This window comes from Lampetra planeri, chromosome 57 (assembly GCF_965212315.1).
Source record: "Lampetra planeri chromosome 57, kcLamPlan1.2.h2, whole genome shotgun sequence".
NCBI lineage: Eukaryota > Metazoa > Chordata > Hyperoartia > Petromyzontiformes > Petromyzontidae > Lampetra > Lampetra planeri.
Genome location: NC_136163.1, coordinates 1,595,485 through 1,703,883, shown reverse-complemented (window position 1 = coordinate 1,703,883; position 108,399 = coordinate 1,595,485). Strand labels below are relative to the sequence as shown.

General features: G+C 51.5%; 4 protein-coding genes and 1 pseudogene across 7 annotated transcripts in view; 1 reads left to right on the top strand and 4 right to left on the bottom strand.

Moving 5' to 3' along the window:
- LOC144735859 (alpha-2,8-sialyltransferase 8E-like) overlaps positions 1-2,911 on the bottom strand; it is a 51,265-nt gene extending 48,354 nt beyond the window's left edge. For all 4 annotated transcript variants that reach the window (XM_078618402.1, XM_078618404.1, XM_078618405.1 and 1 more), the window contains exon 1: positions 2,752-2,911. In XM_078618402.1, coding sequence (XP_078474528.1) covers positions 2,752-2,896 — 145 coding nt within the window. In that variant the 5' untranslated portion in view covers positions 2,897-2,911. The remainder of the gene's footprint in view (positions 1-2,751) is intronic.
- A 13,954-nt stretch (positions 2,912-16,865) lies between these two features.
- On the bottom strand, positions 16,866-17,202 carry LOC144735819 (U6 snRNA-associated Sm-like protein LSm6 pseudogene; annotated as a pseudogene).
- Positions 17,203-19,044: 1,842 nt separating this feature from the next.
- LOC144735751 (alpha-2,8-sialyltransferase 8E-like) lies at positions 19,045-72,634 on the top strand. Its single transcript, XM_078618252.1, has 11 exons — positions 19,045-19,259; positions 51,358-51,417; positions 51,871-51,972; positions 59,497-59,583; positions 61,708-61,794; positions 63,965-64,106; positions 65,484-65,596; positions 68,592-68,684; positions 70,466-70,583; positions 71,916-72,050; positions 72,347-72,634. The coding sequence occupies exons 1-11, from the start codon at positions 19,141-19,143 to the stop codon at positions 72,575-72,577; spliced, it is 1,287 nt and encodes a 428-aa protein (XP_078474378.1). The 5' UTR covers positions 19,045-19,140; the 3' UTR covers positions 72,578-72,634.
- Positions 44,049-44,455, bottom strand: LOC144735769 (protein transport protein Sec61 subunit gamma-like). The gene has a single exon (XM_078618277.1). The coding sequence runs from the start codon at positions 44,425-44,427 to the stop codon at positions 44,101-44,103; it is 327 nt and encodes a 108-aa protein (XP_078474403.1). The 5' UTR covers positions 44,428-44,455; the 3' UTR covers positions 44,049-44,100.
- A 6,467-nt stretch (positions 72,635-79,101) lies between the features above and the next one.
- Positions 79,102-108,399, bottom strand: part of LOC144735837 (alpha-2,8-sialyltransferase 8F-like) — a 31,967-nt gene continuing 2,669 nt past the window's right edge. Inside the window, exons 3-9 of the mRNA XM_078618376.1 lie at positions 102,602-102,688; positions 98,223-98,364; positions 91,504-91,616; positions 88,155-88,247; positions 84,456-84,573; positions 79,947-80,081; positions 79,102-79,673 (exon numbers count right to left, since the gene is read on the bottom strand). Coding sequence (XP_078474502.1) covers positions 79,443-79,673; positions 79,947-80,081; positions 84,456-84,573; positions 88,155-88,247; positions 91,504-91,616; positions 98,223-98,364; positions 102,602-102,688 — 919 coding nt within the window. The 3' untranslated portion in view covers positions 79,102-79,442. The remainder of the gene's footprint in view (positions 79,674-79,946; positions 80,082-84,455; positions 84,574-88,154; positions 88,248-91,503; positions 91,617-98,222; positions 98,365-102,601; positions 102,689-108,399) is intronic.

The following is a 108,399-nucleotide window of genomic DNA, read 5'->3' as shown; positions in this document are numbered from 1 at the left end:
CTCCTCTTCACCCCCCCCCATTCTTCTTCACCCCCTCCCCCCCACTCCTCTTCACCCCCCCCCATTCTTCTTCACCCCCCCCCCCACTCCTCTTCACCCCCCCCCCCATTTCTCTTTCACCCCCTCCCCCACCATTCTTCTTCACCCCCCCCCCCCCACTCCTCTTCACCCCCCCATTCTTCTTCACCCCCTCCCCCCACTCCTCTTCACCCTCCACTCCTCTCCATCCACTCCCTCCCTCCTTTTCACCCCCCACTCCTCTTCACCCCCCCCCCAACTCATCTTCACCCCCCCCCCCAATCTTCTCCATCTCCCCCGCACTCCTCTTCACCCCCCACTCCTCTTCACCCCCCACTCCTCTTCACCCCCCACTCCTCTTCACCCCCCCACTCCTCTTCACCCCTCCCCCGCACTCCTCTTCACCCCCCACTCCTCTTCACCCCCCTCCCTCACTCATCTTCACCCCCCCCCAACTCCTCTTCACTCCCCCCACACTCCTCTGGCTCCATTCATTAATTTACTCACTCCAGTTGCTCGCTCCATTAATTCACTCCAGCCACTTGCTGGAGTCAGTCACTACAGCCACTCGTTCACTCACTCCAATCATTCACTCCATCCGCTCGCTCCATTCATTCACTCCAGTCACTTGCTGCAATAATTCACTCCAGCCACTCGTTCGCTCTCTCCATTCATTCACTCAATTCACTCGTTCGCTCCATTCATTCACTCCATTCACTCGCTCGCTCCATTCATTCACTCCAGTCGCTCACTAAATTCATTCACTCTAATCGCTCGCTCCATTCGTCTACTCCGTATCACTCTCCTATCGCTACAACAACTAACTATGTGATGCCACAGCTACAACAACGAAGCAGCTCTGCCGGCGCTGCTCCCCCCTCGCAACCCCTCACACGAGCACATACACACACCCCCACGCAGGACCTCGTGGGGGAGTCACCTGGCCTCTGGGTTTTCACCCGAGAGCCCCCTCGTCGGGGTGCTCCACGGTTTCCCGGGGCCGAGAAATTGGCAGATTCCCCCCAGGTCGAATGGCACTGCGGCGCCGTGAATCAACTTGAAGTGACATGGTCACGGCACGGCCACTCAGCAACCGCAGTGAGAAAGCAGGGAAAGCACGGCAGGTAGGGGGCGGGGACACGAGCGGCGGGCTGAGGGTCCTCCGGACGGACGGAGGTCCGCGAGGAAGCGCTCTGATTGGTCGAGAAGACCCAGCTTAGCGGTGATCTCTTTGGTGTAGAAAGTGATAATAGGGGAGGGGAGAGGACGACTGAGCAGCCGTGTTCTTCTCAAGTCAGCGAGCCACGCGTTCAACCTTCCAGCCACTCGAGCGTCCGAGAGACGCTACCGAGCGCAGCTGGGACCCACAGGCAGGGAGGGATCTCCAACACCCTCGTCCTTCCAACTCCCAACACGGACGAAGGGCTTAGTGGGGAATAGCGTGAGGACTCCACAATGGCTTAATTCGACATAGGCCAGGTGGGTTGGGTTTAGACCGTCGTGAGATAGGTTAGTTTTACCCTCCTGGGTCACGTAGCAATTACTTGCAGTCGCACCGGGAATAAACCTCTAGCATAAAATATGCTGCTAATCCTGCATAATGCACGGTCATAATGACTTTAAACCCCCCGCCAAACCTCCTACGCATTTCACAAGTAGTACTAATCGCATATCTGCATTTTCCATAAATATGCTAAATTCATCTTGATATGCAAATTATTTTGTCAAGGCGCTCTTCCCCCCTCCATCCCAGCTTAAATAGTCGCTCCAAGCCTGGGGTGTGTCATTCAGACTCTGTCTTCTCGACAGACCTGTTCTTCACCTAAGGACGGCTGCTTGCGTTGTGGCCGAAACGTCGTGAGAATTGTATTTTATTATGTTTTATTTTGATTATTTTATTATTTCCATTGTACGTGATGACTTTACCGAAAGAACTAAGAAGAAGAAGATAAAATACCGACGTTGTGTGGTTTCTGTGGGTGTGGAGAGAGCGTGGGGGTGGTGTGAGTACGCGCATAGGTGTGATGATGGGTGCGCATTCACTGATAAACGATCGCGGACGTTCGTGGCAGGTGTGAACAGCCGGTGAAATGCGTGAAACAGCCTCGATTGGATTGTCGTTGTGTTTGTGCCGCGCTAACCGCGCGCGAATTCTGTCGGCGTTCATTCATCATTGTACCCGCGTGTTTGCACTCGCCCATCATTATCTCGCCGTGGGGCTGGGAATCAGCGCGCGAATATCCTCATCAGCGCGATCACCTGTACCCACGTGTTTGCGCTCGACCATGCTGCGCGTTTGCTCGGGGGTTAGCGAGCGTGCATTGTCATAAGTAGTGTGCCGTTGCCCTAGGAATTAACGCGCAAACCCTACCATCATTAATTTGGTGCTGGTGGTGGTGGTGCTGGTGGTGGTGGTGGTAGTGGTGCTGGTGGTGGTGCTGGTGGTGGTGGCGCTGGTGGTGGTGGCGCTGCTGGTGGTGGCGCTGCTGGTGGTGGCGCTGCTGGTGGTGGCGCTGGTGGTGGTGCTGGTGGTGGTGCTGGTGGTGGTGCTGGTGGTGGTGCTGCTGGTGGTGGTGGTGCTACTGCTGCTGGTGGTGGTGGCGCTGGTGGTGGTGGCGCTGGTGGTGGTGCTGCTGGTGGTGCTGCTGGTGGTGGTGCTGCTGCTGGTGGTGGTGTTGGTGGTGCTACTGCTGCTGGTAGTGGTGCTGATGGTGGTGCTACAACTACACTTACCACGAGCGTGGTTACTCCCTCCGGTAACTCCATTCACTGACTCGCTCCAGCCGTGTTGAGGACTCGGGTCTGCTGCCAGACGCTCCGAATGCACCGTCTCGTCCACCGGACGTGTCCTACCGCACAGTGGCGAGTCAATGGCCATGACCTCCCCCGCCGTGCATAGCATTAGCAGGCTGATCCTGTCAGCGAGCGCCTATTAAGGCCGTAACGGCACACGAGGGTTGTGAGTGTGTGGGTTGGTGGCTGGGTGTGTCGGTGGGTGGGTGGTGTGTGGGTGGGTGGGTGTGTAAGAGTGGCTGTGTGGGTATGTGAGTGTGTGGGTGGATGTGTGGGTGTTGTAGTGTAGCATTTAGCGTGCTGCGCTCCGAACCCGGCGACCCGAGTTCGATTCCCGCTCACGGTCAACACCAGTGACGATAACACTGGTCTACAATTTTTTAGACGTCCTCTGCTTCAGAGATGAAATGTGCTGTTTAGTATGGATTTTAATATGCTGAATACAAATATAACAATTAAAACGAGGGGAGGCCCAGGACCGGTTCAGTTAATTATCTGAACCGCCCCCCCTAGGTCGACTTAGCCTAAAATGAATACCTGGTGTGGTGTGTAAACATCGCCACTGGGGAGACAAAGACGGTGGGGCGTGGTACTTGCCACCTGCCCCCTCGTGCACCGTTCCGGCCTTCATAGTTGCTTGCTAACAGCACTTGCCCCAACAGTCTGCTCAGGCTTTACGAGGGATCTTTGTCTTTGTGACCCGGGCCGAGTTGTCGCGCACCGCACCCTGGCTGAAGATCATTCCCCGTGGATGACCGTAGCCGTGACCCTGGGTCTTTCGGCGTATGTTACAACACAACCGTCATAAACACCGCACTACCCCTCCCAGAGGTCGCAAACGGGTTTTGATTCCCCAACCGTACCCAGCCGCACCAGGGTCGCAAGCGGGTACCCGTACACGGCCGGATACGGGTACCCGTACGCTACCCGTACCCTACCCGAAATGAGTGACAAACGATTACTCACCAGTGACTCACGGCCTACCCATACCCGTACCCGGCCGGATACGGGTAGCCGGGTATCGGGTAGGATACGGGTATCGGGTACCCGATTGCGACCTCTGACCCCTCCCCTTCCCTCCCCACCCCCCACAATGGACGTTCGATGTGTCACAGGACGTAACGCAAGAGTGAGAAAAGTTCAGAAGAAGACGAGGTGTAATAACACGGCCACTTAGCTACAACACTCTATTTAAATTCCGTTTAACACGTAGTACCAGTAGGAGTAGTTGGAATCGTAGTTGGATTATGAATTGTAGTAGTAGGAATCGTAGTAGGATTAGGAATTGTAGCAGTATAAATTGCAGTAGTAGGAATTATAGTAGTAAAAATTGTATTAGTAGGAATCGTAGTAGTATGAATCATAGTAGTAGGAATTATATTAGTATGAATCGTAGTAGTAGTAGTAATTGTAGTAGTAGGAATTGTAGTAGTAGTAGGAATTATATTAGTATGAATCGTAGTAGTAGTAGAAATCGTAGTAGTAGTAATCGTAGTAGTAGGAATTGTAGTAGTAGGAATTGTAGTATTAGGAATTGTTGTAGTAGGAATCGTAGTTGTAGGAATTGCAGTAGTAGGAATTTAACCTAATGGCGGGACCCTGGGATTCAAAATAAACGGAAGTCAAAATCGTAATAAATTTATCTATTTTTGGCGACTCCCGTCCTACCGCGCACATAAATGCCGCGACCCACCGCGTGGATCATTCTGCTCCATTCATTGGCTACCACATTCAGATAAGCCCCTCCCCCCTCCCCCCCTTAACTTGTATTTAAGAGCTTTTTTTTCGAAATTTTGCCTCACTTGATACAGTAAATCTAGCTGTGACGGTCCCACCTGATGACGGAGACTTGTGTTGCCTCCGAAACGTCGTGTTTATCATTTGTAGTTCTATTGTTATTTATATTATTTTTATTATTTATTCTTACCTACGTGACTTTACCGAAAAAAACCTACGAGTATGAATCATTGCAGTCACGAAAGCTTCCAATCTAGAATTCTGTTGTCATTTCGCCCAAGCGTAGCGAGGACGAATGTGCAGAAGAAACAAGACTTTGATTTTCGAGACCCATAGCCTCACATAGAGACCCAGAGACTCAAAATGAGACCCATCGACTCAAAGAGAGAGCTATAGCAGTAGTACATCGAGACTCATAGATTTGAACCCACAGACCTACAGACTCATAGACCCTAGGGGGCAGTGTAACCCTGGCGAGCGACCCCAGAATTAAGCCCAGGCTCGAGTTGGTGGTAGTGGTGAGTTTGCTGTCCCCTAGCGGTCCAGAGCCTCGCATAGAGATCCGTAGACTCACATAAAGACCAATAGATTAACATAGAGACCCATGGACTCATACAGAGACCCATAGACCCACATAGAGACCCATAGACTCACATAGACACGAATAGATTCCCATAGACACCCATAAACTAAGATAAACTAGATAGACAAGTAGACCCATACACTCACACAGAGACCCATCGACTCACACAGAGACCCATCGACTCACACAGAGGCTCATAGACTCACATAGACACCCGTAGACTAAGAGAAAAATTGATTAACATTGAGACACACAGACGCACTCAGAGCCCAATAGACTCACATAGAGACCCATTGACTCACATAGAACACCATAGATTTAGGTAGAGACCCAGAGAATCACACAGTGACCCGTAGACTCAAATATAAACGTATAGGCTCGCATAGCGCCCCATAGACTCACACAGAGCCCCAAAGACTCATATAGAAACCCACAGACTCACACAGAGACCTGTAGACTCAACGAGAGACCCATAGACTCATAACAAAGACCCATCAACTCAAAGAGAGAGCTATAGCAGTAGTACATCGAGCCTCATAGATTTCAACCGCCAGACCTACAGACCCATAGACCCTAGGGGGCAGTGTAACCCTGGCGAGCGACGCCATTATTAATCTCAGGCTCGAGTTGATGGTAGTGATGAGTTTGCTGTCCCCCAGCGGTCCAGAGCATCACATAGAGACACATAGACTCACATAGACCTATACACTAATGTAGAGATTCAGAGAATTACACAGAGACCCATGGACTCACACAGAGACCCATCGACTCATGCTGAGGCTCATAGACTGACATAGACACCCGTAAACTAAGATAAAAATAGATTAACATTGAGACAGATTCACACAGAGCTCCTTAGACTCACATAGATACACATAGACTCACACAGAGCTCCTTAGACTCATATTGAGACGCATAGACTCACGTAGAGCCCTATAGACTCACAAAGAGACATATGGACTCACACAGAGACCCATAGACTAAGAGATCAATAGATTCACATTGAGACCCACAGACTCACATAGAGACCCATCGACTAACACAGAGACCCGCAGGCTTAGAGCCGTGTATCAGAAGTAAATCGAGGCTCGTAGACTTCAACCACCAGACCTGCATATCCATAGACCCTAGGGGGCAGTGTAACCCTGACGAGTGATTCCAGTGTTAAACCTACAGGCTCAAGTCGGTAGTTGTGAGTCTGCTGTCCCCTAGCGGGCCACAGTCTCATATAGAGACCCATAGACTCACATAGAGACCATAGACTCAACAAGAGACCCATCTATATATATATATAAAATCGCAAATCTGTCTGTTTGTCTGTCTGTGTGTGTGTCTGTGTGTGTGTCTGTGTGTGTGTCTGTGTGTGTGTCTGTGTGTGTGTCTGTGTGTGTGTCTGTCTGTCTGTGTGTCGCCGGACCATACGCAGTTTCATTGGACGAAATGTGAGGGATTTGCGGTCCGTTTGGTTTTCCTAGCGCTGCGATTGGCCCGTTCATCGAGGGCGTGGCGGAGTAGCGCAGTTGGTAGCACCCTCGCTTCCCATGCCAAAGGTCGCGGGATCGATCCCATTCTTCTTCACCCCCCCCCCACTCCTCTTCACCCCCCCCATTCTTCTTCACCCCCTCCCCCCCACTCCTCTTCACCCCCCCCATTCTTCTTCACCCCACCCCCACTCCTCTTCACCCCCCCATTCTTCTTCACCCCCTCCCCCCACTCCTCTTCACCCTCCACTCCTCTCCATCCACTCCCTCCCTCCTTTTCACCCCCCACTCCTCTTCACCCCCCCCCCCCAACTCATCTTCACCCCCCCCCCCAATCTTCTCCATCTCCCCCCCACTCCTCTTCACCCCCCACTCCTCTTCACCCCCCACTCCTCTTCACCCCCCGCCCACTCCTCTTCACCCCTCCCCCGCACTCCTCTTCACCCCCCACTCCTCTTCACCCCCTCCCTCACTCATCTTCACCCACCCCCAACTCCTCTTCACTCCCCCCACACTCCTCTGGCTCCATTAATTTACTCACTCCAGTTGCTCGCTCCATTAATTCACTCCAGCCACTTGCTGGAGTCAGTCACTACAGCCACTCGTTCACTCACTCCAATCATTCACTCCATCCGCTCGCTCCATTCATTCACTCCAGTCACTTGCTGCAATAATTCACTCCAGCCACTCGTTCGCTCTCTCCATTCATTCACTCAATTCACTCGTTCGCTCCATTCATTCACTCCATTCACTCGCTCGCTCCATTCATTCACTCCAGTCGCTCACTAAATTCATTCACTCTAATCGCTCGCTCCATTCGTCTACTCCGTATCACTCTCCTATCGCTACAACAACTAACTATGTGATGCCACAGCTACAACAACGAAGCAGCTCTGCCGGCGCTGCTCCCCCCTCGCAACCCCTCACACGAGCACATACACACACCCCCACGCAGGATCTCGTGGGGGAGTCACCTGGCCTCTTGGTTTTCACCCGAGAGCCCCCTCGTCGGGGTGCTCCACGGTTTCCCGGGGCCGAGAAATTGGCAGATTCCCCCCAGGTCGAATGGCACTGCGGCGCCGTGAATCAACTTGAAGTGACATGGTCACGGCACGGCCACTCAGCAACCGCAGTGAGAAAGCAGGGAAAGCACGGCAGGTAGGGGGCGGGGACACGAGCGGCGGGCTGAGGGTCCTCCGGACGGACGGAGGTCCGCGGGGAAGCGCTCTGATTGGTCGAGAAGACCCAGCTTAGCGGTGATCTCTTTGGTGTAGAAAGTGATAATAGGGGAGGGGAGAGGACGACTGAGCAGCCGTGTTCTTCTCAAGTCAGCGAGCCACGCGTTCAACCTTCCAGCCACTCGAGCGTCCGAGAGACGCTACCGAGCGCAGCTGGGACCCACAGGCAGGGAGGGATCTCCAACACCCTCGTCCCTCCAACTCCCAACACGGACGAAGGGCTTAGTGGGGAATAGCGTGAGGACTCCACAAGGGCTTAATTCGACATAGGCCAGGTGGGTTGGGTTTAGACCGTCGTGAGATAGGTTAGTTTTACCCTCCTGGGTCACGTAGCAATTACTTGCAGTCGCACCGGGAATAAACCTCTAGCATAAAATATGCTGCTAATCCTGCATAATGCACGGTCATAATGACTTTAAACCCCCCGCCAAACCTCCTACGCATTTCACAAGTAGTACTAATCGCATATCTGCATTTTCCATAAATATGCTAAATTCATCTTGATATGCAAATTATTTTGTCAAGGCGTTCTTCCCCCCTCCATCCCAGCTTAAATAGTCGCTCCAAGCCTGGGGTGTGTCATTCAGACTCTGTCTTCTCGACAGACCTGTTCTTCACCTAAGGACGGCTGCTTGCGTTGTGGCCGAAACGTCGTGAAAATTGTATTTTATTATGTTTTATTTTGATTATTTTATTATTTCCATTATACGTGATGACTTTACCGAAAGAACCAAGAAGAAGAAGATAAAATACCGACGTTGTGTGGTTTCTGTGGGTGTGGAGAGAGCGTGGGGGTGGTGTGAGTACGCGCATAGGTGTGATGATGGGTGCGCATTCACTGATAAACGATCGCGGACGTTCGTGGCAGGTGTGAACAGCCGGTGAAATGCGTGAAACAGCCTCGAATGGATTGTGGTTGTGTTTGTGCCGCGCTAACCGCGCGCATTTGTGCCCGGATTTTGCGCGCGAATCCTGTCGGCGTTCATTCATCATTGTACCCGCGTGTTTGCGCTCGCCCATCATTATCTCGCCGTGGGGCTGGGAATCAGCGCGCTAATATCCTCATCAGCGCGATCACCTGTACCCACGTGTTTGCGCTCGACCATGCTGCGCGTTTGCTCGGGGATTAGCGAGCGTGCATTGTCATAAGTAGTGTGCCGTTGCCCTAGGAATTAACGCGCAAACCCTACCATCATTAATTTGGTGCTGGTGGTGGTGGTGCTGGTGGTAGTGGTGCTGGTGGTGGTGGCGCTGGTGGTGGTGGCGCTGCTGGTGGTGCTGCTGGTGGTGCTGGTGGTGGTGCTGCTGGTGGTGGTGGTGCTACTGCTGCTGGTGGTGGTGGCGCTGGTGGTGGTGGTGCTGCTGGTGGTGCTGCTGGTGGTGGTGCTGCTGCTGGTGGTGGTGTTGGTGGTGCTACTGCTGCTGGTAGTGGTGCTGATGGTGGTGCTACAACTACACCTACCACGAGCGTGGTTACTCCCTCCTGTAACTCCACTCACTGACTCGCTCCAGCCCTGTTAAGGACTCGGGTCTGCTGCCAGACGCTCCGAATGCACCGTCTCGTCCACCGGACGTGTCCTACCGCACAGTGGCGAGTCAATGGCCATGACCTCCCCCGCCGTGCATAGCATTAGCAGGCTGATCCTGTCAGCGAGCGCCTATTAAGGCCGTAACGGCACACGAGGGTTGTGAGTGTGTGGGTTGGTGGCTGGGTGTGTCGGTGGGTGGGTGGTGTGTGGGTGGGTGGTGTGTGGGTGGGTGGTGTGTGGGTGGATGGGTGGGTGTTGTAGTGTAGCATTTAGCGTGCTGCGCTCCGAACCCGGCGACCCGAGTTCGATTCCCGCTCACGGTCAACACCAGTGACGATAACACTGGTCTACAATTTTTTAGACGTCCTCTGCTTCAGAGATGAAATGTGCTGTTTAGTATGGATTTTAATATGCTGAATACAAATATAACAATTAAAACGAGGGGAGGCCCAGGACCGGTTCAGTTAATTATCTGAACCGCCCCCCCCCCTAGGTCGACTTAGCCTAAAATGAATACCTGGTGTGGTGTGTAAACATCGCCACTGGGGAGACAAAGACGGTGGGGCGTGGTGCTTGCCACCTGCCCCCTCGTGCACCGTTCCGGCCTTCATAGGTGCTTGCTAACAGCACTTGCCCCAACAGTCTGCTCAGGCTTTACGAGGGATCTTTGTCTTTGTGACCCGGGCCGAGTTGTCGCGCACCGCACCCTGGCTGAAGATCATTCCCCGTGGATGACCGTAGCCGTGACCCTGGGTCTTTCGGCGTATATTACAACACAACCGTCATAAACACCGCACTACCCCTCCCAGAGGTCGCAAACGGGTTTTGATTCCCCAACCGTACCCGGCCGCACCAGGGTCGCAAGCGGGTACCCGTACACGGCCGGATACGGGTACCCGTACGCTACCCGTACCCTACCCGAAATGAGTGACAAACGATTACTCACCAGTGACTCACGGCCTACCCATACCCGTACCCGGCCGGATACGGGTAGCCGGGTATCGGGTAGGATACGGGTATCGGGTACCCGATTGCGACCTCTGACCCCTCCCCTTCCCTCCCCACCCCCCACAATGGACGTTCGATGTGTCACAGGACGTAACGCAAGAGTGAGAAAAGTTCAGAAGAAGACGAGGTGTAATAACACGGCCACTTAGCTACAGCACTCTATTTAAATTCCGTTTAACACGTAGTACCAGTAGGAGTAGTTGGAATCGTAGTTGGATTATGAATTGTAGTAGTAGGAATCGTAGTAGGATTAGGAATTGTAGCAGTATAAATTTCAGTAGTAGGAATTATAGTAGTAAGAATTGTATTAGTAGGAATCGTAGTAGTATGAATCATAGTAGTAGGAATTATATTAGTATGAATCGTAGTAGTAGTAGTAATTGTAGTAGTAGGAATTGTAGTAGTAGGAATTGTAGTAGTAGTAGGAATAATATTAGTATGAATCGTAGTAGTAGTAGAAATCGTAGTAGTAGTAATCGTAGTAGTAGGAATTGTAGTAGTAGGAATTGTAGTATTAGGAATTGTTGTAGTAGGAATCGTAGTTGTAGGAATTGCAGTAGTAGGAATTTAACCTAATGGCGGGACCCTGGGATTCAAAATAAACGGAAGTCAAAATCGTAATAAATGTATCTATTTTTGGCGACTGCCGTCCTACCGCGCACATAAATGCCGCGACCCACCGCGTGGATCATTCTGCTCCATTCATTGGCTACCACATTCAGATAAGCCCCTCCCCCCTCCCCCCCTTAACTTGTATTTAAGAGCTTTTCTCTTGGAATTTTGCCTCACTTGATACAGTAAATCTAGCTGTGACGGTCCCACCTGATGACGGAGACTTGTGTTGCCTCCGAAACGTCGTGTTTATCATTTGTAGTTCTATTGTTATTTATATTATTTTTATTATTTATTCTTACCTACGTGACTTTACCGAAAAAAACCTACGAGTATGAATCATTGCAGTCACGAAAGCTTCCAATCTAGAATTCTGTTGTCATTTCGCCCAAGCGTAGCGAGGACGAATGCGCAGAAGAAACAAGACTTTGATTTTCGAGACCCATAGCCTCACATAGAGACCCAGAGACTCAAAATGAGACCCATCGACTCAAAGAGAGAGCTATAGCAGTAGTACATCGAGACTCATAGATTTGAACCACCAGACCTACAGACTCATATACCCTAGGGGGCAGTGTAACCCTGGCGAGCGACCCCAGAATTAAGCCCAGGCTCGAGTTGGTGGTAGTGGTGAGTTTGCTGTCCCCTAGCGGTCCAGAGCCTCGCATAGAGATCCGTAGACTCACATAAAGACCAATAGATTAACATAGAGACCCATGGACTCATACAGAGACCCATAGACCCACATAGAGACCCATAGACTCACATAGACACGAATAGATTCCCATAGACACCCATAAACTAAGATAAACTAGATAGACAAGTAGACCCATACACTCACACAGAGACCCATCGACTCACACAGAGACCCATCGACTCACACAGAGGCTCATAGACTCACATAGACACCCGTAGACTAAGAGAAAAATTGATTAACATTGAGACACACAGACTCACTCAGAGCCCAATAGACTCACATAGAGACCCATTGACTCACATAGAACACCATAGATTTAGGTAGAGACCCAGAGAATCACACAGTGACCCGTAGACTCAAATATGAACGTATAGGCTCGCATAGCGCCCCATAGACTCACACAGAGCCCCAAAGACTCATATAGAAACCCACAGACTCACACAGAGACCTGTAGACTCAACGAGAGACCCATAGACTCATAACAAAGACCCATCAACTCAAAGAGAGAGCTATAGCAGTAGTACATCGAGCCTCAGATTTCAACCGCCAGACCTACAGACCCATAGACCCTAGGGGGCAGTGTAACCCTGGCGAGCGACGCCATTATTAATCTCAGGCTCGAGTTGATGGTAGTGATGAGTTTGCTGTCCCCCAGCGGTCCAGAGCATCACATAGAGACACATAGACTCACATAGACCTATACACTAATGTAGAGATTCAGAGAATTACACAGAGACCCATGGACTCACACAGAGACCCATCGACTCATGCTGAGGCTCATAGACTGACATAGACACCCGTAAACTAAGATAAAAATAGATTAACATTGAGACAGATTCACACAGAGCTCCTTAGACTCACATAGATACACATAGACTCACACAGAGCTCCTTAGACTCATATTGAGACGCATAGACTCACGTAGAGCCCTATAGACTCACAAAGAGACATATGGACTCACACAGAGACCCATAGACTAAGAGATCAATAGATTCACATTGAGACCCACAGACTCACATAGAGACCCATCGACTAACACAGAGACCCGCAGGCTTAGAGCCGTGTATCAGAAGTAAATCGAGGCTCGTAGACTTCAACCACCAGACCTGCATATCCATAGACCCTAGGGGGCAGTGTAACCCTGACGAGTGATTCCAGTGTTAAACCTACAGGCTCAAGTCGGTAGTTGTGAGTCTCCTGTCCCCTAGCGGGCCACAGTCTCATATAGAGACCCATAGACTCACATAGAGACCATAGACTCAACAAGAGACCCATCTATATATATAAAATCGCAAATCTGTCTGTTTGTCTGTCTGTGTGTGTGTCTGTGTGTCTGTGTGTGTGTCTGTGTGTCGCCGGACCATACGCAGTTTCATTGGACGAAATGTGAGGGATTTGCGAGACACGATTGGTCCGTTTGGTTTTCCTAGCGCTGCGATTGGCCCGTTCATCGAGGGCGTGGCGGAGTAGCGCAGTTGGTAGCACCCTCGCTTCCCATGCCAAAGGTCGCGGGATCGATCCCCGCGTCCTTCACAGGCGAATATTTTTTTAAATCCTTTATATTAAGTTCGCTGCCACGCATATAAAAATTTATAGTGAAAACTTTGTTTTTACGGGTTATACTTATTATTTATTACTGCAGAGCGGCCGAGGAGATCGTGGCTGGGGGGGGGGGGCAGGGGTAGCAGCCCAACCCCAGCCTGCCAAGGTGACACCTTGGCCGGCTGGGTAATCTAGGCGAGGCCGGAGGCTCTGCACGGGACTAGGCCTCACCACGCCACTCTGACAGGTGAGTACTTTGTGCTATACAGTCCATAAATACTGCTATAGAGTCAGCATGTACTGCTGTAATCATAGCAGGTACCACCACAGTATGCACTGCTGCAGTGAAAGCAGGTACCACCACAGTCAGTACGCACTGCAGTTACATTATTAAGAGTAGTTTTGAAATATTTTTTAAACCCGGGCAACGCTGGGTACTTCCTGCTAGTATATTAATAAAGAGACCCGGAGACTAAGAAAAAAAGAGATTGATATGGAGACCCATAGACTCACACAGAGACCCAGAGAATCGCACAGAGACCAGTAGACTCAAATATAATGTATAGACTCATAGAGCCCCATAGACTCACACAAACCCGACAGACTTACTCAGAGACCCATAGACGCAACGAGAGACCCATAGACTAATTTTGAGACCCGACCACTAAGATAGATTGATATGGATACCCATAGATTCACACAGACCCATCGACTCAAAGCGAGACTCATAGGCTCACATAGAGACTGAGAATCAAATAGGGCCCCATAGACTCACACAGAGGCCCATAGACTCATATAGAGACCCACAGACTCATATAGAGACTCATAGATTCACACACAGGCCCATCAACTCAAGGCGAGACCTATAGACTCAGGTATAGACCCGCAGACTCACACAGAGCCCCATAAACGCATATAGAGACCCACAGACTCATAGGGACCCGTAGACTAAGAGAAATATAAATTGATATGGAGACCCATAGACTTACATAGAGAGCCATAGAAAAATAGAGACCCACTCACATAGAAACTCGTAGAATCACATAGAGCTCCATACACTCACACAGAGACCCATAGACTCACACAGAGACCCATAAATTAAGGGGCCAATAGATTCACATGGAGACTCACAGACTCACACAGAGACCCATCGACTCACAGAGAGAGCCACAGGCTTATAGCCCTGTATCAGTAGAACATCGAGACTCATAGATTTGACCTACAGACCCACAGACCCTAGGGGGCAGAGTAACCCGAGCGAGAGACCCAAGTGTTAAGCCCAGCCTCGAGTTGGTAGTCGTCAGTTTGCTGTCCCCTAGCGGTGCAGAGCCTCTGCCGTCCGCGGTATCGACTCGGTTGTGGAGATGTTAACTACCTCGTCTGGTATGAATGAGGTCGTGGGCTCGATCCCAATCGTGACGCCTGCTGTATATTTGGAGTTTGCGTGTCTCTCTCTCTCTTATCATCATCATGGTGGCTGTGAGATGTTAACTACCTCGCTTGGTATACAAGAGGTCGTGGGTTCGATCCCGATCCTGACGCCTGCTGCTGTATATTTGGAGTTTGCGTGTCTCTCTCTCTCTCTCATCATCATCATCATCACGGTGGCTATGAGATGTTAACTACCTCGCGTGGTATACAGGAGGTCGTGGAATTGAATGTCTCTCTTGCTCTCCCCGTGGTCGTGTGAATTTTTCTCCGGGGTCCTCCGGTTTATCCCTCTACATTTATAATTATCGAACGTGTTGTGCGTTTGGCTGCTATACATTTTCACAGGATAATTCACTTGGTTGAGCTATTCTTTGTGGCCAGGTCGCTTCTGAAAAATACCTATAGTGGGGCTCAGCGGGGCCTTGCGTGGTAAATAAAAAAATAGGTTTTACTTCACATATCTATCTCGTCGCAACAAAGGTGAGAACACATTTAGAGAAAAGTAATGTTTTACGCATCCCATCAGCACAACGGCGTACCTTCAGCAGGACCGACTGACTCAGTGCCAGCCAACTCCAGATTCGACTCAACTCGTTGCGCATCGCGAGATCGGAATGCAGACTACGGGGCAGACGAGCAAAGAATTCGCTTCCTTCCTCCGCTGCGTCTGTTTCGCTACGTGAAACATTTTTTGAGACTTCATTAAATGTACTCTTAGTTTTTTTCGGTAAAGTCACGTAGGTAAAAAAAATGAAATTAAAATTAAATAAAAATATTATTTTATTTTTATTAATTTTAAAAAATATTATTTTATTGTTTATTAATTTTAATTAAAAAAAATGAAATTAAAATTCATAAAAATCAAATGAAAATATTATTTTATTTTTATTAATTTTAATTTCATGTTTTTTTTACCTACGTGACTTTACCGAAAAAACTAAGAGTATGAATCCTTGCAGTCACGAAAGCTTCAAATCTAGAATTCATTAAATGTGTATTGATGATTGATTGTGCTTTACACAATCCCATCAGCCGCACGCCCTTCCAGGAGTGTATCATTGCGACAGCAGCGTTGGGTCAACACGAGCCAAACTCGGGATCCGGTTTTCGACATCCAAGGTCTCATCATCATCATCATCAGTCAGGGCCTGCAGTGCTTGAATCATCGCTGGTGGACTGCCTTTAACACACACGGGGTACCAATATCCCGAAAGCATCACGGAAAATATACCCATGGGCGTGCAAAAGGTCAAAGGTTCAAGCGGTCTCTCTGGTCACGGGCACGAGATGAAGACATTGCCAAAGTGGGGGGCGGGGTGGGGGGGGGGGCAGAGGGGGGCAGAGGGGGGCAGGGGGGGGGAGTCTCTGGGATGTAAACCACGGCAACATCATAGGTCATTAAACTATTAAACGATATTGTTTTATTTCGATTTAAAGCTTTCGTGACTGCAGGGATTCATCTTCTTGGTTCTTTCGGTAAAGTCACGTAGAAGGGAAATAATAAAATAATAAAAATAAAACATAATAAAATAAAATTCTCACGACGTGTCGGCCACAACGCAAGCAGCCGTCCTCAGGTGAAGAACAGGTCTGTCGGAAAGACAGCGTCTTCTACGTGACTTTACCGAAAGAACCAAGAAGATGATATTGTTTTTATTTTACCAGGTAAGAGCCCACTGAGCTGCTATGTAGCCCTTTTTCAGAAGCGACCCTGGCCATCACAAATGATAGCTCTAACGAAGTGGACTCATCATCACCATCATCGCGTAGAAATTTAAAGCAGCCAGCCGAATACTCTAAACACGTGGCGTTGATTCTAAATGTTGGAGGGTAAAACCGGTTGGCCCGTTTGGTTGGATGTCCACGTGTCGATGCTGGGAGCCACCCCATGCCTCTCTCGCTTTTTTTTTTACTCTCAATTCTTGTATTTACTGGATCAATCAACAAAGGCATAGTTATCCAACAGCTGTACGCGTATGAGACACTCTCCGGTTGCAAAAGTCATATGTCAGAAGTAGAAAATCCCCCAAAAGTTACACATCAAAAAGCAAAGACAAAAACAAGAAATGCAATGGTAGATAGACTTAAATTAGTATTCTTTTTTCTATTTAGATTGACAAAAAATGGTTTCACTTTAGATGCAGTAAATAACTGCCCTGCACTTTTACAAAGAATCTAAAACAAAATTTTTGATATTTTTCAAAAAGTGAAATACAGGTGATGCACATCAGAGCACAGATATGATCCTTTTCTTTTTTCACTGCTAAATCTTGTTGTAACTTGCACCGCATATTCTCCTCTTCTGGGTGCTAATGTAAAGGACATTGTTTCCTCTGATGAAGGCATCACCATATTTGTTCTTTAGTTGTCCATTAACATACTCTTCCGTTTGCTCCAGTGCGATGTTCATGTAGCCATCGAGGCAGGCCAGAACCCCTCTGTAATCCACCCCTGAGTTGAGTTTCACCACTACCACAGGGCGACCGATGATCTGCTTCAGAAAATCACTTGGGGTTTGTTTCCGCTAACTCATTGTGGTCAGAAGTATTGGTAGGTTTGCGTCGTGACGAGCACAAGGCGATGTCGGGATGCATCTCTCTCTACCCCCCTCCCCACTCTCTCTCTCTCTTTTTACTATCAGAGGAAACAAGGAGACGCTCGCTCTCTCCCTCCCGTCTCGAGCGTGCGTACAAATTCCATTGCGACGAAACCAGTCACAAAAACCGGATTTTCTCCCCCCACCACCACCACCGCTTAAAAGAGAAAAAAACAGAGGAACGCGTTGCTTTTGAAACAATGGTGGTGGAATGTGAGGCACACCTGTGTCGGTGATGGTGGTGACGAGAGGAGAGAGAGGGGGGTAGAGAGAGAGAGAGAAGGGGTAAGGAGAGCAGAACGTTACATCTTTCGTGAAATCTTTCATTTAAAAAGGGGGGGGGGGGGGGTTTACATAAAGCAAAGCATAAAAAAAAATAACGAAATGATGAACGAAGCAAAGTGCCGACTACACCGAGCATCTTCTTGTTTCCTCTGATCGTAAAAAAAGCGAAGGGGGGAGAAGGGGATGGGAGGGGAGATTGCGTAAACTTCAGCACACGACGGACTGCCGAGCCTGAAGAATGTTCAAATTGAGGTGTGTGTGTGTGTGTTTATCCGTGTTCTTTGTGTGAACATCGTCATTGGGGAGACAAAGGCGGCCGGGCGTGATGGCTGGCCACCCACCCAACTCGCGTGACCGTGTCGGCCCTCACAGAGGGCTGCTACTCGCTAACACAGCTTGCCCCGACAGTCTCTTAAAGGCTACACGGGGGATCTTTGTTTTTGTGCCGTAAAATGGGGAGCCGGTGGCGCAGTGGTTAGCGCCGCACGGCGAACCACGCCGACCCGAGTTCGACAGTCACTGACAATGTGGCAGCCAATATTCGAACCCCGTCCTGGGCCACCGCACCCGTCTGGGTCGACTCGGCCTCAAATGAGTGCCCCGGTTTCGGTGAGATAAAACATCGCCGTTTAGGGAGACAAAGGCGGTCGGGCGTGGTTGCTGCCCCCCCTCCCCCATCGTGTGCCACAGTACCGGCAGCCTTCATCGGTGCTGCTGCTTGCTAATAGTAAGCGCTTGGCTTAACACGTAACAGACTTTCGCGACCATTATTATCCATAAGAGGTTTTTGGGTGATATCGCGTAAATATAATTGTTTTATTTATATATTTTTTAATATTATAATTAAGCGATATAACTCAAACCTCAAATATATTTGTTATATTTATTATATATACATTATAATTACGCAATCTAAACCCAACAACCTCAAATATATATTTGTTATATTATAAATCATATTTACGCGATCTAACCTAAAAAAAAACCTCTGCTATGAGCGAGCACTTGCCCCGATGTATGTCGCAAGCTATCCGGGTGGTGGGTGGAGGAGGGAGGGACCCTTTACCTTTTGTGTGGTGTCTTCTCGACCCGCCTCCTCTCCTCCACCTTGCACCGTGTGCCAGCCCCTCTCTCTCTCTCCATCGTAGCAGCCGCTCGCTATCAGCACTTACCCCGACATTCTGCTGTGTGGGTGGGGACGGGGAGGTTGGAGCTCGTTGGGTGTTGTACCTTTGTCTCTATCTCTGTGGGCGCGCGTGCGAAATACTTCCAAGTTCGCAGACCACAGTCGCGCGCTGCTGTAGCCCTTGTTGGTCGATCGCTTGGTTGATCGATTGATTGGTTGATTGGTCGATTGATTGGACAATCGCTTAGTTGATCGTTTGGTTGATTGGTCGATTGATTGGTCGATTGATTGGTCGATCGATTGGTTGATTAGTTAATTGATTGGTCGATCGCTTGGTTGATTTATTGGTTGATTGGTTGGTCGATTGATTGGTCGATCGCTTGGTTGATCGTTTGGTTGATTGGTTGATTGATTGGTCGATTGATTGGTGGACCAACAACTGGAGTTTGCTTTCATCGAAAACGATGGCCAAGGTCGCGGGGCACCTGACGAGACAAATCACCGTGCCGTTCCTGCTGGCCGTCATCTGCATCAGCGTCTTCATGTTCAACTACTACAGTCAACTCACGCAAGTCCACTGCACGTAAGAAGAATGCATTATACAGACGCACGCACACACAAATATAAAGGTCACCCGTATAGCCTCGGGTACGATATTTTTTGAAGAGCAAGTAACGTTTAGTAACGATTATCTGAGCCCGTCCTGGGTCTCCCCTAGGTCGACTCAGCCTAAAATGAGTACCTGGTGCGACGTGTAAACATCGCCACTAGTAGGGAGACAAAGGCGGCCGGGCGTGGTGCTGGCCACCCACCCCCTCGTGTACCGTGCCGGCCTTCATCGGTACTACTCGCTTACAGGATCTTTGTCTTTTTGGTGGTGGTGGTGAGTGGGGAGCGGTGGCGCAGCGGTTAGCGCTACGCTGCTCTACGAACCCGGCGACCCGAATTCGATTCCCGCTCACGACCACCAACACCAGCGACGACTATCTGAACCGGTCCTGGGACTCCCCTAGGTCGACTCAGCCTTAATGGAGTACCTGGTGTGGTGTGCAAACGTTCGCACTAGGGAGACAAAGGCGGCCGGGCGTGATTCTGGCACACCCAGGTAGGGCTCACTGACAGCACTTGCCCCCAATAGTCTCTTAAAGGCTATACGGGGAATCTTTGTCTTTGTTGGTGGTAGTTGTTGTGGTTGACAGTGGTTCTTGAGTGGTGATTGTACCTGTGCACATCATTGCCAATGCAGTAGCACTCTTGATTTCACCAGGTGGACATTTATAGGAGCCAAATACTCTAAAACGAGATTGAAAACTAATTTCTTTAAACCTGCTTTTTGTGTTGATTTTGTTGTCCGATTAGCACGGTTTGCTACGTACGCCGCGAAAAAAGTGCATCACACGTACACACAAAGGCACGTTGATTCTAAATGTTGACGGGAAAAACGGAGGACCCGGAGAAAAATCGACGCGGCCACGGGGAAAGAAAGAGAGAGAGACACAAACTCCAAATATACAGCGTGTGTTAAGGGTCGGGATCGAACCCACGACCTCCTGTATACCAGGCGACATAGCTAACATCTAATAGCCACCGTGATGATGACGAGAGAGAGAGACAGGCAAATTCCAAATATACAGCAGGAGTCAGGGGTCGGGATTGAACCAACGACCTCCTGTATACCAGGCGAGGGAGTTAACATATCCTAGCCACCGTGATGATAACACTGTGTAACACGTTTTTTTTGTTCCTGGGTAGTAAGTGTTATTTCCTAATTGCTTATGCCTCAAAAGTACAAAAAATGGCTCTTATTCCCCACAAACTTTGCTTTTGTGACCAGGACAGTGATATTTTGAAATTTACCTATTTTCAATGAGAAAACGGGCGAAATTGTGCCTTTTCGCTCACATCAAGTCAGAAAAAAACAAAATATGAATCAATATGAACATGTATTTATACTAAAGTAATACAGAATTTACTACAAAAGATTTAGAAGTGAGTAATTTTTCAAGATTTACGATTATACTGTAAATCACTTTCACGAATCGGCATGAGCAATTACGAAATGACACTCGCTACGCAGGAACAAAACTTGTGTTACATAGTGTAATTAGAGAGAGAGAGACACAAACTCCAAATATACAGCAGCAGTCGTCAGGGTCGGGATCGAACCCATGACCTCCTGTATACCAGGCGAGGTAGTTAACATCTCCTAGCCACCGTGATGATGATGAGAGAGAGAGACACGCAAACTCCAAATATACAGCAGCAGGCGTCAGGGTCGGGATCGAACCCATGACCTCCTGTATACCAGGCGAGGTAGTTAACATCTCCTAGCCACCGTGATGATGATGATGAGAGAGACACACACAAACTCCAAATATACAGCAGCAGGCGTCAGGGTCGGGATCGAACCCATGGCCCCTTGATACCAGGTGAGGGAGTTAACATCTCATCGCCAAGACACAATGTGGGACACCACGGCATCCCACATTTGCTGTGTCTTGTCCTCTATCGCATTGTTCAGGGGGGTTACGAGGGTGGTGGGGGGGGGGTCTACGGATGACATGTCCCCACTTTACAAATGTTAATCATCATCATCATAATCCTGTTGTGTTTCTTCAATCTTCGTTGAATTTCATCGAAATCGTCCAACAGTTTCCGTCGTAACTCGGCAAAGGTGACCTGGGGAGTCTTTGTCCCCCGCGGACGATGATAAAAATTCCCGGGGCTAATGATCATCATCGCACCAGCCAATGAATCATCGTCTCGTTTAATCATTAGCACCCGTCTGCTGTAATATTCGTTACGCAATCAGTTGCACAATGCGCAAGTTGTGTTCAGGAGTGCGGCGGAGCTAGTGGTTAATGTGTGCTGACTCTGCTGCTGCTGCGACACTGAATATCGAAACCGGCTCTTGCCGAAAACATTTGGGCAGTTCACCAGCGTCGGTTCAAGCAATAAGCCCCTGACTCTCCTTCTTCTGTTGCTGTTGTTGCTGCTGATGAGACACTGCACGTAGAAACCTGTCCAGAGTTTTACGCTTGCATTGAACCAACGTTTCTAGGAAGCCCGACTCTGCTGATGAACTACAATTCAATGTCAACAAACTGGGGTCCAGGGTTTTCGCTCACGCTGCCGGAAATCATGCACGCGCCAATGAGGCCGCGGCAGCTGATGGAATGTGTTTTAAAAAATGCCACTGGTTCCTCCCGTTCCGCAGATATAGATGTCACTGGTTCTTCACGTTCTGTAGATGTAGATGCCACTGATGCTTCACGTTCCACAGATGTAGATACCACTGGTTCTTCACGTTCTGCAGATGTAGATGCCACTGGTTCTTCGTGTTCTGTAGATGTAGATGCCACCACCGCCATCTATTGCGCGGGGCGGTCGAACTTACGACTCACGTTCCGAACGGGCCACTGGACATACGGAGGCAGGTTTGTTCGTATCTCTGAAAGTTCGTAAGTGGAATGTTCGTAAGTAGAGGACTAGTCCCTGTATAGACACAGAGGCGTGGAAAGTCGCCGTGCTTCGGTTAACTTGACATCGGCCCCGTGGCCTGTCGCGTTTGGAGACGGCGCGCCTCTGATAGCGTATCTCGCGCGAGGTCAACAGCTGTCCCAGAGAAGCTGCGAGGCCGCTCATTTTTACGATCGGAGTGGACTCCTCCGACCAGTCGCTCTCGGGTCACCGACCCCTCGGTCGTAAACAAACGGATCAAAGGTGAAAAGCCACCGAGAGGCGCCTCCGATCTAGGTCAGGTTTTGGCAGCGCACCCTGCGAAATAAGTCCAATGCGCATGCTACGTGCACGCTACGTGCACGCTACGTGCACGCTACGTGCACGCTACGTGCACGCTACGTGCACGCTACGTGCACGCTACGTGCACGCTACGTGCACGCTACGTGCACGCTACGTGCACGCTACGTGCACGCTACGTGCACGCTACGTGCACGCTACGTGCACGCTACGTGCACGCTACGTGCACGCTACGTGCACGCTACGTGCACGCTACGGACATGGTGGAAGCGACTCTGTGGCCTGCAGCAGCAACACCACACGAACTTTCTCTCTGCTGAAGATCTCTCGTCGTGGTAGCAGCAGCAGCAGCAGCACCTCGACATTCTGTTAGCCTATGGGCAATGTTAGTCTATCGGCAATGTTAGTCTATCGGCAATGTTAGTCTATGGGCAATGTTAGCCTATGGCAATGTTAGCCTACGTACAATGTTAGTCTGAGCAATGTTAGTCTATAGCAATGTTTGTCCATGTGAAATATTAGTCTATGGCACTGTTAGTCTATGAGCAATGTTAGCCTAGGAACCGTCCATAAATGACGTCACGCACCTAGGGTGGGGAGGGGGGTCAAACATTTGTGACGATGTGTGACGAGGGGGGAGGGGGGGTTGAGAAATATGACCTCACATCAAAATGCGCAACTTTCAATAAATGTTAATTAAATAGAATTGTTATAACAACACTAATTTTGATACATTTTGATTATTAACTATTTGATTATTTAAATGTACTAAGGTCACCTTTATTTATTCCATGAAGGAGCATTTTTCTTCTCCATGGGAGAATGGAGAAGCATACATTTTGAACATTTTTTGAATGATTGTTATTAAACATTTTGATTCTAATGATCCTACCAGGGCTTTCATTTTGTGAAATGAATATGTGATTGTTATAATTGTACTCTCCATTTTGCTTCGTTCTACTACAAAGTTTCAAGTATTTTTTATAGTTATAATTACTTTTAATATTTTGTAATTATAAGAGAATTTCAATATCATATTCTGAACATCTGCAGTATTAATTAGACGTTTAATATTTTTATGCTAAATTTCAGCTTTCCAACGCCTCCTTTTTAATACATGTTTTCTCCTACAATATCAGAGTGCAGTGCCACATTAAATACGCAGTACAATGACGATAGTTGAAAGTGATTTGAAGCATGTTTTATTTTGAAAATGGAAATATGGTTGGGGGGGCAGAGCTTTATTACGTCATATTTGAGGAGGGTCTGACTTTTTGTGACGCCGTGTGACGAGGGGGAGAGGGGGGGGGTCAAAAATCGGCCAAAATCGCGTGACGTCATTTATGGACGCCCCCCTATGGCAATGTTAGCCTGTGGACAATATTAGTCTGAGCAATCTTAGCCTATAGCAATGTTGGTCTATGTGAAATGTTAGTCTATGGCAATGTCAGTCGATGAGCAATGTTAGCCGATGGCAATTTTAGTCTATGTGAAATGTTAGCCTATGGCTAACAAAACAGGTGTTAAAACACCAAACTGAAACCTTTTACAAGGAATCATGTTACTGCATTAACCACAATGCTTGTGGTCAGAATGCAAACAAAAAACATCCTCTGATAACACTGGTCAACACACTTTTCTGGCATAAGGTATTCCGACGGTTTTAAGGTAATTTTGGGGTGCTGATTACAAATCTGGCATAATTTTTTGTCTATCACATCAGGTTTTTGAGATATAAAATATTGCATTTTTAATAAAAACTGCAGAAGAAAAATATTAAATAAATGTGGATATCTACATAAAATGATATTATAAACACACTATCCTAAAAATACAGCACCATATTTTAACACTAAAGCAGTCACTGACTCGCAACAACTTGCAATCATAAGTGACAGAGTTAATTTCGGGTAAAATCAATGAAAATGGGGTATGCCTATAGCATAAAATGAGATGTGATAGAGCAAATCTGAGATCAGATTTGGAATCAGCACCCTGAAATTAGTCTAAAACAGCGGCAAAAGTCCAGGCCAGAATTTTTTTTTTGACCAGTGTAATATATGCATTGTCTTTGAAACTGATTGGTCCACACCAGAGACAGCTTTCTTTTGAGCCTCGTCTCAAAACGGTGTTAGACTAGAGGATGTTTTTTGTTTGCATTTTGACCACAAGTATTTTGGTTAATGCAGACATGATTCCTTGTAAAAGGTTTCAGTTTAGTGTTTTAACATCTTAACACAGCTGTTTTGTTGCCAGAAAAAATGGGAAAATCTATTCGCATATTTTGGTACTGGCAAAGGAGGTCCCATGATATGGCAATGTTAGCCTATAGACAATGTTAGTCTACGTGAAATGTTAGGCTATGCCATTGACTAACATTTCACGTAGACTAACATTGTCCATAGATTCTAGATTTGAAGCTTTCGTGACTGCAAGGAATCATCTTCTTAGGTTTTTTTTTTTTCGGTAAAGTCACGTAGAAAGTAAAATAAAATAAAAACAAAAATCACGACGTTTCGGAGGCAACACAAGTCTCCGTCATCAGGTGGGACCGTCACAGCCAGATTAGCTGTATCAAGTCACTTGATACAGCTAATCTGGCTGTGACGGTGTATCAAGTCACTTGATACAGCTAATCTGGCTGTGACGGTCCCACCTGATGACGGAGACTTGTGTTGCCTCCGAAACGTCGTGATTTTTGTTTTTATTTTATTTTACTTTCTACGTGACTTTACCGAAAAAAAAAAAAACCTAAGAAGATTGTCCATAGACTCTATGGGCAATGTTAGTCTATGGGTAACGTCAGCCTATGGGCAGTGTTAGTATATGGGCAATGTAAGTACATGTGTGGTAGAGTAAGACCACCGTGGGAGTCTGCGCTCCTCCAACGGAGGAGGTGGAGGAACAGCGGCACCACAGGGGACGTCTCTCTCTGCTGCAGCCCTCTCGTCCTCGTGAAAGCAGCAGCAGAAGCACCTCCACACTCCACTCGCTAGAGTCGATTCTAATGCATTGCCATGCCACGGCTGCCATCAGTGGCAGGTGATCACTGAACCGCTCCTGCCCCCCCCCCCATCCTCCACCTCCCATCACCAAACCCTCCCTCGGTGACCAGCACCCGTACTGACCCCGCTTGGTGAAGTATGGTCAACCCGGGTGGGTGCGATTCCAAGAGCGTGTGGACCCCCCCCCCCTCTTCTCCTCCCTCCCCTCCTCTTCCCCCCCCCCCCTTCCTCTCCCCCCCCCCGTCCTCTCCCCCCCCCCTTCCTCTCCCCCCCCCTTCCTCTCCTCCTCCCTGCCCTCCTGCCCCCTCTCCGCCCCCTCTCCCCTCCTCCTCCTCCCCCTCTCCCCCCTCCTCCTCCCCTCCCTCCCCTCCTCCTCCCTCCTCCCTCCTCCTCCCTCCCCTCCTCCCTCCCTCCCTCCCCTCCTCCCTCCTCCTCCTCCTCCTCCTCCTCCCTCCCCTCCTCCTCCCTCCCCTCCTCCTCCTCCCTCCCCTCCTCCTCCTCCCTCCCTCCTCCTCCTCCCTCCCCTCCTCCTTCCTCTCTCCTCCCTCCCCTCCATCCCCTCCCTCCTCCTCCTCCTCCTCCTCCCTCCCCTCCATCCCCTCCACTCTTCTCCTCCCTCCCCTTCTCCCTCCCCTCCTACTCCCTCCCCTCCTACTCCTCCCTCTCCCTCCTCCTCCCTACTCCGCCCCCTCCTCCATACCGACGTCGTTACAATACGGCAGGGTGCAAATCTCGAGAGAGTCGCCAAAGCAGCGATGGCGATGATAAGGGACCTGTGCCCGAGTCACGCGGTCTCGTATGCGACCACAGTACCAGCAAGAAAAACAACAACAACAATAATCACAGGTGCATCTGGCTTTTCATCAAGGATCTCAAAACGCGTACAGGACACAGCATCAGTCACAGCAGACACTCGGCATGACTGTGTGCGTGCGGTGTGTGTCTGTGTGTGTCTGTGTGTGTGTGTCTAACAACACGGCAGGGTTGTTAGACACAAGAGTGTAGCGGTTTGCGCGCTGCGCTATGAACCCGGCGACACGAGTTCGATTCCAGCTCACGGCCGAAACCAGTGACGATTATCTGAACCGGTCCTGGGCCTCCCCTAGGTCGACTCAGCCTTAAATGAGCACCTGGTGCGGTGTGTAAAAACATTGCCACTAGGGAGACAAATGCAGTCGGGCGTGGTGGCTGGCCACCCACCCCCTCTTGTACTGTTCCGGCCTTCATAGGTGCTCGCTAACAGCACTTGCCCCAACAGTCTGTTAAGGCTATACGGCGGGGGATCATTGTCTTTGTTTTTACTTCTTTCGCACCGTACGTAGTCAACCGTGATAATCGGAGGTGCGCGCGGGGTGGTTGGGGGACAACAAACACAACGACGACGAGCAGTTGTAAAGAAATGAGTTCGTCAACCGAGACGATGATTTAGAAGTGCAGCTTAGCTCTCCCAGTGAGTGGCTTCCTATTGATTAATTGTCGGTCAGGAAAAGCGTTCCAGACGGCCACAAAAGCGCGGTGTTCGCCGCCCTTCGTTCGATGACTGAGCCAGAGACGACGCCGCCGCTGCCCGCCTCTGCTGGTGTGAGGATGCCGACCGAAGTTCGACGGTTTGGGACGCTCCTTGATGAGATCAGCAGCAGCAGCAGCGGGGTTTCGTGGTTCATTTGCGGAAAATGAGTACCGGGGATAAAGCCGTACATGAGTTTGCATTTATTGAATATTTGAGTCTCTGTGCGAGTCTCTCGTGTTGATGAGACTATTATTAGTCTCTACGGGGTTATGTGTTTCCCTGCGAGTCTATAAATAGAGCTGTCTGCGAGGCTACGAACTGTCTGTGTGAATCTGCGTGTGTGTTGTCTCCATCTGAGTCTGTCAGTCTAAGAGCTGATAATTGTTTTTATTCATAATCAACGTTTTTGGGTTTAGATCGCGTTATTTATAAATGTGTCGTAACCCTCCACCACCCGACACGGCCAATCAGTAAAAAAGTGTCACGTTGACAAAAGACAAATAGTTCACTGCTTTAGCCCACCGGTGTATTGAAGCGCGAGACCACAACATTTACAATTTGAGTACGGACGTTTCGCTGGTAATTGCATCCAGCATCATCGGGCAATTCGCCAGAATGGTGAGGCTCTGCTGTGTCTCCCGTTTTTATATAGAGCAGCAGCAGGGTGAAGTCATCATTAACTCATTAACTCATCAGGTGCAAAGATTTGAGGGGGGCGTTATGGTAATTATATACTAGATTAGTAATCAGGCTATTGTTACGATGCGATTTGTAGATTAGTAATCATTTGGAATGTGTTTTATTGTGATTATGCTACATTAGTAATCAGTTAGTGTGTGTTTCCCTTATAAGGAATTGTAATGTATCTTATTTAATAATACTCTTCCAGGCCGCACTAAGCCTGTAGCTGTCTGAGCGGTTAAAGTTATTTCTGTTTCTATCAATTTCAATCGATTCTCTAATTAGTCTTTGCCAGAAGTAACTAGTTTACTACTGATAATACGCTTCCAGGCCGCACTAAGCCTGTAGCTGTCTGAGTAACTAGTAACTAGTTTCCTACTGGCAAAGACTAATTAGAGAATCGATTGAAATTGAGAGAAACAGAAATAACTTTAACCGCTCAGACAGCTACAGGCTTAGTGCGGCCTGGAAGCGTATTATTAAATAAGATACATTACGATTCCTTATAAGGGAAACAAACACTAACTGATTACTAATGTAGCATAATCACAATAAAACACATTCCAAATGATTACTAATCTACAACTCGCATCGTAACAATAGCCTGATTACTAATCTAGTATATAATTACAATAACTCCCCCCTCAAATCTTTGCACCTGATGAGTTAATGAGTTAATAATGACGTCACCCTGCTGCTGCTCTATATAAGAACGGGAGAGACAGCAGAGCCTCACCATTCTGGCGAATTGCCCGATGACGCTGAACGCAAATACCAGCGGAACGCGTTCCTGAACCGTTCTCCCTGATACACTGCTGCGGCTCGTCGGTGTCCCGTGGGTTTTCCAGCCACCCCGGGGTGTGCGAGGGCCCCAGACCGGGTGGTCTGGGGTGGCCTTGCTGCCGGAGGGTGGGGGAGCCGCGGGCGCTGTGGGAGGAGTGACCCAGCTGCAGCGAGCACATGGAGATGGAGACGGAGTCGCGGCGCACGGCGCAGCCTGAGGAAGACACCCGGGGCGCTGCGAGAGACCGTAGGAGCGGGGCGGGCCCGTCTGGTGCGAGGGTGATGTCGGGTGAGGCGCAACAAGGGAAGAGAGTGGGGGGGGGTGGAGGGGTTGGGGAGCGCGGGGAGGGAGGAGCGGGGGAGGAGAACGAGGGGGAGCGCCGGGAGGAGGGGGTGGGAGTACCCCCGATCGGAAGGGGGAGGAAGGGGCAGGAGAGGCGCCCGCAGCCCAGGGGCCGGGAGGGGGGGCAGTGGAGAGAGAAGACGGCGGGGGTTGGCCCGGTGGGTGCGGGGAGGCCCGGCGGGGGAGCGGGGAGGTGGCGCGGTGGAGCTGGGGCGGGCCTGACCCCGTTGCAGGCCAAGAGGCACAACTGCGTGCGGGTCGAGTTTAAGGAAGATGTGGAAGAGGGGGTCACCCTGGACAGGACAACCTTCGTGAGGTCGGTTGTGCTGGGAATGCTGCAGGTGGAGGTGGAGGACTTGTACTGCCTGATTGCCCTGCCGGGGGGGAGGGCATTCGACGTGAGCTTCACCACCAACATCCTGCTGCAAAAATTCCTTGCCCGTTTCGAGGAGAAGGCGGGGGAGAAGCCGCTGGCGTCTATGAGGACGCGGTTGCTATCGGACCTGGAGACGAAGGTCGTGACCGTGTTCCTTTATAATGAAGCGTTGCATGATCAGGACGTGGAGGTGTGGCTGCGGCAGCACTGTGTGGTCCTGTCGGGCTGCAAGAGGGTGCTGGATGCGGCGGGGATATGGACGGGGGCCAGGCAGTGGAGGGTGCTTCTGAAGACGGAGGGGGGGGGCACTGAAGCATGTCCCGAGTGCTCTGAACATCGGCGGAAACAGGGGCTATGTGGTGTACGCGGGACAGCCCAAGCTGTGCAGGAGGTGGTGGGGGGAGGGGGGCACCTGGCAGCAGCATGCGTGGCACGCGTTTGCTACAGGTGCAGGGCGCTGGACCACACGGTGGAGGAGTGCGGGGAGCCAGCCCTTTGCAACCTGTGCGGCAGCAGAGGGCATTTGTACAGGACCTGCCAGAATCCTACGCTAACAGGGCGCGGGCATGGCGGAGTGGCCAGGTGGAGGAGGCGACGGAGGCTGCCGGACGGGAAGCGAACCGGGAGCGGGAAGGGGGAAGGGAAAGGGGAGGTGGAGGAACCGCGGCCCCCCGAGGAGGGTGAGGGAGGGGGGATCGGCGGAGGAGGGAGCACCACCACCACTGGAGGGGGCGGAGGAGGGAAGGGGAGACGGCATGGAGGACTCGGGAACGCCGCTGGGGAACTGGTCGGAGGGTGACAGGAGAGGAGGGCGAGGTGGGGCAGCGGTTGGAGGAAGGGGCGGATGAAGCATGGGAGGAAGTGGGGGGGGAGGAAAAGGAAGCGGGACAGAGTCCTGATAGGAGCTAGTCCCCAGGAAGACACGAGCCCTTCAGGATCCACGCCGGACTCGGGAGAGTCGGGGTGGAGGTGGGGGGAAGGGGGGGGAACGTTTGATCCGGGGAAAGCCCCGTAAATCAAAGAGGAGGAAAACGGTTAAGGGGAAGGCGGGCAAAGGCAGGAGGAGGGAGCGCGCGCCGGAGTCCGACACGGGATAAATCACGCCCCGGCATGGACATATCCGCAGCATCGGTCAATGTGAGAGGGATGAAGGGGAAGGGAAGGAGGGGGGCAATCATGCAGTGGCTGCAGCTCACCAGAAGCGATGTAATCTTCCTCCAGGAATGTCACCTCCCCTACACCCTAGGGTCGGAGGCTCTGCTGGACGGATGGAAGGGACAGTACTTTTGGTCTGGCAGCAACGAGAGCAGGTGCACAGGTGTGGTCACCCTTATAGGAAGACGGGGAATGAGTGTAGAAGGGACCCAGGAAATAATACCGGGTCGGCTTCTCTGTCTAGACGCTACTTACCAGGGCGTGCAGCTTCGGTTGATAAACGTGTACGCCCCGGTACGGTGCATGGAAAGGAAGGAGGTGTGGGAGAGCCTGGCGGGCCTACTGGCCACCAGGAGGCAGGTCATCGTGGGGGGCGATTTTAACTGCCCGTTAGGCCTGGCGGACCTGGTGTCGGTGAAGGGGAGGAGGAAGTTAGATTCCTCTTCCAGGGAACTGAGGGAGCTGATGGGGACCTTTGGGATGGTGGATACGTTCAGGAGGATGCACGGCACGCGGCCAGAGTTCACGTGGGCGGACAAGAGTGGGGGAGCACAATCACGCATTGACTTTATCTTCGTTTCCGACAAGGTAAACGTGGGCAGCGCGGGGGTGGAACCTTTTCCCCTCTCGGATCACAGAATGGTGGTGGCGGAGCTTGTGATCCCGGGGGGGGTGAAGAGGGGGAAGGGCGTGTGGAAGATGAATGTGGGCTTGCTGGCGGAGCAGGAGTTGGTGGAGGATTTCAAGCGAGCGTATGCCAGCTGGAGGACGCTGCAGGTGTGCTTCCCCACGAGGGTGGAGTGGTGGGGGCATGTAAAGTGTAGGATCAGAACGTTCTTCCAGTGTTACAGTAGAAGAAAGGGGGTGGGTAGGGATTTGAGACAATGGAACGCTAGGTTAGAAAGGCTGTATGGGCTGCTAGGGCTAGGGTTCCCGGTGGGAGAAAGGATAGCGGAGATGAAGGGGAGGGTAGCCTCAGTCCTGGAAAAGAGGGCTAGGCAATTAGTGTATAGGGCGAGGGTCAGGGCAACAGAGGATAGGGAGCAGTGTACACGTTTTTTCCTTAAGGCGGGTAGGGAGGGAGACAATGAAATGAGGGAGCTGGTTAGTCCTACTAGGGGTAGACAGGTGACGACGGAAGGGATGATTAGTGTAGCGGAGGACTTTTATGGGGAGTTGTATAAAGGGAAAGGGATAGATGGGGGGCGGCGGGAGGAGCTGCTGGGAGCATTGGCGAAGAGGGTTGAGAACCCGGAGGCGCTAGGGGAGAGGATTCAATGGGAGGAAGTGGAAGGGGCGGTGAAGGGGCTGAACAAGAACAGGACCCCAGGCCCGGACGGGATCCCGGCGGACTTTTACATAAAATTCTGGGAACTCCTGAAGGAGGATGTTGTGCAAATTTGTAGGGAAACGTTGGAGGAGGGGCAGGTACCGGACGACATGCAGGAGGGCCTGGTGACACTGATTTATAAAGGGAAGGGGGAGCGTAGGGACCTGGGAAGTTGGAGGCCAATAACCCTCCTGAACGCGGACTATAAGATCGTGGCAAGGGTGGTGGCAGGGCGACTGGGGAAGGTGGTGGGTGAGGTGGTGGGGCCGGACCAGACGTGTGCGGTCCCGGGGAGGAGGATCGCGGACACTTTGGTGGTCTTGAGGGAGGCGATTGAAGGCGAGAGAGAGAGGGGGTGTCCGTTGGGGATCCTAAGTCTGGACCTGGACAAGGCCTTCGACCGCCTCTCTCATGAATTCATGCTGGCGGTGATGGAGAGGATGGGGGTGTGCGGGCCCCTGGTGGAGTGGGTGAAGCGACTCTATGGGGGGGCTCAGGGCCAGGCTCCTGATAAATGGGGAATGCTCCGGGATCATCCCAGTGGGATCGGGGGTGCGGCAGGGATGCCCGATGTCCCCAGTGCTGTTTGTCATGTGCATGGAGCCGCTGGCGCAGATGATAAGGAATGACCAGAGGATTGGGGGGCTGGTAATACCGGGGAGCAAGGAGCAGGGAAAGGTGACCCTGTACATGGACGACGTGGCCGTGCTATGCAGGGACGTGGCATCGGTATGGAGGGCAATGGAGGGGATGGGGAGGTTCTGCGCGGCCTCCGGATTGAAGGTCAGTGTGGGGAAAAGTCAGCTCATGGTTTTTGGAGACCCGAGGCTTTTCGAGGGTCGGCCGCCGGAGCTGAGTCTACAAACAGAGGGGATAAAGATACTGGGGGTGTTTTTCTGTGGGGATAGGATGGGGGAAGGTAACTGGGAGAAGGGGGTGAGGAAGGCAAAGGGCTGCCTAGGTAAGTGGGCTGGGAGGCGGCTCACGATGGCCGGTAGAATTATGGTGGTTAAAACAGAAATATTACCACCCCTAAACTACTTGGCGCAGGTGTTCCCGCCAGGTGGGAGGGAGGCTAAGGCCTTGACCACGGCGATATTCAGGTTTATCTGGGGGGGAGGGATGGAGAGGGTAAGGAGGGCCGTGGTGTGTCTGCAGGTCCAGAATGGGGGGAGGGGTGCCCCAAATGTGGGGTATACCCTGCAATCAACCTTTGTCTGCAATGCGCTGCGGCTGTTCTTCTCTGCGGAGCCGCGGGGCAAGGCAGCGTGGTATATGAGGTACCGACTGACGTGGCGGTTGCGGGGGCTCGGGATGACTGAGGCAGGAAGGAGCACCCCTTTGGACTGGCCGGGGGGCTGGGTTAGCGACGTGGTGGGGAGCTACGTCGGGCAGCACGGCCTGAGCCGGTGGGGGGGTCGGTGGGCCCCCAGGGAGGTGCGGGCTGCGGCGGAGAAGGAGGAGGCCTGTGACAAGGTGGCCGGTGCGAGGAGGGAGACGCACGGGAAGATTTGGAGGAATGTGGCGTCGGCAGTGCTCACGAAGGAGCAGCGGGACCTGTCATGGCTGGCTGTCCGAGACAGGTTGGAGACGCGGGGTTTCTTGTACAGCCGCCAAATGGCGCATACCCCCAAGTGCCCGAGGGGCTGCAACGTGGATGAAACTGCGGCGCATGTGATGGTGGCGTGCCCTTTCGCCCAGGAAGTCTGGAGGAGGAGTAAGCCGTTGCTGGCCCGTTTCGCTCTATCAAGGGTGACGGCACGGGACGTCATGTGGGGAGAGCTGCGGGGGGTGGGGAGGGAGGACAGGGACCGGGTGTGGGCTGTAATAGGAGCGACGAAAGAGGCGCTGTGGAAAGCGCGAAAGAAGGGGCTGGAGGGGTCCCTGACGTCCCCGTTGGAGACATGCTATGCTGCGAGGAGACTGTTGGAAAGGGTGGTAGAGATGGACCAAGGGAAAATGGGGCGCGAGGCCGCAAGGGGAACGATGGAAGTGGCCGCTGCCCAGGGTGGGCTAGGGCGGGGGGGGGGGTGGGAGGTCCTCGCCGGCATCCGGGGGGTGAAGGTGTGCGTGGCTGGAAGGGGAGGCTTCCCCTCCGGTGCTGTGGCACGGGTGATCCTGGCCCAGAGGAGGGGTCGGTGACTGAGCGGGACCTTTAGGGCGCGAGTGAGGGGGCGCCCCCTCGGGATTCGGTTTGTTTTTCGGTTTGTTGTCACCGCCGAGATACTGAATAAAATTTAAAAACCGCAATTACCAGCGAAACGTCGTACTCAAATTGTAAATGTTGTGGTCTCGCGCTTCAACACACCGGTGGGCTAAAGCAGTGAACTAATTTGTATTTTGTCAACGTGACACTTTTTTACTGATTGGCCGTGTCGGGTGGAGGAGGGTTACGACACATTTATAAATAACGCGATCTAAACCCAAAAACGTTGATTATGAATAATATTGGTCGCGAAAGCCTACGTGTTAAATTGTTATTATACCCTTTTATCTGGCAACAAAACTGACATCTTTTTTTACAAGGAGTCATGTTTGCATAGACCACAATACCTGCAGTCATAATGCAAACAAAAAACATAACTCTGATAATGTATGCACTGTCCTTGAAGTTGATTGGTCCACACCCGAGACAGCTTTCCTTAAAGCCTAGTCTCACATGGTGTTGGACCAGATGACGCCAAAGGGCGCACGGAGTCTAAGACTGTCTGCGAGGCTACGGGGCATTTGCGCGAGTCTGTGGGTGTCTATGAATCTGTGGTGCAATGAGTGAATTAATTTGCGAATGAGTAACGTGGTGAGCGAGTCAATGGGTGAGTGAGCGTGTGAATGAAGTCGAGAACAAGTGAGCTATAGTGAGCGTGATGGATGAGTGAGTCAGTCAATGGATGAGTGAGTCAATGGATGAGTCAGTCAATGGATGAGTCAGTCAATGGATGAGTGAGTCAATGGATGAGTGAGTCAATGGATGAGTGAGCCAATGGATGAGTGAGTCAATGGATGAGTGAGCCAATGGATGAGTGAGTCAATGGATGAGTGAGTCAATGGATGAGTGAGCCAATGGATGCGTGAGCCAATGGATGAGTGAGCCAATGGATGAGTGAGCCAATGGATGAGTGAGCCAATGTATGAGTAAGCCAATGGATGAGTAAGCCAATGGATGAGTGAGCCAATGGATGAATGAGTCAATGGATGAGTGAGCGTGCGAATGAATGAGTGAACGAGCTATCGTGAGCGAGCGAATTATTGAATGATGAGGGCGCGAAGGAGCCGGTTACGGGAACGAAGTGGTGCGCATTCAATCGACCGGCTGATTACACAGGCGTTCGAAGCGGCAGGAGGGGGAATGAAGCAGCGAATGAATGGAGAGACCGGAGCGAGTGAGCGAGGCAATGAGGTGGGGGGTGGTTGCGCTGCCTCTCGGAATCTCGAAATTGCAGATAAACCGGTTATGGATGTTGACACAACGCTCCTGGTTTCACTGCTGCATCGTGTAAAACCAACATTTGTTCGTAGTAGCAATAATACTGAATGTATCTATAAAACTCCCACGGCACCCGAGTTATAAACTAAACTCCGTTGTTCACGGGCCAATTGTGGAGAGAGAGAGGTGGAGGTCCTGTTCCTTCTCCGTTGAAGGAGCCCAGACCACAGCGGGTTTATAACACCGTCCGAAGGCTTACATAGCCATAGACTTACATTGCCCATAGACTAACATTTCCCATAGACTAACATTGCCCATAACTTACATTACCCATAGACTAACATTGCCCATAGACTAACATTACCCATAGACTTACATTGTCTATAGACTCACATTGCCCACAGACTAACATTGCCCATATACTAATATTGCCAATATACTAACATTGCCCATATACTAATATTGCCCATATACTAATATTGCCAAAATACTAATATTGCCCATATACTAATATTGCCAATATACTAATATTGGCCATATACTAATATTGGCAATATACTAATATTGCCAATATAATAATATTGCCCATATACTAATATTGCCAATATACTAATATTGCCCATAGACTAATATTGCCCATATACTAATATTGCCAATATACTAATATTGCCCATATAATAAAATTGCCAATATACTAATATTGCACACGGACTTACATTGCCAATACACTTGCATTGTCCATAGACTCACATTGCCCATATACTTGCATTGCCCATAGGAGTAAGACTGATGGCCTTAATCTAAGTTGTCTTGTGGTTGTTGTTGTTGTTGTTTGACTGGTATCCCAATGGGATTTTTGCACACAGCGTTGGTGTACGGTGTTTTTTCTGCAATATTTTGCTGTCTTTTCTTGGATTTTCTGTTTGCACTTAGTCACATATTCACTTTAAGATGTTTTCTTGTTCATGTTTTTGTTTTTTGTTTGTTGCGGTTGCACCCGATTCAAGAGCCGAATGGCTCACAGGGCTATACCAAATAAATGAACTTGAACTTACATTTCCCATAGACTTACATTGCCAATAGACTTACATTAACCATATGCAAGTCTATTGGCTGTCGCCTGATGAAGCTAATTGTAATTACTGGCAAAACGTCGTACTCAGATTGTGAATCTTGTGGCTTGGCTCTCTAACACACCGGTGATGCTGTACTAGTATACTACACTATATACTATACTACTATACATTACACTACTATACACTACACTATACACTACTATATACTACACTATAAACTATACACTAGTGCTGTACTAGTGACGAATCGCCACATTCTGTTTACGTGACAACCCTTGCTAGTTGGCTGTGTCGGGTGGTGGCGGGTTTTAATGACACATTTATATATTTATGCGATCTAACCAAAAAAAAAACTCTATTATTGATTATATTGGTTGCGAAATCCTACGTGTTAAACAATCGTAGTTATGTGCTAACAGTAGTAGCCCTATTCTTGCTGTGGATTTCACACCTGATGATGATTGCTTGTGTTGCAGTCGAAACGTGAGAATTTTTATTGTTTTATATTTGTATTTTATTATTTCCCTTCTACGTGACTTTACCGAAAGAACCAAGAATATGAATCCCCGCAGTCACGAAAGCTTTAAATCAGTAGTAGCCCTGTGCTAAAAGTTCGCTGTCGCCTGATGATGCTGGTTGTAATTACTGGGGTTTTACCCTCTAACACACAACTGGGTTAGTGCTGTACCGGTAACAAATGGGCACGTTTAGTTTACGTGAAACAACCTAGATAATTGTATGTGTCGGGTGGTGGCGGGTTTAACGACACGCGTACATTTACGCAATAAAAATCCCCCCCAAAAAAAATACTCGATTATTCGATAATATTGGTCGCGAAAGCGACCCCCAGGAACAGGTTGGCAGATTTGCTGAGCATGTCTGTGAGGTCCTAGGGGAGGAAAAATCCCTCAGCCTGGAAAACGTGGCACAAAGTGGGGATGACCCTGCCGAGGCTGCGGTGCCTCAAATATTGGAAGAAGAAGTTACCCGCTGTGAGTGGTTGGCTGAGATGCAATCTGTTGTGAAAGTACTGAAGGCGATCCAGAGTCTGATACCAGGAAAGGCACCGGACAGAGATGATCTCCCAAGCGAAATGCTGAGGAAGGGTGGCGTTTGTGCACAGACTGCCCTACATGACATCATAACAACAGTCTGAACCACTGGACGGGTTCCGCAGGATTAGAAGGATGCCCTGGTGGTCCCCCTCTTTAAGAAGGGGGACCACACAGACTGTAACAACTACAGAGGCATCTCACTCCTCAGTGTGCCGGGAAAGGTCCTGGCAAGGATAATTCAACATCGCCTTGCTAGGCACGCTGAGGAGAGGCTTGCGGAGCCCCAATGCGGTTTCAGGAAAGGGCGGTCTTGCACAGATGCCATATTTTATGTCCCTCTGTTACAGCAAAGGTGTAGGGAATTCCAACAAGACCTACATCTCTGCTTTATCGGCCTGGTCAAGGCCTATGATACCATCAGTAGGTCTGGGCTCTGGGTTGTTTTCGTGCTTTCGGAGTCCCTGACCCTCTGCTCACGATCATTAAGGACCTTCATGATGGTGAGCGGGCCCGGGTAAAACTACGTGGCCGGGAGCCCTGTACACCTTGGGGTGCGACAGGGATGTCCTCTGGCTCCCACATTATTTAACATATATTTTAACCACGTAGTTTGTGAAGCCTTCAATAGCTGTACTGGGGGAATTTCCATTTGGTACAGATATAATGAGAGGCTGATCGATGCCCGGGTGCGGTCAAGAGATGGCTCTCTATTGGTCAACCACGTTATGTATGCTGATGATTTGGTAATTGCTGCTCATTCAGAGGAGGAGTTAGAGACGCTTCTGCTGAAACTGGAGTGTGCCACTAAGAGGTGGGGCCTTACCATCAGCTCCACCAAAACTAAGCACCTGCCTGGGTATTTTGTACCATCGGACACTCCACCCCCACAACTCCCAATCGGTGATGGGGCAGTTGTGGAGAGAGTGGAGAGTTTCCCATACCTGGGCAGTGTGCTCTTGACCGGCTCCGGTTTGGCAGCAGAGGTCTCACTCCGAATCAGTCGAGCGGCAATATCTTTTCATCGGTTGCGTAACGCTGTGTGGAAGCTGCCTGGTCTGTCGCTCCGCACGAAGCTTTAGGTCTTCTCGGCCACAGTCATTCCCTCCCTTCTCTACGCTTGTGAAACGTGGACCTCCTTAATGGAGCATCTTCGCTGGTTAGAAACATTTAGGCTTGCCTGCCTACGATCCATCCTGGGTTTAACCAGACTGAATTGTGTGAGGAGCTCACACATCCTTGAAAGATCTGGGCAAAGTCCCATCGGTGAGCTCCTCCCGCAGGCAAGGCTGCATTGCCTGGGTCATGTAGCCCACATGCCCAGCCACCGCATGCCTAAACAGCTTTTGTTTGACCGGATCGAGGGGGCTAAACGGGTGCGGCACGGGCTTGAGAAGAGATGAAGTGATGTGGTACAGGAGGATGTGGAGCTGAGTGGACGTGCCGATGACTGGTACCAGCGGTATCAAGATCGGCCTCTGTGGAGGAGGCTCGTGAATGATGCTACTGGGCAGTTGGAGGCAGTCACCCTCCAATAACAACGGAGGGGGGAGAAGCGACGCTCACAACGACGAGCTGAGCGCCGGGTGTCTAAAGCACAGCAAATTGGCACAGTCGGGGGCACAGGTGGTGCATCAGCCAGTCATCTCAGTCAGTCGACCTGTGGCATCTGGGTCTGCTCCGTGACCTCCTGCCAGCGGGCGTTCGATACTTCACGTGGCCTCAACGTGCACATAGCCTAGCACAAACGTTGTGGTGACATCACCACCACTTAGTGGCTAATGGCGGTTGTTGGTTGTTGATGTGTGGGGTGTGTGTGGGATATGTTGGGGTGCCTGTGTGGGATGTGTGTGTTTATATATATATGGTGTGTATGGTGTGTGTATGGTGTGTGTGTGTGTATGGTGTGTGTGTATGGTGTGTGTGTGTGTATTGGGTGTGTTGGTGTGTGTGTGGGATGTATGGTGTGTGTGTATATATATGGTGTGTGTGTATATGGGGTGTGTTGGTGTGTGTGTGGGGAGTGGCCGCCCTCGATCTGCAAACACAGTAGGGAGCATTAAGCCATTGCGTGCTGAAGGTGGACCGATGGGGTACCGTGACGTCTCTTGGTCATTGTTCCCCTAACAAAAAAAGCAAACTCTTCTTAACCCTCTGTCAAGACAGGTGTGTCTTTTTCTGGGGAGCGGTGGCGCAACGATTAGCGCGCTACGATACCTCTCCGCTCACGGCCACCATCATCTCAACCCCCCCCCTACTGACCACCACCTTTAGGTCGATTCAGCTTTAAATGAGTACACGGTGGGGGTGAGGGAGGTGTAAACAGCAGGCGCACTGGGGAGACAAAGGCGGCTGGGAGTGGTGGCTTGGAAACACTGCCCGCCCACCCAGTGTGGTGCTGTGTCAGCCCCCGTAGGTGCTGCTCGCTAACAACACTTTCCCGCAACAGGGCTGTTCAGGAAATGCAAGGCCGTAGCCATGGAGTCAACATTGGGGGGGATCAAATCTTCCAGGGTGTCTGGGGGTCCCAACCCAGAAAAATATCTAAATTTTATAACTAATTTCCTGCCTAAAATATTAAAAAATTAAATAACACATGGGATGGACTTTTTTTTTACAATGATGTCTAATAGTGTATTGTATTGCTTTTCTCTGTTTTTACTTTTTTACCATTTCTTGTTTCATCGTATGTAATGGCAGAGATTAGGAATTAATAAAGTACAACCATAGTCACAATCATATAAACAGAAATCTATGCGTTGATTCACATGAAGACAAGTCCAGATATTGTGGCCAAGGTTAAGCAAATTGTTATTTTTTATTTACATAGCATAGCAATTATTATTTTAATAGCAATATATTTGGGGTGGGACATTTTGAGCATATTTGAATATTGGGGGGGGGGGAAGATGTGTCCCCCCCCCCCAATATATATTATAATTACGGCCTTGAGGAAATGTATGGAGAGCCCAAATACTCTAACCGCGTGATGTTGATGCTAAGAAGTTCAACATTCGTGCACAAGTCTCGTCGGATCTCGGAACTCGGATCTCGGGAGATCTAGCAAAAACTAAAACCAGTTTTTTTAATCTAAATTTTAAGTTTTCGTGACCGCAGGGATCCATACTCTTTGGTTCTTTCGGTAAAGTCACGTAGGTATAGAATAAAATGAATTAAAACACGACGTTTCGTCGTCCCACCTGATGACGGACGCTTGTGTTGCGCCCAAAACGTCGTCATTTAATTTATTTTATACCTACGTCACTTTACCGAAAAAAACAAAGAGTATAGTTTTCATTTTATTTTACCAGGTAAGGACCCCACTGAGCTGCAGTGTAGCTCTTTGTTTTTCAGAAGCGACCTGGCCACCACAAATGATGTCTTCAACGAAGTGAGCTTATCACGTTGGAATTTCTAGCAGCCAAATACTCAGGCTCGAGATCGAAGCGACGACCTCCTGCGTACCAAGCGAGGTAGTTAACATCTCCTAGCCACCGTGATGATGATTATAGAGAGAGACACGCAAACTCCAAATATACAGCAGCAGGCGTCAGGGTCGGGATCGAACCCACGACCTCCTGCGTACCAGGCGAGGTAGTTAACATCTCCTAGCCACCGTGATGATGATTATAGAGAGAGACACGCAAACTCCAAATATACAGCAGCAGGCGTCAGGGTCGGGATCGAACCCACGACCTCCTGCGTACCAGGCGAGGTAGTTAACATCTCCGAGCCACCGTGATGATGATAAGAGAGCGATAGATACACAAACTCCAAATATACAGCAGCAGGCGTCAAGGACGGAATCAAACTCACGGCCTCCTGCATACCAGGCGAGGTAGTTAACATCTCCTAGCCACCGTGATGATGATTATAGAGAGAGACACGCAAACTCCAAATATACAGCAGCAGGCGTCAGGGTCGGGATCGAACCCACGACCTCTTGTATACCAGGCGAGGTAGTTAACATCTCCTAGCCACCGTGATTATGATGAGAGAGACACGCAAACTCCAAATATACAGCAGCAGGCGTCAAGGTCGGAATCGAACTCACGGCCTCCTGCATACTAGGCGAGGTAGTTAACATCTCTCGGGGGGGGGGGGGGGGATCAACATCGGCTGGAGCTCGGTCATGTGTAGGGGCCGCGTGTTTCCGGCTGGCAGGCTTGACCCAAACGATTGGGTCGCTGGTTGAAGCCAAAAGTATCGGGTTTCACTCAGAGATCGCAACTGGGTACCCGATACCCGTACCCTACCCGATACTCGGCTACCCGTACCCAGCCGGGTACGAGAACGGGTACCCATTTGCGACCCTGGTGCGGCCGGGTACGGGTAGGCCGGGAGTCACTGGTGAGTAACCGTTTGTCACTCATTTCCCAACGTCTTGTCTCTTCTGACAATTCAAGTTCCTAGAATCAACCCACCCGCGCCTGCACCATGGCTTCATCCCAGAGGTCGCAATCAGGTACCCGATACCCGTACCCGGCCGGGTACGGGTACGGGTAAGGAATCAAAACCCGTTTGCGACCTCTGGTTTCACTTCACTTCACCTGTGCCTCTTCGCCGAAACGACGACGACGATGATGGTAGTGATGTAAACCATGATAACGATACCGCCACGGTCTATTCAAAGAATGTGTGCGACCAAATTTTTGTTGCAGAAAAGTGGCTCATGCAAGACCTCCCTCGCCCGGTTGTGTGTGGTGTGTGTGTCAGGGGTGTGTGTTGTGTGTACGTGTTGTGTTTATGTGTGTATGTGTGTGTGTGTGAGGATTGGTAGTGTAGTGGTTAGCACTCTGCTCTATGAACCCGGCAATCCCGCTCACGGCCAACACCGGTGACGATTATTTGAAACGGTAATGGGCCTCCCCCTAGGTCGACTCAGCATCAAATCAATGCCTGGTGCGGAGTGTAAAAAACATCGCCACCAGGGAGAAAAAGGCGGCCGTGCGTGGTGCTGGCCACCCACCCCCTCGTGTGCCGTGCCGGCCTTCATAGATGCTCGCAAACAGCACTTGCCCCAACAGTCTGTTACAGGCTACGCGGGGGATCTTTCTCTTTGCGTGTTCGGGGAGCGGCCTGCGCTTGGCTGCCAACATTCAGGCCCTGTCCTTGAGCCCTGGAGTCTTGACACCACCACTGCCACCCTCAGTGGCAATCAAAGTGAATCACCCGCAAACACGCACTCTTTCCCCATCCTCGCAGCAGCAGCGGATTTTGGCGAGCGGTCGTCAACACGTCGCGCTCTCTCAGATATACACTATGCAATACACTACACTATACACTACACTATATATTACACAATACACTACATTACACTACACTCTACACTGCACTATATATTACACAATACACTACACTATACACTACGCTATATATTACACAATACACTGCATTATACACTACACACTACACTATACGCTACACTATAAGCTACACTATACACTGCACTACACACTACACTATACACTACACTATACACTGCACTATATATTACACTATGCACTACACTATACACTAGACTATACACTACTATACACTACACTATACGCTTACACTATATGCTACACTATACACAACACTACACTATACACTGATATATGCTACACTACTCGACACTACACTCTACGCTTACATTATACGCTTACACTATAAACTAAATTATATGCTACACTATACACTACACTATATGCTTACACTATACGTTACACTATACACTACACTATATGCTTACACTATACGCTACACTATACACTATACGCTTAGACTATACACTACACTATACGCTTAGACTATACACTACACTATACACCAAGGCCGTAATTATAATATATATTGGGGGGGACATCCACCCCAAAATTTAAATATGCTCAAAATGTCCCCCCCAATGTATTGCTCTAAACAATATTTTAAAAAAATAATAATTGCTATGCTATGTAAATAAAAACTACAATTTGCTCAACCTTGGCCACAATATCTGTTTATATTATTGTGATTATGGTTGTACTTTATTAATCCCTAATCTCTGCCATTACATACAATGAAACAAGAAAAGGTAAAAAGGTCAAAACAGAGCAATGTAATACAATACACTATTAGTCATTGTAAAAAAAAAAGTCCATCCCATGTGTTGGTGATTTTTTTCATATTTTAGATATGTAGATATTTTTCTGGGGGGGGGGGGCCTAGACCCCCTGGAAGATTTGGTCCCCCCCCAATTTTGACTCCATAGCTACGGCCTTGATATACACTACACTATACACTACACTATACGTTACACTATACGCTACAATATACGCTATACTATACGCTACACTATACGCTACACTACACTTTTGGCTGGCCATTAAACAAAGACGGTGGTGGTCACCACATCATCGCGTGGCGCTTTCAGCTGCACTTCTGCGGCCGTCCGGAACTCTCTTCCTTACCGATATTAGAGAGCCGTTGGAGGCCTACAACTTTTACATCATCATCATCGAGATTGACAAAATACTTTCTTTACAACTGCCTGTTGTTGTTGTTGTGTTTAGTTTGTTATCCTTCCCCCTGCCTTCCTCCCTTACAAACAACTCATCTTCTTGGTTCTTTCGGATAAGTCACGTAGAATGGAAATAATAAAATAATAAAAATAAAACATAATAATAAAATATAATATAATAAGAAAATAAATTTTTAATGTTTTATTTTTTGTATTTTATTATTTCCATTCTACGTGACTTTACCGAAAGAACCAAGAAGATGAATCCCTGCAGTCACGAAAGCTTAAAATCGAAATACAAACAACTCATAGGCGCTTCATTCGTCAAAGGGTGGCTGTTACCCTTTGGAAGGAGGCGCATAAACATTTGATCTCTCTCCCTCTCTCTCCCTGTCTCTTTTTTTTCCACTCACATGGGCTTTATTCATAAGTCAAGACAAAACTGAATATCAAAAACTGCTGGTAAAACATTGGACACATTTTGCAACATTGTGGCATTTCACTGTTGACGATATCAAGTTAACTCCAGAAGTGACAGCATCTCTTTCAAAGTAGAACTCCAGTTGATCTGAACTGCCAACAATGATGTTGTTGATGGGAATATGGATGAGTTTCACGAAGAAGCCGATGAAGCCCATTATGGCAAAGCCAATTGCAGTTGCTATTGCGATCTTCTGAAACTCCTTGCGGTCGGGCTTTGTGCAGAGTTTCACGAGCCGGATGGAATCCTTGGCGAACTGCCTGCCTGGCTCCACGAATGTCATCACCTGGTCCATGATGGATTAGTCTTCACCTGGCCCGAGCCTCCAAGTCCCTACGTCTCCTTCTCCCTCTCTCTCCCTGTCTCTCCCTCTCTCTCCCTGTCTCTGATGCCCCCTCTCGGGGCTGCTGTACACCCTGTCCATTGAGCCACTGCTACACTACCTGAGACGAAATCTGTCTGGCCTCAAAGTCCCAGGACCTGAGAACGCGGTCATCAAGCTCTCAGCTTACGCAGACGACATATGCATCGTCCTCAATGACGAGCATGACGCCTCCGTGCTCTGCCAGGCGGTTGCAGTGTACGAGAGGGCCTCCTCCGCCAGGGTCAACTGGCCCAAGTGCGAGGCACCCGCTGTGTTTGGGGTCGCGAGGCGGCGTTCGCTCTGTGGTCCTCCCAGGAGGAGTCGTTTGGCGGGACGACGGAGTCAAGTACCTGGGGGTTTACTGTACCTGGGGAAACCACACGTCGCTCTGAACAACTGGACTGCTTGGCTACTCACCGGCTCAGGCCGGGCGTTCTCTGGTGGACGTCACCGCCAGGGTCATGAATTTCAGGCTCATGGTAGTCAGGCGGCTGCTGTACGGCCGGGAAAGCTACCCTGGAAGTCGCCGGCACTCGTCCTGCGGAGGAATGCAGGGGGGTTGCCTGGGGTACGGAAAGGAGCTCTTCCTGATGGACCTGAGCCTGGTCGACTACACGAGGCTGCCAGATTATCACCGGAGCCTATTGGACGCATGGCAGAGCTTCGAGTGCAGCAGAACATGCGCGCCCTACGACCTCGCGCAGTTCCTGAACGAGCCCTTGTTCTGCAACGGCCTCTTCCAGTGAATCAGAGGAGAGAGGACCCTGGCTCTACGCCTCACATCAGCAGGGCTGCGGACAGTCTTCCAACTCGTGCAGGCCCCACCAGCCCAAGTGGAAGACCGCAGCTGAGATCGCCAACACTGTAGGGCTCCTCTCCACGCTAGCTGGGGAGAAGCTGCTGCGGGACGTTGCTCCGCGCATTGAAGGAGCTGCGCCTGAAGCTGGAGGCACCGGGGGATGGTGGCGCCCCCCTCCTCCTGTTTCACGGAGTTGTGCTTCTCCTGCGCGCAGCCCCCCGGCCACAGCGACTCCGGCAAGCTACTGAAGCTCCGAGGCTGCAGGAACGTGCACCTCAAGAGTGCCCCAAACACAGTGCTCGACACGTGCTGTGTCAAGGCGCTGCGTTCCTGGGACCTGGCCGACCCTCAGTGGAAGCAAATGTACAAGTCTCCCGTAGCCAAACGCTGCGGTGACCTCCAGTGGAGGTTGGCACACTGCACGTTGTGGCTCGGCCGAATCTCTTGCCAGGGGTAACAGACTTGTGCATTTCCTGCGGTGCCAGGGAGGATCTGCCCCACCAGTACTTACACTGCCAGCAGCTCAAACCAATGTTCCGCTTTTGGGGGACATCTTCAGGAAACTGGGGGCACCCTTCTACAACAGCAGCTTCGTATATGGGGTGGTGCCTTACCTGGCTAACGAGCGCCATGACCTCGCCAACTTCGCCTGTGCTCAGGCGAAGTTGGCGGTGTACAGAACGAAAAAATATATGCTGCAAGGTGACACTGACGGCTGCTCTGTGCTTCCAGTGTTCAGAGGCCTGCTTCAGGCGCGGCTCCGGCTGGAGCACGCATATCACACACATGTCGGTGATGTGCAGCGTGTCTTCTTCGAACGCTGGGGAGCCGGAAAAGCCCTCTTTACCAGCGTGGACGGCACCCTCGTGTTCACCTTCTGAAGCGCTCGCTCGTCACCGTGGCGTCCGCGATGACCACCACAACCACGTGACTTTTCTTTCTTGTTGTGCGCAGTGCTTTTAGTGCCACAGCGCGTGGATTTGTAGCGTTTATTTTCATTTGTTTGCTGGTGACTTTGTGTATTTTATATCGAAATCGCCTCCAGTGCTGTTGCTGCTGGCGGCAATAAAAGTTGTTTAAAGGTCAAAAAGTCTCCTTCTCTCTCCCTGTCTCTCCCTCTCTTTTTTACGATCAGAGGAAACAAGATGCTGGGTGTAGTCGGCACTTTGCTTCTTTGATCATTTCGTTTTGTTATGCTTTGCTTTATGTAACCCCCCCCCCTCTTTTGAAATTAAAGATTTCAAAAAAAAATTCTCACTCTACTATCCTTACCTCTTCCCTCTCTCTCTACCCCCCTCTCTGCCCCCCCTCTCTCTCTACCCCCTCTCTTCCTACTCCATGTCGTTCTCTCTCTCTCGCTCTCTCACGCTCTCTCACTCTCTTTATTTTTTAAACTATGACAAGTGCTGCATCTGCACATAGCCCTTCGCGCAGTCCAACTGCCTCCGACGAGTAGCTCATATCAGCATGCAGAGCTCCCCGTCATCTGCCACCGAGCACACGGCCTCCTCCAGTGCCCACTGCTCCTTGAAGGCCGGCACGGCGTGGGTCAGCCGCGCATGGCGGAACTCCAGCCCACACACCCTGGCTCCGACCAGAGCGCGGAAGATGCCCAGGGTGCTGGCCGGACGTTTCCCCTCCACGGCCACCTTCCTCGCCCTGTATATGGCGAGCTTGGCATAGCCGACGAGCACGTTGACCAGCCCCGGAAGATGTTGGGGTCCGTCGCCCCTTGGGTATCCAAAGATGAGGACCGTCGGGACGAAGTGGAGGCTGAACCTTAGGAGGATGTTTCTCAGGACCTTGAACAACGAGTCCAGGCTCTTGCACTCCACGTATTGGTGCGCCACCGTCTCCACTTTACCGCAGAACCGGCACTCCGGGGACGTGTCTCTCCCTCTCTCTCCCTGGCTCTCCCTCTATCTCCCGCTGCATGCTGATACTGCTGGCGGCAATAAAAGTTGTTTAAAAGTCAAGTCTCTCCCCCCCACCCCCCCCGTCTTCCCACTCTCCCAATCATTATCTGTCGGGTCGGCGTTGACCAGGCTGACCTTCGTTTGAGGCCGGCGAATCATTGTTTCTTTCCGTGACGCGATCCCATTACCTTGAGAGAAAAAAAGAGAGAGGGGGGGGGAGGGTAGAGAGATAGGGAAGGGGTAAGGAGGAGGAGGAGCAGAGCTTGCTTCTTCGTCTTGACGTTTGTGTCTACGAAGAAAGTAGCACAGATTGATTGTTGCACAATGGTTAAACACGGAAAATATTTCATTTCAAAAGGGGGGGGGGGGGGGAGCACATAAAGCAAAGCAGTGGAAAAAAAACGAAAAACGAAATGATGAACAAAGCAAAGTGCGGAATAAACCGAGAATCTTCTTGTTTCCGCTGATCGTAAAAAAAAGGCAAGAACGTTAATTGCGCACCATAACCCCCCTCTCCCCTGCCCCCCCTCCCCTTCTCTCCCCCTCCTCCACCCCTCCTCCCCCCCTCCTCCTCCCATCCTCCCCCATCCTCGCATCCTCCCCTCCCCTCATCCCCTCCCCTCTTCCCCCTCCTACTCCCGTCCCCTCCTCCCCAATCCTCCCCCTCCTCGGCCCACGACCTCACGCCTAGATTTCGCAACAAGCTCCGGGTTTTTTTGGGGGTATTTTGGGGGTTGCAAAGTCTCACGCGTAATTTGCATCGCGAGCGGCGTCCGGCCCCCACCTCGTCTCCCCGCTGTCTCGTGACTCACGCATTTATTGTCATTCACTACGCCTGAGGCAAGCTGGCAGCGTGGTCTCATCGCGTCCGCTGCGTCGACGGTTCGAACCCCCGACAGCTATGCTACTTCAAACGATAATCCACTCGTCACTCTGTCAAACATCCGTTCCATCGCTCTCCCTTCTACACCCGTGGGTGGACTAATCCACATCTGTTCCATCTCACTCCCTTCTACACCCGTGGGTGGACTAATCCCCATCTGTTCCATCGCCCTCCCTTCTACACCCGTGGGTGGACTAATCTCCATCTGTTCCATCGCACTGCCTTCTACACCCGTGGGTGGACTAATCTCCATCTGTTCCATCTCACTCCCTTCTACACCCGTGGGTGGACTAATCTCCATCTGTTCCATCTCACTCCCTTCAACACCCGTGGGTGGACTAATCCCCATCTGTTCCATCGCTAGCCTTCAATGGCTGTACCGGAGTAATTACCATATGGTACACATACAATGGGAGCCTGATCGATGCCCGGGTGCGGTCAAGGGATGGCTCCCTATTGCTCAACCATGTTATGTATGCCGATGCTCTGGTGATTGCTGCTCACTCAGAGGAGGAGTTGGAGGCGCTGCTGCTGAACCTGGAGCTTGCCACTAAGAGGTGGGGCCTTACCATCAGCCCCACCAAAACTAAGCACCTGCCTGGGTATTTTGTACCATCGGACAATCCACCCCCACAACTCACAATTGGTGATGCGGCAGTTGTGGAGGGATTAGAGAGATTCCCATACCTGGCCAATGTGCTCATGACCGGCTCTGGTTTAACAGCAGAGGTCTCACTCCAAATCAGTCGAGCGCCATTATCTTTTCATCGGCTGCGTTACGCTGTGTGGAAGCTACCTGGTCTCTCGCTCCACACGAAGCTTCGGGTCTTCTCGGCCACGGTAATTCCTTCCCTTCTCTACACTTGTGAAGCGTGCACCCCCCCGAATGGAGCATCTTCGCCAGTTAGAAACATTTAGGCTGGCCTACTAACGATCCATCCTGGGTTTAACCATATGTGTGTGCGCCTATGTCGATGTGTTTCACCCGGGCAACGCCGGGTACTTACCACTATTAGTGTATCTAGCATCTGAGAGAGCGCGACGTGATGACATAACCTCTATGTTCGATCGCTCGCCAAAAGCCGCTGCTGCTGCTGCGAGGATAGGGGAAGAGTGCGTGTTTGCGGGTGATTCACTTTGATTGCCACTGTGGGTGGCCGTGGTGGTATCAAGACTCCAGGGCTCAAGGACAGGGCCTGAATGTTGGCAGCCAAGCGCAGGCCGCTCCCCGAACACGCAAAGAGAAAGATCCCCCGCGTAGCCTGCAACAGACTGTTGGGGCAAGTGCCGTTTGCTAGCATCTGTGAAGGCCGACATGGCACACGAGGGGGTGGGTGGCTAACACCACGCCCGGCCGCTTTTGTCTCCCCAGTGGCGATGTTTTTTACACTCCGCACCAGGCACTGATTTGAGGCTGAGTAGACCTAGTGGGGAGGCCATAAGGCTAAAGCCAAAATTGTGGGAGGTTTTTTTCTTCCCATCATCTTAACAGCGTCTCATAAAAAAAATGGTCCCATATAAGACATTAACTTCTCCACTCGAAGCTAATCATTCCTTGATATGTGTAATTGTCCTTGTACTGTTCGCGTGGTTCCCTGGTCTACCACCTCCCGATGAGCACGGCTTGGCTACGTACGGTTGCGAAATAAGTTCGACGCACATACCAACGGTGCACACACATCACTGGCAACGAGGCGATGCAATTCGGCTTCAAGGATAATTATGCATCACGTCGTTATAGTTATCAGAGCACGTGCGTGTTTGCATTTTTCACCACATGGGACCGTCCATAAATGACATCACGCACCTGGGGGGGGGGGGTCAGACATTTGTGACGATGTGTGACGATGGGGGGGGGGAGGGGGGGTTTGAAAAATGTGACGTCACATCAAAATGCGCAACTTTAAATAAATATAGACAACACGTTCTACTTAATTAAATATACTTTTTAAAACATGGTTTCTCCTACAACATCAAAGTGCAGCGCCACATTAAATACGCACTACAAAGACTAGTTTAAAGCGATTTGTAGCATGTTTTATATATTTTATGGGGGGAGGGACAGAACTTTGTGACGTCATATTTGAGAGGGGGGGGGTCTGACTTTTTGTGACGACGGGGGGGGGGGGTTAAAAATCGTCCAAAATCTCGTGACCTCATTTATGGACGGCCCCCAAGCGTGATGTGTGGCGTAATGCAGACTTTATGATGCCCTGATTTTAATAGGCGTTTGCTCGCTGTTGCTAAACATCTTCATTCCTCCTGTGATCTTTCCAGAAAGGATAACGCCTATTTGTTTTGTGTTAATCAATAAGAAAAGAACCGTTCATGTTGGTGATTGTGGCAACCGATGGTGATGTTGGTTGCCGCGGTTGTTGTGATGGTTGTGTGGGGGGAGCGGTGGTGCAGCGGTTAGCGCTACACTGTGCTACGAACCCGGCGACCCGAGTTCGATTCCCGCTCACGGCCAACACCGGTGTTACGGTATGTGTGGTGTGTGGTGTGTGGTGTGTGTGTGGTGTGCGTGGTGTGTTGCGGTGTGTGTGGTGGTGTATGTGGTGTGTGTGGTGGTGTATGTAGTGTGTGTGGTGTGTGTGGTGGTGTGCGGTGTGTGTTGTGGTGTGTGTGGGGTGTGTGGTGCTGTGCGTGGTGGTGTGTGTGGTTTGTTGCGGTGTGTTGCGGTGTGTGTGGTGGTGTGCATGATGTGTGGTGATGTGTGTGGTGGTGTGTGTGGTGGTGTGTGTGGTGGTGTGTTGCGGTGTGTGGTGGTGTGTGGTGGTGTGTGTGGTGTGTTGCGGTGTGTGTGTGTGGTGTGTGTGGTGTGTGTGGTTTGTTGCGGTGTGTTGCGGTGTGTGTGGTGGTGGTGTGTGTGGTGGTGTGTGTGGTGGTGTGTGTGGTGGTGTGTGTGGTGGTGTGTGTGGTGTGTTGTGGTGTGTGTGTGGTGTGTGTGTGGTGTGTGGTTTGTTGCGGTGTGTTGCGGTGTGTGTGGTGGTGTTTGTGGTGTGTTGCGGTGTGTGTGTGGTGTGTTGCGGTGTGTGTGGTGTGTGTGGTGTGTGTGGTGTGTAGCGATGTGTGTTGCAGTGTGTTTGCGATGTGTGTGGTGTGTGGTGGTGTACGGTGTGTGGTGATGTTTTGCGGTGTGTTTGCGATGTGTGTGGTGTGTGGTGGTGTACGGTGTGTGGTGATGTTTTGCGGGGTGTTGCGGTGTGTGTGGTGATGTGTGCGGTGTGTGTGATGTGTGCGGTCTGTGTTGCGGTGTACAGGTGCGTGGACTGGAGCAGAGATAAGAAGGAGGTGGCGCAGGAAGAGCTGCACGCAGAGAGGTATGAGGCACCGTCACTCCGCATCTGTGGCCTCGCGTCACGTTCAGGAGGCTGAGATGCCACTGACGTTGGACGTGACCGCGAATCCAACTCGGGTCGACGGGTTCGTGGCGCAGCATAGCGCTAACCGCTGTGCCACCGCTCCCCGTAATCACCACCACCACCACAACCACCACCATCGCGACCGTCACCACCATCCCACCATCACCACCGTCACCACCTCTGTCATCACCACCGCCACGATAACCACCACCGCCGCCACCACCACCGTCACCACCACCACCGTCACCACCGCCATCAACACCGCCACCACCACCATCAACACCGCCACCACCACCACCGCCACCACCACCGTCACCACCGCCATCAACACCGCCACCACCACCACCATCAACACCGCCACCACCGTCACCGCCACCACTTTAACCACCACCACCCCCACCCCGTGTGCAGTGTCCCTGCTGTCCCTGCTGTGCGCAGGACGGTGCGCAGGGCGGCACGGAGGAGCAAAGCAAAGGGCACAGCAATAGTGGCGAGGAGAGTCCACACGCAAAGGTACACACACAGGTACACACACAGGTACACACAGTGTACACACAGGTACACGCACAGTGTACACACAGTGTACACACACAGGTACACACACAGGGTACACACAGGTACACACACAGTGTACACACACAGTGTACACACACTGGTATACACACAGTGTACACACAGGGTACACACACAGATACAACAACAACCGCCATTCGCCACTAAGTGGCGGTGATGTCACCACAACGCTTGTGCGAGGCGAAGTGCACCTTGAGGCCACGTGAAGTGTCGAACGCCCGCTGGCAGGAGGTCACGGGGCAGACCCAGGTGCCACGGGTCGACTGACCGAGATGACCGAGATGACTGGCTGATGCACCACCTGTGCCCCCTACTGCACCAACTTGCTGTGCTTTAGCCACCTGGCACTCCGCTCGTTGTTGTGAGCGTCGCTCCTTTACCCTCCGTTGTTGTTGGAGGGCGACTGCCTCCAACTGCCCACAGTAGCGTCCTTCACGAGCCTCCTCCACAGAGGCCGATCTTGACACCGCTGGTACCAGTCATCGGCAAGTCCACTCAGCTCCACGTCCTCCTGTACCACATCACTCCATCTCTTCTCTAGCCCGTGCCGCGCCCGTTTAGCCCCCTCGATCCGGCCGAACAAAAGCTGTTTAGGCATGCGGTGGCTGGGCATGCGGGCTACATGACCCAGCCAACGCAGCCTTGCTGCCGGAGGAGCTCACCGATGGGACTTTGCCCAGATCTTTCAAGGATTATGAGCTCCTCACACAATCCAGCCTGGTTAAACCCAGGATGGATCGTAGGCAGGCCAGCCTAAATGTTTCCAACCGGCGAAGATGCTCCATTAGGGGGGTCCACGTTTCGCAAGACTAGAGAAGGGAGTTAATGACTGTGGCCGAGAAGACCTGAAGCTTCGTGCGGAGCGACAGACCAGGTAGCTTCCACACAGCGTTACGCAACTGATGAAAAGATATTGCCGCTCGACTGATTCGGAGTGAGACCTTTGCTGTTAAACTGGAGCCGGTCATAAGCACACTGCCCAGGTACTCTCTACACTACTGCCCCATCACCGATTGGGAGTTGTGGGGGTGGAGTGTCCGATGGTACAAAATACCCAGGCAGGTGCTTAGTTTTGGTGGGGCTGATGGTAAGGCCCCACCTCTTAGTGGCACGCTCCAGTCTCAGCAGCAGCGTCTCCAACTCCTACTCTGAATGAGCAGCTATTACCAAATCATCAGCATACATAACGTGGTTGACCAATAGGGAGCCATCCCTTGATCACACCCGAGCGTCGATCAGCCTCCTATTATATCTGTACCAAACGGAAATTCCCCCGGTACAGCTATTGAAGGCTTCACGAACTACGCGGTCAAACTAGATGTTAAATAATGTGGGAGCCAGAGGACATCTCTGCCGCACCCCAAGGTGTACAGGGAAAGGCTCTGACTCCCGGCCACGTAGTTTTAACCAGACCCGCTCACATCATGAAGGTCCTTAATGATCGTGAGCAGAGGGTCAGGGACTCCGAAAGCACGAAGAACAACCCAGAGCCCAGGCCTACTAATGGTATCATAGGCCTTGACAGGTCAATAAAGCAGAGATGTAGGTCTTGTTGGAATTCCCTACACCTCTGCTGTAGCAGACGGACAGAAAATATGGCATCTGTGCAGGACTGCCCTTTCCTGAAACCGCATTGGGGCTCCGCAAGCCCCTCCTCAGCGTGCCTAGCAAGGCGATGTTGAATAATCCTTGCCAGGACCTGTCCCGGCACACTGAAGAGTGAGATGCCCCTGTAGTTGTTACAGTCTGTGCGGTCCCCCTTCTTAAAGAGGGGGACCAGCAGGGCACCCTTCCAATCCTACGGAACCCGTCCAGTGGTCCAGACTGTTGTTATGATGTCATATAGGGCAGTCTGTGCACAAACGCCACCCTTCCTCAGCATTTCGCTTGGGAGATCATCTCTGCCCGGTGCCTTTCCTGGTCTCAGACTCCGGATCGCCTTCAGTACTTCCTCAACAGATGGCACCTCAGCCAGCAACTCACAGGGGGTGACCTCTTCCAATATTTGAGGCACCGCAGACTCAGCAGGGTTATCCCCACTTTGTGCCATGATGTTTTCCTGGTTGAGAGATTTCCCCTCCCCCAGGACGTCACGGAAATGTTCAGAAAATCTGCAAACCTGTTCCTGGGGGTCGGAGATTGGATCACCGTTTTTTCCCATAATGATAGTAATAGGTGTGGTGCTGCAGGTTACTTTTTTGATGGAATTAAATAGCGATTTGTGATCGCGGAACACTGAGGAAGATTCCATCTCCTCAGCAACCCGCGACCACCACCCATCCTTGCAGCGCCTTACGGCTCTCCGAACCGCCGAGCGAAGGCTGCGGTAAACCTCCTCATTCTCTGACGTGGGATGCTGTAGCCGATGAGAGTGGGCCTGTCGCTTTTTCTCAACTAACCTGAACACCTCCTCTGTCAGCCAGGGTTTCTGGGGAGGTCCGGACCGCGTACCCAAAGCAGCCATTGCAGCTGCATGAGTCGCAGTCCAAAACCTCGCCCATTTACCCTCGACATCAGGAGGAGTGGGGGACGATGCCAACCCCAGCTGCAAGCGATGATGAAATTCTCGCTTACAACTTTCATCAGCTAGCTGAGACCAGGCCACTTTTGGTTTGAATGGGGTCCTGGGTGTACACCCACCACCGGAGTGGAAGAATGGCAGGCGCATCTTACAGATGACTAGTCGATGGTCAGAGGGCAGATCAGCTCCACGGTAGGTCCTGGTGTCAAGGACATGGGCTCGCATCCGCTGGTCCGTCACTATGTAGTCCAGCAGATGTTCTTGCTTGGACCCGGCATGCATCTGTAATGTAGTAACTCGGCGGGAGACGACTTCACGGGTAACACACTCTTTATTTTATCAAACTCGTTCACAGGTGACTAACACCTACTTTGTAACTCGGGTGACAAACACCCACTTAGTATCTCGGGTGACAAACACCCACTTAGTATCTCGGGTGACAAACACCCACTTAGCTACTTGGCGACTAACGCCCACTGAGCTACTCGGATGACCAACATCCACTTAGTATCTCGGGTGACAAACACCCACTTAGCTACTCGGCGACTAACGCCACTGAGCTACTCGGATGACCAACATCCACTTAGCTACTCGGCGACTAACGCCACTGAGCTACTCGGGACACTCCCTGCCCGGGGTATCCGTCTCGACTGTGGGTCCCCAGCCCGACCCACGGGGGCGTCGGACCCCGGGTCCCACAGCCTCGCCTCCGAGCCACACAGGGCCCCGGTCCCCACAAGGACGGCGGGACTAGGGGTCTCGGGGCACTAGGTCTTCAGCTCCGTCTTCGGGTCTTCAACTGGGTAACTCTCCCCGAGTGCTCTCGCGCGTCCCCCTTTATACCCCACCTGCGGACGTCGCTGCGAGCACCCACTTATTCGACCAATCGCTGGGCGCTGGCTACGATCCTGTTTTCCCACATCTCATCGTGCCTCACCACCCACGCCGCGCCGCCCCGTCATCTGTCACTCCCGGCGCGCGCGTCCACACCACGCCCACAACGCGTGCCCAACCCCGCACCCCGCGCCGCCCCGTGATCCATCACTGTCACAGTCGGCGCACGTCAACACCACCACTACATCACCCCCTACCACATAGCTCGCAGCCGACCCGGCTGCTATAAAAATATACAAACCGCCCTGTGTGCCCCGTAACACAACACAACAACAAGAACAACAACTAACGTAACAACACAACACGACACGAACACTACCATCCGCAACCATCAACCAATGCCACCGCGACAATAGAACAATATATACAAACCGGCGAGTGACAATAGCAATGTGTATGCAGAAAGGAAAATAAATGGAAAAAAAAAAATGTTTCTTTCGACTCGTGCAGTGTCCCCTTTTTTCCGAGCGTCCCTACAACGGGACATTACCCCGGCAGAGGGGAACACCGGGCGAGCTCGGTGTAGAGAAAAAACGTCTTCATGAAAATTGTTGAGCCCTAGCCCGAGTCCGCCTTGCCGGTCCGTCGTACGGCACCAGACGCGGTTGAACGTCCGGTGGTGCCGGCGGTTCAGGAAGACATCGGCCAGGCATCGAGGACCCGTGCGTGCCCCGGGGTTCAGGCTCCCGACGGTCAGCAGCCGTCAAGCCCGAGGCACCGGGTTTTGTTGGGATGACTTGTGGCCCTGGTCGTCGTCCCGACGTGGTCCTGTGGCGCGCTGACGCGGGGCCCGGCACCCGGCTGCGACGTGACCCCGAAGGCCGCAGTTGTAGCAGACGACGGACGTCGTAGGTTTCGGTTGCTCCAGCTTGCGGGGTGAACGTGTGGGCGAACAACCTCCCGTTCTCCACTCCCCCGGACGCGATGCAGCGAAGGCCTGCTCCTGATCCGCAGCTGGCTGAGGTTCGGCGATCGTGGCGGCCAGTGCCGCGTTCCCCGCCCATTTGCAGACGACCCCCGGCTTGCGTTTGAGGACCTCGTACGCGTGAATGCTCGTGGCGATCGCCAGGGAGCAGATATCCATCTCGTCCGCCACATTGATGGGGACCCCCAACTCGTGGGCCAACGCCAGCAGCTGCTCCGTCACCATGGCGTCCTTCCCCTCCTTATCCATGCGGGGAAAAGCTGCGTCCGCCAAGGCGAGTAGTGCCGTGCGATAGGCGAGCGTCGTTTCTCCAGCCACCTTCCGCCGATCGTAGAACTGGTGGCGACACGTGGAGGGCGGCCCGAACACCTTCGCCATCAGGTGTAGTGCGGCCTGGAGCGTAGAGCGGGACGACCTTGCAGCAGATGTGAAGGCTGCAAGCGCGTCGTCGTCAAGCATCGCTGGCAACGCACGCAGGGCAGTGGTGTCGGACCACCCCGACATCTCCTGATGAGCGAGGAACCTTCGTTGGAAGGCTCCCCAGTCGCCCCCATCCGCCTTGAACGCCGACAGCGCGGGCAATCTTTGCTGGAGGACCCGATCGTCGTCGACGTCGGAGAGATTTTCCCGCGCTCCGCTGTAGTTGTGTAAAATGTCGGCTCGGTTGTCAGGCGCAAAATGGAGAGCTCCGGCGCGCGCTGATGACGTGGGCTGCGCTGAGCGGAGGTGTCCGGCCACGTGGCGTCCGTCTTTCCCGCCAATCGGTGGCGGCCCCCCAAAAACGGCGGCAACTTCCAGACTTTTGGCGCGAAGCGCCTTTTGGCGGGATTCCTCCAACGTCGCTTCCTCCACCAACCCCGCAGCCGTTTTTCCGCTCGCCGGAACGGAGATGTCGGCCAAGACAGCGGCGGCGGCGAGTAGCAACTCCGCCAACCGGGAGTGCGCGTCCTGGAGGCTGGTGTCGGAGGCAAGCGGAGCGTCGGCCATCACCGCGAAGTGCTGCATCGGCGGCAACTCCTCGTCCTCTCCTCCCGAGGTTGGTGTCCCCGGTACGCCGTCGTCGTCCCGACCTCGCTCGTGGGTACGGGTAGTCTTCCTCGTGTCCATACTTCTTGAAGACAGGTTTACTTCTGACGCCAGTTGTAATGTAGTAACTCGGCGGGAGACGACTTCACGGGTAACACACTCTTTATTTTATCAAACTCGTTCACAGGTGACTAACACCTACTTTGTATCTCGGGTGACAAACACCCACTTAGTATCTCGGGTGACAAACACCCACTTAGTATCTCGGGTGACAAACACCCACTTAGCTACTTGGCGACTAACGCCCACTGAGCTACTCGGATGACCAACATCCACTTAGTATCTCGGGTGACAAACACCCACTTAGCTACTCGGCGACTAACGCCACTGAGCTACTCGGATGACCAACATCCACTTAGCTACTCGGCGACTAACGCCACTGAGCTACTCGGGACACTCCCTGCCCGGGGTATCCGTCTCGACTGTGGGTCCCCAGCCCGACCCACGGGGGCGTCGGACCCCGGGTCCCACAGCCTCGCCTCCGAGCCACACAGGGCCCCGGTCCCCACAAGGACGGCGGGACTAGGGGTCTCGGGGCACTAGGTCTTCAGCTCCGTCTTCGGGTCTTCAACTGGGTAACTCTCCCCGAGTGCTCTCGCGCGTCCCCCTTTATACCCCACCTGCGGACGTCGCTGCGAGCACCCACTTATTCGACCAATCGCTGGGCGCTGGCTACGATCCTGTTTTCCCACATCTCATCGTGCCTCACCACCCACGCCGCGCCGCCCCGTCATCTGTCACTCCCGGCGCGCGCGTCCACACCACGCCCACAACGCGTGCCCAACCCCGCACCCCGCGCCGCCCCGTGATCCATCACTGTCACAGTCGGCGCACGTCAACACCACCACTACACATCCATGATGTTGTGTGGATGCGCCGATGCCGGAAGAGCGTGTTGGTAATTACAAGCCCATTGGCTGCACAAAAACCTAGCAGCCTCCTACCGTTGTTATTGAGCTGATCTTGCCCATGCCTTCCAATTACTCCAGACCAGGTGCCAGCATCATGACCAACTCGAGCATTGAAGTCACCCAACAAGATGACTCTGTCCCTGTGACAGGAGGTCATAGAAGGCATCTGACTCATCGGCTTTGCCTGCATCCCTCCACGGATGTTCGTCTTCGGTGGGGGCATAAGTAACCACGACCACCACTCCTCGCCTCCGGTTGATTGGAAGGCGAGCCCAAAGTATCCTGGGGCTTACAGCTTCCCACACCTCACCGCCACGCTCCCACGCCCCGTTCATTCTTTAGTTCAGAAGGTACACACACAGGGTACACACACAGGTACACACAGGTACACACAGGGTGCACACACAGTGTACACACAGGTACACACAAGGAACTCATGGAACACAGGTCGTCACGGGGTACTTACGGGACACAGGTACTCACCGGGTTACTCACAGGGTACTTATGAGCATAGACTCACACAGAGACTCATAGACTCACACAGAGGCTCATAGACTCACATAGACCCAGAGACTCACACAGAGACTTATAGACTCACACAGAGACTCAGACTCGCACAGAGACCCATCGACTCAAATAGAGACCCATAGACTCACACAGAGACTCATAGACTCACACAGAGGCTCACAGACTCACATAGAGACCCATAGACTCACACAGAGACTCATAGACTCACACAGAGACTCATAGACTCACACAGAGACCCATCGACTCAAATAGAGACCCATAGACTCACACAGAGACTCATAGACTCACACAGAGGCTCACAGACTCACATAGAGACCCATAGACTCACACAGAGACTCATAGACTCACACAGAGACTCATAGACTCACACAGAGACCCATAGACTCACACAGAGACCCATAGACTCACGCAGAGACTCATAGACTCACACAGAGACCCATAGACTCACACAGAGACTCATAGACTCACACAGAGACTCATAGACTCACGCAGAGACTCATAGACTCACACAGAGACCCATAAACTCACACAGAGACTCATAGACTCACACAGACGGGCTCGATGGGCCTGCGCCTCTGCTGCTGCCCTCCTCTGTGCAGCAACGCCACGACGCTGGCGAAGGTCGTGATGAACGCGGCCTGCACGGAGCTCTTCAGCAGCATCGTCAAGCGAGGGATTCCGAGGAGGTGAGTGGTTCCCCCCCCCCCCCGCCCTTCAGAATCATAATGTTTATTAACACTGGAGGAATCCGATGAGCTATGAAGCTCTTTATGTCTAGTGATGAACTTTTTTTTTTTAACGAAGCGACCTGCCATCGCAAACGATAGCTCAACGTCGTGGGCTCGTCATCATCATCAAGTGTGGACATTCATAGCAGCAGCCAAATGCTCTAAGCCGGTGTTTCTTAACCTGGGGTGCATCACGCATCCCCTGGGGGGGTGCGAGAATTATCGATACACGTTAAGTTACAACTTACTTGGTTTCTTTTCAGTTTAAAGCTTTCGTGACTGCAGGGATTCATCTTCTTGGTTCTTTCAGACGCTGTCTTTCCGACAGACCTGTTCTTCACCTGAGGACGGCTGCTTGCGTTGTGGCCGGAACATCGTGAGAATTGTATTTTATTATGTTTTATTTTTATTATTTTATTATTTCCCTTCTACGTGACTTTACCGAAAGAACCAAGAAGATTACTTTGTTTCATCAACACCCTCTGTGGTTATTAACATTGTACTTTTTTTTTACGACTGAGAAACAAAGTGGTGCAAGGCTGCAGTATGAAGGTTACGAACCACTGGACTCAAACGCGTGATGTTGATTCTATAACGTGGAGGGGGGAAAACCGGAGGACCTGGACGAAAATCTATGCGACCACGGGGAGAGAGAGAGAAAACATAGAGGGAACATAGACATGGAGTAGGGAGAGAGGGGGGATAGAGAGAGGGGAGGTAGAGAGAGAGGGACGGGGTTAAAGAGAGCAGAGCGTGATATCTATTGTGAAATCTTTCATTTAAAAAGGGGGTGGGGTTTACATAAAGCAAAGCATTAAAAAAAAACAAATGATGAACGAAGCAAAGTGCCGACTACACCGAGCATTAGAAAAAAAAGAGAGACACGCAAACTCCAAATATACAGCAGCAGGCGTCAGGGTCGGAAGCTAAGATCCTGAACTACACTCAACTTGTTACGTTACCAGATAAGGCCCCACAGAACCGCTCTTTAGCTCTTTATTCAGAAGCGATCCTGCCTATCGCAAGTGATAGCTCAACGAAGTGGGTTTATCATTGTCATCATCAAGTGTAAATGTATATGGCAGGAGCCGCATTACTCACAACAAACAAACAATATAAACAAACGACAGGAGTGTAAAGTAAAGGTAAACAAATCACTTTAAAAATATATATACCAATAAAAACACCTTTTTTTAGATCTCACCAGCTAAAGCCCCCTGCGGTTAACACTATGAGACCTCCTTTACCAGTGGCAAAATATAGTAATAGGTTTTTACCCTTTCAACTGATACAAAAACTGACACCTTTATACAAGGCATCATGTTTGCAATAACCACAACACAAGCAGTCAAAATGCAAACAAAAAGAAACAACTCTGATAATGATAATGATATGCACTGTCCTTGAAGTTGATTGGTCCACACCCGAGACGGCTTTTCTTAGAGCCTAGTCTCCATTGGTGTTGGACCAGATGACGCCAAAAGGCGTACAACTCAAAGACAGCACACTATCAGAGTATTGAGAGCTCGGGGTAAGCATATACACTATGAGACCTCCTTTGCCAGTGGCAAAATATCTATATTTTCCCCCTGCGGTGTTAACTTCTTCTCTCGGAAGCCACCTGGCCATCGCAAACGATGGCTCGTCGTCGCGTGCCAATGCACCGCAGCGATACATCGCCTGGAGCAAGTCCAAACGCGCGCCCCGTTGCGATCACGTGGCTCCACACAGCCACCGCCGCCGCCGCCGATGATGATGATGATCCCCCCACCTCCTTCACCTGCAGGAGAACCCGAGTTCCACTCCAGCTCACGGCCGACACCGGTGACGATTTTCTGAACCGGTCCTGGGCCTCTCCTAGGTTGACTCAGCCTCAAATGAGTACTGGTGCGGTGTGTAGTAAACATCATCGCCAGTGGGGAGACAAAGGCGGCCTGGCGTGGTGCTGCTCACCCTTCCCCCCCCTCGTGTGCCGCTCGGTCCTTCATAGGTTCAACCTGCTCACGGCACTTGGCCCAACAGCCCGTTAAGGCTACACATGTGTGTGTGTGTGTGGGGAACCTTTGTCTTTGTGCGTCGCAGGTTCAACGAGCAGAGCGTCGTGAGCGATGCCAAGGGGGTCCGCGACTGCCCCTGGGCCCCCAATGTCTCCGCCACGCTCCACTTCCAGTGAGTGCACGGTGGGGGGTGCGGGTGGGGTGTGTGGGGGGTGTGGGTGGGAGACGCTACTGCTGCTGCTGTTAGCGAGCGCCTATTAAGGCCGGCACGGTATACGGGTGGGTGGGCGATTGGGTGTTTGGGTGGCCAGCACCGCCACGCCCGTGTCTGTCCCCAGTGCAGTGCCGCTGTTTACGCAGCGCGCCAACGGTGACTCCGGCTGCAGCCGCGGCGATTTTGGGAGAGGCCCAGGACTGCGTTAGGAATCCGCCACTGACAATGGCGTCTCCCCGCGACTCCCCTCCCAGCGTCGCCCCGTGTCCCCATGTCCTCGTGTCTCCCAGCGTCGCCCCGTGTGTCCCGGTGTGTCCCTGTCCCCCTGTGACCCTGTGGGGGCCGTTGGCCCCCGGGGTCCCTCCTGCCTGCGTCCCCTATTCCGTTTACGTTACCCCCACCTCCCTATTACCCGCTACGGTTTCGCCGGCATTCGAACGCGACGCCCCTACTGTTACAGCCTCGCGCCGCGCTCCCACGCTGCGAGCATACGTGCGCACAGCATCATCAATCAAACGCCACACTCCCCCTCTTTACACCGCTACGTACAGCTCTCGCACACTGCGAGCGTGTGCCCGTCTATAGCCCTGTGCGGCACTCGCCTCCACGTCGAATAACCACGTTACCAATGCGCATCCGTATCCGACACGTAACGAACGCATGCGCACTCACGCACACAGCTCTCCGCGGCACTCACTCACCACCGAACACTCGCGTTATGATCGCGCACCTGTATCACACACGGAGTGAACACACGCGACACCCACTCTCGCACCGCTCCGCGCAGCGCTCCCCCGAGGCGAGCCGCAGCACTACAGAACCACTGTGTACACACGCTCACCCACGCGCTCAGCTCTGCGCAGCGCTCACTCATGTGGCGAACCACTGTGTACACACGCGCACCCGCGCGCTCAGCTCCGCGCAGCGCTCACTCACGTGGCGAACCACTGTGTACACCCACGCACCCACACGCTCACACTGCTCGACAAGATCGCGCGAGGCCACGCTTCGCTATTAATGATTTATTATCTGCTACCTGGTAATTGATGTTTGATCAGTATAAGTCGACGAGGCCGGCCTATTCTACCACCCCTGAATCTATTCTCTATTTATCGGCTTTGATTTCAATTCACCTTCGTACTCACTGTTAGGTGCTCACGGCGGTCCGTTGATCTCCTCCTCGCAGTGTACCGCGGTGCGTCTCACGGACGTCCGGGTCGCTGGGCTGGAGCTCGTGGTGTCGCCTGGTGCTGGAGTCAAGAGAGCGATTTCCCCTTTGCGCTCCCTATTTATCCTCCTTAACAATTGTGCCTTTGCGCTCAAGCGCAACTATCCCAACCTTCCGCGACTATGCGCAAGAGCCCCTGCGGTCCTGCTACTCATGCTGTCCCGTCCTTCCCCTGCTGGCCTCGTCGACGCATGGGGGGGGGGTGTGTGTGGGGGATGCGTTTCAACCGTGGTGGCCGAATGCCCTTCGCCGCGGCCACACCATATTAAGGCGGGTCGCAGCGCCGCGGTGCAACGTAGCGTCGGGGAGGTCATCCAATTCCCTGATCGCCGGAAACCGTGAGAGTTAATCCCGATAAGGGTTTCTCGGATAAAAACCGGTCGATCAGGTGTCCTCCCCTTCCCGCTCTATGGGGGGGGGGGGGGATGCGTGCGGGTGTGTTCATGTGAGGTGAGGTGAGGGGGACGTGGGGTCGGCTCCGTCGCTTGGTGGTGGCGAGGCCGCAGATGGGGCGCCTGCTGAACGGCTTCATGGTGGCGGCATCACAACCCCCCGCATCCCCCGTCTCCCCGCGACTCCCCTCCCAGCGTCGCCCCGTGTCCCCGTGTTTCCCCGTCTCCCAGCGTTGCCCCGTGTGTCCCGGTGTGTCCCTGTCCCCCTGTGACCCCCCCCCCCCCGTCTCCCCGTGACTCCCCTCCCAGCGTCGCCCCATGTCCATGTCCCCGTGTCTCCCCGTCTCCCAGCGTCGCCCCGTGTGTCCTGGTCCTGGTGTCCCCCTGTGACCCCCCCCCCCCGTCTCCCCACGTCTCCCCGTGACCCAATGTCTCCCCCTTTCTTCCCGTGACCCCCCGTCTTTTCGTGACTCCCCCCCCCTCCCCACTGTGTCTCCCCGCGTCGCAGGGAGAGTCACCGGAACGTGACGGGCGGCGCGGGGCGGGTGATAGTGACGCAGACGAACTCTCCCGTCAAGTCCAACATCACGTACGACGCCAGCAAGAAGACGATCACAGTGGACAAGAACCTGCACGGCATGTTCATCAAGGTGCTGGCTCGCTCGCTTGCTCGCCCCTTAGCCTGCTCGCTCGCCCACCCTCTCACTCGCCCTCTCGCTCGCTCGCCAACTCTCACTCGCTCGCCCACTCTCCCACTCTCCCACTCGCTCGCTCGCTTTCTCGCTCGCTTGCTCGCCCCTTCGCCTGCTCGCTCGCCCACCCTCCCACTCGCCCTCTCGCTCGCTCGCTCACCAACTCTCACTCGCTCGCCCACTCGCCCACTCGCCCACCCTCCCACTTGCCCTCTTGCTCGCTCATTGGCTCGCCCACTCTCCCACTCGCCCACTCACTCGCTTGCCCTCTTGCTCACTCGCTCGCCCACTCTCACTCGCCCACCCTCCCACTCGCCCTCTCGCTCGCTCACTCGCCCACTCTCACTCGCTCGCCCACTCTCCCACTCGCCCACTCACTCGCTCGCCCTCTTGCTCACTCGCTCGCCCACTCTCACTCGCTCACCCCGCTCTCCCATTCACCCTCTCGCTCGCTCGCCCACTCTCGCTCGCCTACCCTCCCATTCGCCCTCTCGCTCGCTCACCCACTCTCACCCGCTCTCCCACTCGCCCTATCGTTCATTCACTCACTCGCTCCATCGCTTGCTCACTCGCCCGCCCGCTTTCCCACTCGCCCTCTCTCCCACTCGTTCGTTCGCTCTCCCACTCACCCTATAGCTCGTTCACTTGCTCGCTCCGTCGCTTGCTCACTCGCTCGCCCAGTCTCTCACTCGCCCGCTTTCCCACTCTCCCACTCGCCCTGTCGCTCACTCACTCGCTCACCCACTTGCTCACCCACCGTGTGTTATGATGCGGTGGGCGGTGATGATGATGACACCCGCAGTCTTAACCAGGGCGGACTGCCCGTCTCGAACCGCGAACCTTTGCAATAAGCGGCGAATGCGCTACCACTCATGTCATGATGATGATCCCTGATGATGGCTGATGATAGCTAATGATGAAGATGGTTGATGATGATCACTGATGTTGGCTGAGGCTGATGATGATGATAGCTGATGATGATGGCTGATGTTGGCTGATAATGATGACGAATAACGATGAGTGATTATGGCTGATGATGACTATAGCTGCTGATGATAGCTGATGATGATGATAGCTGATGATGAAGATGGTTGATGATGATCACTGATGTTGGCTGATAATGATGACTGATAACGATGAGTGATTATGGCTGATGATGACGATAGCTGCTGATGATAGCTGATGATGATGATAGCTGATGATGAAGATGGTTGATGATGATCACTGATGTTGGCTGATAATGATGATTGATAAAGATGAGTGATTATGGCTGATGATGACGATAGCTGCTGATGATGATGATGGCTGATGCTGATGATGGTGATGTGGCCGCAGGAGTTCCCCGAGCGGAGTGGGCGCTACCCTCGCTGCGCCGTCGTGGGGAACGGAGGGATCCTCACCAACAGCTCCTGCGGCTCCCAGATCAACGCAGCCGACTTCGTGATCCGGTGAGAGGGAGGAGGGGGAGGAGATGAGGAGGGAGAGGGGGTAGGGAGGGAGAGAGACGAAGGGAGAGGGAGAGAGTGACAAGGAGAGAGTGAGGGAGAGAGACAGGGAGAGTGAGTGAGAGTGACGGGGAGAGAGACGAAGGGAGAGGGAAAGAGTGAGAAGGAGAGAGTGAGGGAACGAGACAGGGAGAGTGAGTGAGAGTGACGGGGAGAGAGACGAAGGGAGAATGAGAGAGTGAGGGAGAGAGACAGGGAGAGTGAGTGAGAGTGACGGGGAGAGAGACGAAGGGAGAGGGAGAGAGTGAGAAGGTGAGAGTGAGGGAGAGAGACAGGGAGAGTGGGTGAGAGAAATGGAGAGAGAACTATAGAGAAAGGGAGGGAGAGACTTGAAAGAGTGGGAGAGTAGACGAGGCCGACTTTGTGATACGGTGATAGGGCGTGGAGGCAGAGGAAGGGAGAGCGAGAGAAGGAGAGAGAGTGTGAGAGACTGAGAAAGTGAGAGTGAGTGGCGAGCCATCGAATGCCCAACAGCTTCTGTTTGGCTGGCTAGAGGGGGCTAAACGGGTGCAGTACGGGCTAGAGAAGAAATGGAGCTGATGGGTGAGTGAGTGAGTGGGTGAGTGAGTAGTTGAGTGAGGGAGTGGGTCAGTGAGTGGGTAAGTGAGTGAGGAGTGACACGGGCTGGAGAAGAGATGGAACTGATGGGTGAGTGGGTGAGTGAGTGAGTGATTGAGTGGGTGGGTGGGTGAGTGAGTGGGTGAGTGGTTGAGTTAGTGAGTGAGTGAGTGAGTCAGTGAGTGAGTCAGTGAGTGAGTGAGTGACATGCTCTGGAGAAGAGATGGAGCTGATGCGGTACAGGAGGATGTAGAGCTGAGTGGACTTGCCAATGACCGGTACCAGCGGTGTCAAGATCGGCCTCTATGGAGGCTCGCGAAGGACACTGCTGGGCAGTTGAAGGCAGTCGCCCTCCAACAACAACGGAGGGCAGAGGATCGAAGCTCACAACAACGAGCAGAGCGCCGGGCAGCTAAAACGCAGCAATTTGGCACAGTGTGATGCACAGCTGGTGCATCTGCTGGTCATCTCAGTCAGTCAACCTATGGCACCTGGGTCTGTCCCGTAACCTCCTGCCAGTAGCAAACCATCCACACTTCACGTGACGGCCTCAAAAGTGCACCTCGCCTTGCACCATCGTCGTGGTGACGTTACCACCAATTACTTAGGGAATGGTGGCTGTTGTTATTGTTGTTGAATGAATGAATGTATGCGTGCGAGTGTGTGTGTGTGACTGTGCGTGTGTGTGTGTGGAGCGGTGGTGTAGCGGTTAGCGCGCTGCGCACGAAACTGGTGACCCGAGTTCAATTCCCGCTCACGGCCACCACCAACGACGATTATCTGAACCGGTCCTAGGCCTCCCCTAGGTTGACTCAGCCTCAAATGAGTACCTGGTGCGGTGTGTAAACATCGCTCCTGGGGAGACAAAGACGGTCGGGCCTGGTGCTGGCCACCCACCCCCTCGTGTGCCATGCCGGCCTTCGCAGGTGCTCGCTGATAGAAATTGCCGCAACAGTCTGTTACAGGCAATACGGGGAATCTCTGTCTGTGTGTGTGTGGGTTTAAACCTCGTCACTGGCGAGACAAAGGCGGCCGCTCGTGGTGCTGGCCACCCCACCCTCTCGTGTGCCACAGTACCGGACTTCATAGGTGCTCGCTTACAGCAGTTGCCCCAACAGTCTGTTACAGACTACACGGGGAATATTTGTCTTTGTGTGTGTGCACGTGTTCAATTGTAAGACGACATACGCAATCGTCGTAACAACAACAAACTCGGCGATGCTTTCCCGGGTACAACAAACGCGACAGAGTGGTGGCGCAGTGGTTAGCGCAGCGGGTTACAATCAGCACCGCGGACAGCTTCAAGGACCCTGACGGAGCTCTCCGCGGTGCTGAACTCTCCACTGACGACTCGGGGCCTGGAACCTCTCTGTAAGATTCGCCCGTCTAGTCTACCGCTGGTGGATTTAATTATAAAACGCAATGTCTTCATACCATCACGCTAGCTTAGCGAAATGTTCGGAACATGACGATCAGAATAGTTATTTTAAACTGTAGGGATCCTCTTCTTGGTTCTTTCGGTAAAGTCACGTAGAAGGGAAATAATAAATTAATAAAAATAAAACAAAATAAAATACAATTCTCACGACGTTTCGGCCACAACGCAAGCAGCCGTCTTGTTTGCGTTGTGACCGAAACCGGCTGCTTGCGTTGTGGCCGAAACGTCGTGACAATTATTTTATTATGTTTTATTTGTATTATTTTATTATTTCCCTTCTACGTGACTTTACCGAAAGAACCAAGAAGATGAATCCGTGCAGTCACGAAAGCTTTAAATCGAAAATTGTAGGAATGCTATAATGCTCTTTTTTATATAGATATCCGGTATTACCAGCAAGCCTCACTGAGCTGCTACGTAGCTGGCCATCACAAATGATAGCTTCAACGAAGTGGAATTGTCATCGTCATCATCATCACTGTGTGGAAATTTAGAGCAGCAGCCAAATAACTCTTCTATACGCGTGGCGTTGACTCTAAATGTTGGAGGGGGGAAAACGCGGAGGAACCCGGAGAAAAGTCCACGCGACCACGGGGAGAGAGACACGCAAACTCCAAATATTCAGCGGCAGGCGTCAGGGTTGAAATCAAACCCACGACCTCTTGTAGACCAGGCGAGGTAGTTAACATCTCCTAGCAACCGTGATGATGATGAGAGAGACACGCAAACTACAAATATGCAGCAGCAGGCGTCAGGGTGACACGCAAACTCCAAATATACAGCAGCAGGCATCAGGGTCGGGATCGAACCCACGACCTCCTGTACACCAGGCGAGGTAGTTAACATCTCCTAGCCAGGGAAAGCGAACGTGTGACGAGACGAGCGGCGACATCGTCTGACCCGCACCACTGCCCCCCCCCGCACCCCCTCTGCTCGGCGCAGCTGCAACTTGGCGCCGGTGCATGGCGCGTTTGCCGTGGACGTCGGCTCGAAGACCAACCTCGTGACGGCCAACCCGACCATCATTGTGAACAAGTGAGAGCTCCCCCCCCCCCCCCCACCGGAGTGAACCTAGCCTGGCACGAGCTCCCCCAGCACGGCGGTCAGCTGAGCCACTCGACTCTCGATCCACCCACCTCCCTTTCCCCATCCACCCCACCCTGGGTCCTGCAGTCATTACAGCTTCCTGCCAGCAGCAGCCAAATCTTCTTGGTTGTTTCGGTAAAGTCACGTAGAAGGGAAATAATAAAATAATAAAAATTATAAATAATAAAATAATTCTCACGACGTTTCGGCTACAACGCAAGCAGCCGTCATCAGGTGAAGAACAGGTCTGTCACCTGAGGACGGCTGCTTGTGTTGTGGCCGAAACGTCGTGAGAATTGTATTTAATGTTTAATTTTTATTATTTTATTATTTCCCTTCTACGTGACTTTACCGAAAGAACCAAGAAGATGAATCCCTGCAGTCACGAAAGCTTTAAATCGAAATTTAGCAGCCAAATCGTTCCACCATTTCACCACAGTTGACGGGCCTGCCTGAGTGCACCTAGCCTGGCACGAGCTTCCCCGGCGCAGCTGCGGCGGGGCTCGCGACCGAATAGCAGCGGAGGGATATTTGAACCGGTCCTGGGCCTCGCCTAGGTCGACTCGGCCTTAAGACGTTTAGCCGGTGCGGTGTGTGAAAAAAAAAACATCGCCAACTAGGTGGAGACAGAGGCAGATGAGTGTGTGGGGTTTTTTTTGTTTGGTTTTTGTTTCTCAGGCCAACATCACTCGGCGATCGGAGCGCTGCGCTGGCCTGTGCTCACTAAGAGTACTTGCCTCCCCCCAACACAAAAAAGTCTGATAATTGTTTTTTTACCCTTCTATCTGGCAACAAAACTGACACCTTTTTTACAAGGAGTCATGTTTACATAGACCACAATACCTGGAGTCATAATGCAAACAAAAAACATAACTCTAATAATATGCACTGTCGTGCGCCTTTTGGCGTCATCTGGTCCAACCCATGTGAGACTAGGCTCTAAGGAAAGCTGTCTCGGGTGTGGACCAATCAACTTCAAGGACAGTGCATATTATCAGAGTTATGTTTTTTGTTTGCATTATGACTGCAGGTATTGTGGTCTATGTAAACATGACTCCTTGTAAAAAGGTGTCAGTTTTGTTGCCAGATAGAAGGGTAAAAAAACAATTATCATATTTTTTACTGGCAAATGAGGTTCCAATCGTACAAAAAAGTCTGTTGAGGCGACACGGGGGGATCTTTGTCTCTGGCTGTACTGAACCCCCGCATGGGGAGCGGTGGTGCAGAGGTCAAGCGCTCTCCACCACGAACCCGGCGACCCGAGTTCTATTCTTGCGCACGGCCACCGCCGACGACGAGTGGCGAATATCTGAACTGGTCCCGGGACTCCCAATAGGTCGACTCAGACTTAAAACGATTAATTCTAGATTTGAAGCTTTCGTGACTGCAGGGATTCCTATTGTTAGGTTTTTTTCGGTAAAGTCACGTAGGTAAACAATAAAATTCAAAGTTAATAAAAGTAATAATGGAAATAAATTAATAAATCACGACGTTTCGGAGGCAACACAAGTCTCCGTCATCAGGTGGGACCGTCACAGCTAAAATTACTGCATCAATTACCCAGTGCGATGTGTAACAAAAAATCAAGCATCAGCTACTGCCGTGGTTTCAGGCCACATCACTTCGCCATAGGAAGGCTCTACTGGCCTGCCATGAGGTGCTCGCAAACGGCACTTGCCCCCAACAGCCAGTGGAGGCTACACGGGTGACCTTTGTCTGTGTCTGTGCAGATTCCAGTCGCTGAATTTCCGGCGGCAGCCGTTTGTGAAGGAGATGGCGGAGTATAAAGACACCATCATCCTGGTGTCTGGGTTCTCGTTCGCAGCCCTAACGCCGATTGCGATGAGGGTACGAATACAATCACTCACACAGACACTCAACAACAACAACAACAACCGCCATTCGCCACTAAGTGGCGGTGACGTCACCACGACGCTTGTGCCAGACACTCACACACACAGATACTCATACACCCACTTACTCACACACTCACACACACCCACTTACTCACACACTCGCACACACACTCGCTCACACAGGCACTCACTCACACAGACACACACACACTCACACACTCACTCACCCAGACAGTCACACAGACACTCACTCACACAGACACAGACACTCACACACCCACTCACTCACATACTCACTCACACACACACTCACACAGACACTCACACACACACTCACTCACATAGACAGACACTCACACACCCACTCACTCATACACACACTCACTCATACACACACTCACTCATACACACACTCACTCACACAGAGACTCACACAGACACACACACAGACACTCACACAGACAGACACACACTCACACAGACAATCACTCACACACAGACACACACAAAGATAAATACTCTTTGGTTTTTTCGGTAAAGTCACGTAGTTAGAAATAAATTATAAACAAATCACGACGCTTTGATTGCAACACAAGCAATCGTCATCGGGTGGAAAACCCCACCTGCTGATGATTGCTTGTGTATGGATTCCTGCAGTCACGAAAGCTTCAAATCAAGATTAAAGACAAATACCTCCCGTATAGCCATTAATACATTGTTGGGGCAAGTTCTGTTAGCGAGCACCTATACGCAGACACTCACACAGACACTCACACCCATTCACTCACAAAGACCCACCGTATAGCCTTAACAGACTGTAGGAGCAAGTGTTGTTAGCAAGCACCTATTAAGGACGGCACGGCACACGAGGGAGTGGGTAGCCCACACCACACCCGGCCGCCTTTGTCTCCCTAGTGGCGATGATTACACATTGCACCAGGTACTCATTTGAGGCTGAGTCGACCAATCACTCAACGACACTCACACACACTCACTTATACAGACTCACCAACACTTACACACACACTCACTCACTTACACAGACACACAGACATAGACTCACATACTCACAGACACTCACTCACACACGGACACTCACACACTCACTCACACGCAGCAGTCACTCATTCACTCATGCACTCACCTCCTGCCTCACTCACCCACTCACCTAGACACACATATACACTGAATGCCTGCCCATCCACCCGATCATCCATCCGTCTCTCTCTTTGTCCATATATCCGTCTGTCCACGTGTCCGTCTGTGTCCACGTGTCCACGTCTCTGTGTCACGTGTCCCTGTGTGTGTGTGTGTCCGCCTGCAGCTCGCCTTCACGCTGGAGGACTTTGGAGCGCAGCAGAGGGTCGCCTTCTTCAACCCCGACTACATGAGGGCCATCGCACGCTTCTGGAAGGGCCAGGGGGTGAACGAGCCGCGACCCTCCTCGGGGCTCATGATGGTCAGCCTCCCTCCCCCACCCTCATCCCCCCCCCCACACACCCTGCGTCTCCCAGCATCTCCACTGCGTCTCCCAGCAACTTCACATCGCACTCTCTCTCTCCACCTTGTCTCCCCGTGTCTCCATCCATCTCCCCACATCTACACCCCACCCCCAACACCACCACCTTTGTCTCCCTTTCATCTCTCCGTGTCTCTCCTTCTCCACGCGTGCGATTCCCCCCCCCCCCCCCCCCAACGTCTTCACCTCTTCCCCCCCCCCCAAACTCCCCCAACTCCCCCGCCCCCCCCCCCCAGACGAGCGTGGCCATGGACCTGTGTGACGAGGTGCATGTCTACGGCTTCTGGCCGTTCGACCGGGCAGTCCCGCCCGGGGCGGGCGGTGCGGGGGTGGAGCTGACGCACCACTACTACGACGACCAGAAGCCCAACCGGCGCCACTCGATGCCCCACGAGTTCCTGGAGCTGCTGGCGCTGCACAGCCGCGGGGTGCTGCGGCTGCACGTGGGGGAGTGCGCGGCGCCTTGAGGGGGGACGACGCCTCCAGAGACACGTGGGGGGAGAGGGGGAGGAAGAGGAGGAGGAAGAGGAGGAGGATTGAGGGGGGGAGGAGGAGGCTCTTGAACCGGGCGAGGATTTTGTATTTGACGTGGGGGCGCGAAGAGACGATGGTAGCGGTGGTGATGATGATGGTGATGATGGTGATGATGGTGGTGATGGTGGTGATGGTGGTGATGATGGGGATGATGGGGATGATGGTGGTGATGATGGTGGTGGTGATGAGGATGGCGATTATGAGGATGGTGATGAGGGTGATGATGATGGGGATGATGATGGGGATGATGTTGAGGATGTTGGGAGGAGAGGAATATTTTGCAGTGCAGCAGCGTGAGGAGTGGGGTGCCCTGTAGCAATGGTGGGTGAGTGGGTGAGTGGGTGGATGAGTGAGTGAGTGGGTGGGTGAGTGGGTGGGTGGGTGAGTGAGTGGGTGAGTGGGTGGGTGAGTGAGTGGGTGGGTGAGTGGGTGAGTGAGTGGGTGAGTGGGTGGGTGGGTGGTTGTGTGGGTGGTTGGCTGAGTGAGAGAGCCTCCATGTGAGTCTATGGGTCTCTACGTGAGTCTATGGGTATCTGTGGGTCTATAGGTCTCTGTGCGAATCCAGTAATACTCTCGATTTACGTCTCCCTCTTGTACGTCGATTCACAGATACGTCGTCACTTCATTATGACCACCGCTACTACTACCACAACCACCCACCAGTACCACCCACTACTACCACCACCGACTACTACCACCCACCACTACCACCACCCACCACTACCACCCACTACTACCACCACCCACTACAACCACCACCCACTACTACCACCCACTACTACCACCACCACCCACCGCTACTACCACCACCCACTACTACCACCACCCACTAGAGGCCGATCGAAATTCGGTTTCGTTTTTGGCGCCGAAAGTTGGCAAATGGCTTCTTTCGGCATAGTTTCTGTTTCGGCCGAAGCCAAAAAGTTAACTTTCGGTTTACTTTCGGTTTCGGCCGAAAGTTAATTTTTAGCCTTCGGTTTACTTTCGGTTTCGGCCGAAAGTAAAAAATTGTAACTTTCGGTTTCGGCCTAAAGTAATTTTTTTACTTTCGTTTGACTTTCGGTTTCGCCGAAAGTAAATTTTTTACTTTCGTTTGACTTTCGGTTTCGCCGAAAGTAATTTTTTTACTTTCGTTTGACTTTCGGTTTCGCCGAAAGTAAATTTTTTACTTTCGGTTTACTTTCGTTTTCGGCCGAAACCAGAAATTCAGTTTCGGTCGGCCTCTACCACGCACTACTACCACCACCCGCTACTATGACCCACTACCACTAGTACCACCACCCATTACTATGCGAGTCTATAGGGCTCAGTGTGTCTGTGTAAGTCTACGGGTTTCTGTGTGTCTGTGTGAGTCTACGAGTTTCTATGTGTCTGTGTAAGTCTACAAGGCTCAGTGTGTCTGTGTAAATCTACGGGTGTCTGTGTGAGTCTACGGGTCTCTGTCTGTGTGAGTCTATGGGTCTATGTGTGTCTGTGTGAGTCTACGGGTCTCTGTGTGTCTGTGTAAGTCTACAGGGCTCAGTGTGTCTGTGTAAATCTACGGGTGTCTGTGTGAGTCTACGGGTCTGTCTGTGTGAGTCTACAGGGCTCAGTGTGTCTGTGTAGGTCTCTGTCTGTGTGAGTCTACGGGTCTCTGTGTGTCTGTATGAGTCTACGGGTCTCTGTGTGTCTGTGTGAGTCTACAGGGCTCAGTGTGTCTGTGTGATTATACGGGTCTCTGTGTGTTTGTGTAAATCTACGGGTGTCTGTGTGAGTCTACGGGTCCCTGTGTGGCTGTGTGAGTCTACGGGTCTCTACGTGAGTCTCGGTATCTTCATGTAAGCCTGTGCGGTTTTTGCGCAATATTCTATGGACCTCTCTCTTTTAAGATTCCGCGAGTCTCTATTGGAATCCGTGGACCTCTATGAGAGTCTGCGGATGTCTCTCTGATGGTATGCAGGTTCATATGGGAGTCTATAGGTCTCTGTGTACGTTTTTGTAGGTCTCTGCGGGAGTCGATGGGTCTCTGCGTGAGATTCCATGGGGCTATCTTGTAAGATTCCACGAGTCTCTATTGGAATTCGTGGGCCTCTATGAGAGTCTGCGGATGTCTCTCTGAGAGTGTGGGTTTCTTTGCGAGTATATGCCTCTGTGGGTGCGTGTGTGCATCTGCAGATCTCCGTGTGCAGATTTAGGGATAAGTCTGTGCCTCGACGCATCTCTGTGTCTCAATTTAGGGATCTCTCTGTGTGCCTCTACGGATCTCCGTGTGCGGATCCAGGGATCTTTCTCTCTCTCTGTGCCTCTACAGATCTCCGTGTGTGGATCCCGGGATCTCTCTCTCTTTTGTAAGAATGTCCGACCAAAGTCCACGTGCAGTGGAGGTCTCTGTTGCTCGTCCTTGACAGTGGCGGAGCGTTTGCAGACACACGCTGCCGTCAACCGCGACGCCCGCTAGCCCGCTCGCTCGAATAGCCGTGCAGGCGGAGGGCTGTGGGCAGTACAGCAAGTGGGCTATGTGCTGACGAGCTCTCGTCTGTGCTGGTCGCTCTGAGAGCTTGTGGATGTTGTTGTTGATTGTCGTTGTAAATTCGGACAAATTTGAAAACAATGTGGTCTTTTTTCCCACACCCCCAGATGACATTTGAGACGCGGGTGCAGATCTTGTGGCCGCCTCTCGGGCGTTGCATCGCTCAGACTTATTTATTCGTCGCGCGCCCGTTCCTCTTGAAGTCAAAACGTCGCTGGTTTCAGACGTCGCTGAATTAAGATGGCGCTGATTTAAGATGGCGCTGATTTCAGACGTCACCGATTTCAGACATCGCTGATTTCAAGCGTTGCTCAATTAAGACGACGCCGATTTTATACGTCGCTGATTTCAAGCGTTGCTGAATTAAGACGACGCCGATTTCGGGCGCCGTTGATTTCAGGCCTCGCTGAAGTCAAACACCGCCACTACTGCCATCGTTCCGCGCGACAGCTCCTTTTGTGACCATCGGCGAACCAGTTTGATTCATCCGCGTAAAAAATCGACGGGCAGAAAGCGCGAAAAATAAAACAAATATTTTATTTAAAACTTTTACCCGGTTTCATCAATCACTTTTTTTGTTAATCATGATCTGGATTGACAAACTCATTCGCTTTACAACTGCTTGTTGTTGTTGTTGTGTTTAGTTTGTACGTCCTTCCCCCCCGCACCTCCGATTAGTGCGGTTGGCTACGTACGGCGAGAAAGAAGTTCAACCATATATATATGCATACACCCTACTCGACACTATACATCATGGCACCTCCTTTGCCAGTACCAAAATATGAGAATAGGTTTTCCCCTTTTTTCTGGCAACAAAACAGTTGTGTTAAAATGTTAAAACACCAAACTGAAACCTTCTACAAGGAATCATGTCTGCATTAACCACAATGCAGAACGCAAACAAAAAACTTACTCTGAACACATTCCTGCGGAGGGAGTTGGTAGGAACATTGGGTTGCTCGGTCAATGGCCAGGGTCAACGGCGGCGTGGTGTATTCCGCAAATATGGCCGATTGTGAGGGCGGGCACAAGCCGGCGTGAATAGGTTAAACGTTGAGTTTTATAAGGGCACCACGGGGTGACCAGCCCCTCCCCACCCAGCCCCATCCCTCCCACCCCCCACCCAGCCCCACCAAGCCCCTCCCCACCCTCCCCTCCCCACCCAGCCCCACCCCTCCCATTTTTGGATGTACGACGGACGGACGGACACAATAATCCCCTGTGGGCTGGTGTAACCAGGAGGATCCTACCAGTATAATATATGCATTGTCTTTGAAACTGATTAGTCCACACCAGAGACAGCTTTCTTTTTAGCCTCGTCTCAAAACGGTGTTAGACCAGAAGACGCCAAAAGGCACCTCACCAACTCACTCACCAACTCACTCACCCACTCACTCACCCACTATCTCACCAACTCACTAATCCACTCACTCGCCCACTCACCCACTATCTCACCAAATCACTTATCCACTCACTTACACACCCAAAAGATAAAGATCCCCCGTATAGCCTTAACAGACTGTAGGGGCAAGTGCTGTTAGCGAGCACCTATGAAGGCTGGCACGACATACGAGAGGGTGGGTGGCTAGCAACCACGCCCGGCCGCCTTTGTCTCCCAGTGGCGATGTTTACTATACACCGCACCAGGTACTCATTTAAGGCCGAGTCGACCTAGGGGTGGTCCAGGACCGGTTCAGATAATCGTCGATGGTTGTTTGCCGTGAGCGGAAATCGAACTTGGCCCAGCCAGGTTCGTAGCGCAGCGTGCTAACGACTACACTACCGCTCCTTACACAGTCAAGACAAAGGAAAAAGCTCCCCCGTATAGCCTTAACAGACTGTAGGGACAAGTGTTGTTGGCGAGCACCTATGAAGGCCGGAACGGTACACGAGGGGGGTGGGTGGCCAGCACCTCGCCCGACCGCCTTTGTCTCCCCTACACACATACACACACACGCTCACATGCATAGGGAAGGGAGGGCAAAGCTGTGTGGAGCGACCGGCCAGGTAGCTTCCACACAGCGGCATTTTGCAGAGGCAATGACGCCCCTCGACTAATCCGCAGTTGGTCATAAGCACACTGCCCAGGCACGGAGACTTCTCCACTCTCTTTCCACAACCGCCCGTCACTCGTAGGGAGCTAAGGGAGGGCAGCGTTTGACGACAAAGTAACCAGGCAGGTGCTTTGTTTTTTCATCATGGCACCTTTTTTGCCAGTATCAAAGTATGAAAAAATAAGAATAGCTTTTACCCTTGTTTGGATGTTCGAACACCAAACAGATATACCTGTTGCAAGGAATCAAGTCTGCATTAAGCACACACGTCCGTGTGGTGAACATGCAAAGAAACATGCTCTGTTTTTGTGGGGCTGATGGCAAGGCCCCCATCTCTTAGAGGCACGCTGCAGGTTCAGTTGTAGAGTCTCCAATTCCATCTCACTCATCCACCCACTCACTCAGTCACCCGCTCACTCAGTCAATCATTCGCCTTTTCACTTACTCAACAATTCACTCACTCACTCAGCCATCCATCCATCCACCCACTCATTGTCTCACCCACGTACTCACCGTCTCGCTCACTCACCCGTCCATCCACCCACTGACCCACAGAAGCAGCAACAACAACAGCAGCAGCAGCAACACCTAGCGATGGCGACGCTGCGACTTCGAGCTTCTACTGCTGCCCGGCTGTTTGCGCCCGGATCTCGTCGCTGCCCGCTAACTGCCCCCAACTGACAGCCCACATGGCTGCCCGCTAACTGCCCCCAACTGACAGCCCACGTGGTTTCCTGCTAACTGCCCCAACTGACAGCCCACGTGGTTTCCCGCTAACTGCCCCCAACTGACAGCCCACGTGGTTTGCTGCTAACTGTCCCCAACTGACAACCCACGTGGTTTGCTGCTAACTGCCCCCAACTGACAACCCACGTGGTTTCCCGTTAACTCCCCCAACTGACAGCCCACGTGGTGTCCCGCTAACTGCCCCCAACTGACAACCCACGTGGTCTCCCACTAACTGCCCCCAACTGACAGCCCACGTGGTTTCCCGCTAACTGTCCCCAACTGACAACCCACGTGGTTTGCTGCTAACTGTCCCCAACTGACAACCCACGTGGTTTGCTGCTAACTGCCCCCAACTGACAACCCACGTGGTTTCCCGTTAACTCCCCCAACTGACAGCCCACGTGGTGTCCCGCTAACTGCCCCCCAACTGACAGCCCACGTGATTTCCCGCTAACTGCCCCCAACTGACAGCCCACGTGGTTTCCCGCTAACTGCCCCCAACTGACAGCCCACGTGACTGCCCGCTAACTGCCCCCAACTGACACCCCACGTGGTTTCCCGCTAACTGCCCCGAATTTTGTCGCGATGCCACCTCTCGCCGTGGCTGTACCGCGGATCTGGGTCGTTTCTCCTCCTCCTTCCGCCCCTGTAACGTGCGCACCATCACGCAAGACGGCGCCTTCAATCGCCATGCCACTGCTGCTGCTGACGACGTCGACGCCGGGTATCGAACCAAACCACGGACCAGGTGCTCCTCAACTTGAGGGAGAGATGTTAACTACCTCGCCTGGTGTACAGGAGGTCGTAGGTTAGATCCTCACCCTACACTATACACGACACTATCCACTTCTATACACTACAATATACACTACTGTATACACTACACTGTATACTACACTTTTGCCTGGCATTCGAACAAAGACGGTCATGGCATCGCGGCACTTTCAGATGCGCTTCTGCGGCCGTCTGGAACGCTCTTCCTTCCAATGTTCGGAAGACACTGGGAGCTATGCACTTTTAAATCATCACCCACCCAGGCTGCAGGCCACCTCACTCTCTCCGCTTCTTCCCTCCATCGCGGAATAATCCCCTCCTCCCATCATCATTATCCCCATCACCTTCATCATCAACACTATCATCACCATCATTATCACCATCCTCTCCATCATCAACACCATCATCACCTTCATCATCAACACCATCATCACCATCATCACCAACACCATCATCACCATCATCATCATCCTCATCACCATCATCCCTGGCATCATCACCATCACCCCTATCATCATCACTGGCACCCACATCATCCCCATCATCGCCACCATCGCCACCATCATCACCATCATCATCACCGCTACCATTCTCTTCGCGCCCCCACGTCAACAACAAGATCGAGAGCCTCCTCTTCACCCCCTCGATCCTCCTCTTCCTCCTCCTCTTCCTCTTCCTCCTCCTCTTCCTCCCCCTCTCCCCCCCACGTGTCTCTGAGGGCGACGTCCCCCCTCAAGGCGCCGCGCACTCCCCCACGTGCATCCGCAGCACCCCGCGGCTGTGCAGCGCCAGCAGCTCCAGGAACTCGTGGGGCATCGAGTGGCGCCGGTTGGGCTTCTGGTCGTCGTAGTAGTGGTGCGTCAGCTCCACCCCCGCACCGCCCACCCCGGCCGGGACCGCCCGGTCGAACGGCCAGAAGCCGTAGACATGCACCTCGTCACACAGGTCCATGGCCACGCTCGTCTGGGGGGGCGGGGGAGTGGGGGGGGAGGTGAAGACGTTGGGAGACGCTGGGGGGAGGGGGGGATCGCACACGTGGAGAGACGGAGAGATGAAGGGGAGACAAAGGTGGTGGTGGTGGTGGGGGTGGGGTGTAGATGTGGAGAGATGGATGGACACACGGGGAGACAAATGTGGAGAGAGAGAGTGCGATGTGAAGTTGCTGGGAGACGCAGTGGAGATGCTGGGAGACGCAGGGTGTGTGTGTGGGGGGAGGGGTGGGGGAGGGAGGCTGACCATCATGAGCCCTGATGAGGGTCGCGGCTCGTTCACCCCCTGGCCCTTCCAGAAGCGCGCGATGGCCCTCATGTAGTCGGGGTTGAAGAAGGCGACCCTCTGCTGCGCTCTGAAGTCCTCCAGTGTGAAGGCGAGCTTCAGGCGGACACACACACACACAGGGACACGTGACACAGAGACGTGGACAGATGCACAGACGGATGTATGGGCAAAGAGGGGCAGGTGGATAATCATATGGATGGGCAGCCAAACAGTGCCTATGTGTGTGAGTGTCTGTGTGTGAATGAGTGTGTGTTCGTCTCAGTCAGTCGACCTGTGGCATCTGGGTCTGCTCTGTGACCTCCTGCCAGCGGGCGTTCGACACTTCACGTGGCCTCAAAATGCACATAGCCTGGCACAAGCGTCGTGGTGATGTCACCGCCACTTGGTGGCGAATGGCGGTTGTTGTTCGTGAATGTGCGAGTGTGTGTGTGTGAGAGTTATCCGGCTTTACCACCTGAATGTGAAATAGTTTGTGTTACTCTGCATCTACATCAGCCATACGAAAGCAGAAGAAGCAGAAGTGAGTGTCTGTATGAGTGAAAGACTGTGTAAGTGAGAATGTGTGTCAGGAAACTACCAAACAACAGAGAGTGGCTCTTCTTCTGAACCAAAGAATGAAAGGGGCGTGAGAGTGTGGCGGTGAGGTGTGGGAAGCTGTAAGCCCCAGGCTACTGTTCGCTCGACTCCACATCAACCAGAGGCGAGGAGTGGTGGTGGTAGTGGTGGTGGTTACTTATGCCCACACCGAAGATGAACATCAGTGGAGGGATGCAGATGTAGTGGTGGTGTTGACGTGCGCCGACTGTGACAGTGATGGATCACGGGGCGGCGCGGGGTGCGGGGTTGGGCACGCGTTGTGGGCGTGGTGTGGACGCGCGCGCCGGGAGTGACAGATGACGGGGCGGCGCGGCGTGGGTGGTGAGGCACGCTGAGATGTGGGAAAACAGGATCGTAGCCAGCGCCTAGTGATTGGTCGAATAAGATGGGTGCTCGCAGCGACGTCCGCAGGTGGGGTATAAAGGGGGACGCGCGAGAGCACTCGGGGAGAGTTACCCAGTTGAAGACCAGAAGACGGAGCTGAAGACCTAGTGCCCCGAGACCCCTAGTCCCGCCGTCCTTGTGGGGACCGGGGCCCTGTGTGGCTCGGAGGCGAGACTGTGGGACCCCGGGGTCCGACGCCCACGTGGGTCGGGCTGGGGACCCACAGTCAAGACGGACACCCCGGGCAGGGAGTGTCCCGAATAGCTCAGTGGGCGTTAGTCGCCAGGGTAGCTAAGAGGGCGTTAGTCGCCAGGGTAGCTAAGAGGGTGTTTGTCACCCGAATAGCTCAGTGGGCGTTAGTCGCCAGAATAGCTCCGTGGGCGTTAGTCGCCAGGGTAGCTAAGAGGGCGTTAGTCGCCAGGGTAGCTAAGAGGGTGGTTGTCACCCGAATAGCTCAGTGGGCGTTAGTCGCCAGAATAGCTCAGTGGGCGTTAGTCGCCAGAATAGCTAAGTGGGTGTTTGTCACCCGAGATACTAAGTGGGTGTTAGTCACCCGAGATACTAAGTGGGTGTTTGTCACCCGAGATACTAAGTGGGTGTTTGTCACCCGAGATACAAAGTAGGTGTTAGTCACCTGTGAACGAGTTTGGTAAAATAAAGAGTGTGTTACCCGTGAAGTCGTCTCCCGCCGAGTTACTACATTACACAGGCAAGGTCGATGAGTCAGATGCCTTTCATGGCCTCCTTTCACAGTGGCTCTTCGGGATAGAGTCATCCTGTTGGCTGACTGTAATGCCCGAGTTGGCCATGATGCTGGCACCTGGTCTGGATTGATCGGAAGGCATGGGCCAGATCAGCTAAATAACAATGGTAGGAGGCTGATTTTTTGTGCAGCCCATGGCTTTGTAATTACCAACAGCGCATCCACACGAAGTCACGGATGCATGCCGGGTCCAAGCAAAAAACATCTGCTGGACTACATAGTGACGGAACAGTGGATGCGGGCCCAGGTCCTTGACACCATGACCTACCGTGGAGCTGATCTACCCTCTGACCATCGGCTTGTCATCTGTAAGATGCGCCTCCCATTCTAGGACCCCATGCAAACCCAAAGTGGCCTGGTCTCAACTAGCTCATGAAGGTTGCAAGCGAGAATTTCATCATTGCTTGCAGGTGGGGTAGGCATCGACCCCCCCCCCCCCCTTTCCTCCTGATGCAAAGGAGAAATGGGCGAACTTTTTCCTGATGACGACCGCTTGTGTTGCGATCGAAACGTCGTAGTTTTTGTTATTTTCTTTGAACCTATCTACGTGACTTTACCGAAAGACCCAAAGAATATAGAGATGGGCGAGGTTTAGGACTCTGGCTCATGCAGCTACAATGGCTACTGGGGTGCACGGTCCAATCCTCCCTATAGACCCTGGCCGATGGATGAAACGTTCTGGCTTTCTCACCGTCTGCAGCATCCCACGTCGTATAATGAGGAGGCTTACCGCAGCCTTCGCTCGGAGGTCTAGAGAGCCGTGAGGCGCTGCAAGCTTGGGTGGTGGTCGCGGGTTGCTGAGGAGATGGAGTCTGCCTAAGTAGTCTGCGCTCACAAATCAATATTTAACTCCATTAAAAAGTAACTTGCAGCACCATACCTATTACAATCCTTAGGGGAAAGAAATATGATCCAATCTCCAACCCCCAGCATTTCTGTGAGGTCTTGGGGGAGGGGAAATCCCTCAGCCTGGAAAATATCTGGGGTAAAGTGGGGATGACCTTGCTGAGGCTGCGATGCCTCAAATATTGGAGGAAGTAGTCACCCCCTGTGAGTGGCTGGCTGAAGTGCCATCTATTGAGGAAGTACGGAAGGTGATGGAGAGTCTGAGACCAGGAAAAGTGCTGGGCAGGGATGATCTCCCAAGCGAAATGCTGAGGGAGGGTGGCGTTTGTGTGCAGATAATAACAGTATGGACCACTGGACGGGTTCCGCAGGATTGGAAGGATGCCCTGGTGGTCCCCCTCTTTAAGAAGGGGGACAGCACAGACTGAAACAACTACAGGGGCATCTCACTCAGTGTGCCGGGAAAGGTCCTGGCAAGGATTATTCAACATCGCCTTGCTAGGCACGCTGAGGAGAGGCTTGAGGAGCCCCAATGCGGTTTCAGGAAGGGTAGTCCTGCACAAATGCTATATGTTCTGTCCATCTGTTACAGCAGAGGTGTAGGGAATTCCAACAAGACCTACATCTCTGCTTTATTGACCTGGTCAAGGCCTATGATACCATCAGTAGGCCTGGGCTCTGGGTTGTTCTTCGTGCTTTCGGAGTCCCTGACCCTCTGCTCACGATCATTAAGGACCTTCATTATGGTGAGCGGGTCCGGGTAAAACTACGTGGCCGGGAGTCATGCCCTGTACACCTTGGGGTGCGACAGAGATGTTCTCTTGCTTTCACATTATTTAACATCTTTTTTGACCATGTAGTTCATGAAGCCTTCAATAGCTGTACCAGAGGAATTTCCATCTGGTACAGATACAATGGAAGGCTGATCGATGCCCGGGTGCGGTCAAGGGATGGCTCCCAATTGCTCAACCATGATATGGATGCTGATGATCTGGTAATTGCTGCACACTCAGAGAATCTGGAGCTTGCCACTAAGAGGTGAGAATTGCCATCAGCCCCACCAAAACTAAGCACCTGCCTGGGTATTTTGTACTATCGGACACTCCACCCCCAAAAATCCCAATTGGTGATAGCGCAGTTGTGGAGCGAGTGGAGAGTTTCCCATACCTGGGCAGTGTGCTCATGACTGGCTCCGGTTTAACAGCAGAGGTCTCACTTCGAATCAGTCGAGCGGCATTATCTTTTCATCGGTTGCGTAACACTGTGTGGAAGCTACCTGGTATGATGCTCCGCACGAAGCTTCAGGTATTCTCGGCCACAGTCATTCCCTCTCTTCTCTACGCTTGCGACACGTGGACCCCCCTAATGCAACATCTTCGCTGGTTAGACACATTTAGGCTGGCCTGCCTACGATCCATCCTGGGTTTAACCAGGCTGGATTGTGTGAGGAACTCACAAATCCTTGAAAGATCTGGATAATGTCCCATTGGTGAGCTCCTCCAACAGGCAAGGCTGCTAAAGCACAGCAAGTTGGTACAGTAGGGGGCACAGGTGGTGCATCAGCCAGTCGTCTCAGTCAGTCGTCTCAGTCAGTCGACCTGTGGCATCTGGGTCTGCCCCGTGACCTTCCTGCCATTTCACGTGGCCTCAAGGTGCACATAGCCTGGCACAAGCGTCGTGGTGACGTCACCACCACTTAGTGGCGAATGGCGGTTGTTGTTGTGTGTGAGTGATCGTCTGTGTGTGTGAGTGTCTGTGTGAGTTTCTGTGTGTGAGTTATCGTATGTGTGAGTGATTAAGTGTGTGAGCATCTGTGCGAGTGAGTAAGTGTATGAGTGTCTGTGTGAGTGTCTGTATTTGTGTGAGTGTCTTCGTACCCTCATGGCAATCGGTGTTAGAGGTGCGAATGAGAAGCCGGACACGAGGATGATGGTGTCTTTATATGCCTCCATCTCCTTGACAAAGGGCGTTCGTCTGGCATTGAGCGACTGGAATCTGCACAGACACAATCACGCAAAGATCACCCGTGTAGGCCTCCAGACTTGTCAGGGCAAGTCCTGTTGAGGCCCCATTGAGGCCGGCGCTGCGTGCTGACACTCGGGACTTCGTCGAGATTGGGTCCGGCCCTGTGTGAGAGGAATCCCGAGCGCCCGGAGCAAAAGAAACAAAGAAAATCCACGCGTGCAAGGGGGAAACACTCTATCCCAAACCCACACGTGGAGATGAGTCCACACGTTTCCGTTATTGCGCCCTCTCCGGGCAGAGCTATGCACACGAAGGAAGAGATAAAGATCCCCACTCCCAGCCCCCCATAGTATTAAATGGGCTGCTGGGGCATGTGCTGTTAACGAGTTGCACCTATGTAAGGCCGGCACGACACACTCGAGGCTGGGTGGTCAGCACACACCACACCAGGCTGAGTCGACCAAGGGAAGACGCGGGATTGGTTAAAAGAATCGTCACTGGAATCTAACTCGGGTGGCCGGGCTCGTAGCGCAGCACGCTAATCGCTGCTCTATCGCTCCCAACACCTAACCTGACACACACACACCTAACATACACACACACACATCCCTGACATATGCAGAGACAAAGATCCTCTGCATAACCTGTAACAGACTGTTGGGGCAAGTGCTGTTAGCGAGCATCTACGACGGCCGGTGAGGGGCACGAGGGGGTGGGGTGGCCAGCACCACGCCGGGCCGCCTTTCTCTCCCCCAGTGACGATGTTTACACACCGCACGAGGTACTCATTGGAGGCTGATTGGACCTAGTGGAAGTTCCTCTGGTACAGGCATCAAAGCCTTCACAAACGAAGTGGGCGAAATAGATGGCAAATAATGGAGGAGCCAGAGGACATCCCTGTCGCACCCCAAGGTGAGCAGGGGATGGCTCCGACTCCTGGCCACGTAGTTTTACCCGAGCCCGCTCACATCATGAAGGTCCTTAATGATCGTGAGCAGAGGGTCAGGGACTCCGAAAGCACGAAGAACAACCCAGAGCCCAGGCCTACTGATGGTATCATAGGCCTTAACAAGGTCAATAAAGCAGAGATGTAGGTCTTTTTGGAATCCCCTACACCTCTACTGTAGCAGACAGACATAAAATATGGCATCTATGCAGGACCGCCCTTTCCTGAAACCGCATTGGGGCTCTGCAAGCCTCTCCTCAGCGTGCCTAGCAAGATGATGTTGAATAATCCTTGCCAGGACCTTTCCCGGCACACTGAGGAGTGAGATGCCCCTGTAGTAGTTACAATCTGTACGGTCCCCCTTCTTAAAGAGGAGGACCACCAGGGCATCCTTCCAATCCTGCAGAACCCGTCCAGTGGTTCAGACTGTTATTATGATGTCATGTAGGGCAGTTTGTGCACAAACGCCCCCCTCCCTCAGTATTTTGCTTGGGAGATCATCTCTGCCAAGTGCCTTTCCTGGACTCTGGATCGCCTTCAGTACCTCAACAGATGGCACCTCAGCCAGCCACTAACAGGGGGTAACTTCCTCTTCCAATATTTGAGGCACCGGAGCCTCAGCAGGGTCATCCCCACTTTATCCCATGCTATTTTCCAGGTTGAGGGATTTTCCCTCCCCCAGGACCTCACAGGAATGCTCAGCAAATCTGCAAATCTGTTCCTGGGGGTCGGAGATTGGATCACCATTCTTTCCCCTAATGATGATAATAGGTGTGGCGCTGCAGGTTACTTTTTTGATGGAATTAAATAGCGATTTGTGATCGCGGGACATTGAGGAAAATTCCATCTCTTCAGCAACCCGTGATCACCACCCATCTTTGCAGCGCCTCACGGCTCTCCAAATCTCCGAGCGAAGGCTGCGGTAAGCCTCCTCATTCTCTGATGTGGGATGCTGTAGACGATGAGAGTGGGCCTGTCGCTTTTTCTCAGCCAGCCTGAACACATCCTTCATCAGCCAGGGTCTCTGGGGAGGTCTGGACCATGTCTCAAAAGCAGCCATTGCAGCTGCATGAGCCACAGTCCTAAACCTGGCCCATTTCTCCTTGAAATCAGGAGGAGTGGGGGACGATGCCAACCCCAGCTGCAAGCGATGATGAAATTCTCGCTTGCAACTTTCATCAGATAACTGAGACCAGGCTACCATGGGTTTTAAATGGGTCCTGGGTGTACACCCACCACCAGAGTGGAATAATGGCAGGCGCATCTACATATGACAAGTCGATGGTCAGTGGGCAGATCAGCACCACGGTAGGTCCTGGTGTCAAGGACATGAGCCCGTATCCACTGTTCCATCACTATATAGTCCAGCAGATGTTCTTGCTTGGATCCGATATGCATTATAATGATGTTGTGTGGATACACCGATGCTGGAACAGTGTGTTGGTAATTACAAGCTCATGGGCTGCACAGAAATCTAGCAGCCTCCTACCGTTGCTATTGAGCTGATCTGACTGATGCCATCCATCAGTTATCATGACCAACTCGGGTATTAAAGTCACCCAACAAGATCACTCTATCTCTAGGGGCCACTTTAGCTAGCACCTGTGACAGGAGGTCATAGAAGGCATCTGACTCATCGGCCTTGCCTGCATCCCTCTACTGATGTTCGTCTTCAGTGGGGACGTAAATAACCACGACCACCACTCCTCGCCTCTGGTTGATGGGAAGGCGAGCCTAAAGTAGCCTGGGGCTTACAGCTTCCCACACCTCATCGCCACGCTCCCATGCCCCCTTCATTATTTTGTTCAGACGAGGAGCCACTCCCTGTTGTTTGGCATTCTCCTGCCCCGAGTAGAGGACTGTCCACCCCTCATGGTGGCAGGAGCCAGAGCCAGTCCACCGGACTTCCTGAACACCACAGAGATCCAGGCGGTACCGGTCCAGCTCCGGACAAAGGAGTGGCAGCCTCTCCTCCACAGTGAGCATTCGAATATTCCACATGGCCACGCACAGTGGCTTTTTGCTGTTTCTGAAGGAACCCCGAGGGTAAGGATTCAATCTCCTGTCTCCACCAAATAGGGTTTGGCCAGGAGACGTCATGGACGCCTGTCCCCCGGGGCCTCCGGCACAGGCTTAATTAGATTTTATTTCGTGGTTTAGTGGTACTTGGATTGAAGGTGGAGGGGTTACCAGCCCCTCGCACCCGTCCAGACGCCATTTTAGCCGCTGTGGTGGCTACAAACGCCATGAGGGGAATGGCCAATCTAAATTTTCCCTCCCCCTTGTGGTTGTTGTTGGTTGTTTGACTTGCATCCCACTGGGATTGTTGCACACAGCGTTGGTGTACGGTGTTTTTTTCTGCAATATTTTGCTGTCTTTTCTTGGATTTTCTGTTTGCACTCAGTTACATATTCACTTTAAGATGTTTTTTGTTCATGTTTTTTGTTTGTTGCGGTTGCACCCGATTCAAGAGCCGAATGGCTCACAGGGTTATACCTAATAAATTAACTTGAACTTGAATGGCACTGCTGCTCACCACAGCGTTACCGTCCGGCACCAACGAAGAGATAGGGAGTTGTTTTGCCGCTACACCACTGCTCCCCACACACTCACACACTTCCCTGACATGCACACACACACACACCCCTGACACACACACACTCACTTCTTTATGATGATGGAGGGATTCGCTGTCACCAGACTTGTTTTCGTCCCAACGTCGTTGGAAAACTTCCCGTCCACAGGAGCCAGGTTACAGCTACACAGAGGAGACAACGCCGCCACTCACTCACAGACTCACCCACTCAGGGTTCTAAACAACGCACCACCACCACTCACTCACTCACAGACTCACCCACTCAGGGTTCTAAACAATGCACCACCACCACCACCACTCACTCACAGACTCACCCACTCAGCGTTCTAAACAACGCACCACTCACTCACAGACTCACTCACTCAGGGTTCTAAACAACGCACCACTCACTCACTCACAGACTCACCCACTCAGGGTTCTAAACAATGCACCACCACCACTCACTCCCAAACTCACCCACTCAGGGTTCTAAACAATGCACCACCACTCACTCCCAGACTCACCCACTCAGGGTTCTAAACAATGCACCACCACCACCACTCACTCACAGACTCACCCACTCAGGGTTCTAAACAATGCACCACCACCACCACCACTCACAGACTCACCCACTCAGGGTTCTAAACAACGAACCACCACTACTCAATCACAGACTCACCCACTCAGGGATCTAAACAATGCACCACCACCACCACTCACAGACTCACCCACTCAGGGCTCTAAACAACGAACCACCACTCACTCACTCACAGACTCACCCACTCAGGGTTCTAAACAATGCACCACCACCACCAACGCTCACTCACAGACTCACCCACTCAGGGTTCTAAACAATGCACCACCATCACTCACTCACAGACTCACCCACTCAGGAGTCTAAACAACGCACCACCACTCACTCACTCACAGACTCACCCACTCAGGGATCTAAACAATACACCACCACCACTCACTCACAGACTCACCCACTCAGGGTTATAAACTACGTGCCATCGGCGTCATCGTCAAGAGGCAAGGAATTCATTTGGAAATTTTTCGGAGCAGCAGGATATCCCCCCCCACCGCCCCCCCCCCCCCCACGTGGATTTGTTGTAAAACGGAACCCGCGGAAGTGGAAATCACGTTCATTCAAGTGGCACGATAGTCGAGACGCAGACCAGAATTCGTGGAAGTCGATATTACAGAGCTACCTGTGCAATCCTATTTAATGTTGGGTTTGTCTATGGCAGTATATAGTACGGGTAGATCTGTGTGGAGTTAAGAAAAACGTTTAGCTGGAGGCATATTATATTTTTTGCGACGTAGAATTGTAATGTATGACTTACTGTTAGTAGCTCAGCGTATTGGAGAGTATATTTAGTATATTGATAATATTGATGTAGTTTATATTTTAGTTTTTTACGTGGTGGTTTAGCTGCTGCAGCTCCTTACTATTAAAATTCCTTCCCTTTATTACTGCTAACCCTACTTTCTCCCTTTTTTGCTGCTATTCCTACATAATGCACGGGCATAATATGACTTTGAGACCCCCCCCCACCTCCTACGCATTCCACAAGTAGTGACTAATCCCATATCTGAATTTTCCATAAATATGCTATATTCCTCTGTTGATATGCAAATTCCTTTGTGAAGGCGCCCTTCCTCCTTTAACCCAACTTAAATATACGCTGCCAAGCTTGGTGGTGTTCATTCAGACGCTGTCTTTCCGACAGACCTGTTCTTCACCTGAGGACGGCTGCTTGCGTTGTAGCCGAAACGTCGTGATAATTGTATTTTATTATGTTTTATTTTTATTATTTTATTATTTCCCTTCTACGTGACTTTACCGAAAGAACCAAGAAGATGAATCCTATTGTACTTATGCAATTTGACTGTGTATGCTTAATCTATTTTACCTTTTTGTTTCAAGCGATTTCTTTAACTTTCCTCTACTTTGCACTCCTATTGTTTTTTTTTGCGTCGTTTTCTGTCACAAGGTTCTGACCCCGTGCCCTTTACTGGACATTTGTCGAAGAACTTCACAGCTCATCGTATTTCTCGAGGACAAATACAGAATCTGGAATCCCTTCTTCAATCGAACTCTGACCCGCGCACAGTCGGGTGCAGCAATTTCCCCCCACTTGCCCAGCCGTAAGAGAGAGCAAGAAAAAGGCAAAAAATTAAAGAAAAATTAAGAAAAATAAAATCATAAAAATCACGACGTTTCGGAGGCAACACAAGTCTCCGTCATCAGGTGGGACCGTCGTGATTTTTATTATTTTCTTTTTATTAATTTTAATTTCATTTTTTACCTACGTGACTTTACCGAAAAAACTAAGAGTATGAATCCTTGCAGTCACGAAAGCTTCAAATCTAGAAGCAAGAAATAGGACACTTTTGCCCCCCCGCGTGAGAGTCAAACCCGATCGCTTTTCACTCTCAGAGATGAGATCGAGCCCTTCGTTCCCGTGAGGGCCGCGGCGTCTTTCGTCACCGGTGCAACGTTACAGGCGACTTTGATAAGCCGATGCCTGGCGGTGAGAGCCAGCACCGACCCATGCACCAGCGAATACGGCATTCGGCATTTCGCCTTCAAAAGAGCTTTGCTTCTCCGTCGAGCGTGACCCTGCGTTACGACGCGCTGTTCGTGTTGCGCGTGGTGACGCGTGTGCCACCACGTACCACGTGACGTGACGCTGTCGTAAATGCTTTGCTTATCGAAATCGGCTCCAGTGCTTCTTTTATTGCTGCTGGCAGCAATAAAAGTGGTTTAAAAATACCTAAACACAAGTAGCTCCCTCCCTCTCTCCTGCCTGGTTCGTAGCGCAGTGGTTGTAGCACTTTGGTAGTGCCTCCTCCTACGCATGTGTGGTGTCCCTCACTCTCTCTCTCTCCCTTTCTCCATGACAAAGGCAAACTTGGCCTTTGTTCAGGTGAAGATGGCGGTGTACAGAACGAGGAAAAGGTGCTGGAAGGTGACACTGACGGCTGCTCAGAGGCCTGCTTAAGGCGCGGCTCCGGCTGGAGCACGCCATGCACCACACACATGCCGGTGATGTGCACGTCTTCTTCGAACGCTGGGGAGCCGGAAAAGCCCCTCTCTGTAGCAGCGTGGACGGCACCCTCGTGTTCACCTTCTGAAGCGCTCGCTCGTCACCGTGGCGTGCGCGATGACCACCACCACCACCACGTGACTTTTCTTTCGTGTTGTGCGCGGTGCATTTAGCGCCACGGCGCGTGGATTTATAGCGTTTATTTTCATTTGTTTGCTGGTGACTGTGTGTTTAATATCGGAATCGCCTCCAGTGCTGTTGCTGCTGGCGGCAATAAAAGTGTTTTTAAAGTCAAAAGTCTCTCCCTCTCTCTATCTCACTTATCTCACTCTCCTTCCCTCTCCCTTCCTCTCCCTCCCTCTCTCCCTCCCCCTCCACCCTCTCACCGGATCACGAAGTCGGCTGCGTCGATCTGTGAGCCGCAGGAGCTGTTGGTGAGGATCCCTCCGTTCCCCACGACGGCGCAGCGAGGGTAGCGCCCACTCCGCTCCGGGAACTCCTGCGGCCACATCATCAGCAGCAGCCATCAGCCATCATAATCAACCATCGTAATCAGCCATGATAATTATCCATTATCATCAGCCATCATAACCAGCTATGATAATTAGCCATTATCATCAGCCATCATCATCAGCTGCCATCATCAGCCGCCATCATCAGCCGCCATCATCATCAGCAGTAGCTGCCATGATCAGCCATCATCATCAGTCATCATTATCAGCAACAGCAGCTGTCATTATCAGCCATCATCATCAGCCATAATCAGCCATTATCATCAGCCATCACCATCATCAGCCATCCTCATCAGCAGCTGTCATCAGCCATCATCAGCCATCATCGTCAGCCATCAGTCATCATCTTCATCAACAGCAGCTGTCATTATCAGCCATCATCATCAGCCATTATCATCAGCCATTATCATCAGCCATTACCATCATCAGCCATCACCATCAGTCATCATCATCAGCAGCTGTCATTATCAGCCATCATCATCAGCCATCAACATCAGTCATCAGCAGCTGTCATTAGCAGCTGTCATTATCAGCCACTATCATCAGCCATCATCAGCCATCATCATCAGCAATCACCATCATCAGCCGTCATCATCAGCAGCTGTCATTATCAGCCATCATCATCTGGATCACGTCTTCAAATCCGCCAATGACGTGGGGGCTACTTCAGATAGCAGTCTCGTGATGTGCAAAGTAGCATTTTGCCAATTATTCGCCCACCCATCACCACGATATCACAGACCGGTTCAAAATCAGCGCAGGTATCAGCGCTCCTGATCAAATTTGCCTTGACCCACGGCAACTCCGCAAAAATATATCGCCCCAATCTCAAACGTCAATACGGTTTCAAAGGTCATAAGCGCCCGTGCCTGATAGCGATCGCGACTTCCCCACGTCGCTGCGACGGGCACATTCAAGCCGTCGTGGTCGGCGTGCCTGGAAGCCCCACGGCACCGGGACGGCTCCACTAAAGACCACCGATAACCTCTGCAAGAGCGTGAATGACCTCTGCAAGAGCGTTGATGACCTTTGCAAGAGGGTGGATGACCTCTGCAAGACCGTAGATGACCTCTGCCAGAGCGTGGATGACCTTTGCAAGAGCGTGGATGACCTTTGCAAGAGCGTGGATGACCTCTGCAAGACCGCGGATGACCTCTGCAAGAGCGTGGATGACCTCTGCAAGGGCGTGGATGACATTTGCAAGAGCGTGAATGACCTCTGCAAGAGCGTAGATGACCTTTGCAAGAGGGTGGATGACCTCTGCAAGACCGTAGATGACCTCTGCAAGAGCGTGGATGACCTTTGCAAGAGCGTGGATGACCTTTTCAAGAGCGTGGATGACCTCTGCAAGACCGTGGATGACCTCTGCAAGACCGTGGATGACCTCTACAAGAGCGTGCATGACCTTTGCAAGAGCGTGGATGACCTTTACAAGAGCGTGGATGACCACTGCAAGAGCGTGGATGACCTCTGCAAGACCGTGGATGACCTCTGCAAGACCGTGGATGACCTCTACAAGAGCGTGCATGACCTTTGCAAGAGCGTGGATGGCCACTGCGCCACAGCGTTGGTTTGGCCTCAATCGCTCAGCCACCTTCGACAACCAATCGACTGCGAGATACTCACATAACCTGTCAACTCCTTATCAGTGCCCTACCTCACTACAGACACATTCAGACCCTGTTGGTCACCCCGTGCCTTTATACATCTCAACGTTCATACTACAAAGTCCCATCACAAGGGAGAAACACACACGAATAGACAACAATTATGCTTTTGTCCCATATTTAAACTGCTGTACGTCGTATGGATTTGAAAACGCAATTTTCCTGTACAATAAATACTGGGATGGCAGGTACATATTAAACATGGGACCTTTTTGCCAGTATCAAAGTATGATAAAAATATATATATATATAGTTTTTACCCTTTCTGGCAATAAAGCAGGAGGTTTTAAAATGTTCAAACACCAAATAGCATTAACCACACTCAGTACTTGTGATAAGCATGCAAACAAACATGGCTCTGATAACACTGGTCAACACACTTTTTCTGGCATAAGGTATTCCAACGGTTGTAAGGTAATTTTGGGGTGCTGATTCCAAATCTGGCATCAGTTTTTGTCTATCACATCAGGTTTTTGAGATATCAAATATTGCATTTTCAATAAAAACTGCAGAAGAAAAATATTAAATAAATGTGGATATCTACATAAAATTATATTATAAAACACACTTTCCTAAAAATACAGCACCATATTTTAACACTAAAGCAGTCACTGACTCGCAACAACTTGCAATCATAAGTGACAGAGTTAATTTCGGGTAAAATCAATGAAAATGGGGTATGCGGATAGCATAAAAATGAGATGTGATAGGGCAAATCTGAGATCAGATTTGGAATCAGCACCCTGAAATTAGTCTAAAACAGCTGCAAAAGTCCAGGCCAGATTTTTTTTTTTTTCACTGTTCGCATTTTGGCGTTCTCTGGTCTGACACTGGAAGTCTGCTGCTGTATCTGATGTAGGCCATCAATTTCAAAGACAATGTCCATGTATTATAATTAATTATCAGAGCATATTTGTTTCCACGTTCACCACAAATTGCTGTGTGTGGTTAATGCAGCAACTTGAACCCTCGCAAAGAGGTTTCTATTTATCGCTTGAACATCTTAACACAGCTGTTTTATTGCCAGAAAGGGTCAAAGACCGATTCTTATTTTTCCATCGGTATGTACTCATCGAACGGCTAAGGTCAAGGTTTGGTGTCTCGGGTACGGGCGCTGGGGTGGATTGAGTCGTCCCTTATGTGGTTGATGAATTTCGATTTAAAGCTTTCGTGACTGCAGGAATTCATCTTCTTGGTTCTTTCGGTAAAGTCACGTAGAAGGGAAATAATAAAATAATAATAATAATAATAAAACATGATAAAATAATATTATATAATAAAATAATATTAAAACTAATATAATATATTTCTTATGTTTTAATAAAACATAATAAAAGAATATAATATAATAAAATAATATAATATATTTATTATGTTTAATTTTAATTATTTTATTATTTCCCTTCTACGTGACTTTACCGAAAGAACCAAGAAGATGGTTGATCAACGTTCGTCAAGCCGGGCAACGATCAGCCATCGCCTGTGCCGTGCCTCAGTCGGTGTACCGCGGGGGAGTTCTCGCCCCACGGGCCCTTCCTGTCTAACAACTCGCGTCCCTCAGACCACCAATGTCGTCTCGACATCAATGTGCCGACGACAGACAGTTGCACACCGCGTGACGTCACAGTTGCACACCGCAGTGACGTCATAGTTAAGATGCGGAGAGCCTCGTGCATTCCGCGGTCCTCGCGCGTGGGGGTTTCGTGCATGGAACGGAAGCGCTGTTTGATCCGGGAAAAACACAAAAGTAAATCGGAGGTTCTGCTGGTTGGCACTCGGGTTCGGGGCGACAAGAATTGCGGGAGGATGAGGCTGTGGCAGTCACGGACTCCGGAATTCAGTTTTCTACTCGTATCTGAAGAGCCTCGGCACCACGCTCGACCAGGATGTGTCGTTTGATGGCCGCGTGCAAAATGTAGCCAGGTCCTGCAATTAACACCATTGGAACCTCATTTGCAAGTAAAAAATATGATAATTGTTTTTTCATGTTTGCATAGACCATAATACCTGCAGTCATAGTGCGCCTTTTGGCGTCATCTGGTCCAACCCATGTGAGACTAGGCTCTAAGGAAAACTGTCTCGTGTGTGAACCAATCAACTTCAAGGACAGTGCATACATTATCAGAGTTATGTTTTTTGTTTGCATTATGACTGCAGGTATTGTGGTCTATGCAAACATGACTCCTTGTAAAAAAGGTGTCAGTTTTGTTGCCAGATAGAAGGGTAAAAAAACTATTATCAGGTCCTGCAATGTTCACATCGGGACTCTACGGACACATTCGACCACTGTTGGGTCGTGATATAGCCCAACACGGTGGTGTATGTGTAGCGTAGTATCGACGAGGCTCGATTATTGCAACTCGCTACTCTACGGGATGTCTGGCAAAAAAAACAATACCAAGCTGCAGCGTGTACACAATTCCCCAGCGCGTGTCATGACGGGTTACTGCAAGATCCGACCGTGTCCGTTCAGTGCTCGCTGAGCTGCATTGGCTTCCGCTTGCCAAACGAATTCGTTACAAGGTCGCGTTCATTACACACAAAGTGCTTGCCACAAATGAACCACAATACCTCGCTGATCTCGTCAAGGAGCATAAAACAACTTGACACCAACTCCCAGTCGTCTTCCTCGCAGCGGCTTCTGGCTGGCCATCGAATAAAGATGGTCACCGCATCACGCGCTTTTAGATGGGCTCCTGTGGCCGTCTGGAACGCTCTTCCCTCCGATATTATGACGCCACTGGGAGCTATGTACTTTTAAATCATCATCTAGATTGAAAGCTCTTTTCTTTTGAAGTGCTACTTGTGTTAAGTTTGTTCTCCTTCCCTGCATCTCCGATAAGCATGGTTGGATATGTATGGTGTGAAAGAAGTTCAGACATACACATCAGCTATTGTGGTGCCACGACCGTGGAGCACCTCCACAAGCGCCGCGATTGTCCACTACCCCCCACCCTGAGCACACGCAGCACACGCAGCACTTGCACCCACGTAGTGTCCTGGGAGGGGATTGCCTGGCACATCGGGTTTTAATCCGAAGGGCCGCTAGAGGGAAAGTCCCACGGTTACCCGGTGCCAGGAGATTGGCTGACCCTCGCAGGATAGGTGACATTGCGATGCCCCTAAAATTGGTTTAAAAAATGTATGGGCGCAGAAACCCTGGGCCAACCGCAATGAGTTACTCACAACATTGGGGGGAGGACGGAGGGCGGGATATTAAGCAAGAAAAGTGCAAGAGCCCTTCCAGACAATGGGCAACGAGGGACAATGGGGGTGGCCGGCGACCGCCGCCGTGGACTCGAGGAAGGACACGGTAACAGGGAAGGGCGGTAACCACAGGTAAGCGCATGATTGGCCACGTGGTACAATGGCACCCGAGGCCTTTGAAGTTAAGGGAATAAAAGGAGTAGTCCGGGAAGATTTTGGACTTTTGCCTTCAACCTCTGGGCCGTCAAGACCCACTCCCTGCCGTCCTACCTCCTCGAGCCGCTCACAGCATCTGTGTGATGCCAGCGAGTGCTGCTACGAGGCAGCGATAGGTAAAGTTTTCTCTCGTCCTTCTCTCTCCGACTCTCACAGCGTCCGTGCGACGCCGTGAGTACAGCTTCGAGGTACGTGGTAGGACGTTTGAGTGACTGGGTTCGTAGGCAGAGTTAGGCCAAGCTCTTCTCGCAAAATATTCCCCCCCAGGTAGTGCGTATTTGCGCCGTTAATAAACTTTAGTACAGAGTATCGGTGCAGTGTGATTTCTGTGCGTGTAGGTGGAACCTCGGCGTGGTGTTGGTAATTTTAGTGCGTGTGTGTGAGGTGCGCGTGTATTTGAAACATAAATGGCCACTGACGCTCGCGCGCCCATGCAGCCGTGCCACGCGAGTATTAGGGCGGGGTGAGTTAAAACCGCTCGCTAACGCTCATGCGTGTTTACGCACATGTGTGTGTAAAATGTATCACCTGCAGGTGCGCGCGCGTTCGCGCTGCCGCTTTAGAGCGCGTCTTAACGCAGGTGAAGGGTCGCGGGTAAACACCCGCCGGCGCGCATATTTGTGCAGCCGCTTTAGCGCTAGTCTCTGTGCATGAACGGATTAGGGTTTAACCACCCGGAGGCACGCGTGCATATTCGTGCAGCCGCTTTAGCGCTAGTCTTTGTGTGCAAGCGGATTAGCATTTGACCGCCCTCAGACGTTGGCGTGCAATCGCGCAGCCGTTTAGCATCAGAGTCTGATCGCTGGCAGGGGCGCGCGCATGCTCGCCGCCGCCGTAGCATTAGCGTTAGTGTATGTGCATGTGTGGAATAACCCCGTGCGGTGGTGAGCCAGCGATTTAGCTATGTCCTTCAGAGGGGGCAGTAACACAGGGGGCCAATCACCCGGTCGGTGGGGGCCCGGCAGGGGACAATGGGCGCGGTGGAGGAGGGAGTGGAGGAGGGAGTGGAGGGGGCAAACGTTGCGCCCCAGCTGCCCAGCGAAGGCGGTGGGACGGACGTCGGCCCTCACACTATCATCAGCAGTAGCAGCCATTATCGTTATTATGACGACATGGGTGAGCAGTAGCACGTTTAACGCTTATTGCAGAGGCTCCGCGGTTAAAAACTGTGGGTGTCATCATCATCATGACCGACAGCATCTTTACACACGATGGGCAAGTGGGTGAATGAGTGAGAGGACAAGTTGGCGGATGAGCGAACGAAAGGGCGAGGGAGCGAACGAACGAACGAGCGAACGAGTGAATGAATGAATGGGTGAGCGAGCGAGTGAATGAATGAATGGGCGAGTGAGTGAATGAGCGGGATAGCGAGTGAGCAAGCAAAGGGGCGAGAAAGCAAGCAAACGATCAAGTGAGCAAACGGACGAACGAGCGAACGAATAGATGAGCGAGTGAATGAACAGAAGAGCGAGCGAAGGGGTGAGTGAGCGAGCCAGCCAGCACCTTGATGAAAATGCTGTGAAGGTTTTCGTCCACTGTGATTGTCTTCTTACTGGCGTCGTACGTGATGTTGGAGTTGATGGGGGAGTTCGTCTGCGTCACCATCACCCGGCCCGCACCGCCCGTCGCGTTCCGGTGGCTCTCCCTGCGATGCGGAGAGACACGTTAGCAGGGGGGGGCACGGGGAGACAGAATGGAGGCACACGGGGAAATACGGAGTCATGGGGAAGCACAGAGACACGGAGAGATACGGGGACACGGGGAAAGGGGACATGGGGAGACACAGGGACACTGGAGGACACGGGGCAACGCGGGGAGACGTGGGGACACGGGGAGATGCGGGCATACGGGGAGGCATGGGGAGATGTGGGGATACAGGTGACGCAAGGACATCTGGGAAGTCATCTTGTCGTGTAACTGACGAGCCATGACACAACCCAGAGTGACTGGAAGTCATGGGCCAGATCACCTCGATAGCAAACGGTAGTAGGCCACGACATCACCAGCTGGTCGCCAAGGGACTTGTATTGAACATGCTGGAAGATGTTGCTCCTTTCACGAAAGACGCCTTATCATGGAGAAGATGTTGCACGACAACTTCCCACACAGTTCTTGACAGAACGGGACCACTGATCCAATGGCAAGGAAACAAGACATTTGGAGATATCGTTTTGCTGCAGCCTTCATCCGCCTTCACAGTCGTTGAGATCAGTTTAGACGACGTCAGGACTTTCGCGACCAATATTATTCATAATAAAGGTTCATGGGTTAGATCGCATAAGTATAAATGTATAAACATTCTACACTAAATGCTACACTCTACACTAAATGCTACACTCTACACTAAATGCTACACTCTACACTAAATGCTACACAATCCGCTACACGCTACGTTATACAAACGTACATGTTTTTTGGTTAGATCGCGTAAGAAGAAATGTGTCGTAACCCTCCACCATCCGACAAAGCCAGTAAGGTTAATCACGTAAACAACGCGCCAATTAGTTGACTACTTCAGCCCACCGGTGTGTTGGAGAGTAAAATCTACAACATTTACAATTTGAGTACCGTGACGTTTCGCTGGTAATTACATGAACCAGCATCATCGGGCGATATGCCAGAATAGTGAAGCATCCACCTGCTTCAGGTCTTAGATAGAGCAGCATCAGCAGGACGACGTCATCACTGAACCCATCAGGTGCAGAGATCAGAGACGCAGGAGAGGAGGGGGGGAGTTATTGTAATTATATAATCGATTAGGAATCCGTTAATTATCATGCGTTTCCTCTATAGGGAACGCAGTTGTAAGATGTATTACTTAATAATACGCTCCAGGCCACACTAACCCTGTAGCTGTCAGAGCGGTTACAATTATTAGTATTTCTCTCAATTTCAATGGATTCTCGATATTAGTCTTGGCCAGTAATTATTAGTTTTACACGACACTTCAACGTTATCAAAATAAATTGAATGTCCTTGTTGGCAAGCATGTTCTGCAACTGCCGACAGTTGTGTTTGAGAGTATTTTATATTTCTTTGGTGTTCTTTTCGTCTTACGCTAATGTTACGTCCCGTCTGTCCATTGTTATGAGCCATTGAGATGTTAACATCTTAAATCTTGACTTAAAGCTTTCGTGACTGCAGAAATTCATATTATTGGGTCTTTCGGTAAAGTCACGTAGATAGGTTCAAGGAAAATAACAAAAATAACAAAACAGCCTGCCTCAGCAGCTTTCCCGCTTTTTCTCCTGATGACGATTGCTTGTGTTGCTATCGAAACGTCGTGGTTTTTTTAATTTTGTTATTTTCTTTGAACCTATCTACGTGACTTTAGCGAAAGACCCAAGAATATGTGAATATCTTCTTCCGCCTGCTCGGCCGTTGAGGGCTTGTTAACCCATGGCTGGGGGCAGGCAGACTTATTATAACACTGGTCAACAACAAAAAAAACATGTTTTTCTGGCCTGAACTTTTGCAGCTGTTTTAGACTGATTTCAGGGTGCTGATTCCAAATCTGATCTCAGATTTGCTCTATCACACCTCATTTTTATGCTATCGGCATACCCCATTTTCATTGATTTTACCCGAAATTAACTCTGTCACTTATTATTGCAAGTTGTTGCGAGTCAGTGACTGCTTTAGTTTTAAAATATGGTGCTGTATTTTTAGGATAGTGTGTTTATAATATCATTTTATGTAGATATCCACATTTATTTAATATTTCTCTTCCGCAGTTTTTATTGAAAATGCAATATTTGATATCTCTAAAACCTGATGTGTTAGACAAAAACTGATGCCAGATTTGGAATCAGCACCCCAAATTACCTTAAACCCGTTGGAATACCTTATGCCAGAAAAAGTGTGTTGACCAGTGTAATGGTGGCCTATTCCCACCATGTCACAGCATCGTCAAAGGGTGTATGTGACTAATTCAAGAGGAAAAGCATTGCCGTATGGAGTGATAACCACTCTGTTCGTGCTATCGCCGCTTGGTCCACGACTGCGTATTCGTCAGGGTTGCCTCCCCCTAATCTTCGTAGAAGGTCGTTCTACTATCCCTAAACCTGCACACGTGCTGGGTAGCAGTGCAGCTCTGCCTTCATTCTACTGTAGTGGTGGTGACGGCGGTGGTGGTGTGTCCACCTCGGACCCCGTTCAATCCTACGATAGCCTGGGGTCTCGGCTCGCTTTGATGAGAGTTGCAAGCGAGAGTTTGAGCATCACTCGCAGCTGGAGGTTAGCGTTATCTCTACCCCCCCCCCCCCCCCCTTTGCTACCTGTTCCTCCTGATGCAGAGGGGAAACGGGTGAGGACTGCGGCTCATGCAGCTGCAATTGGCTGCATTAGGGGTACGCAATCCAGACAATCCCCAGATCCCTGGCTGACGGGAGGTGGAGGAGGAGGTGTTCTGGCTGGATGGACCTAAGCGGCAGGTTCGCTCCCACTACTCTAGAGCCAGGGGCCGTCCATAAGCGGGGCCCAGAACAAACCACACCACGTGGGCCTCCGCCCCACTCCCCCCACCCGCCCCCCTGATGCCTTCAAACTAAACTGGCAGTATGACATCTGACACCGTGACGTCGTAGAGCGGGAGGGGGGCGGGGGGGGGGAGCCCCGTAAAGTGCGGGGCCCGGGGCAGTCGGTCCCGATTTGCCGTGTACCCCCAAGGGACAGCTTTGCCTACAGCATCCCACCATGCAAGAAACGAGGAGGCTCACCGCAGCCTTCGCCCGGAGGTTCGGTAAATGCTCTTCCTGCCGATATTAGGAAGTCACCGGGAACTGTGCACTTTTCCGTAAGGGGCCGTCCATAAATGACGTCACGCGATTTTGGATGATTTTTGACCCCCCCCTAGTCACACGGCGTCACAAAAAGTCAGACCACCCCTTAAATATGACGTCACAGAGCTCTGCCCCCCCCCCCCCAACCAAATAATACATGCTTCAAATCGCTTTAAACTTGCACTCTGATGTTGTAGGAGAAAACATGTATTAAAAAGTCTATTTCATTAAGTAGAACGTGTTGTCTATATTTATTTAAAGTTGCGCATTTTGATGTGATGTCACATTTCTCAACCCCCCCCCCCCCTCGTCACACATCGTCACAAATGTCTGACCCCTCCCCTAGGTGCGTGACGTCATTTATGGACGGCCCCTAATCTACATTGAAAACCTAATTTCTTTAGAACTTATTTTTGTGTGTTTAGTTTGTTGTCCTTCCCAGGCACCTGTGATAGGCACGGTTGGTTACGTACGGTGCGAAAGAAGTTCAACGTACACATACAAAGCGGGTGGACATCAGTGACAGAAGACCTCCGTAACTTTGTGGTGATTGTGCTGATGGTGATTGTACCGATGATAATTGTGTCGATGATGATGGTGCTGATGATGATTGTGCCAATAATGATTGTGCTGATGATAATTGGTCTGATGGCGAGTGTGCTCATGATGATTGTGCCGATGGTGATTTTGCCGATAATGATGATGCTGATGATGATAAATTTACAGATAATTATTGTGCCGATGACGAGTGTGCCGATGATGATTGTGCCGATAATGATTGTGCTGATCATTCATGATTGTGCTGATGATGATTGTGCCGATGGTAATTGTGCCGATAATTAATGATTGTGCCGATGATGAGTGTGCTGATGATGATTGTGCCAATGGTAATTGTGTCGATAATTAATGATTGTGCCGATGATGATTGTGCCGACGGTAATTATGCCGATTATGATTGTGCCTATAATGATTGTGTTCATGATGATTGTGCTGATGATGATGATTGTGCCGATGATCATTGTGCCGATAATGATTGTGTTGATGACGATTGTTCTGATGTTGATTCTGCTCATGATGGTGAGTGTGCTGCGTAGCACTCACTGGAAGTTGAGAGTGGCGGAGAAGTTGGGTGCCCAGGGGCACACGTGCACACTCAGCACGTCGTTCACGATGCTCTCCTGGCTGAACCTGGTGCACGCGCACGTACACACACACACACGTACACACACACACGTACACACACACACACGTACACACACACACACGTACACACACACACACACGCACGTACACACACACACGTACACACACACACGTACACACACACACGCACGTACACACACACACGCACGTACACACACAACGCACACACGACGAGATTCTGAATCCGGGAGTGCCCATATTGACCCCACCAGCACCGCCGACACCGAAACACGCGCGCGACCTGAAGAGCTTTTTTAGCCTTTCTCGTAATAATATTCAGATGTTCAAACACCAAATGGTGACCCCCACACACACACGCTCGCGTCGCTGATCGCATCGTCCCGACTTTTCCCATTTCCCGTCACCTCTCAGCCTTCGCCTCCACCACCACCACCACCCACTACAACCACCACCCAGTACTACCACTACCCACTACTACTACTACCACCACCCACTACTACTACCACCCATTACTACTACCACCACCCACCACTACCACCCACTACTACCACCACCCACCACTACCACCCACTACTACCACCACCCACTACTACTACCACCACCCACTATTACCACCCACTACCACTACCACCCACTACTACCACCACCCACCACTACCACCCACTACCACTACCACCCACTACTACCACCACCCACCACTACCACCCACTACTACCACCACCCACTACTACTACCACCACCCACTATTACCACCCACTACTATCACCACCCACTACTACTACCACTACCCACTACTACTACTACCACCAGCCACTGCTACTACCACCACCCACTACTACTACTACTACTACCACCAGCCACTGCTACTACCACGCACCACTACTACCACCCACTACTACTACCACCACCCACTACTACTACCACGCACCACTACTACCACCAACGCCCACTACTACCACCCACTACTACTATCACCTACTACTACTACTACCACGACCCACTACTACCACCAACGCCCACTACTACCACCCACTACTACCACCCACTACTACTACCACCACCCATTACTACTACCACCACCCACTACTACTACTACCACCACCACCCACTACTACCACCACCACCCACTACTACCACCACCCACTACTACTACCACCTACTACTACCACCACCCACTACTACCACCACCCACTACTACTACCACCTACTACTACCACCCACTACTACCACCACCCACTACTACCACCACCACCCACTACTACCACCACCCACTACTACTACCACCACCCACTACTACTACTACCACCACCACCCACTACTACCACCACCACCCACTACTACCACCACCCACTACTACTACCACCCACTACTACCACCACCCACTACTACCACCACCCACTACTACTACCACCTACTACTACCACCCACTACTACCACCACCCACTACTACCACCACCCACTACTACTACCACCTACTACCACCACCCACTACTACCACCACCACCCACTACTACCACGACCCACTACTACTACCACCCACTGCTACTACCACCCACTACTACCACCACCCACTACTACCACGACCCACTGCTACTACCACCACCCACTACTACCACTACTCACTACTAACACCACCCACTACTTCCACGCATTACTACTACCACCACCCACTACTACCACCAACTACTACTACCACCACCCACTACCACTACCACCACTCACTGCTACTACCACCACCCACTACTACTACCACCTACTACTACCACCCACTACTACCACCACCCACTACTACCACCACCCACTACTACTACCACCTACTACCACCACCCACTACTACCACCACCACCCACTACTACCACGACCCACTACTACTACCACCCACTGCTACTACCACCCACTACTACCACCACCCACTACTACCACTACCCACTACTAACACCACCCACTACTTCCACGCATTACTACTACCACCACCCACCACTACCACCAACTACTACTACCACCACCCACTACCACTACCACCACTCACTGCTACTACCACCACCCACTACTACTACCACCTACTACTACCACCCACTACTACCACCACCCACTACTACCACCACCCACTACTACTACCACCTACTACCACCACCCACTACTACCACCACCACCCACTACTACCACGACCCACTACTACTACCACCCACTGCTACTACCACCCACTACTACCACCACCCACTACTACCACTACCCACTACTAACACCACCCACTACTTCCACGCATTACTACTACCACCACCCACTACTACCACCACCCACTACTAACACCACCCACTACTAACACTACCCACTACTACCACGCACTACTACTACCACCACCCACCACTACCACCAACTACTACTACCACCACCCACTACCACTACCACCACTCACTGCTACTACCACCACCCACTGCTACTACCACCACCCACTGCTACTACCACCACCCACTACTACTACCACTACCGCTGTAACAAAAAGCACTTCTTAGATTGACGTCGTTTCGATATTCGTCTTGGCAACCTTTCGACGACGAATACCGGGGGTTGTGTCGTACATAGAGATAAGAGATTGGAGCATCTAAACGTGGAGCTAAGATAATATAAACGTCGAGATAAGAGATAGGAGCATCTAAAGTGCAAATACTAAATCGTGCACACACACACAGAGTTACATACACAGAGTTACAAACACACACGTAGAGTTACACACACACACGGAGTTACACACACACACATATAGAGTTACACACACATAGAGTCACACACACAGAGTTACACACACACAGAGTTACACACACAGAGTTACATACACAGAGTTACAAACACACACGTAGAGTTACACACACACACAGAGTTACACACACACAGAGTTACACACACATAGAGTTACACACACAGAGTTACACACACAGAGTTACATACACAGAGTTACAAACACACACGTAGAGTTACACACACACACAGAGTTACACACACACAGAGTTACACACACATAGAGTTACACACACAGAGTTACACACACAGAGTTACAAACGTAGAGTTACACACACACATATAGAGTTACACACACACACATAGAGTCACACACACACACACACATAGAGTTACACACACACAGAGTCACACACACACATAGAGTTCCACACGCAGAGTTCCACACACACAGAGTTGCACACAGAGTCACACACACACAGAGTCACACACACACATAGAGTTACACACACAGAGTTACACACACACATAAAGTTCCACACGCAGAGTTACACACACAGAGTTGCACACACAGAGTTACAAACACAGAGTTGGACACACACAGAGTTACACACACACAGAGTTACACACACAGAGTTAGACACACGCAGAGTTAGACACACGCAGAGTTAGACACACGCAGAGTTACACACACGGTTACACATATACACACACACAGTTACACACACACAGTTACACACACGTAGAATTACACACAGAGTTACACACAACAACAACCGCCATTCGTCACTAAGTGGCGGTGACGTCACCACGACGCTTGTGCCAGGCCATGTGCACCTTGAGGACACGTGAAGTGTCGAACGCCCGCTGGCAGGAGGTCACGGGGCAGACCCAGGTGCCACGGGTCGACTGACTGAGATGACTGAGATGACTAGCTGATGCACCACCTGTGCCCCCTACTGTGCCAACTTGTTGTGCTTTAGCCACCCGGCGCTCCGCTCGTTGTTGTGAACGTCGCTCCTCCGTTGTTGTTGGAGGGCGACTGCCTCCAACTGCCCAGTAGCGTCCTTCACCTCCACTGAGGCCGATCTTGACACCACTGGTACCAGTCATCGGCAAGTCCACTCAGTTCTAGATTTGAAGTTTTCGTGACTGCAATGATCCATACTCTTTGGTTCTTTCGGTAAAGTCACGTAGGTGAAAATAATAAGATAAAATTAAAACGAAAACAACTAAATTAAATCACGACGTTTCGGGCGCAACACAAGCGTCCTTCATCAGGTGGGGACCACCACAGCGAAAACAATCGCTGAAGTAGGCCAAAGAGATTGCTGTAACAAGGGATTATATAGTTGAGGGGGCGGGGGGAGGGGGATGAGTCAGGGTGAGTGTGGGGGCGGGGAGAGTGGCAAGGATGTTCCTAGAGTTCGAACTAAAGCTGTGCTAGTAAGTCGGGTGGGGGGCAGGGGAGAGGGTTGGGGCGGCAAATCTGCACGATCGAAACACTGCACGTCAAATTTCCTATTGATGGTAGTGTGCAAGGCTGGGAGTAAAAGACTGGAGATGTGGGTATGAATATAAACTATAAGGCAAGTAAGGTTTAACTTGGTTAATAACATCCTTCCAATGATTGCTCAATTTGAATCCATCTTTTCGGTTGAAGTTGTGTCTATGTTTGTATATCTGGATGGCTTTATGAACAAATCTTTGGTGGTATCCAGACGGCTTGCAGAGCACTTTGGTATCGGAGAAAACAATATCATGAGAGCCCACCGCGTTGTAGCAGTGGTCAGCTACGGCAGAAGAGTTCGTCCTGCCGTGTTTCAAATCTGCCTTGTGCTCGTGAATGCGGTCAGATGCATATCGTTTCGTTTCCCCAATGTAACAATCACCACAAATGCAACTCTGTTTGTGGACTCCAGGGTACAGCAAGTCAGGAATTACATTCTTTACGGATGGGATCAGATCATGGATTTTGTGTACTGTACTGCCGGAGGAGCTCACTGATGGGACTTTTCCCAGATCTTTCAAGGATTTGTGAGCCCCTCACACAATCCAGCTTGGTTAAACCCAGGATGGATCGTAGGCAGGCCAGCCTAAATGTTTGTAACCGGCGAAGATGCTCCATTAGGGGGGTCCACGTTTCGCAAGCGTAGAAAAGGGAGGGAATGACCGTGGGCGAGAAGACCTGACCTTCGTGCAGAGCGACAGACCAGGCAGCTTCCACACAGCGTTACGCAACCGATGAAAATATATTGCCGCTCGACTGATTCGGAGTGAGACCTCTGCTGCTAAACCCGAGCCAGTCATGAGCACACTGCACAGCTATGGGAAACTCTCCACTATCTCCACAACTTCCCCATCACCGATTGGGAGTTGTGGGGGAGGAGTGTCCAATGGTACAAAATACCCAGGCAGGTGCTTAGTTTTGGTGGGGCTGATGGTAAGGCCCCACCTCTTAGTCGCACGCTCCAGTTTCAGCAGAAGCGTCTCCAACTCCTCCTCTGAATGAGCAGCAATTACCAAATCATCGGCATACATAACGTGGTTGACCAATCGGAAGCCATCCCTTGACTGCACCCGGGCATCGATCAGCTTCCCACTATATCTGTACCAAATCAAAATTCCCCCGGTACAGCTATTGAAGGCTTCATGAACTACGTCGTCAAAATAGATGTTAAACAATGTGGGAGCCAGAGGACATCCCTGTCGCACTCCAAGGTGTACAGGGAATGGCTCTGACTCCCGGCCATGTAGTTTTACCCAGGCCCCCTCACCATCATGAAGGTCCTTAATGATCGTGAGCAGAGGGTCAGGGAATCCGAAAGCACGAAGAACAACCCAGAGCCCAGGCCTACTGATGGTATCATAGGCCTTGACCAGGTCAATAAAGCAGAGATGTAGGTCTTGTTGGAATTCCCTACACATCTGCTGTAGCAAACGGACAGAACATATTTGAGGCTCCGCAGTCTCAACAAGGTCCTCCCCACTTTGTTCCA

Excerpts from the sequence above, each read along its gene's own strand:
- LOC144735751 (XM_078618252.1), top strand. The coding sequence starts at position 19,141 with ATGGCCAAGGTCGCGGGGCACCTGACGAGACAAATCACCGTGCCGTTC. Across the intron at positions 51,973-59,496 it reads AGGAGAGTCCACACGCAAAG|CAACGCCACGACGCTGGCGA; the intron begins GTACACACACAG and ends TCCTCTGTGCAG. Across the intron at positions 61,795-63,964 it reads TCCGCCACGCTCCACTTCCA|GGAGAGTCACCGGAACGTGA; the intron begins GTGAGTGCACGG and ends CCCGCGTCGCAG.
- LOC144735769 (XM_078618277.1), bottom strand. The coding sequence starts at position 44,427 with ATGGACCAGGTGATGACATTCGTGGAGCCAGGCAGGCAGTTCGCCAAG.